We start from the raw sequence: 124,304 nt of genomic DNA, 5'->3' as shown, positions 1-124,304 counted from the left end.
CCTGCTATCTGGGCCTTGGATCCAAGTGATGGATTGGATGTGTTCAGGGCAAGGAAGCACGATCCCACTGCTGCCAGCCAATGTGATGGACCCCCGTACTCCAGATGTCCACCGTAAATGCTTCCTCTGTTCTGTACCAGACAATCCAAGACCCCTTAGCTCACCCAGTCACCAGGCAACAGTGTAGGGTAAAAACCAACAGACTACTTTATTCAAGCACATGTTATACAGATCCCACTTCAAAACACTTCCCCCCCCACCCTTGGAAAACAGGGCGGGTTAAACTGTCTAATGACAATGGACACACAGGTCAGGTGTGTTTAACTTCTCATCAGTAAACTGTCTTAGCGGGGGGGGGGGGGGGGCTGCTGGAGGAATCTCCCCTCCCTCTATAAAGGTAAACATCCCATAATATCTAAGGTAGACAGACACAATAGAACATTGGAATACAGCCACACCCCAAACAAATCACAGCAAATAGTCCAACAGCATGAGACAGCACACATTATATATATATATATATATATATATATATATATATATATATATATATATATACACCATTGAATCTGACTAGCACAGATTATAGTGGGGTTCTAATTCAACCTGTACCCCTTAAAATCCAGGGCCCATAATCGGTTTGCAAGAGGCTAGCATTCAGTCCTCTCCAAAAGCTTGTGTCCCGGCTAGGTCTGTCACAGAGGGTACTCTAGTTGTGCCCCATAGTGTGGGTATGCACATTTTAGCTGCGTTAACTAACATCATGGCTAATGATTTATAGTAAGGTGTATCAGTTGATTCCTGATAGTGGAGTAAGAACTGCACAGGTGTAAATTCCAGAGAGTAAGTGGTTATTTTTTTGATTAGTTCATGGACCTGTTTCCAATAGGTGTGGATAGTTGGGCAAGTCCAAATATGCAAGAGGTCGCCCGGTGCTTGTCGACATCTCCAGCATTTGTCTGGGCTGGATGCATCAAATCTGTGCAAAATAGAAGGAGTGCGGTACCATTGTGAAATAATTGTATAATTGGTCTCTTGGATGGAGACGTTTATGTAGCCCTTGTTTACATTCCGGTATATTTTTTTCCAGGAGATGTTTGCCAGGTTTATGTCTAGATCTTTAGCCCAGGCTGAGTATTGTCCCAAAGCATGTTGTGAATCTTAGAGATGACATGGCGTTGAGGCATGTGGCTTAGGCATAGGTTTTCAAATGAGGTTTAGGCTTCGGATAGGACTGTTTTGCATTGAATAGGGTTTATGTAGTGTTTAATTTGCCAATATTCTAGGAATCTTAGGTTTGGTGAAGCCCAGAGTGTGTTCATGTGTTCTAGGGTAAGCAGCTTACCTTCCTGAAGAAGGTGGTGTATGCGTATACCTATTTTTGGTTGCTTACTGGATAGTCAGTGAGGGGCCATCCCTGGAGTGAATTGAGGGCTCATTAGGATTGGTGATAGAGGGCCCAGGACCCTGGAAAGTTTGAGCTTATGGCAGACTTCGGTGAAATACTCCAATGTGGGGCCTATGGTGGGATGTTCTGTTTTTTGGCATGAGATTATGACGGATCCATGGGATGCAGCTAACGGGGTGTAAGGAGAAGGAGTTTTCTAGGGCTACCCAGTCCTTTACCTGATAGTGGGTGTGCCAGTCTATGACACACTGTAAATGACAAGACCAATAGTAATGTTGTATGTGAGGTAAGCCTATTCCCCTTTGGTTTTGGGTTTTATTAACTGGGTGTATCTAATTCTGAGATGTCTTTGGTTCCAGAGATAATTCCTACATCGTTTTTTAATTGATTGTAAAAAGGTATTGGGGCTTTTCGTAAGAATGCTTTGGAGGAGGTATAGTATGCATAGCAAGATAATCATTTTAATAATAGCCACTCTACTGAACCAGGAAAAGTGTGCTTTGTTCCATTTAAGGTCTTCTGTGATAGTCTTGAGAAGTGGGAGATAATATTTCAGGTAGAGGTTAGTTTCACGGGCAATTGGATCCCTAGGTAGGTTATCGCGTCTATTTTCCATGTAAGTGGGAAGTTTTGTTTACGTTGTAGGACTTGTGGTTTTGTTAGTGTTACGTTGAGAGTGTGCAATTTTGTGAAATTGATTTTGAAATGTGCTATGGACTGGAATAGACGGAATGCTTTGAGGAGGTTTCGTAGGGTTAAAAGGGGTTTAGATAGGAAAAGAAGGATGTCATCGCCGAATACGGCCATTTTGTATTGTTTTTCAGCTAGGGCGATTCCGTGGATATCTATGTTTTTACGTATCTTACGTAGGAAGGGTTCAAGAATGAGAGACATTATGAAGCCTTTCAGGTGTTCACCAAAGCCTAAATTTTGTAGCACAGCTTCTAGGTAGCCCCAAGCCAACCTGTCAAACACCTTCTCTGCATCTAATGATAAGAAGAAACCAGGAGTATTGGATTTGGTGAGCCAGGGATGGATGTTCAGAGTTTTAACTATTTCCCTGGCTTCCCTGCCTGGGATAAATTCTACTTAATCTCTGGATAGTTAATTTGTGACTAAGGGAAGTATACAGTTAGCCAGAATTTTTGCAAAGATTTTTAGATCGGTGTTTAAGAGTAGGGATGAGCTGAACACCCCCCGGTTCGGTTCGCACCAGAACTTTCGAACGGACCCCAAATTCGAACGAACTTTAGAACCCCATTGAAGTCTATGGGACTCGAACGTTCGAAATTAAAAGAGCTAATTTTAACGGCTAATATGCAAGATACTGTCCTAAAAAGGGTTTGGGGACCTGGCTCCTGCCCCAGGGGACATGGGTCAATGCCTAAAATGTTTTTAAAAATGGCCGTTTTGGCGGGAGCACTGATTTTAATGACGATTAAAGTGAAAAAAAAAGGTGAAATATTCCTTTAAATATGGTGCCTGGGGGGTGTCTGTAGTATGCCTATGAAGTGCCACGTGTTTCCCGTGTTTAGAACAGTCCCTGCACAAAATGACATTAAACGGAAATAACACCATTTAAAACTGCTTGCGGTTTTAATGTTATATCTGGTTCCTGCAATATGGTTGAAAATCATTGAGAAAAATGGCATGGGTAGCTCTCCCTGCCCATTACCAGCCTATTTGGGTCTTGTACGCATATTAAGGGGAACCCTGTACCCATATTAAAAAAAGGAAATGCGTGTGGCCCCCAGGCCCTATATACTCAGAACAGCAGTATACAGGCGGTGCAAACAAGACAGGGACTGTGTTTGTTGTGTTAAGTTGAATCTGTTTGTAATTTTCAACTGGTACATTTTTAAAGTGTAGCTCCAGTCAAAAAAACTATTTTTAAGCTTTTTGGAAAACATAGGGAAGGGTTATCACCCCTGTATAATTTGTTTTGTCGTCCATCTTTTTTCATCTCACTTGCTGTTGTCTCCTTCCGTTTGCAAGTAGGAGATGTTTGTAAATTGGATGTTTGAAAGTAGGGGCCTGCCCTATATGCTCTGCAGAAATGGCGGAACAAGGTGTTGGTTTTGCCACAACATTGTAAGCCCTCAAAGTGACTCTTGGTGGGCGCTGGAGCGCCCTGCTGTGAACGATTATATCAAGAATTGTAATTACATGCCATTGTTGAACAGTGGTAGAAAAATTGACCTTTGGTGGTTGTGGTGCTGGTGCCACAACACTATAAGTCCTCACCGTTACTCTGGGTGGGCACAGGAAGGGGCCCTCCTGTGAAATATTATATCAAGAATTGTAATTACATGTCCCTGTTAAACAGGGGCTGAAAAATTGGGCCTTAGGCACTGGTGCTGGTGCCACCACACTGCAACCTCTGCCATATACTCTAGTTTTATTGCAGGAATTAGCCCTGCTGCAAAGCATTGCATCAAAAATTGTACTTAAACGCCCCTGTTAAACAGGGGCAGAAAAATTGGGCCTTAGGCACTGGTGCTGGTGCCACCACACTGCAACCTCTGCCATATACTCTAGTTTTATTGCAGGAATTAGCCCTGCTGCAAAGCATTGCATCAAAAATTGTAATTAAACGCCCCTGTTAAACAGGGGCAGAAAAATTGGGCCTTAGGCACTGGTGCTGGTGCCACCACACTGCAACCTCTCCCCTATACTCTAGTTTTATTGCAGGAATTAGCCCTGCTGCAAAGCATTGCATCAAAAATTGTACTTAAACGCCCCTGTTAAACAGGGGCAGAAAAATTGGGCCTTAGGCACTGGTGCTGGTGCCACCACACTGCAACCTCTTCCATATACTCTAGTTTTATTGCAGGAATTAGCCCTGCTGCAAAGCATTGCATCAAAAATTGTAATTAAACGCCCCTGTTAAAAAAATTGGGCTGATGGCATCACCCAGAACCAGAAATGTTCCTCCATATCAGCGGAGGAGGAAGAGGATAGACAATCAACATAACAGGACAGTCACTCAGCATCAGCATAGGCAGTCTTGAAGGGATGTGATATTTCAAAAAAAATTATTCTGTTACATCAGCTTCAGGTGCTTGGTAGCTGTGGGTGATCCAAGACTGATTCATCTTGATGAAGGTCAGTCGATCAACTGATTAGGTGGACAGGCGCACCCTGTGATCGGTAACAAAGCCACCAGCAGCACTGAAGGTGCGTTCCTAAAGAACGCTGGATGCAGGACAGGCCAGTAGCTCAATTGCATACTGTGCAAGCTCTGGCCAGTGATCCATCCTCAAGACCCAGTAAGCCAGAGGATTTTCGGTGGGAAAGGTGTCCAAGTCTGACCTTGCCCCTAGGTATTCCTGCACCATGTAAATCAGACGCTGGCGATGGGTGCTGGAACTGATCAAACCTTGGGGCTGCGGACTAAAAAATTGTCTGAAAGCATCAGTTAGATGGCCACCTTCTCCACCGCTCCTTCTGACCGATGCCTCAGCAACACGTTGTCCAGGACCAGGAGTTTGTAACCTCCCAGTCTCTGGGAACGCGTTGCACAGACCTTTCTGCAAGGCCTCCCGGAGATGTCTCATCCTCTCCTCCCTCTGCGATGGCAAGATAAGGTCGGCAACCTTACCCTTGTACCGTGGATCAAGGAGAGTGGCCAGCCAGTAATGGTCCCTCTCCTTGATCCGAAGAATACGAGGATCCTTCCGCAGGCTTTGCAGGATCAGGGAGGCCATGCAGCGTAGGTTAGCTGAGGCATTTGGTCCGGAGTCCTCTGGGTCACTAAGGACAACATGATCCGCAGCTACCTCCTCCCAGCCACGTACAAGTCCACGTGTTTCTTGGGACTGTAAATCATCCCTACAAGACTGCTGCTGCCTCCACCTCCATGCTGACACAATCATCCTCTTCCTCCTCTTCCTCCTCCTCATCCTCTTCCTGTGTGATGGGTGGCACAGCAGGAACACTGTCTGGATAAAGGGGGCCTTGAGAGGCAAGGAAGTCCTCCTCTTCCTGCCTCTGTTCTGCCTCAAGTGCCCTGTCCATTATTCCATGCAGCGTATGCTCCAAGAGGTGGACAAGAGGCACAGTGTCACTGATGCATGCACTGTCACTGCTCACCATCCTTGTGGCCTCCTCAAACGGTGACAGGACAGTGCATGCATCCCTGATCATGCCCCACTGGCGTGGTGAGAAAAAACCGAGCTCCACTGACCCTGTCCTGGTGCCGTAGTCGCACAGGTACTCATTGATGGCCCTCTGCTGCGTGTGCAGCCGCTGCAGCATGGCCAACGTTGAGTTCCATCTGGTGGGCATGTCACATATGAGGCGGTTCTTGGGCAGGTTCAACTCCTTTTGGAGCTCAGCCAGCCGAGCACAGGCATTAAATGATCGGCGGAAATGCACACAGACTTTCCTGGCCTGCTTCGGGACATCCTGTAAGCCGGGGTACCTGCCCAAGAACCGCTGCACTACCAGGTTAAGGACATGAGCTACACAGGGCACATGGGTCAGTTGTCCCTGTCGGAGGGCGGAGAGGAGGTTTGTGCCATTGTCACAAACCACCATTCCTGGCTTAAGCTGGCGTGGCGTCAACCACCTCTCGGCCTGCCCCTGCAGAGCTGACAAAACATCCGCCCCAGTGTGGCTCCTGTCCTCCAAACAAACCAGCGCAAGCATGGCATGGCATCGTTTTGCCTGCGTACTTGCGTAGCCCCTGGAACGCCTACGAAGCACCGCTGGTTCTGAGGACAGAGCACTGGAAGAGGCCATGGAGGAAGAAGAGGAGGGGGTGGAGGAGAGAGGTGTGTCACAACCAATAGTAGCATTTTGGAGGCGTGGTGGCGGAATAACCTCCAACACTACTGCACCTTGTCCTGCATCCTTCCCAGCTGCCAGAAGAGTGACCCAATGGGCCGTGAAAGACAGGTAACGTCCCTGTCCATGCCTGCTGGACCATGAGTCAGCCGTAATATGCACCTTACCGCTGTCCGCCCTGTCCAGCGAGGCAAGGACATTGCCTTCCACATGCCGGTAGAGAGCCGGAATCGCCTTCCGTGAGAAAAAGTGGCGTTTGGGGACCTGCCACTGAGGAACCGCACATTGTACAAACTCACGGAGGGGGGCCGAGTCTACCAACTGAAAAGGCAGCAGTTGAAGTGCTAGCAATTTAGCCAAGCTAGCATTCAACCGCTGGGCATGTGGATGGCTGGGAGTGAACTTCTTTCGCCGGTCCAGCAGCTGGGGCAGGGACATTTGCCTGCTATAATCGGACGTGGGTGTACCGCTAGCAGAGTTCCCGGAAGCACTTGGCTGTGACACACCTAATTCTACACCTTCATTCCTCTCAGAGCAGGTTTCAGAGAGGACTGAAGGTCTAGTGGGGTTGGAGATGCCAGCTGATGAGGAGCAAGGAGAGGTCCGCTTTGTTCTTTGGTGTGGGTCTTTGAGGTACGCTTGCCAACGAGCTGCATGGCAGGTCAACATATGTCTGGTCAAGCATGTGGTGCCCAAGCGGCTGATGTTTTGGCCACGCGAGATACGCTTGAGACATATGTTGCAAATAGCAGCGGTGCGATCTGATGCACTCGTCTCAAAAAAGGCCCACACCAAAGAACTTTTAGAATAACGCGCAGAGGCAGCGCCCTGCACAGGCGGAGCTCTGCGGTGTGATTCAGTCGGTGTGCTGCCCCTAAGCTGGCCCCCGGAGGGCATCCTGCCTCGTTGGACATGTGCCTCCTCCTCCTCCTCTCTCCTTCCAGGCACCCACGTGGAGTCAGTGCCCTCATCATCCCCTCCCTCTTCATCACTGTAGCAAACCTGGCAGTATGCTGCAGCTTGTGGAACATGACTGCCAGATTTCTGTCCTTTTTGAGCATCCCCTCTCTCTGCGCTCACGCTACTGCCTTCCTCTAGCTGAGTGTCATCATCAGAGCCCACAAAACACTGGGCATCCTCCTGGAGCATGTACCCAACACTGTGCTCAAAGAGTTCAGGAGACTCCTCAGGAGGACGTGGTGGGTCTAGGGAAGGAGTCACTGATGATGACATTGAGAGGAGGGAAGACGATGCGTTGGCAGCTGCTTTGCTAGTACCCTGAGACTGGGTGAGAGAGGATGAGGAGGATGAAGAGGGCTTGGTCATCCACTCTACCAAGTCGTTGGCATGTTGCGGCTCAACATGTCCAGCTGCCGAAAAGAAGGACAAGCGTGTCCCATGGCCACGTGCTGATGACAATGCACCGCGTCCACGACCAGCACTGTTGTCTCTAGACACAGAGCCTGCTTGCCCTCTTTTATCGGCTCGCGCCTGTCTGCCTCTCCTTGCTGGCCTTCCAGACATGGTAATGGCCTGAAGGGAGTTGGGTAAAAAAGCAGTTGGGTAGTGTATATTGTGCTAGAGGCACACAACACCCACTAACTCCTGCAGATGCCTTTATTATAGAACACCAGAGATAAAGGGGTATATACAGATGTATAATGTGCTGTGCTGGAGGCACACACAACTTCCAATAACTCCTGCAGATGGCAAGTGGTCTCAAATAGAGAAGAGCTATGTAGGTGGATATAGCGGTATGTACTGGGTACAGAGCACGCAGACAGCACGCACAAGCTCCTAACACTACTGACTGCAAGCTCTATTATAAAAGATAGATCACTAGCTATATAGGTGAGGTGAATATAGCGGTGTATACTGCAGTCAGGGCACGCAGACAACAACCACTACACAACAGCAAGATCGAAAATCGTCCGAAAACGATCGGTGTGTACTGTGTTGAAGGTACACAGAACACCCACTAACTCCTGCAGATGCCTTTATTATAGAACACCAGAGATAAAGGGGTATATACAGATGTATACTGTGCTGTGCTGGAGGCACACACAACTTCCAATAACTCCTGCAGATGGCAAGTGGGCTCAAATAGAGAACAGCTATGTAGGTGGATATAGCGGTATGTACTGGGTACAGAGCACGCAGACAGCACGCACAAGCTCCTAACACTACTGACTGCAAGCTCTATTATAAAAGATAGATCACTAGCTATAGAGGTGAGGTGAATATAGCGGTGTATACTGCAGTCAGGGCACGCAGACAACAACCACTACACAACAGCAAGATCGAAAATCGGCCGAAAACAATCGGTGTGTACTGTGTTGAAGGTACACAGAACACCCACTGCTTCAGATGCCAACACACTACACAAGGCCGCCGCGCTGGCGGCCTTATATAGTGTGGGGCGTGCACTACACAGCCTGAGCTATAATTGGCCACAGGCATCCTGCCTGTGGCCAATCATGGCTCTCCTCGCTGCTGGCGCTGCGATTGGCCAAGCATGCGGGGTCACAGTGCATGCTTGGCCAATCATGAGCCAGCAATGCACTGCGCCATCGCAGTGCATTGTGGGCCGTGAGCGCCACACGAATTTGGCGCGAACGAACCAAAATGTTCGGACTTCGCCGAACGGACGAACAGCCGATGTTCGAGTCGAACGTATGTTCGACTTGAACACGAAGCTCATCCCTATTTAAGAGTGAGATACAGTGATAATTTGAAGCTATTTCGCTGTCTTTTCCGGGTTTTGGGATAACACATGTGTGCTTCCAATAGGTTGTTGGATATTGTATTTAGTTGTGATAATTGGTTAAATGCTCTTAAAGGGGAAGTAAACCCTGATTTTACTTCCTCTTTCATTCCCTGCAAAGGCAAACCATAATGGACTACTATGCATCGCATAGTAGTCCATTATGTGTCACTTACCTGACACAGGAGCCAGCGAAGTCACCGCTATCCCCTGTAGTCCGGCGCATCCATCTTCTTGGTGAGGTCTCGCAGCTCCGCCGCTGTCATTCGGCGAAGCCACGATGACGTCACTCCCGCGCATGCGCACCGGAGCCGACACGCGCGGCAGCTCCGTCGCTGAAAATGCTGCACTCAGTGCGCCTGCGCGGCGCTGTCTACGGTGCATGCGCCGTAGACAGCGGTGCCTGTCTTCGGGCAAATATCTCCTAAACCGTATAGGTTTAGGAGATATTTCTTGGACCTACAGGTAAGCTTTAATCTAGACTTACCTGTAGGTCAAAGTGTGTTGTAAGGGTTTACAACCACTTTAAGAAAGGGGCAGTTAATAATTTTGTAATAGGTCATGCAGAATCCGTTAGGGCCTGTACTTTTGCCTAGTTCCATTTGTTTAATGGCTGAATGGAATTCTTTGCATGTTAAAGGGGTTGTAAAGCTTTTTTATTTTCTAAATAGCTTCCTTTGAGCTAGTGCATTGTTGGTTCACTTACCTTTTCCTTCGATTTCCCTTCTAAATGTTTTTTTCTTTGTCTGAATTTCTCACTTCCTGTTTCTCCTCCGTAAACTTCACACCATCATCAGAGCGGTGTTTAGTCAGCCAGAACAGCTTACTGAACAGCTTACTGAGGAGGAACAGGAAGTGAGAAATTCAGACAAAGAAAACAAAGAAAAAAACATTTAGAAGGGAAATCGAAGGAAAAGGTAAGTGAACCAACAATGCACAAGCTTAAAGGAACCTATTTAGAAAATAAAAAACAAACCTTTACAGCCCCTTTAAGGGACCATCTATTTGTTTTGCTTGTTCCTGGGGTATTGGATTTGGGCTAAATCGTGAGAGAAACTCTGTGATGATAGATTTACATTATCTGTAATCTGCATGTGGTAGGTTGTACTGTTCTGTTTAATACTGAGCAAAATTATTTGCAATTTCATCACAATTAGACAGCATTCCCCTGAGGACGTGCAAATGGTATAGATTGTGGTACTTGCATTTTTGGCTTGCAGGGCTCTGGCTAAGAGCTTCCCGCTCTTATTGCTATGCTCATAAAAGAGCTTTTGGGAGAGTATAAAGTTTCCCTGATCTTCTTTCTTATCTCTTCTCTTAAACAATCTCTGGCTTGTTCTAGTTCTTTTTGGGTATATCGTGCTATGGTAAATTTGTGGGTTCGTTCTAGGTTCTGTATCTGTTTTAAAAGAGCATTAATGGAGTCTTCTTTGGCACGTTTGCGTGTGGCTGCCATTTTAATAAGTGTTCCCCTGACAACGCATTTATGGGTTTCCCATTGGGTCAGGTGGGTCGTGTCGGGAGTATTATTGATTTCAAAGAAACCCTTAATGTTTTTTATTGATAGTGAGAGTGTGTGAGGGGTCTGAGTAGTGATGCATCCAGTTTTCAGGTTTTGGAGAAATGTAAGCGATCTGGGAATGTTAAAGTTGCGGTGGTGATAGGGTGATGATCAGATAGGAGAATAGATTCAATGGTTGCCTCAGATAGGAGAGGGAGGTCCTTTTGTGTGAGGAAAAGGTAGTCTATTCTGGAATAACGGTTGTGGGGTGGGGAGTAAAAGGTATAGTTTCTATCTTCAGGATATAGGGTACGCCAAGAGTCATGTAAGAGTAAGTCCTGTATTTGAGTTTTGATCAGTTTGTGGGCTTTGTATGGAAAGGAGGATGTCCCTGTGGACGTGTCTTCAAGTGGGTTTAAGGTAATATTGAAATCCCCTCTGAGTAGGAGGATGCCAGACTGGAAGGATGTTAAGGTCAATGTTATGTCATGGAAGAAGCTAACTTGACTCGAGTTAGGGCTGTATATGTTTGCTACTGTTATTGGTTTTCCCCAAATTGAGCCTTTGACGAATGCATAACGGCCTTCTTCGTCTAGTAGCGAGTCGGATATTTTTATGGGTATATGTTTAGATATTAAGATGGAGACCCCTTTCGTTTTAGCTAGTGGGTTGGTTGCATGATTAAGATTTTGTGTAATCTTTGATAGTTTAGGGATCTGGTTTAAAGTGTGTTTCTTGAAGGAGAATTATGTCCGCTTTGATTTTTCACATGTATATTAAGAGTTGTGATCTCTTTTCAGGTAGGTTAAGCCCTTTCACGTTAAGGGATACTATTTTAATTTTAGCTTGTGTGGAGTTTAGATTCGGAGTGGGTATTTTTTGATTGTTGTATGTGTATAGTTGTAATTACACGATGGTGTGAAAGTCCCATTTGGTTGGTTGTGGGAATAGGAGGAGTGGGGGGGAGGGGGAGGGACAGGTCAAGAGATGGGGGAGGTACTAATGGGAAGGAGATAGTTGTATGGGGATTGGGAGGTGGTCCGATGGCTAGGAAAGACCTAGCAGAAAGGAGCAAATAACCGGATGCTGTATAGAGGGAATTAGGGGGTTTTGCAGCAGGGTGAGCTGCAGTCAAACATTATGATTGGGGGACTTACACATTTGATATGGGTTGGGGCCTTTGGTGAAGCTTTTTTAGTGAAGCCACTGCAAGGCCTGAGTCATGCGTTACAGTGTGGGTGGTATAAGATTTTGTCTGTTGTCAGGCTAAGAGATCCCCCTCAGATCATGTTGGGTTGCGAGAGAGGGTTTCCTTTAAAAGGAAGTTCAGTTTGTGGCTCTCCTTGTGCAGAGAGAAGTTTATAGTAATATAATGAGGGCCGAATAAACAGCATCGAGTCTACTCACTAGTGTTATTCAAATGCAGGGTACAACTGTTCTTGTCTCCATTGAAGTATGAAGGTTATACTAGGTCTGGCAGGAGAGTGTTTAGTCTTTTCTAGCTTTTCTGTGCGCTGGAGATGCTGGCACGCTTCCTTTTCCTGGGAGCAACGGTTGGCTGGTGGTGGTGAGTAGCAAGGAGAGAGTCGGCCTCTTCTATTTGTGGATGAGTTATCCCGATGATGGACATCCATCAGTTCCAGTTCCTCTTGTTGCTGAGTTGAGAAACGCGGGCCATGATGCCAGTCCAGTATTTTGACTGGGGGAATGGAAAGGTTGTGCGCCATCAGGATGTCGCATGTATGCAATTCTTCCACAAGAGCCCGCTTGTAGACAAAAGGGAAATTTCCATTTATATGGGATACTTCTGTCTCTCAGGATGTCTAGAGTAGGCGAAGCGATTTGCATTTTTGCAGGGTGATTTGAGATAGATTGTGGTATAGTTTGATCTCATTGACCGGTATAGGATGCACCCCCTAAGTCTGGCTTGTCTCATGATTTCTTCTTTAAGTTTGAAGTTATCCTAGGACATCTCTTGGGTGGTCTGTGTCTCTGCCCCTGGGACTGAGTGCCTGATGCAGGCATTCCATGTCTATTGGATCAGGTAGACATGTGTCCATGTGGGTAGCATGTAACAAATATTGGAAAAACTCAACATCCAGATATGATGAGGTCAAGTGAAGGGACTGAAGTGCACCTTAAATCGAGGGCAAATAAGCAAAAACAATTGAAAGCCCATAAGAAAGTATAAATTAATTTAAAAAAATCAATTGAAACACATGGAGTAACTTTCAGTTTGGCGTGCTGAGATGACTCAATAACTCAAGTGGAGGAGACTTAAAAGCTAATGCTAGCTTGTGAGGGTGATCAGAGGCGTTTGGTGGTAAGGTTAAACCAAATAAAGAATTTGATGGGGTTATAGTTGAGCATTCAGTGCACCAGACAACAACCGGGTGATGTCATCCAGTGAACTGGCCCCTTTCGACGTCACCACCCGGGGCATGATGGAACAGTGATGCCATAATGGGCGGGCTTCCGGTGACCCCATCCATGCCAATATAAATAGTGGCATACGGCGCACAAAGCATTAGAGCAGGAGAGAGCGTCATGTCAACATCGGAAGAAGAACAAGAGAAGACGGGGGGGGAGACCCTGCAAAAGAGCGAGAAGATAGCGGAGAAGACCCGGAGAGAGGAGAAGACAGCGGACAGAGGGAAAAGAACCAGATAGGGCCAGAAGACATCAGCGGAGAGCAGAGAAGAACCGGCAAAGGCATAAGGCATCAGCGGAAGAGGTAGAAGAGCCAGGGAGGGGAAGAGAGACCGGAAGAGAGGACGGAGCTGCCTTAATAAATTACTTTAAAAACCTGTGTACTGTGTTTTATTTTTGACACTATTTTTTAAGGTGAATGAGTAGGGGTACAGTGTACCCCATACTGATTTACACAGGGTGGGGGCCAGGATCTGGGTGCCCACTTGATAAAGGGGGCTTCCAGATTCCGATAATCTTTGAGATCTAAAATGGGTCTGACATCCCCGTACGGTTTTGGAACCGTAAAAAAAAAAAGCTTTGATGAATAAAATTCTAATCCTTGCTCTACCAAGGGGACAACTGATATCACTCTTTGAGACAGGAGATGATGCAAAGCTAGAAAGAGAGACTTCTGTTTACTGGATCTCTGGGAATGTCTTGATCTGAGAAAACGAGGAGACAAGAACTCTGACATTGTTCCTGCCAGACCCTTGAAAACTGTAGAAGCCTTCCCCCCACTCGAGTGAGCGGGGGCACCCTTTCATAATGCTTTAGTATTTTGTTTTGTGGTTAACCTCCCCATGTCCTCTTTTGACCCTGGGACTGACTCTGAGGTTTACCTCTTGACTCGTGACAGCGGAGGCCGTCGTGACTGCCTGGAGGCAAATGCCCCTGGCACTGGAGAAGAAGCAAATTTAAAAGAAAAATACTTAAACATCTTAACCGGAAAAAAGGGAACTTTTCCCATTAGAAATTCTTTGGATATACTTATCCAGATTGTCTCCAAATAACCGTTCACCATTAAAAGGGAAAATGGCCAAGAGCTTTTTGCATAGCGCTTCGGCCGACCATCTTTCAACCATAGGATTCTATGCACATGTACCAGCCTTAGCATGAGCCGTTAGGCCTGGAGAATAGAATCTTTCATAGTGTCAACTGTAAAACAGAGTGCTTCAGATATACCAGCCAAACCCTTGGCCTGCTGATCAGGAATAACTGAGTACCTCTATAAACTGGTCCTTTAAGGACTAAGATACTCTGAATGCCAGCGCAAGTTTAAATGACTGAACCTGTGAGCGAAATATAGGTTTTTTTTAAAAGAAATTCCGACTTCTTATCTGTTGGACCCTTTAGCATATAAGCATCGTCTACTGGACAAGTCAAATTTTTGTTCACAGAGGATATAGCAGCGTTAATTGCTGGAACTCCCCATAAAACCCTTTCTCCATAGAATAAAGTATTGAGAACTTTTCCAGAGGGAAAAAAACTGTTTTTCCTGCAAGCTTGATTCTTCGCATTGGGTTCTTCAGGACATCAGCCTTTTCCTGGTCCTAGAGAGAAATTCACCATCCCTCACTCCTTGTTCCTCAGTATGAGGGTCCTGAGCAATGGACAGTGACATGTTATGCTTAGTCCCACTCTGGGATGCGATTAAAGCATCAAACTTTTTACTTCAAGCTTAAAATGGTTGAAGAAAAAAAACCTCCTTAGTAATATACACAGGACCTGCAGTGTTTAAGAGCAGCTGCAACACTTGCCCCTCCTGACGGCTCACTGTGACCAGCCATATTACTCTCAGGGGAGGATACCATCTTACTGGGATGGATCTAGGCTTCTGTGTGACTAAATAAGTGTTTCTAGAGCCCTTTATTGAGGTGTTTTTACCCCCCCCCCCTTCTGCCATAGCCTGATGCACAAAGCAGAGGTACTACCAGAAGGAATGCATCCACTGCTTTAGAAATAGTTAGCTGTCACTGCTATTAATGCTCAGCTTCATGCAGTAGTAAAATGTGTCAAAGGAATGCCTGTGTCACCAACCTCATTGCTCTTGCGTCCCTCCTGCAGCATAAATAACAGTGGTGCTTTAAAAAACAGACCTTCCTGCACTGGACATTGGAGGATGCCAACACCACGCTAAGCCCCACCCTCTACGGCCCTCCCCCCCCCTTTTTTTTTAAAATAGCTTTTTCCAGCGTGAGCGCGGGCCCCTGATCCTATAGGATCCACCGGGAGGAAGGAGGAAGGAGGAATGGCGGAGGGCGGGGATCCTGGAAGCCGCCGAGCTGTTTTTTTTTTCCAAAAAACCTTTGCCACTCTTTCACAGAGAAGAGGGGAAGAAAAAAACGGCACAGGAGGGAATCCGGTGCGGAGAGGGAACCCCCCCCCCCAGACTTACCAGAGGTCTTGCTGCACCGGAAGAGAGAAACTTGCTGTTTCCTAGACAAACGTGATCTCTCTGAGAAGCATGAGATGTAAGTGCTTAATACAGCCCCCAGTGGTGACACACAAGCATGGCAACATTTACTGATTTAAAGGAGACATTCATAAGAAATTTTTGTTTAAATTTCTTAGAAAACTCCACTTACCTTTCCCGCCGCAGGGTTTTCTGTGGTAAACCAACACACCCAATCTTCACCCTTCATGGTGGATTCCGTTAAATCTTCAGGAGCTGGGGATCCTCGAGGAAACCTGTAATCCCGATCCTCCTGGACCTGTAATAGCACTTTCACCAGTAAATCTTTATGGCCTTACGACCAAAAAGTACTGGATTCCAGGGTACAGCTCTCTAAAAAGAGAAGCATTTATAGGAAAAACCTTGTTTCTTCAGATACGAGGACCGGGTACCATTCAATTCGACCAAAAAGACACTTTGAATGGATCCAGTCTGCATGGCTGGCCCCAGCAAGGATTGATCCAGCACAGCACATCTTCACCCATGACCAACACCTTAGACACTGGCGAAAAAAGTGAGGTACTCCCACCAGTGGGAGGGGTTATACAGGGAGTGCACTTTTTAATTTAGAGTGTGCCAGTGTTCATCACCTGAAGGTGGCCTATAACCCACATAGTAACTATGTCCCATGATGTACGATAATAAATTATAGTTTTGATAGTGCATGATAGTATTCTACATAGTATATATGAGATATGGGTGTAGAGACAACATATTTCTGCTAATTTATATTGCTGTATTGTAATTGGTTCAAAGTAATGGAGCGATATGATATCCAGGGGGGTTGTTGATGTTCTGGGAAAATAGTAAGACTGCTATTTGTGGTGTCCTACTTGTGTTATAATTATATTGTGTTTTAGGCTCGGTTCACATTAGCGCACTGTCTGACATCGGATGTGATTCGCACCATGCTGGAACTGAGGCCAATGTCATTGCAGCTCCGGCCACTCACACAGCCAGGGGCCAATGAACCAAGAAAGAAGAGTGGGGGGGGGGGGGGGGTGGAAGCCCTGTCATCGTTGACTGCGTGCCTATGGAGGGCTTCATTCTAAAGATAAGTATTTCATAATTTGCTTTTATGTGATGCATACTAGCACATTATGCAAATATTGTCTTACAGGGGAAAGGGTTTTTTTTTCTTTTTTACTGCAGCAGTTTACAACTGCTTTAATATCAATTTAAGTTTGTCATTATCATTCATTGGTGACTTTTAATTTGGTTTCTACATAAAGTATTTTTTCAGACAGATCTTTCTTATGAATTGTTTGATTTGTACAAATGTCTAAAATTTGTACAGTTTATACTAAAGTGCAAACTTTATACCCTTGTTTAGTAGTTTTATTTCAGCAACACTCAAATTATTAATACTTAAAGTGTCATTAAACCCACATCATTAAACGCTATCAATATGCTGTTCATACTCACTCATGGTATTTGTTTTCTACATTCTGAAAAAAAAAAAAAAAAAAAAAAATGGTTGATCCAGATGTTCTGTCCCTCCCTCCAGTCCTTGTCCCCAATGCAGCTGCAGTTTTCAGTGAGTTTCTATGCTGGGCATTTCCTCCCTTATCACATCTGTGCAGTCCATGTGAATATAGAGTCACACATATGGATATAAATTATAGACCACTCTCTCCCTCCTCACTAATCAGCTAAATACAATGGGGTGGGGGGTAGGATATCACATCTTGATTAATGGAGGCTTCACCCCCATTAACCACATCAGCCCCAGACCATTTGGCTGCCCAAAGACCAGAGCGTTTTTTTGTGATTTGCCACTGTGTCGCTTTAACTGACAATTGCGCGGTCGTGCGATGTGGCTCCCAAACAAAATTGATGTCCTTTTTTTACCCACAAATAGAGCTTTCTTTTGGTGGTATTTGATCACCTGTGCGTTTTTTTTTGCGCTAGAAATAAAAATAAAAAAAGCGAACATTTTGAAAAAAAATAAAACTTTTTTTTGTGCTATAATAAATATCCCCCAAAAATATAGAAAACATTTTTTTTCCTCAGTTTAGGCCGATATGTATTCTTCTACATATTTTTGGTGACAGTGAGGGGGTTAACCACTAGGGGGGTGCTGCAGGGGAGCTCACGGTGGGCACGTGTGCACGCCCACAATGCCGCGTCTTAAAGGGCAATGTACAGGTACGTTAACATGCCTGTACGTGCCCTTCTGCCGACGTATATCGGTGTGAGCTGGTCAGCAAGGGGTTAATCTACGAACATACATACAGTAGTTACATAGTCAGGTTGAAAAATGACAAGTCCATCTAGTTCAACAAAAAAATAAAATACAATCCCAAAAACACAATCCTTCACCCACAGTTGATCCAGAGGAAGGCGAAAAACCCCACCAAAGCATGCTCCAATTTGCTACAGCAGGGGAAAATAATCCTTCCTGATCCCCCGAGAGGCAATCGCATTTTCCCTGAATCAACTTTACCTATGAAGGTTAGTACCCAGTTATATTATGTACATTTAGGAAAGAATCCATGCCTTTTTTTTTTGTTTATTTAAACAAAAGTTTTTATTAAACAAATTATACATATGACTTGTGTGTTATGTGTACAAAACATCCAGTACATGAGGAACAACATATGTAGTACGAATACAGTACGAGTTTCAAGCTGCTCTATAGTAGTAAACATTTTTTCAGGGTGTAGGTATTAAGCTCTTCTTAATGGAGGATACATAACGATCATACTTCATAGGGTACTTTTCTGGAGAATCAGACTATTATCATGTGCAGGTTTCTGATTCTTGTAGCCAACGGTCCCGAATTATATTGTACTTTGTTGGGCACCCTCTGTTAAAATAAAATATTTTTTTTTATAGGGTAGGGTAGTGTTTACGTCTAACTTCCAATCAGTAAAGCTGGGAGGTAGAGGTCTCATCCATTGCCTAGCGATGGTCTTCCTGGCCAAAAATAGTGTTTCATGTAGGAATATCTTCGTGTATTTGTCAACTGAATCCCAAGAAGGCACTGTTTCAGGTATAGGGAAAGAAGGGATCCCATAGTGTCATGTAGAATGGCCACAATCTGTGTCCATAGGTCCTGTATTTTGGGGCAGGCCCAAATTAGATGGAAGAACGTACCCATCTCCTGGTTGCACATTAGGCAAGAAGTAGGTTGTCCATGCTTATATCTAGCTATTCTCAGGGGGGTGAGATATGCTTGTGTAATATATAGATTTGGGATAGTCTGCCTGAGAGATTAGGGGATACAGCATTGCAGGAATCCAATTCCTTGCTCCATTCCTCATCCTCAGTTGGTCCCACCTCCCTCTCCCAGCGGGGTTTGAGATCATACACTAGTTTGGTAGAAGAAGGGGTAGAAAGCATACTATAGAAGGCCGATATCCATGCCTCTAACTACTGCTATAATGGCGTTGGGGGTGGGTTGTGGAAGGGATCGTGGAAACTGAGTGGATAGCATGTTGAACCTGTAGGAATCTAAAAAAATTGCGATTTGGGAGCATGAATTCATCCCGAAGAGCGTCAAATGTCTTAGATTTCCAGCTGAGAACAGGTGGTGTAAATAATCCCTGCTTACCCCAGGTTTCTATATTAGGTATTTAAAGGAATTCAGAAAGGAGCTTGTTATGCCACTGAAATGGATAAGAACTACAATCTAGTTCAAGGTTATCTGCTGCTGCTTCTAATTAAAAAGTATAAATGTGTATGCACATTAGAAGTAAACACTCTACGAGACACGTTCAGCTTGGTTACTTCTAACTTCTGATTTATTCGTGGGTGGTGTGAATATTTTATACAGAAAGATACGTCATTGCTATGTCAGTCTAATTGGTACATCTTATTGGTTAAAATACAAGAGAAATGGAGAAACTTGATGCTTGGTTTGGTTGAAGCTGGTTCTCTTATCTCATATGCATTCTTCTAACGCGTGGGATGTAGGGAGTAGACGCCATCTTTAATTCCAGACAGAGTCAATCTGTATACTACATAAGTAAGGAGTTGCATAGAAACATGTATACACATAAGCAAATAGACATTTTCTGATTATCAGTATGTACATTACATTCCTTCACACCACAATGGGGTGTAGTCATTATGCAGTGGTATCACCAATTTGTTAATAGCAAAGTTCCATATACGTCTATAGTGGTATAGTAAGGGATTTTTGTCTTCCTCCAAGTTGCAACTCCAGGAACCTACAGCTATTGCACAAAGTGGACCCTGGGTCTACCATGCCCAAAGTGGACACAAGAGAATACCGAATCGGTCTCTGTCGCTTTTATCTGGACAGCTGCAGTTCCATTTTTGGGTGGAACTCCGCTTTAAAGTGAATAATTCAGCACCAAGTTCACTATATAGACCACTTATGTATTTTTACATGTTGATCATACCCCCCTTAATATCCATGCCTCTTATTAGTTTGGTTGCCCTTCTATGCATTTTCTCCAGTTCCTTGATATCCTTTGAGAACTGGTGACCAAAACTGAACTGCATATTCCAGATGAGGTCTTACTAATGATTTTTACAGGGGCAAAACAATATCTCTTTCTCTGGAGTCCATACCTCTCGCAATACAAGAAAGGACTTTGCTCGCTTTGGAAACCACAGCTTGGCATTGCATGCTATTATTAAGCTTATGTGCTACCAAACCCCCCAGAACCTTCTCCACTATGGATTCCCCCATTTGTACTCCCCCTAGTATGTATGATGAATGCATATTCTTAGCCCCTCAAGTGCATAACTTTACATTTATCAACATCAAACCTCATTTGCCTCTTAGTTGCCTAATTACATTGAGGGTTATTCCACTGCATAGCTTAGTGTCATCTGTAAAGACAGAAATGTTACTTTTACTCTCAGACCCTATATTTATAAAAACATTAAAAAGTATGGGTTCCAACACTGAACCTTGGGGTACATCACTGATAACCTTAGACCATTCAGAGTAAGAATCATTAACCACTACTCTCTGAATTCTGTCTTTTCTATCCATTTACAAATTGATCTTTACAAGCCTGTAGACTTCACCTTACACATGAGCCATGTGTGGGGAACTGTGTCAAATGCTTTTGCAAAATCCAGGTATAACAAGTCCACAGCCACCCCTCTGTCCAAGGCTTTACTTACCTCCTAATAAAAAGAAATCAGGTTTGTTTGACAACTTCTGTCTTTTATGAAACACACAATAGAAACAGGCTGGAGGGGCGTGACACAGCCTGTGATTGACAGAATTCCATCCATACCATGTTATTGCCCAAAAAAGTAAAGATTTGCTTTCAAATGTGCAGATATACTTGTAAGAGGATTCAAAACGGTTTATTGATATTGATTATTTCATTTTGCTCTGTATGCTAAAGATTTTTTTTTTCTTTTAACCACTTTAAGACCGGGCCTCTTTTTTAGATGTGGTGTTTACAAGTTAAAAACATTTATTTTTTGTTAGAAAATATACATTTTTGTTATAACATCCTATAGAATAAAATGGCAGTCGTTACAATACTTTGTCACACCGTATTTGTGCAGCGATCTTAAAGCGCACTTTTTTGTATTAAAAAAATAAGACAACAGTAAAGTTAGCCCAATTTTTTTTATATTGTGAAAGATAATGTTACGCTGAGTAAATTGATACCCAACACATCACGCTTCAAAAATTGCGCCCGCTCGTGGAATGGCGACAAACTTTTACCCTTAAAAATCTCCATAGGCGACATTTAAAAAATTCTACCGGTTGCATGTTTTGTGTTACAGAGGAGGTCTAGGGCTAGAATTATTGCTCTCGCGCTACCGATTGCGGTGATACCTCACATCTGTGGTTTGAACACCGTTGTCATATGCGGGCACTACTCACGTATGCGTTCGCTTCTTATTTATTTTACCTTTTATTTTTACACGGTTTAAAAAAAAAAAAATTGTCACTTTTATTCCTATTACAAAGAATGTAAACATCCCTTGTAATGGAAAAAAGCATGACAGGACCTCTTAAATATGAGATCTGGGGTCAAAAAGACCTCAGATCTCATATTTGGACTTAAATGCAAAAGGGCACTGGATCACGGTAGGGGGCCCCTCTCCCACCACCGATAAAAGTGATCTTGCAGCGAATCTGCTGCAGAACCCACTTTTATCTTGTAGCTGACCGCTGGCCGAACACGGGGATACCGGGGTTATGGCAGCCAGATCAAAGTGTGACAATTCTGAAAGCTGAAAATTGGCCTGCCAGGAAGGGGGTAAATATACCCATACAATGGAGCCCAAGACAGTCACCAATGGTGAACCGCACTAAGACCCTAGCAGCGCTTTATTATTTTTAAAACTTAAGCGTCACTCTAAAAGTTTAAATTTAAAATGTAATACAGAATATCAAACTGCACCCAGTAAGAAACCTTATAATATATATAATCAATTTCAAACTCAAAACGTAAATAATATCACATATGCCAGAAACATAAAGAGTCCATTAATGTTTCAATAATAGTTCATATTCAGCACAAATCCTGTTAATATAAAGTGCTGTAAATAAAAAAGTGTCAAATGTTACTAGTAGATCGTTCAGATTCACAGTAGTCCACCACCACACCTCCTGTGCAAATCCCTATGTTATGCACTTACCAGAAAAACCTGATTTAAAAGCACATCTCATATCACCGGAAGACCGATCGTATCGTTAGCTCTCACGTATAACGGGGAATTGGATATATCTCATCGGCTGTATAATAGTCACTTTGCCAGAAGGTGTTTTGCACATATAAAGGAATGGAGAAACTTCTTGATGTCAGGTGGCCATTGTACCCTTAGACAAACTGGTAAATATACCCGTATTGAAGTGATTAAAGGACAAAATGTCCCTTTTTGGCATTTTTACGAACCACTTGAAAAAAAAAAAAAAAAAAAAAAATCAAGTGTTAGAGTTGCTATAAAATGACACATTTTATAAAATCGTTTTTATTGAATTTTCATCAGCACAACAATTGCCCACGTAGGGGCCAAACAGTACCCACGCAGGGGCAAACCTTTAAATGCGGCAACAGGCCACATAGGAACACAGTCTCTTAACATATGGTCTATCACTTATGCAGCAACGGCCGCATCAGGACAGGTCAAAACAATACAACGTTAACTAGCTAACCCCCAATGTGGGGAGAGGTTATTGCAGGAGGTGTTGTGCTAAGTGTTATACGTACAGAATAAAATAGCATAGGAGTATTTGGGCAGCCTAACAGCCCACTATGACCTCAATGAAGGATTATGGGTCAATCACTACATCGGTTGCCGTAGTGGTATCATCCAACCAACAGGTCCACACCTTGTCAAACTTTTGTGGGCAACCCCTGCTCGAGTAGGTGGCCTTATAAAGGGGCAAACTAGCGTTCACCAGGTTCTTCCAAAATTTGATAGAAGGGGGGGACGATTGCTTCCAGGTCATGACGATGGCCTTTCGTGCATAGTACAATAACAACGATATAAGCGTTTTCCTAGCTCTGAGGATCGACATTTGTTCCACGAGCCTCAGCAGACAGTATTTAGGGTCACAAGGGATACTGATCTTAGTAGTCCTGCCTATCACCAGGAGAACCTCCTTCCAGTAGCATTCAATCGCTGGACAAGTCCAGAAAATGTGAAGGAAGTCTCCTGGCCGATAGGAGCATCGCCAGCATGCTGAAGAATGCGTCAGCGACATCTGATGTAATCTGTGAGGCGTGTAATGGGCTCTATGAACAATTTTGTATTGGACCAATTTGTCCCTGGCTGATACCAAAGGGGAGAATGGAAAAACCCAAACCTCCCTCCAGTCATCGTCATCCAACTCCGGTATGTCCTCCACCCATTTCCTGCAGGGGGAGGACAACTCGGGGACGGCTGCAACCAGCAGGGACCTATAAATCTGAGACATGGGCTTCTCCAGGTCCTCAACCCGAAGGATGGATTCAAGCTCAGAGTATTCTAGCACGGCCGGTTGACTTAAAAATTGACATCGATATGCATGTGCTATTTGGAGATAACGAAAATGGGCCCACGCAGGCACATTAAATTTAGTGCGTAGTATATGAAAAGGAGTAAGTTCCCCGTTAGTGATGACATGTTCGAGAGTTAATATTTTACATTTGGCCCAGGCCTGTGGGTCCGGGATGGTACTGAACTGCGGGAGGTTAGGATTCAGCCACAAGGGGGTGTGGGGAGACCAGGAGTTCGGCAGGGGGGTCCTCAGCGCCTCCCCCACCCTCCACGCCCTTATAGTGGTGCGCATAGAAGGGGTGAGGCAGTGAGGAGTTTTCAGCCCCCTGAATAGCAACCCCCGCAAGGCCTCCAGCGAACCCCACTATAGCTGCCTCCAGGACCGTTGCAGCATTAGTCAGGTCCGGCCGCAACCACCAGTGGGCTGTCACGAGCTGAGTGGCCAAGAAATATTTGTGACAATCAGGAAGAGCCAACCCCCATTCCCCACAGGCCTGGTGAGAGTGGAATATCTGAATCTAGGGGACTTGGGTCCCCAAATGAAGGAGAGGAAAAGTTGTTTCAGAGAATTAAAGAAGGTTTTAGTCAGCCATTGTGGGGAGTTCCTAAAAATCCTCCAGCCAGCCCACCCGAAGACCACGGACCTCAGCCGAAGTCCTGAGAGCCTCAGGAATAGGTTCCATGGCCAGGGCAAACAAGGCCGGGGAGAGAGGGCATCCCTGCCTGGTGCCCCTCTGCAGGGGGAACGGAGGAGACAAGGAGCCATTCATTTTAATGCGTGCCATGGGACCGGTGTACAGTGTGCGTATCCAGGCAATAAATTGCAGGGGGAAACCCATTCTTCTAAGCACCTCCCACAGATACACCCATTCCACTGTATCAAATGCCTTTTCCATATCTAGAGTGGCAATAGTCCTAGTGCCTTGATTATCATGGGGGGCATGAATGTTGGAAAACAGTCTACGGATATTGATATCCGTGGACCTACCTGGCATAAAGCCAGTTTGATCAGAATCAGAGATTTGATTACCTTATTAAGTCTAATGGCCAGTATTTTAGTCAATATTTTTAAATCACAATTAAGTAGTGCTATCGGCCTGTAAGAGGCGCACTGTTTGGGGTCCTTATTAGGCTTTGGTATAAGAATAATATGGGCCTCTCTCATAGAGGGGGGCAGGGAGCCCCATCCAAGACATGAGCAATACACCTGAGCCAACCTGGGGGCAAGGAGCTCCACGTGTGCTCTATAATACTCTATGGGTAGCCCATCCGGCCCCGGGGTCTTCCCAGCCGGGAAAGACCCAATGGCCATCGTGACCTCCTCTGGTGTGATCTCCGAAACAAGGAGCTGTCGCTCCGCATCAGAGAGCCACCCCAGTGCCAGCGTATCTAACAATGAGGTCATTGGTGCAGGGTCAAAGCATTCAGGGAGTGAGGAGACATACAGTGAGGTGTAGAACCTGGTGAATGCAGATAAAATATCCTCCGGAGAGGTAACCAGTACCCCGTCCTCTGTGAGTATTTCAGGTATAACCGCCACAGGCCTGTCCTGCTGCGCCAGCATAGCCAGTAATTTACTATTCTTATCTCCATATTCAAAGTATTTCTGTCTGCTGTCTTGTAGACCCAGCCTGGTAGTGTTTGAGACATGGAGATGCAGTTCTCGCCTGAGCGACAAGAGGTGCTCGAAATGGGGGACCGTCGTTGAGGCAGAGTACTGAGCTAGAGCCTCCTCAACCCTGTGCTGCAACTCAGATACCCTGTCCCCAAGTTCTGCCTTGACTGCCGCCACAGCGGAAATATACTGTCCCCTACCATAGGCTTTGGAAGCATCCCACGTCATCTCCAGGGAGGCTGACCCCACATTGCGCACCCAGTAGTCCTGCAAGGAGGGAGCAACTCTGTCGTGAACTGTTACGTTACTGATCCAATGGGGCTGTAGCCTCCAAAGGGCACTACTCCTCATCTTGGTGGTCCTGATAATCAATTTCAGGGGGTGATGATCCGAAAGACCTGAGGGAAGGTAGCTAGCCTCCTGGACATTAGCCAGCAGGAGGTCATTTGCAAATGCCAGATCAATGCGGGAGGACGTTTTGAACGTGGAGGAAAAACAGGAGTATGCTCTATCCTGGGGGTGAAGCCATCTCCACACCTCCTGGCAGTCCGTTGCTAGGGCCCACGAACCAAGGTCAGGGTTGAAGGACGCTTGTGGAGAGGGCCTATCTAGGTCACGGGACAATGTGGCGTTAAAATCACCCATAAACAGGACACTCGCCGGGCAATGCGGAGCCAACCTCTCATATATATACAAAACCTGCACCTGACTCGGAGGAGGGAGATACACGTTAACAATAACATATTTCTTATTAAAGATGTTCAAGACCACCATAGCAAATTTCCCCTGGGGATCTAAGTGAACCTCATGGATCATGCATGGCACTCGCTTACTGATCAGTATCGACACCCCTCGAGAGTACGAGGAGTAGGTCGCATGTAGTGCCCTTTGCACCCAAGGTTTTTTCAGATCCAGAACCTTACTACCAGTCAAGTGTGTTTCCTGCAGCAGGACTATGTGGGGACTATGTAGTTTTAAATATTGAAATAACAGCGAACGCTTGTATTTGGAGTTGAGTCCCCTGACGTTCCATGAAATAATAGTTAGCGACTCGGTATCAGAGGAGGCCATCATGGGACGTCAGGGGGAAACAAGAACAGGATAATCCCATACCACCCGTAGATGGAAGCAAACCCAAATTTAGTATACATACTCTTCAGTAGACAAACGGCACATAATTTGACCTTAGCTTTAAGACAAAAAACCCTCTCCCCACAGAACATACAAAACCCTACCCCAACATCACAAGAACTGAGGGTGATGACCAAAACACTAGGCCATCCACCCATACAAACCGATGCGGGGTTTCTTCCCATAACTGTAGAACTTTCAGGTCACCGAGACCCCCGGATGGTGGACCCCAGGTGGGTACAGTCCTTCCCAGTAGAGTCTGCACCAATTTCGGAAGGAGCAGTCCAGTCTTGGAGGGAGAACGGGGAGGGGAAGTAGACAGGGGGTGCGTCTCAAGCAAAAGGTGGACTCCTCGGTGACCTCCAGTGGAGCTCCTTAGACAGGAGTAAGCACATTCCATCCCGCGATGCAGGACAAACAAGCAAGCTGCAAGGGCAAAGCCGGACACAATGGGGAGAAAGGGCCGGGAACAAAGATTAAGGTTGCCAGGATTCCACTTGGGTCGAAGTATTGCAAAAGAAGAGGGATACGTAGCTACCCCCCGGCAATCACGTTCAGCCACATCAAGCCCCCGAGCAGATATGATCAGCGGGCATCCAGCCACGCCGCCGCAGCCTCCGGGGTGTCAAAAAAGCGGGTGTTGTCACCATCGGTAATTCGTAACCTGCTGGGATATAGAAGACCAAAACGAATTCCTCTTTCTCTGAGCCGGCGTCTCACATCGGTAAAGGACTTGCGTCTTTGTTGTACTTCTTGAGAGAAGTCCGGGAAGAATAGAAGCTTGGTGTTCTCATACTTGATTTCAGGCATGGTACGAGCCGCCGCCAGGATACGGTCCCTGTCGCGGTAATTTAACAGCCGCAGCAGAAAGGGGCGCGGAGGTGCCCCAGGCCTCGGAGGGAGTGGTGGGACCCTGTGGGCTCTCTCCACCACAAAGGTGGGTGGCAACTCCCCCAGGTTAAACAAGGTGGACAGGAGTCCTTCAGCAAACTCAGCGGGCCTAGGGCCCTCAGCCCTTTCAGGAAGTCCAAGTATGCGGATATTATTGCGCCTGAGGCGATTTTCAGTATCTATTGCACGTTCTTGTAGCGCCTTCACCTGGATTTGCAAGGCCTTCACTTCCCTGGAATCAGAGCGGACCGTATCCTCCACCGCAGAGAGCCTATCCTCCACCTCAGCGACACGTGAGCGGAACTTATCCATATCCTGGCGGATGAGGCCAACATCTACACTCAAGAAGTCGATCTTAGCTGTCAGGGTTTCTTTACAGGATGTTATGGCTGCCAGGATCTCTGCTCCTGTGGGAGCCCCCACCTCCCCCGATTCCGCGGCCTCCCGCGCGTCAGACGCCATCGCAGCCGAGGTCCGCCTTGTAGCTGAGGCAGCAGCCGGCAGGGGGGCACGAGGAGTCCTTGAGCTGGATTTGGAGCAGCGGGTCTTAGGGTGACCCATCCGAGGTACAACCCGTGAGGAAGGAGGATCCTGGAGGGTTCTGCCGGTTGAGAGCCTAGGCCTTGGCAGCAGCAAGCTATGTCAGTGTTGGTGCCCTGGGACTGGGCCAAATACCTTTGCTGGGAGGGGCGACAGACAGGAGCCCAGGTTCCCCGTGCAAGCCAGAGGACAGGAGTGGGGTGAGCTACCCGCTCAAGGTCAGGGCTTCCAGTAGGGCACAGTCACTATAAGAGGAGACACAGAGAGGGCAAAGCAAGACTTGTACGGCTGGTCACACGGGGGGGGGGGGCACAGTATCAGTCGCTAGGAGGGCAACACTGTAATGTCAAAGCACTGCACCTGAGGGTAAAGGATGAGGGTGGAGGATGTGCCCAGGAGAGTAGGCCGCAAGATGGCACCTGCAAGGGGTCCCCCCCTCTTTCCCCAGGCCCCCCCTCAGACCAACCTTCATCCAGGAACTGCCAGCGGGTGTGAAGAGGCTCCTGTAGACAGCAGAGCCTGAGTCCGCGGGTGATGACCGGAGGGTAGGCCTCAAGATGGCCGCAGGGTCCTAGGTGAGGAGCGGCCCCGCCGGGACCAATCGAACGTCCAGGCTCCACAAATAGCCGCTGGGATGGGTGCTGCAGACTCCCGATGGCCTTGGGGGATTAACAGGAGACCCCCCAGGTGTTAGAGGCCGGAGGATGGCGGCGGATTGTCAGGCCGCAAGATGGCGGCGGTCCGCGGGCTCCCGGTAGCGGCCCCGTGCGGTCCCCTTCAAGCATCCAGCCCCCTCACCGTCCTACGTTCACCCAGGTGTGGCCGCTGTGGATGCACCGCTGTGTTCTGCCTCTCCACCCGCAGATCGCGGCACCGGAGCCCGAGGACGCTGGAGGCGAGGTAGGCCGCAAGATGGCGGCGGGTCCACGGAGCAGGAGGCCGAACTCGGCCCTGTAAAGGAGCGATCCGTCAGCCGACCACCACAATATCCCCCAGGGCCGATGCAGGTACTAGCTGGCACCAGATGGGGAGGATTTGGAGACCCCCCCCCCAGCGCTCTAAGGGTCAGGATGGTTGCGGATGCAATCAGGATTTACGGAGCTCCACTGGAACACGACTTGTTCCTGCTACATCCGGACACGCCCCCCAAAATGACACATTTTATGAACGACTTTTTTTTTTCCCCTCTTATACTGGTAATATGTGTAGTCAGCTGTGATTGATAATTTTTCCTTGCTTCTTTGTGTGGGAAGCAAAAATAAAAATACACCTTGCAAGATATGTAACAGAAACAGTTTGTACTCATTTGTAAGAACATGTAGTAACTGGCTTTAAAATCTCACATGACTACAAGTATCTCATGGATCGTTTTCAGAGTCTGTTTGCCTCACTTTGCTGAAAAAAAGTTCATAAGGATTCTCAAGCTGAATGCTTGGCTCTTATTTACATAATCACTCTTTTCATACTTCTTGAAACTATACCAAAATGCAAAACCTTTCCCTTTGGGTCTGAATAGAGCAGTGAGACGCTAGAACCCTCATCAGATTTTTATTACCATCTGTATCCGTTTTACAAACATTTTGACTCACCACCAAAACAGGTGATGTCTCGCTTCTCCATTAACTGGGGAAAGTCTGTACTGCTCCCACTGGATCCCCTGGATGCTCCTTTACCAGCATGTGCGGGAATGGTACAAATGGTATCCGCCTTCCGCTACCTGGGCGTCCAAGTGACATCTGACGCGGCTCAATATATACAGCTAAACCTGGTTCCTCTCCTAGATAACTTTAGGGAAAAATGCAGAGTGTGGTGCAAACTACCCCTATCAGTGGTAGGGAGAGCCAATCTTATTAAAATGGTTTGGGCACCGCAACTGCTATATATATTCAACAACTCCCCAATATGGAAACCACGTAAATGGTTCCACAAAATAGAAACTCAATTTAGAGAACTCATCTGGCGCAAGAAGAACGCCAGAATAAGTTTATCAATGCTGCAACACACCAAAGAAGAGGGTGGGCTGGCTGTCCCGCATCCAAGGGCATATTACCTGGCGTCTTAGTTGCAACAACTGGGGGGCTGGGGTTTGCTGGAGTCAGAGGACCCTATCCGCAAGCTCTTGGACCTACCAGGTGAGAGTGTATCTGCTCTCACCAGGCTAGAAGCAGGCTATGTGCACCTGGATTCTGGGGCACCCACGTTGAAATTACTAAACACATTGTGGGCGTACCTCAAAAAGCTGCTGGGGATTCAGGGTTTTCTAGCCCATACCCCCATTTGGCAAAACAGACATTACAAGGAATTATTGAAACTCAAAAGGTTTAGGAAATGGGAAGAGGCAGGTATAAAATATGTCACCCAGCTTTTCAATGGTCCCACTCTTAAGTCATTCCTAGAACTCCAGGGGGAATTTGGCCTTGCACATACTAACTTCTATAAGTATTTGCAGCTACGACACGCTATGCAGATTCAGACCAGAACCACCAAAATACAGCAGGTGGACCACCCGCTCATACGAACCATCCTTATGGGAGGGGACAAAAAAGGCATGATATCCCACTGTTACGGTCTTCTGCTACACAAAACTGCAAGACTCTTCTAAACTACCCTGCAGAAAGGGGTGGGAAAATGACATTGGACCCATTGATGGGTAGACGTGGGCAAAATGCCTCTCCGCTGCACCCCTAGTGTCGGTATCGGCGTCACAGAGATTATCCCACTTGTACTTATTACATAGATCATATAGAACCCCCCTACAACTTATTCACCCCTGTGCCCAATGTGTGAACGTGACAATGGAGATCTGCTTCACATGCTGTGGAAGTGCCCTAAACTCTTCAAGTACTGGAAGAAGATCATTGACACAGTATCCAAGGTTTTTACCACTTCATTACCACAGGACCTGATTGTACGTTTACTGGGGGCGTTGGAGGAGGAGACGCTGAGCCCCCCCACCCATACGGCGATACTGCGCCCATTATATGTGGCGTGTAAAATGATAGCACAACTATGGATAACCCCAAGGATACCGTCTCAGAAAAAATGGGTGGAGAGTGTAAACAAATTATTAATAAGAGAAAAATTAACATAACACAGAAACGCCCCTTGTAAAGTTTCAAGCTATGTGGCGACCATGGCTGGAAACTCCTGGATTGGCCCCACATCAATTAATCATTGACAGACTGTTGATGGGGTGATGAATGGTGACTGACTAGGTAGCAAAAGATAACATATATGAGGGATTATGCAACCCATACAAAAAACAAAAAACAAAAAAACGCAGGAGACTTAGGGGTAGAGGTACTATAAACAATTCTTCAAGTTATGGGATAGTGTGGGACTGGACTGGCTCGAGGTTCATCACGGGTTGTTTATTCTTGTTATATTAATTTTTTCTCTTTATATGCCGTATCTAGATACTGTTTTTTCTTTATTTATCATACTATGATACCAACAGTGTTAATCTGAGAAAGTTTTGCACATAACCTTATAATGCACTACCTTAGATGTGTATTCACCATTGATTGGCTTATTCTGATCTCACTGACCTATGACTGAATATTGTCTACTGTGATTGTAATGTGTGCAAACAAATACAAAATAAAGAACCGTTTCTGACAACAACAAAAAAAATGGTAACCTGTAAAAAAATTTAAAGTGTTGCCTATGGAGATTTTTAATTGGTGCCATTCCATGAGTGCGCGCAACTTTAAAGCATGACATGGTGGGTATCTATTAACTCAGCGTAACATCTTTCACATTTAAAAAAAAATAATTGGGCTAACTTTACTGTTTTGTTTTTTTTTTTTAAATTTGTGAAACAAAAAAAAAGTTAAAAATTGTTGCGCAAATACTGTGTGAGATAAAAAGTTGCAATGACCGCCATTTTATTCCCTAGGGAGTCTGCTAAAAAACAAAACAAACAAAAAAAACATATGTTTGGGGGTTCTGAGTAATTTTTTTACACGTAGGAGAGGAGTGCCAGAATAGGCCCGGTATGGAAGTGGTTAATATCTAGTGTCTTGTAAATCCCCCCCCCCCAATAAGGCGCCCACCTCCTCGAGCGAGAGCCTGTATCTGGGTGACCTTGTCCCTTGGCTTGGAGTAGCTTTCGATTCGTCACCCCCCTCTGGGGCTGAAGCGGGGGGGAACTTCAGCTGGTTGTTTGGGGGTTTCAAGGTTTGACAGCATTGTCTTTATAGCCTTAGTTTCTTAATGCCAGAAATCAATTCCCTGCATGCCCTCGTTGCCGCCTTGTAAACCAATTTATCAATACAGGGTTTACAGAGCAGTTTGTTCTACCCTTCTTTGAATTTGTTTGCACCAGGCGGACACCTCTTCTTCCCCCGACCTCTCGTTCTTTGGGCTGAGCCTAAAACAAGAGGAGAAGGGAGGCAGAAAACAAGGACATGCTGCTGTCAGATATCTTTGCCAACAAGAGGTGTGCCTTCACCAACACCTATGTGCACTCCCACCAGCCGCTGACCAGTTTCAAAGGACTCTTTAGCCTGGACGGGTACCTAGCACTGAGCCTCCCCCCCCCCCCCCGCCCTGCAGGCTAAAACCATCCCAGTGTCCGCCTACCTGAGCTGGGACGACACCACTGCCATCTGGCACTGCTGGGTCCATGCTGTCCCCCTGGAGTATCGCTGCTGCTTCTGTCAGTGGATCAGGCGTTTTTTAAGTAAACCGACATGGATTCAGCATCCACGCTTGTCACACAACCCGGAAGTGTTGTACCGAAAGTCCCCACCCTCCTCCTGCATTCCACAGGCTAGAACTCTAGGCCAACGCGCCCCCACTGGACTTATGCCAGGATACCATAGTATTTCAGCCAGCAGACCCATGCGGGAAGTGGCTCCAGGCCTCCCTGGTATTTAGAAGCCTACCTTCCCTGCTTCACAAGTACACGCAGACCTCCTTCCCCATCCTTAGGCAGCCCTGCCTAGGCTCAGGGGAAGGAGAACAGTCTTCCTTATTGGAAAAAGTGATGTGAAGAGCAGGGCGATAAGAAGACAGCAGTGCCAGAATCTTGGATTTAGTAGTCCATATGTAGACTTTCAGATGCAATATACCCTGTTTCCCCTAAAATAAGACCTAGCCTGATTGTCAGTGTTGGCTGCAATATAAGCCCTACCACCCAAATAAGCCCTACCCTGTTTCCTCAAAAATAAGCCCTACCCTGAAAAGAAGACCTACAAGGACTTTAACTAGGGCTTATTTGGGGGGTAGGGCTTTTATTGCAGCTATCACCAACAATCACACTAGGTCTTATTTTAGGGGTTAACAGGGTAGTCCCTTTCAATCCCTTGTGTAATGGACACCATATGAGACCACCACTGATGATACCAGATGTACAGGACCTTTAGAAAGACCAGTTACACTTGTGGCCGATTACTCCGATAGGGTCTTTGGATTGCAATCCAACCAAAGATCAGAAGTCTTGCAGGTGATCTTTCTCTTTCCCGATGTTAGGTATGTCCCACTCGAGAATAATAAAAGAAATTTCGCATTGTGTACATCCAACGATTTATTGGTTTAAAAGCACCTCACACACGGTGGAATGGTAAAAACGCCGGCCCGTAAAAAAAAATACTGGTACCCGCGCTTCTGGGACTTGTAAGTCGTGATGACGTGCTTGCAGCTGGAACTCTGCTTTAAAATGGCTGACAAATAGTACTAAACCCCCCATTTGTCAGCCATATTTTCTCAATTTTTTTTTATTACAGGTGCTTATATAGCACTGTCAATTTACCAGCGCTTTGCACATATATATTGTACAGTCACATCAGTCCCTGCCCTCAAGGGAGCTTACAATCTAAGGTCCCTAAACTTGCATTCATACATACACATAGTAGAGCCAAATTTAGACAGAAGCCAGTTACACTACCAGCATGTCTTTGTAGTGTGTGAGGAAACCAGAGTACCCAGAGGGAACCTACGCTGAGAACATGCAAACTCAAGCAGGTAGTGTCATTATTGGGATTTGAACGAACTCCTCTAGCACTGCTAGGCAGAAGTATTAATCACTTAGCCACTGTGCTACGATTTTATAGGACATTGAACAACGCATTACCAACAATAATTTGACACGCTCCTTTGTGCCGTGAATGTCATCTCCACAATTTAATTCTGGTATTTTCTATGAATGTACAGGTTTTCACCTTTAGAACAGCTTGAATTATTCCTGCCTTGGATTCTGCAAACTAATGAATATAATGTAAATCAGGCCACATTGACACAATAAAAGAGGTTCCTGCAGATTTGTTGACCCCACATTGCTGCTGAAAACCCCCAATTCTGCCTTATCCCAAAGAGTTAATGCAGTGTACTTCAAACTGATATTTTCCTCCATGTTTCTATAGACCTAAATTATTCAATTGTGATGATCCCAGTTCCCCCCTAGCCACATTTGTTCTCAGCTTACAGAAGTGGAAACCCTTATGGTCTTTTGCAGTTCGTTTATCCACTTCAAAGCTTGAGCCTCTCTGCACACCACACTGATTTATGTAGTTGTGGCTGTTTTTCACACCGTTTTCTGGAAATCACTCACCCCATCATTAAATGGTGATCCAGACCTGCACCAAGTGACAGTTCCATCGGGACTGCTAAAGTATCTATCCTGCTATCTACACACAAAATATATATATTTTTTAATTGTATATCTCTCTCTCTATATATATATATATATATATATATATATATATACATATATATACACACACACACACACACACACACACACACACCATTCTGTAAATACACACATTAAGATCTGAGTCATAGCAAAAGAGAGATTTGGACCTCCACTGGAAGAAATTACTATTGACCAGACCTCCCTGAATCTTAATTTAATACCCCTGCTGCACTGTGTGAAATTCCAAGGTCTAGCATGAACAATTACTTTGTGGTAAACATTGTTTAGGATTTGTGTTTCTCAACCTTTGTTCAGTCTAGGCATCCTATAAAATTAGGCACAATCTTGAGGCACCCCATGCCGGTATATCCTATTCATTTAGCTGCAGCCACATTATTCACCATTTAGATATCTGGTTAAAAGTGCAAATGTACCCAATAAAATGGCCACTGCATATTTTCATTTCTGAGAAACATCACTGCCACCAATAAGGAGCTGATGGGAAGATATAAAAAGTATGGGAAAATCTAATTAACTGCTTACATAAAACTTATGTAGAAACTAAAAGAAATTCATGGAAAAAAAAAAAAGATACTCACTTATTTGATCCCCGATGCCTTTATACTCACCTTACCTGCACTCCCTTGCAGTCAGCAAGAAAACTGGACATTTCCAGGTCACCGAGGAACATGTGACCTGCTACCCTGTGAAGGTGCTCGTGCCCAGCAAACAATCGCTAGGCCCAACTACTGTTGCTGACAAATATGATCTCAGCACCAGTTCCACAGGAGTCAAGAGCTGCAAGGTAGGACAAGGAGCATAGAACTGGGACACCCCTTTCAGATACGCTGTCAGTTTGCCATCCGTGTACTTTTGTTTTAAGCCCAGGTTTTACGTTTTAGAGTGGCGTACAAACTGTCAGGCTTTATTGCTGTGATCCCAATTGGGAAATGTTTTTGGTAAACTTGTTCACATTCCTAAGTTTCGAATCTTTCACCATCTTGTTTAGAAAAGTGTTGTTTTTTTTTGAACCAGAAAACTTCCATTGCGTCTTAAACACAAATAGCAATACAGTCCTGACAAGGGCTCTAACCTTTCCAAAAAAAAAAAAATTCGGAAAGTTTTCATAGTGCTTCACTTTTTCCACATTTTGTTATGTTATAATCTTTCTAAATGGATTCAATTAATTTTCTCAAATTTTTACAAAATACCCCATAATGACGTGAAAGGAGAGGGTATTGGACAGGTGATGCAGTGTCTGATTCCTTTCAGACATGGCGCTTGCCATTCAGGCCAAAGAGTTCAATCTTTGTTTCATCAGACCAGAGAATTTTGTTTCTCATGGTCTGAGAATCCTTCCTTTTGGTAAACTCCAGGTGGGCTGTCATGTTCCTTATACTTAGGAGTGGCTTCTGTCTGGCCGCTTGGCTTGTTGTTTCATGTCTAGGGGTTCCCAGGGTTAGTACCCAACAACTTTGGACGCTGACACCATAACCTTTAGAAAGGTTTTTATTTGCAGGTGTAACATCCAAACACAGTCTTGTATAGGAACAGAGGGCAAGGGTGAATAAACTCAGGCACCTTGAACTGCAAATCACCAGAAAGTCTCTAATACAACCGAGAGAGTAGTCACTTGCAGCTGGGCGATTCAAGGCTGAACAAATCTCTAGCCACAGATTATGGCAGTCAGCACTTTGATCCAGAATTTACAAAGTCTTTGACCTTGACTAACGCTTTCAACCGAAAATGAACATGAACCCTTTCCTCAGTGTCTGGAATGTTCTCTGTCTCCTTGGCAGTACTGGAAAAGTGTGAATTCGTTAGTGTCCTTGACAACCCAGCAACCAGGCACTTTTTGGGATGCCAGCTTGTTTGCCCTCCTCTGAAGAGTCCTCCCCCGATCGCTTACACGGGCTGCGGTGCCCCTCCAAGTTGAGAGCACACCCGGACGCCTTCAATCTTCCTTCAGTAACTGCGCCTCGGACCAGCCGGTCCCGAGCCTGGGGAAACAGATGGATCCTTACCCCAGACCATGCGGGTCTAATGGGGCTAGTCACACCGACCATGTTGCAGGCCGGCACGACAATTCCTTGGACTTCAAGGCTTGGTTTGTGCTCTGACATGCACTGTTAACTGTGGGACCTTAATTAGATAGGCGTGTGCCTTTCCAAATTATGTCCAATCAAATGAATTTACCACAGGTGGACTCCAATCAAGTTGTAGAAACATCAAGGATAATTAGCGCAAAACAGGATACACCTGAGCTCAATTTTAAGTGTCATGGCAAAGGCTGTGAATACTTATGTACATGTGATTTTTTTCATTTTTTATTTTTAATACATTTTCAAAGATTTCAAACTTTTTTTATGTGGTTAATGTGGTATTGTTTGTAGAATTTTGAGGAAAACAATGAATTTTATCCATTTTGTAATAAGGCTGAAAGATGACAAAATGTGGAAAAAGTGAAGCACTGTGAATACTTTCTGGATGGCCTTTTGGTTTTATATTTTAGACCATGTACCATAAGTATCAGTTTATGGTATGTAATAAGAAAATTATTTTCACGCTGCCCTTCCATATCGCTGAGGCCTTGACACAAACTTCTCTATTTTTCCAATTGTGACACAAGCAAAAAGCATTTGTTTTTTTTTCTTTTATATTCAATAGTTATTGGATTCTCAAAAAGGACATCATTACAAACATTATCAAACTTATGTGAAAATACCATCTGCTGTCCTACAGCTTAAGGCCCCCCCCCCCCCCCCAGCAGAAAAAAAAACCCTCTCTCTCTCCCCTGCTTTTTCAACAGGACAGATATGGTAAATAAATAGGACACATATGAATGCATAAAAAGAAAGAACTGTTTATTTTCCTTATAACCCTGACTGTATTAGTGTTCTTGTCCATGCTTAACCACTTGCTTACTGGGCACTTAAACACCCTTCCTGCCCAGACCAATTTTCAGCTTTCGGTGCTCTCACAATTTGAATGACAATTACTCAGTCATGCAACACTGTACCCAAATGAATTTTTTGTCCTTTTTTCCCACAAATAGAGCTTTCTTTTGGTGGTATTTGATCACCTCTGGGGTTTTTATTTTTTGCGCTATAAATGAAAAAAGACCGAAAATTTTGAAAAAAAATGCATATTTCTTTGTTTCTGTGACAGAATTATGCAAATTATTAATTTTTCTTCATAAATTTTGGCCACAATTTATACTGCTACATATCTTTGGTAAAAATAACCCAAATTAGTGGATATTATTTGGTCTTTGTGAAAGTTAGAGAGTCTACAAGGTGTGGTGCGAATCGCACAAAATTGATCACATCTGATGTACTGGTGGCCGATCTCATTTCTTGTGACCCGACCAAGTCAGGAAAGTACAAATACCCCCCAAATGACCCCTTTTTGGAAAGTAGACATTCCAAGGTATTTAGTAAGAGGCATAGTGAGCTTTTTGATGTTTTCTTGTTGTTTTTTCCCACAATTCTTTGCAAAATTAAAATTTTTCATTTTTTTTTCTCCACAAAATTGTCATTGTAATAGGTTATTTCTCTCACGTGGCATGTGTATACCACAAATGACACCCCCCAAAAAATTCTGCTACTCCTCCTGAGTATTACAATACCACATGTGTGGGACTTTTTCACAGCCTGGCCACATAGAGAGGCCCAACATGCAGGTAGCGCCATCATGTGTTCTAGGAAAATAAATTACACATCTAACTTGTTGACTATTTATTACACTTTTGAAGCACCAGGACAATGACACGTGACACTGATGACAGATGGCACTGATACGTGGCAATGATGACAGGTGGCACTGATGACAGGTGGCACTAATATGTGGCACTGATGACACGTGGCACTTATACGTGGCACTGATGAAACTAATACGTGGCACTGATGACAGATGGCACTAATACGTGGCACCGATGACAGATGGCACTAATACATGGCACCGATGACGCGTGACACTGATGACAGATGGCACTGATAAGTGGCATTGATGACAGATGGCACGTGACACTGACAGGTGGCACTAATGACAAATGGCACTGATGACAGATGGCACCAATATGTGGCACTGATGACACGTGGCACTGACAGATGGCACTGACAACAGGTGGCACTGGGGTGGATGGCACTGGGGGCAGGTAGCACTGGGGTGGATGGCACTGGGGCGGATGGCACTGCTGGGGGAGGATGGCACTTTTTATTTTATTTTTACTAGAGGCAGAACGGCTGCCGCTGCAGCTGTTCATCTCTCCCCTCTCACACTGTCTGTGCGAGGAGGGAGAGCGGCGCTGAGAGATGATCTCATATGTTTACATATGAGATCATCTCCCATTGGACACGCCGATCACGCTGTAAACGGCCGCTGTGATTGGCCGTTTACAGCGATCTGTGTTTGCCTGTCCCCGGGGGACACGGCGAACACAGAACTTCCGCGATGCGCGCCCGCGGCGGCGCGCATTGCGGAAGTAAACATCAGGACGTCCAGGGACGACCACCCGGACGAACGCGCCTGCTCTACGGCCGTCATTCGACTATAGGGCGGGCGCGAGGTGGTTAAAAGGAAACCTGTCCTCATCTGCCTTTTTAAAAGACAGTAACTAAAAATCCAGTCATGTGAAAAAGCAACTTAGGGATTCAGATAGAATGTCACTCCCTGGGTTGGGTCCAGAATAGTCTATGCCACCTCTGTAGGCACCACAGCCAAACAGCAGATGCGGGCCATTATTCTCTACTGGCTGTCAGTGACATTCTAGTAGTTTTTGCCCTTGGCTAGACTAGCATAAAACCTCAATTAGGAGGAACAGTTTAAAACCCCACTTTCAGCAAGTTGCAGCAAGTTGTGCCTTGTAATTAAGATGTGTAGGTCTTAATACAAATCATTGTTTTATACTCTAGTTACACAGTTTCTCAACTCCAGTCCTCAAGGCACCCCAACAGGTCATGTTTTCAGGATTTCCCTCAGATGAAACAGCTGTGGTAATTACTAAAGCAGTGAAACTGATCAAATCACTCTGTGCAAAGTAATGTAAAGCCTGAAAACATGACCTGTTGGGGCGCCTTGAGGCCTGGAGTCGAGAAGGCTGTACCACCACAGGCTTTTTAGTCTGTTTTGGAACACTGAAGGCAGATATTAAAAGCGATTAAAACAAAGATTATCAATGTAGTATTACTTACAAAAACTTGGACTAGTGACCGATTTACTTTAATTAAGGAATACAATTATGTTCATAAATGAATCTAGCATAAAAATGTTTTGCCAATACATGCAAATGAAGCTGGGTGTGCAATTATGGTTTTCTGAAGGTTGCAAGCATATTTTGGGAAAACTTAAAAGCTTTTACATACTGTAGACAGTTAGTTCTCTGCCCAGGAGACTAATTACATGGCTCACCCACACACTATTACTTTCTAATGCCCCATACACGATCAGAAATTCTGCCAGCAAAAGTCGGATGTGAGCTTTTGGTCAGAAATTCCGACCGTGTGTATGCTCCATCTGACTTTTGCTGGCAGAATTCCAGCCAGAAAAAGATTGAGAGCAGGTTCTCTATTTTTTTCAGTCGGAAAAAGTTTAGATCAGAAATTCCGATCGTCTGTACAAATTCCGACACGCAAAATTCCTACGTATGCTCGGAAACAATTCAACATCTTAATTACAAGGCACAACTTGTTGCAAGTGCTGCATGCGCAGAAGCATTGAACTTCATTTTCTCGGATCGTTGTAGTGTTGTATGTCATCGCATTCTTGCCGGTCGAATGTTCGCAGAACTTGTGTGACCGTGTATATGCAAGCCAAGCTTGAGCAGAATTCCGTCGGAAAAACCATCCAAGTTTTTTTCCGATGGACAAGCCGCTTGTGTGTACGGGGCATTAGATCACTTTAGACTTGGTGTTTTTCCCTAGTGTGTACCATTTGGTAATCACAGGGAATTTTGCTGCTTTAATCACTTCACTTTAACCCTCCTCCCTGAGCAGGCCATTTTAGCGATATGGCACCGAGTTACATTAACTGGCAATTGCGCATGCGTGCGATGCTGTACCCACATAAAATTGATGTCTTTTTTCCCCCCCAACAAATAGATCTTTCTTTTGGTGGTATTTGATCACCTCTTTTTTTGCGCAATAAAAAAAGCGACACTTTTGAAAGGAAAAAAAAATAAAAATAGTATTTCTTACTTTCCTGCTATGTAATGTAAAAATCTAATTTCTTCATCAATTTAGACCAATATGTATTCTGCTACATATATTGTTAAAAAAAATAAAAACCCAACAAGCATATACTGATTGTAGACGCTATAAATTTTGCGCTAACCAAACTATGGGATAGATGTATTGCCTTTTAAATTTATTTATTCTTACTAGTAATGGCAGCAAATCAGCAATTTTTAGCTGGATACCAACATTATGGCAGACAAATCTGTCACTAAGTGACACCAATAGTGTTTTTTTTTTTTTTTTTTTAGCACTGAACTGTCACTGTACTAATGACACTGACAAGGAAGGGCTAAACAGGGGCAATCAAAGGGTTAAATGTGTTGCCTGGGCATGCTTTCTAATTGTGGGTGGGGGGGGGGGGGGATGCGTTGACTGGGTGAAGACAGATCCGTTTTCCTGCTTTAAAGAAACACAAGAGTTCCATCTTCCCCTTTGACAGAACAGTGATCTGCCTTGTTTACAGACAGACCACCGCTGTCTGTCTCGGGGACGATCCTGGGTTCTGGCAGACCCCCACTGATTGGCTTCCGCTTTGTCCAATCACAGCTGGAGCAGGTCTCTGGCGGCATGTCCGAGACATGAAGAAAGAACTTGTGTACAGGTATGTGATTTCGCATTTAAAGGCCGCAGTATATAAACATGAGGCAGTCCTTAAGTGGTTAATGTAGTGGTAAAGTCCCCTGGACACATCTAACTACAGGTAAGCTTATAATAAAGCTTACTTGTGGGTACAAAGAATTTCTCTGTTGCACATTGTGACTACCTTGCAGTGAAAAGTTTTTTTCTCCCTACTTTACTTTCACTTTAAGCAAGCATACATGTGAGTTAAAGGGAACCAGTCAAACATAGGAGTTACCATTACAAACTGGCTTTAACTGCTTGCCAACCACCCACTGTCAAATGGGAGTGGTGCTGCTCTTGTTCTGGGACGACGCCATGACGGTGTCCCACAACGGCGCACAGTGTGGTGGCCGTGCTGCGTTGCTAGGACATGGCACGACCCTGATCTCTGTAAAGAGCCGCATCCACAGCTCTTTAACCATGTGATCGGCTGTTTCCAATCCCAGCCGATCCCATGCAAGCATGAAGATGCCGGTAATTGGTGCTCCTCGCCTCATACTGACAGAGTGTGTGGCAAGGAGAGCCGATCAGCGGCATCTCCTCACAGGGGACATCTAGGGATGTAATCAGGGCGCTGTTTAAAATATAGCACCAGCTGTCACCAGTCAGTGTCCACCAGTGCCAGCAATCAAGTGCCCACCACTGCCAATCAGTGCTATCAGTGCTGCCCATTACTGCTGTCAAGCAATGCCCAGTGTCTCCCATTAGTGCCACCTATCAGTGCCCACAAGTGTGGCATATGAGTGCTGCCTCATCAGTGCCCATCAGTTCAGCCTACCAGTGCCACCTTATCAGCCATTTACTGACAGAAACCGTAAAAAAAAAAAAAAAAAAAAAAAAAAAAAAAAAGTTTTCTGTTTTGTTTGTTTTTTGAAAAAAAATAATAGTTTTTTTTTGTCAAAGTGTGACAGTAGTGCCCATCAAATTTTTCTATATAAAGATACACAGACATGGAAGTATGTATCCATGCAAGCTGGAGCTATCCAATTGCATGCCTGTTACAGATCAATGTCTAAAAAGGTGTAAAGTGGTATTTTCAAAATACATAGCTGAAAAAACATGTTTTACCTGCCAAAGGATTTGTCTTTGTTATACTGCACAGCCAGGGAGGCCATTACTGCTTCCTGGATCACTTCTCAGCTATTTGGACATAAGTTGATCATTTTGATTCACTGTCCATTAAGCTGGCTAGAGCTGGAGAGGCGACATGGGAAATAAATGTCAGATTTTTGGCTATGCTATTTGGTAGATGTAAACACACAGGAGGACATAGTTAGTCAGGTTGAAAAAAGGCACAAGTCCATCTAGTTCAACCACAAAAAAAAAAAAAAAAAAAAAAAATATCATACAATCCCATATACCCAATTCTATACCCACAGTTGATCCAGAGGAAGGCAAAAAACCCCAGCAGAGCATGATCCAATTTGTTAAAGCAGGGGAAAAAACTTCTTCCCGATTCCCCGAGAGGCAATCGGATTTTCCCCGGATCAACTTTACCTATAAATGTTAATACCCAGTTATATTATGTACACTTGAGAAATAATCCAGGCCTTTCTTAAAGCAATCTACTGAGCTGGCCAGAACCACCTCTGACGGGGAGTCTATTCCACATTTTCACAGCTCTTACTTACTTTTCCTCTAGACGTAAAGAGTGCCCCCTTGTCCTCTTTGTTGACTGTAAAGTGAATAACTCAACACCAAGTTCACTATATGGACCCCTTATGTATTTGTACATGTTGATCATACCCCCCCCTTAATCTCCTCTTATCAAGAGTGAATAAATTCAGTTCCTCTAATCTTTCCTCATAGCCGAGCTCCTCCATGCCTCTTATCAGTTTGGTTGCCCTTCTCTGCACTTTCTCCAGTTCCCCAATATCCTTTTTGAGAACTGGTGCCCAAAACTGAACTGCATATTCCAGATGAGGTCTTGCTAATGAATTGAACAGGGGCAAAATGATCTCTCGCTCTCTGGAGTCCATACCTCTCTTAATACAAGAAAGGACTTTGCTCGCTTCGGAAACCACAGCTTGGCATTGCATGCTTCTATTGAGCTTATGATCTACCAAAACCCCCAGATCCTTCTCCACTATGGATCCCCCCCAATTGTACTCCCCCTGGCATGTATGATGCATGCATATTCTTAGCACCCAAGTGCATAACTTTACATTTCTCAACATTAAACCTCATCTGCCACATAGTCGCCCAATTAGACAGAGCATTGAGGTCGGCCTGTAAATTGGAGACATTCTGTAAGGACGTTATTCCACTGCATAGCTTGGTGTCATCTGCAAAGACGGAAATGTTACTTTTGATCCCAGACCCAATATCATTTATAAAGATATTAAAAAGTAAAAGGTCCCAGCACTGAACCTTGGGGTACACCACTTATAACCTTAGACCATTCAGAGTAAGAATCATTAACCACTACTCTCTGAATTTTGTCTTTTAGCCAGTTTTCTATCCGTTAACTGATATTTCCAAACCTGTAGACTTTACCTTACACATGAGCCGTGTGTGCGGAACTGTATCGAACGCTTTTGCAAAATCCAAGTATACCACATCCACCGCTACCCCTCTGTTCAAGGTTTTACTTACCTCCTCATAAAAAGAAATCAGGTTTGTCTGACTTCTGTCTTTCATGAATCCATGCTCTCTGTTGCTTAAAATATTTTTTTCCTGCAAGAACTCGTCTATGTGGCCTCTTATTAATCTCTCCAGTATCTTCCCAACTATAGACATTAAACTAACAGGCCTATTAGTTACTTGGTAAAGACTTTGTTTCCTTTTTAAATATAGGCACCGCATTGGCCCTGCGCCAATACAGTGGTACTATTCCTGTCATTGACGAGTCCCTAAGAATTAGATACAATGGCTTTGAAATTACAGAGCTCAATTCTTTTAGGATCAGTGGGTGGATGCCATCAGGTCCAGGTGCTTTATCCACCTTTATTCTGGCCAAATATTTCTGGACCATATCATTTTTGATCTATTGTGGATTTGGGGCTGTGCCACTACCACTCCCATTATGGACATGAGCTCCCCCATGCTCCTTTGTATACACAGAGCGTAGGAAAGTATTTAATAAATTAGCCTTCTCTTTGTCCCCAGTCTCACACATCAGACTTGACCTTTTTACTATTAAAATACTTGAAGAATTTTTTGTGGTTTGTCATACTATCTTTTGCGATCGGTCTTTCATTTTGACTTTTTGCATCCTTGATTTCCTTTTTACATATTCTGTTATATAACATTTAAATGACACTAGTGTTCCTTTATTTTTATATTTTTTAAAAGCTCTTTTCTTATAGTTTATAGTTTTTTTTTTAACTTTGGCAGTGAGCCACATAGGTTTTATTTTTAGCCTTTTAAGCTTATTGCCCATGGAAATATACTTTGCAGTGAGATCACAGTATTTTTGAAGACTTCCCATTTCTGTTCTGTGCCCATTGATGCCAATATTCTCACCTAGTCTAAGTCCTGGAGAGCAGCCCTCTTCCTTGGGAAATTTGCGCTCTTGAAATTAAGTGTTTTTATCTTTCCCGTATGTGATTTTTGCTTACAGCTAACATCAAATAAAATCATGTTATGGTCACTGCTACCCAGGTGTTCCTTTATCTGAACATTATTAATACGCTCTGCATGGGTTGAGATTACCAGGTCCAACAGAGCATCAATCCTAGTTGGGGCCTCAATAAACTGGACCATAAAATTGTCCTGTAATAGGGTTAAACATTTTTGCCCTTTAACTGTCCCAGCAGTGCCATTACTCCAGTCAATTTCTGGGTAGTTAAAATCCCCCATTATTGTCACTGTCCCAGCGCTTGCAGTCCTTTCTATCTGTGCAAGAAGCTGAGTTTCCACCTCCTCATTAACATTGGGTGGTCTATAACAAACTCCAAGACTGTCCAAACAGTACCACAAACCCTTTAGTATGTATAACAGTATGTAGATCAGCTGTGTAATTAGTGGTTAGCTGGAGTTCGATTTAATACCTAAAAATAACCAAAAGAAATTTGGAAACCACTGCTGTCTAAGTATGCAGGTTGCTGGCTCCCAACTTCACTGACAGCACACTTGTAGCAACTCTGCGCCTCACTAGGTAGTGAAACAAGGATGAGCATATTAGGCTTGCATCTGCAACAACAGCTTCCCGGTTTCCAATCTTGACAGGTGCCCCAATATCCTGTGTGCCAATTTTGAAAGACCACCCTACAGGGGGAACATGCAAAATCACCAGGTCAAACAGGATTGTGTAGTTTACTAAGCAACAGCATCGTATACATTCAGGTAATCTATTGCTCATTGTTCCAATAAGGAAAACCCACCATAGTGTATATCCTTTTCAAGCATCTACACTGAGTAAAACAACTTTAGCACCAGGCACAATTGGGAATATACACTTAGGCCTTGTTCACATGTGCATACGTCTGTTCTTCTGCATGCGTTTTGCAAGGAAGTGGTTACAATGAGACAGAAACCCATATTAGGAAGCAAGTTCATGAAAAATAGGATTTTTATTACAGCTTACCTGTAAAATCCTTTTCTTGGAGCACATCATGGGAGCCTTAAGTAATTACTTAATGGGTTATGAGCCACCTTCAGGTGTTGACACTAGTATACCCAATCAAGGAAGTTCACTCCCTATATAACCCCTCCTCCTTCCTGAAGCGCATCAGTTTTTGTAGCAAAGCAATAACTTAAATCCCGAAAGAGGGGAGTAATCTCTGTGTCCCATGATGTATGCCGAGAAAAGGATTTTACAGGTAAGCTGTAATAAAAATCCTAATTTCTTTATTGTACATCATGGGACACAGAGCCTTAAGTAATTACTTAATGGGACGTCCCATAGCAATGCTACTTGAGGGGAGGGAGAGACAACCCGCAGGGTACCCCCAGACTTGAGGGCTTATACTGCTGCCTGCAGCATACTACGCCCAAAGGCGCTATCCTCATACCTCCTTACATCCACCCGATAACATTTTTGTGAATGTATGCACTGAAGACCAAGTTGTGGCCTTACAGGTCTGAGTCATGGAGAACCGGTGAAGCACTAACCACCCAGGTAGTGTGCTTTAATTTGAAAAGGGGGATCTTGCCCCTTAATTATAAGTCTGAATTATAACTTGCGGAATCCACTGTAGCGGAGGAGTCCGGCGAGAAGACCCCCGAAGATGGAAGACCCCCGGAGCTGTGCAATAAACTATTTTAACCCTTCTGTGTTGTGTTTTTTTTTTTCACAGGTGAATGGATAGGGGTACATTGTACCCCATACTCATTCACATAGGGTGGGGGGGCCGGGATCCGGGGGCCCCCTTATTAAAGGGGGCTCACCGATAACGATAAGCCCCCCGCCCACAGACCCAGACAACCAACGGCCAGGGTTGTCGGGAAGAGGCCCTTGTCCTCATCAACGTGGGGACAAGGTGCTTTGGGGTGGGGGGCCGCGTGGCACCCCTTCCCCAAGGCACCCCCCATGTTGAGGGCACGCGGCCTGGTATGGCTCAGGAGGGGGGGGGGGTGCTCGCTCGTCCCCACCCCCTTTCCTGGCCGGCTGGGTAGCGTGCTCGGATAAGGGTCTGATATGGACCCGGGGGGGGGGGGGGGGTGGACCTCCATGCCGTTTTTACGGCGTAGGGATTCACCTTTAAATCCATACCAGGTGATGGGGCCAGCGACTCCTTCGCTGGTCCCGGCTACCTGGATCCTTCGCTGGTCCCGGCTACCTGGAGACGCGCTCAAAATGAGCGGACTTTTCTCCGGGCAGGAAAAGTCCGTTCATTTCAAAAGTACGGTGAACTGGCACACACACGCCCACATACTGTCGGCCGAAAGGAGAGTCTGGCGGACATATTTGAGTGCAAAACTACTTTTAGTGCGCCGGACTTTTGGGTAAAAAAAAAAAAAAAAAAAAAAAAGTCCGCCGGAGCCTACACACGGGCGGATTGTCCAGCGGACTTGAGTCCGCCGGACTTTTCCACCGGATTGTTTGATCGTGTGTACGCGGCATAAGATACACTTTTTGGATCCCAACAGAGATTGTGGAAGGAAATTTTGTTAACTCCACTTATTTTAAAAAGTACTGATAGGAATGGCTTTATTGGACGAGGAAGTTGTCATCATTCCCAGTCGTTAAAATCAGTACCAAAAAGTAGATTTATACGTTTGAGATGTAATTTCACCCATAAAATTATTTTTTTTTTTTTAAAACAGGCCACTATATTAAAAGGAACATTTTTAGATAAGGGTTATGTCGCAACCGATTTGGATCCGCTAATAGAGTCTGTTGCGGACATGGATCGTCGTTCAATGTTTGCAGCTAGAAATAAACCTCTACCTGGCGTTTTTTTGTTACTAGTTTGGTTCAGCCATGGTAACCACTTATTCTCAACAACATTAGGATCTAAAGAGGATTTTATCAAAACACTGGAATGTACTAAAAAATGATAAGGTCTTAGGACCTACTTTACCTGATCGCCCACGTGTTATTTTTAAAGGGGTACCTCCATTGAGACTCCAAGTTGCGCCTAATATTTTGGATGCACCAAATAGTGTTCTTTTTTTTCAGAATTCTAAAGGCTTCTATCCCTGTCGCAAGTGCAGAGTATGTTGCCATAATATAATTAAAGACAGAAAGATCTGTCAGTTTAAATTTAATGTGACAGGTAAAACCTATGACATTAACACATTTATTACCTGCACTTCAGCGCGGGTTTTCTAAACAGTGTCTCATGACACTTTCGTGATTGTCATAAAAAAAGATCCTCCAGTTACTAGTTTTGTGGCCATAGATAGATTTACCCCACATTGGAGAGGGAGCTCATCCAAAAGGGAAATTTCTAAATTAGAAACTAAGTGGATTTTTGATTTACAATGTCACACGCCCTTAGGCATGAATACAGACTGGGATGTGAATTGTTTTATCAATAATAGTTAGACTGACATATGCAATGCCTCCATATAATAAATTTTATATTTGCTGTTTATTATTAGATTTTTATTTTTCATTATATATTTTAAATTTTATTTATATTTTAATTTTATTTTTATTATTTCCATTTCTATTTTATTTTTATTATTTTTTTTTTTTGCTATTCTGTATATATTTTTTATATATCACATATAGAGTTAATAATAATGTGTATGGATATCAATTACATATTGGTTCTTTAGTTGCTTGTATAGTCTTTATTTGGGATGAGGCGCAGTCTGACACATTGTGGATGTTACAAGAACATATATCCTCTGTTTTAAGATTTGTTTGGCCGCTGGGATACTCGTTTGCTTGAGTATCCTATGGTTTCTCTGGAATCCAGCTATTTGCATTCCAACAGTGATTTTTTGATGAAGACTGTCGGTTTCCGGTTTGCGTTCCAGTGACCAATTACGGTCTCGGGAGATATGTTTTCAGTATTTAGTTTACTGCTTTAAAGAAATTATCAGATTTTCAGTTTTAATTCATTTTAAAAGGAATGTTATATATATGTATGAGGGAGATTTATGGGATTCGTGCAATGAGGTACTCGTGCGAGTACTCCCGCTAATCGGAGTATCGCCACTTTTTTGCTTCCAGGTTACTGCAGGATTTTTTGATATATTTTATTAATTTATATTTTTATTTTCGTTTTTGTAATTTTTGGCTTTTTTTTTTATAAATATTAATTCATTTCTGTTTTAAGGATTAAATAAACGTTCCACCTTCACAGTGTGTACGTTCTGTTGCTTAACCTGACATACTTTGCATACAGTTGGAAGTGAATTCGGCACCTGATGTTCATAATGGGTTAATATATATAGAGCATGCTTGCATCTTCTAGTCATGCCTCTGACGATATCCCTTAGGATGAAACATGTAGACTGACTGATGCCATGCTGGAAAAATAATTTCTGATGATTTGAATTGCCTTTTTCTACACCCGTGTGAAACTTTGTTCTTGTAAATGTACTACATTAAAGTTTTATACATTTACAGAAGCTGGCTTCACTATGTTTTGTCACTTCACCTCTTGCCTTGCATGGTATGTGTAAACTATTTGGAGCGCTGGAGTCTGAAGTGTTTTGACAGCTTAATGTATGAGGATTGACATCAATTTGAATTTACCACATTCCAATGATCATCTTTCTATCTGAGAGGAAATAGACGTTAGTGTTGCTAAAAATAATTTTTGATGCTCCACTCTATTCTATAATCTGGTAAGCAGATTTGATATACACATTGGTGCTGTGTGATCCTTCCTGCACTTCTTGGAAAAGGTGGAGGTCTCCTCGTCATTTATTTCTTACCTTGGTTTCTTTAATGATGGAACGTATATAAGTGCTGCACCTTGGACTATAGATTCTGGTTAATAACCACCAATTGAGGCTTGGGGACAGCCGCATTAGCAAGTCTAAAGCTTGGATAGTCTTGTTAGGAGATAGAATACTGTTTTGTAACAGTCTCAAATGGAACTGGGCATAGGGAATTGCTTCAAATGAAGCGACCATCCTTTCTAACAACCTCATGCAAAGGCGAATGGAGGGATCTCCTTTTGACCTGACCATCCGCACCAACTCTCTTATGAAGTTGTTTTTTGCCTGGGCAAGAATACCCTTTTTCTGGGTCGTATCTATGATCAGACCCAAATACTCAAGCTTTTTATTTTTTTTTTTAAATAGAGGTTTTAAGGGAGACTTCACTAGATTGAGAACGCAACCCAGACTTTTGCAGGTAACCGCTTTTAATGCATACACCTTACGCTGAACACCGATTGGTCTATTAGCAATAGATAGTCTAGGTATGCCAAGTCTGTTTAAGCCCTGTGTCCTTGACATGGCTAGAGGTGGGGCTAGCATTTTTGTGAACACTCGGGGTGCTGTAGCTGGCCCGAGGGGCAAGGCTATAAATTTAAATTCTGCTATTCCACTTCGAACCGCAGAAACCTTTGGTGAGCAGGAAATATATGGACATGCAGATATGCCTCCCTGATGCCGATAGCCGCCAGAAGTTTTCCTCCTTGTAGGATAGAAACTACTGACCTGATCGACTCCATAGAAAGGAGCAGATCTTCAGGAACCGATTTAGATTCTTTTAGATCTAGAATGGATCTGTTGAATTTCTGCATGGAAATGTACATGCAGGGGTCAAGTCCTGAGAAAAATAAAAAAGGCTGGGAACTCACCCAAGATCCCAAGATGGCGGGCCCCCCCCCCCCCACCCTCAAAAAATAAATTGATCCCCAGCCAGAATAATCCGCATCCCTTTCCACAATGTATCCCCACCCAGCATCATCCATTCCTGCCCAGAATCTGCATTTCTCAACAGATGGTCAGAGGCTGCAGACATGATAGAAGAGCACCGAGGGGGTCAAAGGGCACAGGGGAGCTAGAGAGCACCGGGGAGGGGGAGGGGGGAGGGAAAACCCAGAGAGCACTGGGGAGGGGGAGGGGGGGAGGGAAAACCCAGAGAGCACTGGGGAGGGGGAGGGGGGAGGGAAAACCCAGAGAGCACTGGGGAGGGGGAGGGGGGAGGGAAAACCCAGAGAGCACTGGGGAGGGGGAGGGGGGAGGGAAAACCCAGAGAGCACTGGGGAGGGGGAGGGGGGAGGGAAAACCCAGAGAGCACTGGGGAGGGGGAGGGGGGAGGGAAAACCCAGAGAGCACTGGGGAGGGGGAGGGGGGAGGGAAAACCCAGAGAGCACTGGGGAGGGGGAGGGAAAACCCAGAGAGCACTGGGGAGGGGGAGGGGGGAGGGAAAACCCAGAGAGCACTGGGGAGGGGGAGGGGGGAGGGAAAACCCAGAGAGCACTGGGGAGGGGGAGGGAAAACCCAGAGAGCACTGGGGAGGGGGAGGGGGGAGGGAAAACCCAGAGAGCACTGGGGAGGGGGAGGGGAGGAAAAACCCAGAGAGCACTGGGGAGGGGGGAGGGAAAACCCAGAGAGCACTGGGGAGGGGGAGGGGAGGAAAAACCCAGAGAGCACTGCGGAGGGGGAGAGGAGGAAAAACCCAGAGAGCACTGGGGAGGGGGGAGGGAAAACCCAGAGAGCACTGGGGAGGGGGAGGGGAGGAAAAACCCAGAGAGCACTGGGGAGGGGGAGGGGAGGAAAAACCCAGAGAGCACTGGGGAGGGGGAGGGGAGGAAAAACCCAGAGAGCACTGGGGAGGGGGAGGGGAGGAAAAACCCAGAGAGCACTGGGGAGGGGGAGGGGAGGAAAAACCCAGAGAGCACTGGGGAGGGGGAGGGGAGGAAAAACCCGAGAGCACTGGGGAGGGGGAGGGGGAGGGAAAACCCGAGAGCACTGGGGAGGGGGAGGGGAGGGAAAACCCGAGAGCACTGGGGAGGGGGAGGGGAGGGAAAACCCGAGAGCACTGGGGAGGGGGAGGGGAGGGAAAACCCGAGAGCACTGGGGGCTGGGGCGAGAACCGGAGAGCACTGGGGGCTGGGGCGAGAACCGGAGAGCACTGGGGGCTGGGGCGAGAACCGGAGAGCACTGGGGGCTGGGGCGAGAACCGGAGAGCACTGGGGGCTGGGGCGAGAACCGGAGAGCACTGGGGGCTGGGGCGAGAACCGGAGAGCACTGGGGGCTGGGGCGAGAACCGGAGAGCACTGGGGGGGGGGGGGACTGGAGAGCGAGCAACTGTGTGACAGTTCTCAGGCTTGAGCAGTCAGTCAGCATGCCTGAACACTGTAAAGTATGGGATGGGGCAAGTGTGAAATCATCCCAGTCTAAACACCAGAGCTTACACACTGTCCCGCCGCTCCTCCTATCCATGCACACAGGGGGGCTGCTGCATGGGCGAACACTCACTTTTTTCCCGGTCAGGCGACATCGGGCAATAGGCTCGGGATCTATAGCAGCTCCTTCCCCCTTCATGGTCACGGGGCAGCTGGGTAGTTCCCGTCCCGCTTGCTGAATCAAATAGGCGGCCGGGTAAGGCTGAAGGAGCTGCCCAGCTACCTTCCCCACTTGGTTTCAATCATGTATACAGGAGCTGAATGTTTTCTCCTTAGAGTCTGATGGTGGAGGCAGTCACCACTGCCCAGAGGCAGCAGCCCCTGGCACAGGGGAAGAAGTCCACTCAAATAAAAAGGACGTTTTAGACAAGAGTACCTTCCTGCAAGAAATCATTTGGATTCATTTGACCAAATCTTCCCCAATAAAAAGGGAAACTAGGCAGACGCCTTTTGGCAAGATGCGTCGGCTGATCAACTTTTTAACCACAGGGTCCTACGCATGTGTTTTAGCGCAAGCACAAGGCGGGAACCTTGGCGGATAGTCTTATATGGCACCTATGGCAAAACATAACGCCTTTGGTAGCAGGATTTTAACAAAAAATTCCAACTCATCTGTTGAATCCTTAAAGGGGTTGTAAAAGTTTGTTTTTTATTTTCTAAATAGGTTCCTTTAAGCTAGTGCATTGTTGGTTCACTTACCTTTTCCTTCAATTTCCCTTCTAAATGTTTTTTTTGTTTTCTTTGTCTGAATGTCTCACTTCCTGTTCCCAGTGCCTGAGGATGGAATCCTTGGTTCCCTTTTGGTAGCTCTGGAAGTCATAGTGCCAAGCACAAAAGCAGAGGCACTTTAAGAAAAAAATTCTGGTATTTGCTGAACAATAGTTTTAGCAAAAAACAATGACACCAAAAGGATCAGACTTTGATGCAGAGTAACCATATTTCCTGCAACGGATCATCACCAATCTGTGATCCAAACAGGTCAACCTGTTCAGATCGGCACAACCTGCGATCTGGGGAGTGCTCCACTGCCTCGGCCTTAGGAAAGGCCGTGGCTTCAGCCTAGATACAGAACGGCGGCAATCTTGGTACACCGGGCAGCAGTTTACGTGATCTCTCTACGTCCAAATGACAAAGCAATCACTTGTAAACAAACCAGGTGTCATGTCATGACGCCGGTTCCTCTCTCCCCTCTGTGTACTGATCTGTACAGTGGAGGGGAGAGATTGGACAGCAGCAGTGCTGTGGGCTGGATCTGTAGTGCCTACAGCGCTGCTCTGTGACAATTGCAGTCACATCCATCCATGCTCAGCCATCCCTAAATACCCAGCCATACTCTGCAATACTCGGTAATAACCAGCCATACTCAGTCAATATTACAGTGGGGGAGATTGTGGATATTACAGTGGGGACTATATGGTGGTGGAATTTTCATCGGGTTTTTGCAAATTCAATTAATATTTGCTGATCCGAAAAATTATCCGATCCGTGACTGATCCAAGGAACGATCTGATCCGTGAGTTTTATGATCTGTTGCACCTCTGCTGCTTACACACCTTTACATGTCCAGCGCTCCTGCGTCCCTTAGTGTAGCAGACTTCTGTCTTCAGCATATGAACTGAGCGTCTGTGAAGCCTCAGGTGAGAACCTGATTAGGCATCCTCCGCGTCTTCTGCCCTAGTGTTTGCGGTGTGTGCGCCATGTGGACGTGACATCCTGCACAAGGCGCTGTCTGTGAGCCACGCCCCTCCGCAAATACCCCCCTCGTTTTTTTTTTTTTTTAAATAATACGGGTCTGCAGATGCCGACCTAAAGGTGAGGAGGCGGCGTCGGGCGCTAGACTTTTAGAGTCTACAATGCTATACAGGGGTCTGAATGCCTGACTAGGCTCAACAAGGGCAAGTATGAGAATACAAACAGTGGAAGCTGTTAACACACATCTCCAGGAGGGGAGGGAAATTTATGTCAGCAGTGTTTGTTAGGCTCCCAGTTTTAAAAGAAGACTTCACTTTATACAAAAAAAATGCAAATGGCCGTTTTTACATTTTCATAAACTACTGCTGTACCCCCTTTAAATCCCTCAGAACACCATCTGTTAAATTAAGAACCCCCCTCTGGCTGCTGGGACCACACCTGCTGCTATAGCTGGACACAGCTGCTGAAAAAGGCATCGTACAAGGTAAGTAATATACTCCCTCTAGAGGAGAGGCATGGATCCCTCCTGGAGCTCCTCAGAGCACATCTTCACTCATGACTAACACCTTAGACACTGGCGAAAAAACTAATGTGCTCCTGGAAGGAGGAGGGGTTATATAGGGAGTGAACTTCCTTGATTGGGTATATCAGTGTCAACACCTGAAGGTGGCCCATAACCCATTACTTAAAGCAGGATTCCACCCTAAAGTGGAACCTCCGCTGATGGGATCCCTCCCCCCCCTCCAGTGTCACAATTGACACCTTTCAGGGGGGAGGGGGGTGGAGATACCTGTCAAAGACAGGTATTTTCACCCACTTCCGGGCATAGACTCCCGTGGGAGTCTACGCCATTTCCTGCCCTGCCGCGCTGTCTGCCGGGACGCACACGGGTCCCAGTGACAGCGCGGAGATTTCCTATTGCGCGGCGCGCGCATGCGCAGTAGGGAACCGGGAAGTGAAGCCGATACGCTTCCCTTCCTGATTCCCTCGCCTAGAATGGTGACTGCAGCAGCCGAGAGCCGAACGATCGATCGGCCTCGGCATCGCTGGAACCCGGGACAGGTGAGTGTCCATTTATTAAAAGTCAGCAGCTGTAGTATTTATAGCTGCTGGCTTTTAATATTTTTTTTTTGGTGGAATCCCTCTTTAAGGCTCTGTGTCCCATGATAAAGAAAAATAGGTTACAGGGCCTTTAATAATGGATTATTTTTGGAGAATAAGGATAGTGACAACTTTAAAACAGACTGAACCTGCATTTATTGCTGTTACCACAAGCATATGGCCAGTACAATGGCTCAAACTATACCTATAACAGGAGGCTACTTCTGCTCTTTAACCATTGAGACCTGTCACCAGCATCTAAGCAGACTGTTCTGTAGGTGCAAAGTAACTGAGCCTGGCCTGTTTGGGGGAAGCCTTACATAAATTTGTCTCTTATTTGTCCAGTCCCAAATATAAGAGGGTATAGTATACATTAACACATGCCTGAAGATCAGCACAAAGTCTGTAAAAAATATTTTTATTAGCAGTAAACAAATAACAGCTCATACAAAAAAAAAAAAAAAAAAATAAGTTCTTTTCATGTCCAAGTATTGTCCAGAAAAAAAGGTTGTATAAATAATGTTTGTTAAGAAAAGTCTATGTCTCAATGACTTTGTACATAAGGCTTCATTCACACAGGCATAGTGACCTGTGGCTTTTGCGCTCAGGAAATGACAATGTTCCGGTCACTGCATTTCTGAGCACGTCACAGTCAGTCAATCTTCATACACAGGCCAGTGTTTGAATCCAGGGCTGAGCATCCGTTACTTTCTGGATGTAGATAATCTGTGTCCAGAGCTGTGCTTCCATTCCTGTATGGATAGATTTAAACACTGGCATGCGTCTGAGGATCTGCAGTCGTTGCATTTCTCAGCATGCCATTGATTTTGACTTGCAGGCTGCAGCAAGTATGGTTATTCCCTGGGTGCACAAACAACCCTCTGAATGGAGGTACAGGTCTAAGCACCTGTGTAAATTACATTTTTTATTTTATTTTTTTTAAACTTCGGTCGCACAAAAAAATAAAAAAAAATAAAACAATCCCTTGACTGCAGTCAGCATACCTTTGGTGTGCTTGTTGGTGAATACAGACGTGGTCAACTAGGCAGTAAAAGTAGTATGGGAGAATATATATATATATATATATATATATATATATATATATATATATATATATATATATATATATATATATATATATATATATATATATATATATATATATATATATATATATATATATATATATATAATTTATTTATTTTTTTTCATACTTGCCTATCGGTTCAATGCTGCATCTGTCCCCAGGTGGCTCCAACACTGAGAACCACCTATCGCTCGGTTATCACAGCTCTCTGCTCTGCACCCCTGTGCTCACTGGGCTGTGGAGGGTGCAGAAGCGGCTCGCTGAGACTGAGCCAGGTTCCGTTCTAGGCATGTGGGCAGATAGACTTCACTGTCGCGTTCTTGCCCAAGCCTGGACCGGCTCTGATGAAAGTAGGCTTCAGCCCACTGTCGGCTGAAAATGGGTCACAGAAGCGCAGTTAAAACTGCACTCCTGTGATCCACAGGAGAAGTACAGCTAAACAAGCTTTGACTGTACTTCTCCTGTTATTTGATATGTGTTTGGGCAGCTGGTAAATATTCTCCAGCTGTTTTGTCTTGAACCCCCTGACCAAGAAAAGTGCAGTTCCTAATCACTTTATGGGTGGTGCACTGGCTTTTTTTTTTTTTTTTTTTTTAAACTAGTACAGCTGCATTACATGGCAGTTTTAAATCTACTTTAAATTTATCTTTAAAATAAGTAAATTGGTACATTTACACTGTAGAATAACCTTAGTAAAACAAAATAAATTGTGGTGCCAATAACCTTAAAGCAGAACTAAAAGGGTAAATAGCTGTCCCTCGATGGCACTTTTTTCTGAATGCCAGTCTTTGGGCCACTTCATAGGCTGGGGGTTGATGTCACTCCTGTGCATGCGCAGGAGCTAGTAATTCTGGCACTGTAAGCTGAGCTGCGAATGCACAGCTGTTTACTCAAAAACAGCAAGCAGGCAAGAAGGGAATTTTATTTCCAAAGAGGCAGTGCATGTCTCTTCTACAATAAAGGCCTGCCTGCCGTTTCTTTCAGATTTAAAATGGAACAAAAAACTCTCAATCAACATGATCAATTTTTAATCCTTGTGCCGCTAGCATTAGTAAATAGACAAAGATATAATGTTTTCCTGTTTTAACTTTTTTTTTTTTCTTCCAATTGTTTCCTGGTTTCTGAACTAGGTAAAAATGTCAAACATCCCAGGCGCCATTGTGGGCATTCCCACCCATCATCTGAAAAAGGGGGGGGGGGGGGCACTTTCTCAGCTAAGCACACTCGCTTGAATGCATGCATGAGGCAGATAGATTCTAGGATGCTAAATTAATCATCTGCTCTACTCAAGATGGCAATGGCCAGAAATGCTAGGGGGCGGTTTCCAAAGTGATTTCTCAACAAAATAAAGCACAGATGTGGGTGGATGGATGAGTTTACTTTGAATATTAAAAATTAATTTAAAAATTAATTTAATAGCATTTTTGGTTTGTGGTGCTCAGATAGTTTAGTTCCACTTTAAAAAGATAGATGGCCTCTAGAGATAGATATAAAAAACAAACAATTTGTACCATCATCCAAAATTTGAAGGAATAGAAGTTGGGAACCTGGTCCCCAACCAGGGTTCACCAGGGGCTCCAAGAGAGCTGGGGGACCATCTCGGTACAATGTGAGAACACAGCATAAACTATAAAGACAATCGTAAAAAAATAACAAAATAATTGTACAAAATACATAATAGATTAAAACAAAAAAGCGACTTGGTCATCAATGTTACTTCATCAGGAAGTACATCTGAAAATAGACACAGGGTCAGTGAAGATATCGTCAAAAATATAACAGTTGAAAATATACAGTTAAAGGGGGAAGGAAAGGTAGACATATAGCTGCTTGCTTATCCAAGTCAGGGTGCTACCAGGGCATAAGGCACCCCCCCCTCTATTTTCTCCCTCCCTTCTTTCCCATTTTTGTTTTTTCCCCCTCCCTCCCTTTATTTTCTCTTTCCTTTCCTTCTTCACCTTGTTTTTTCCCCCCTCCCTTTCTCTCCCCCTTACCTCTCCCTATTTGCCCCCGTCCCCCTCATTTCCCAGTGCACTTTGTTTTTGCTTTTGTGCCTTGGTTGTGATTGATTTTCTTCACATTTCCACCTCCTTTTTTCACATTCACTCCTCACGGGTTGCACCATCCCTTATCCCTCACCAATTTTACCTTTTTCTTATCGCTCCACTACTTGATAAGGACACTACCCTTTTTGATACAATTTAGTCCCGATTGTTCCTATTTTTTCTGTACTTCACGCCACCCACACTCCAGCCGATTGATTTGACATGTCTCCCCCAGTCATCATGGGAGGCTTCACCGGGTGTGCCTTATGCCCTGGTAGCACCGTGACTTGGGTAAGCAAGCAGCCATATATCTACATTACCTTTCCTTCCCCCCCTTTAATTATATATATTTAAACGAATGTGGTTTATATTTTTGACGATATCGTCACTGACCCTGTGTCTATTTTCAGATGTACTTCCTGATGAAGCGGATCCTCCCGCAAAACTATTTTAAGTAACATTTATGAAGTAACATTGATGAACATTGATGACCAAGTCACCTTTGTTTTAATCTATTGTTATGTATTTTGTACAAATACATTTTTCGTAATTTTTTACGATTGCCTTTATAATTTATTCTGTATGTTCTCACATTGTACAGAGATAGTCCCCCTTCTCTCTTGCCCCTGGTGAACCCTGGTTGGGGACCAGGTTCCCAGCTTCTATTCCTAGTTCCACTTTAAATCAGATATGTTTTAGTTTCCACTGTGCATGTACGCATGCATTTAATATGATGGAGAATCCTTCCAACTATAAAATCTGAGTGGGCTGGTGCAAGACTACCAGCAGTCCTCATCTACAGCACTACAAGGCAGTCAATGGGGGAGGTAGGCAAGTGAATAACACACAAACCACATTCCTACTTGAACACACAGAAAAATAGAAATTGTGCAAGTCTGTTTCCCTTTCAAAGAAGCTGCCAGCAGCATATTTGGACTTTAAAATATCTATGAAGGTACAACACAAGACTATTCTATTCTGGTACTTCCTGTCCAGGAACGATCAGATCTTTTTTTCCCCCGCCCAATATGTGTATTCATTTGCCAAATCTTCACAAGTGGCACTAATGTACTGAACAGTTTTCTGGGAAACAAAATGGCAAATAAATGGCAAATAAAAAGGAATTTATTGAGATACTACCAGCTTTTTCCATTCTGTAGTTAAAGGCTATGTTTGGTCAATTAAAAACAGATCAGCACAGGGGGGCTGTACTTACAATTAATGCAAAGTGTTCCATGTTCTGCAGGCTGCGGTTTTAGTTGAAATCCTCTGCCCTCATCTCCTCGCAGCGGTAATCTTCCAATGTTGTATGGGTTAATAGGAACCGATGGACCTGTTACATGCACTTGTCAAGAGTGCCACCTATGCCTGCCCTTCCCACCCCCCTTTCTCCATTCACGGAAGCCATACCATAGTTTCCAGCAATGAGATATGCTCTATGAATGGAGGCACAATCCGATACAGGACAGGTCCCTTGGCTTGTATTCACCTCTGCGGTACCGGAAGATTATGGTGGCGACCAGTGAACTGCTGTCTGCAGAACAAGGGATACTTCTCATTAATTGTAAATACAGTGCCTCATGTCTATTTTTAAAAACATTTTTGACCAAACTTAGGCTATTTAAATCGGATTACTAAGAAAAAAAATAAAAGCTTGCACTTGCATTGCAAAAGTAAACAAAATATCAAAATTTCTAATAAATAGTAATATTGAAATGCTTCCTATCACCAGAATTCTTTTTCTTGTGTTATTTAAAGTTTTTTGTACATATATGGCAATGTGTGTTTTAAATTAACCAGCCATTTGAGGGAGGAATTGCAGGATGATTCCTAAGTAATAAACAACGAAGACTTGTTTCCTAACATCTCAGTACTGGCCCAGTAAGCAGTTAGAGAACACAGCCAATGGGACATTTCAGGCACTCACAAAGCCTAAGTTCCATGTTATTTTATAGTCTTGCTAAGATTGGAAAATCCAACGCCGACACAGGTCAACAGCACTTTCTCTGCTCCTTTACGCTCTTCATAGGTCTTGCTCTCAATTTTAAACATGATCTGGAAAAAGCTCCTCAAATGCCGCAAAAACTCAATCCTGCCAAACACACAGGAAAACAGAGTGAAAAAAATGAATTCCCCATTTCAGCAAAATAGGAACACTCCCTCCTTCAGTTACTTGGCAACACTATGCAGAATTCAGCCAGCTTTATGGATTTAGTCACTTATCAAAAGCTACATTTTAGAATTTAAAAAAACACCATGGATTGGAATACAAACTAGCATTTGTTAACAGGAAAGATGAAATGATAAGTATACGGCAACATTATGCTTCCTATGAGGTTTGTATTCTGTCCAGTGAGACAAAGTGCAGTCAGTCTTTCGATGGCACCACCATTCTTCAGTTATCACAGTACTGTACCAATTACATATACAGTACCGGTACCATGATAACCGAAAAAGGACAGTTCACATTCTCAGACTCCGCCAGGGAAATGCTGTTCTACAGTATAAAAAAAACACAAGTGATCACTAGAAATTTCCATCGTCCCCAGCTAAACATAAAATCTAGGGCTATAAAGGAATTAGCAGGATTAGCAGTCAATACATCACAAAAGCAAACTTACGTATAAGGAGACAAAGGTCCAAGCAAGACTTTGGAAACATCTTGCTGCCCCAGGGTCATAAGCAGCGTCACCAAGCTCTGATTCACTGAATCCACACATCCTCCCTGAAAAAACACAAACACGTGAGTCTATAGATTGTGGTCAAGGGAGAGCAGGCCCCGGGGCTGGGTATAAGAACAGCAGACAATGAATTGTAAACACAGGGATTTCTTACACAAATCTTTAAGCTTCAACAATCAGCACACAAACATCTTGTGGCAAAGACTAGTATCTAAGGGCATTTGGTTGTTAACCAAAAAACGTTAAGGAAAATCAAATCAATAAAACTAGCAGCAATATTTATTCTAGATATTCTGGCTCAGCGATTATGGTGTGTTGTAGCTTCACTGCCCCTTAGTGGTCAAAAGTGAGAACTGCATTCTTTTGAAAGAACAAGTTTTACACTACGCAGTCTGTATAATCCTCAGGGCTCGTTCACACAGGCACATAGCCGAGTTTGACAGGCTGCATGGACTGACACACAATGTTCTAAAAGCCAGAATGTGGGCATTCGAATCATGCGATTGGGGGCTTTCCAATCATGTGACAGCCAATAGAAAGTATGCATTGGGAGCTTGCCGATCCCCACCAGCTGCCGTGGATCTCCATCTATTGTCCACCAGATGTTACAGGACCTTACACTTTGCTTATCTATTATTTAGCTTTAGTATTAAGTAAACCCCAAATATATATAGAATGGACACTCGCCCTTTGTACTATCTATGAAGAAGCAGCATAGTCACCCTAAATTGCTTAAGACTACAGAACACCCCACCTTCTCTCACATAGGTGGGAGGTGTTTTGTAGTTCACAAAACAAAGTGTGTCACTTTCAGGACACCCGATTTCTGGCAGGCTCAACAGGTATTTTTCTGTACTTTTAGTAATGTACTTTGCTTGAAAAGAGAACTAATGCCATCACCACATCTAAGGACTGGTGAGTTGCAATACACAAAGATTCTACAAATTAAGGCACAGTTTTTAATTAGTAGAATAAAAATTCCAGACTGTTACTTATCAGATTTCAAATGTAAACCCATTAGACAAAGTGAATATATACAAGAATTACAAAAAAAATCATAACAGTTATTAGAATCAGGCCCCCATGTACACTGGGTGTTAAGCCATGGTGCATGGAGCGCTGGCATTTAGCTGTTGGTGGAGGGAACAGGTGTCCTCTCCAGCCCTGCAGCTGGATGGTGCACCAAGCCGCATGAACGGTTAGAACATGTACCCAGGGATTAATGCCCAGAACGCAAGTAGAATTAGTTCCTGGGAGCATACTGCGCTAAACATGCACTTCCAAAAAGGAGAACATGGGAAGTAAACGGCTTCAGCCAGGAGAACTGGGGCATGGCTGTTACAACTGCAGTACCATGCAGTTTGGTGCTGCGAAATTTTAAAAAATGTGCCCAATGTACTTTTTGCGTGTTCCGGCCCCAAGAGGTTTTCCTCAGTGAGCAGATTATACAGGAGGATGAAAGTTTTTTTATAGACTCAAAACGTACACACTGGTTGAACTGTCTTTTTTCAACCCCATTACCTTTGCAACCATTATCAACTGAGACTAATGAAGGGAATTGCACAGCAACAAAAAAACACCCCATTTTTTAAAAGGTGGCAAAAACCATTAAGGCCCCTTTCACACGTGTGGACCATGTCTGTATTTCATCCATCCGTTTTCGGATGAAATACGGACATACATGCATCCCTATGGGATAGCGGGCGTCAGCGGATGAACATCCACTGACACCCGATATCATCCGTCTCCGCTATTGTCCGATTCTGCAGACGGAGGAAAATCCTATTTTTCTATCCATCTGCAGAGCGAACTGGATGAACACGGACAGACGAACCTTGTTCATCCGATCCCCCCATTGGGGAGAGCGGAGATCTGACAGGGCGGTCCCTGTACAGTGTGCATGGACCGCCCTGTCATCCGCCGGCTCAGCGGGGATAAACAGAGCGATCCCTGCTGAGCAAGCGGATGTTCATGGGGCGGATCATCACGGATCCGTCCCGTGTGAAAGGGGCCTAACACTAAAAATGAGCTACATAAAACTGAGCCTACAGTCTATGTAACAAGGGTGTAGACAAGTACCCTGCATTAGTTTGGAGGAAGTTTTTTTATGCAAGAGTTATGAACGATGCTTCCAACAGCCAGAACCCTCTGCCAATTAATAAAATTCAGCGGAAGAATGCAGACATAAATGTCATAGTGAGGACGCGTGCTGCAGACTTAACACAATAAGTGAAGTTTCAATTCTGGACCGATTGAAATAAGTGCTAGATTCTATTGCATTCAACTGTAAAACATGTCCATTAACCTAAGACACAGTATTTGAGGTAACACATATTTGACACATAGAACCCTTAAAAAAAAAAAAAAAATAAAAAAAAAACTTCATTTTTGATAAAGCAAGGGAGAGTTATAACCAGTGTTTTTTTTGCCATCTGTGTCCGATTGGGGAAATTTGCCTTCACTTCCTGTCCTACAGACAAAATAGGAATAGAGGAAATCCTTGCAATTTAAGGGAAGCTTAAATCACCAGAACTAGTATTCATTGGATACGATTTCTCCTCTATTACTTTTCTAGGACAACCCAAACTTTGGGAATTTCTTTTAATTTCAGTGATAAACAGGACAGCTAGAAAAAAAAAAAAAAAAAAAAGTAGCAAGTGTTGCCTTTAGTTATGCTCTATTTCATAAGCGACCCTTTCCAGCATTCCCTACAGGAGGTAAGGTTATATCTCTGTGGCTTGCCCCTCCACTTTACCAATTGCCTACCAGGCACTCACACACCACCCCCCCTTTCCTGCCCAGGCCATTTTTCAGCTTTTAATGCTGTCACACTTTGAATGACAATTGCACGGTCATGCTACACTGTACCCAAACAAATTTTCTCCACACACAAAGAGCTTTGTTTTGGTGGTATTTAATTAACTCCTGGGTTTTTTACTTTTTTTCTGTCAGTATATTTTGTAACCAGGTAATTTTTCGCCTTCACTGATGTGCGCTGGATGAGGCGGCACTGATGGGCCCCGATAGGCTGAACTGGTGGGCGCTGATGAGGTGGCGCTAATATGCCACACTTATGGGCACTAAGAGGCAGTACTGATGGCCATTGATCAACAGCATTGATTGCCAGCACTTAGTGGCATCGCTAAAGAGCACTGATTGGGTGACACTGTTTTACAATACTGTAATCAGGGCAGTCATGATCAGTGCCCCAATTACATTCCTACATGTCCCCCTGCGTGGAGATGCTGCTGATCAGCTCTCCTCGCCACAAACTGTCAGTGTGAGGCGAAGAGCGCCGATTACCTGCACTTCCTTGTTTACATATGAGAGGCTGTGATTGGACACAGCTGATCACATGGTTAAAGAGGTGCTGACGTGGCTCTTTACAGAGATCAGGGTCACGCCGCGTCCTAGCAACATGGCGTGGCCGCCACGGGCCATTCTGGGACGCAGTCTTATGATGGCGTCCCAGAACGAGAGCCGCCCGGCCCGCCATCATTTGACAGTGGCCGGGCGGCAACCAGTTAAAGAATTTAGTGTCACCCTGTCACTAGTTTGTTGCGCTTTCTGGGCAAGCCGTCTTACTGGTATTTATTAACCTCTTAGCGACCAGCCGCTGTCATAGTGCGGCAATCTGCACAATCTCTCGAGCCGTAATAGCCATACATCGGCTCCTTTAAGCAGGATAGCAGGTGCGCGCGAGCCGATGCTCGTGGCAGACGGTTGCTGTGACCGACTGCCACGAGGGGCAGAATAGGGACATGTGTGTAAAACACACAAATCTGTTCTGTGAAGATTGAGAGATCGTGAGTTCTTATTAGCTAGAAACCACAATCTCATTTCCTCTAGGTCAGTCCCCTACAGTTAGAAACACACAGGGAACACAGGTAACCCCTTGATCGCCTCCTAGTGTTAACTCCTTCCCCGCCAGTGACATTTTTACAGCACCGATCGCTATATAAAAGGCCAATGGTCCCAAAAATGTGTCAACAAAAGTGTCCAATGTGTCCGCCATAATAAATCGTAAACCGCCATTACTAGTTAGTTAAACAAAAACAAAAAAAAGCTATAAATCTATCCCCTTTTTGTAGAGGCTATAATTTTTGTGCAAGCCAATATGTAGAATATCGGCTTAAACTGAGAAAAAAATTTGCAAAAAAAAAAAAAAAGAAGAAGGGGGGGGGGGAGATATTATAGTCAAAAGTACAAAGGTGTTTTTTTTTCTCCTCAAAATGGTCGCTTTCTGTTTATAGCGTAAATAAACCGCAGAGGGTCAAATACCACCAAAAGAAAGCTCTATTTTTTGAAAAAAAAAAAAAAGTCAATTTTGTTTGGGTGTAGAGCTGCACGACCGCGCGATTTTTGGTTAAAGCGACGGTGCCGAATCGCAAAAAATGGCCGGTCATTCAGCAGCCAAATCTTCTGGGGAAGAATTGGTTAAATAAAACCAAATATGAATGCAGGTGCTTCCTACAGCATAATGTTACCTTGAAATTTACTGTCTTCTTGGAGAAACGGCAGCGGCCCTCATACAACACAGTTTTAGACAAAGGGAGAAGCAGCACAAAAGTGACATTGATGGAATATTTTCTTGGTTTAAATTTGCATCTGGTTGTGACATTCTAGAGCCAGGGAAGATTCCTGCCAGCAAAGAGACCTTGGGCAGCTGTCCTGGGCACAATGACAGAGCAGATCATACTGTGCAGTCTATGCTGCATTAAGAACCAGCTTAAATATGTTTGTATACTTAGCTCTTCATTACATACTGCAGATACCAGCAGTAATAAATATAAAAAAAACACAAACAAAAACCAATTGATATTTCTGGCAAACCTGAACACCAACAACCTGATTAAAATTACATTATATGGTTTCATTATGTTTATTATGAACTATTTTATAGATACTTTGAGGATAGCACATTTAAAGTGGTTGTAAACCCTTACAACACACTTTGACCTACAGGTAAGCCTAGATTAAGGCTTACCTGTAGGTCCAAGAAATATCTCCTAAACCTACACGGTTTAGGAGATATTAGCCGAAAGGCCATATGCGCCGTAGACAGCGGCGCGCAGGTGCACTGAGCGCGGCACCCGTCAACGGCGATATGTCATGCGTGGCGGCTCCCGTGCGCATGTGCGGGAGTGACGTCATCGCGGCTTTGAGCAGCGAGACCCGAGAAGATGGATGCGCTGGACTACAGGGGACAACGGTGACATCGCTGGCTCCGGTGTCAGGTAAGTGACACAATGGACTAGTATGCGATGCATAGTAGTCCATTATGCTTTACCTTTGCAGGGAATGAAAGAGGAAGTAAACTCATCAGGGTTTACTTCCTCTTTAAGGCGTTATTAAATCTACAACAGTAAAAATCAGTCTGTATATGCAGTAAATCATGCTAGTTATACTCATTGAGAGCCAAGGGGTTAATCCTGCACATTGTGTAAAATGGCTGTTTGATTGGGTCTTCTCTGACCCTCCCCTTTTTTTCACAGTACCCAATGACAGTACAGAGTCTTGGGGGTAATCTGCACACGTTAAGGTAGGCGTGCATTGCTTGACTTTTTATTCCTTGTGTGGGTGCATGTGTTCAGCAAAGGAGCAATCAGCACTGTCTAGACACAGTCAAGGGTCCTGCAGCCTCAAAAGACAGTTATAAGAATAAAGCTTGTAGGAGGTTTCAAACAGACATAAAAAGACTGCTATATACTGCTGATGAGAAAAGGTATTTAACAGTTTATATTTACTAAAAGAATTGCATTTCCATGTTCTGTGTACTATGGGAGACCACATAATGAATACAGGGTCCTGGGTTTAGTAACACTAACGTGTCATAAGTGCACCTAAACACTATATGATCTACTTGGATGCGTTTATCTTAAAGGATTAAATATCTGAAAAACATTTTAGTTCCTGGTATATGCTGGGGAGTTAAAGCAATTGTAAAAGTTCACACTATCATTTTGCAGCAATGCACGGGAAAACGCAATACATTTTGCATGGACTGGCGCGATTTGGATGCACACTGTCACAGAAGAACAGAGACCATGAAATTATCAGCTTACAAAAAGTTCTGGTAGGATTAAATTTTGGACTTGTAACAAAACACTTTCAATACTATATTTAACTACTTGCCACCCGCGCTATAGCCGAAAGACAGCTGCAGGGCAGGCCTTAATGGGCAGGTCAAGCGTGGCGCTCTGATCACCGAGACTCGATTGATCAGAGTAAGGAGTTGATCCCAGCCCCTTACCACGTGATCAGCTGTCAGCCAATGATGCTGATCACCTGATTTAAACAGAAGCTTGGCAATCTGTATATTTTTTCCCTCATGCTGTCAACGTGAGGGGTAAAAAAAATTCAAAACTCAGCAGCAATTAAATACCACCAAAAGAAAGCTTTATCTGTGTGAATTTTTTTTTTTTTTTTAAATGATAATTTAATTTGGGTACACTGTATCGCAATTGTCATTCAAAGAGTGACAGCGCTGAAAGCGGAAAATTCGTCTGAGCAGGAAGTGGGTTTAAGTGCCCAGTAAGCAAGTAGTAAATATTAACACAGTAAGACCACTTTCATACTAGCGGACCGATAGGACCCTCCATTCTCCTCTATGGAGCAGAGGGTGTTAACAAACGTGTCCGCTGACACTTGCCAACATCCGATCTTATGGGCTAAAAACAGAGAGATGGGAATCTGTTCCCCATCCGTCCGGTGAATCAGAAGGCAAATCGGGTATAAATGAACAGGCAGTCCATTTACATTCAAGGAAAGAAGAGAACCCCCCTGGAAGCCGCACATCTATGTCCTACAGAAATGAATAGAGCGGCAACCTCAGGCTGAACTATGACCAGGCTGCGCTTCCAACACGTTTCACTCCGCCCCTGAAGCTTAGTCATGGGGGGTCATAGATGTGCAAATTCCAGAGGTTTCTCTTCTTTCCTTGAACTCTTGCAGGAGCCAGGACAGGCTCCATCCCATCAGCACCCTAGCAGTAGCTGTGGATGCATTATCTAAATACCCCCTCCCTATCAAGCCTGAGGGGCACACATAGATTTTCCAGGTCACGGTCCATCTATAAAATGGAGTTGGACATCCATAGAGAAGAGCAGGCTGTGTCCGTCTCTGCATAAGCAGAGTGGACATGGCCCAGCCACCTACCTGCTCACCAGGGATCAGCGGACAGATTCTCAGATGAGCAGGCAGACTCCAAGGGGCCTAAAACTGTGCAAATAAGAGAAGTCTGTTGCTAGATTTAAATACACGCTAATCTTTGCATGACTTAATGACAAATTCCTTCAAATCTACCCTATGGGGCTGCAAAAGGGCAGCGATAATGATTCTAGTGCAGGCTAGAGAATTAATGTAAACGTCAAACTGTGTGGGCAAGACTTTTTCTAATATCACATTTAATATTGCATCCAATTATTACACCTACATATTCAAGCACGTCTAGATTGTAAATTATTTTTAAGAGCTGTGGTAATAAGAGAACTAAAACAAACCAACCAAATGCTGGACTAAAAACCATGGCAAACTTACAGGAATAAAGCCGGATAAACAAAGCCTTGCAATTGACACGAGTATAGAAAGCCAAGCAAACGCTGACATCTGGAAAGTAATACAGGGAGCGTTTCCAAGACCAGCCAGTACACATTTAGTTTAGCATTACTCTGCTAGCTCCTCCCCACTGCACAAGGCTGAAAAACACAACCATTGCCCAGATCTGCTAAAAAGCAATCCTGGTATTATCTGCACAGGCAAATGTAGCATTTAGATCAGTGAAAGTGTATATATATTTTTTTTTTTTTTTTTTTTTTTTATTCTTACATGAATAGGGCAAACTATAAAACACATATTGACTTAAAACCTAAACATACTACTTTCATGTAAGAAAAGAAAAAGAATGGTTTGTGTGCGAGAGATAGTTTTATGATCATTGAAGTATGACCACCCTTTTCCTTCAAAACGGCATCAATCCTTTTACACAGTTTTTGAAGGAACTATGGCAGGTATATTGTTCCAAACATCTTGAGAATGAACAGATTTTCTATGGATACATGCTGCCTCAAATCCTGTCTCTTCATGTAATCCCAGACTCTATGTTGAGATCGGGGGTCTGTTGGAGCCAAACCATCACTTCTAGGACTACTTCTTGTTCTTTACACTGAAGATAGTTCTTAATGACATTGGCTGAATGTTTGGGATCATTATACTGCTGCAGAATAAATTTGGGGCCAATTACATTCCTTCCTGATGTATGGCACAATGGAAAAGTATCAGCCTGTATTTCCCAGCATTGAGGAGCCCGTTAATCCGGACCAAATCTCCAAATGCATTTGCAGAAATGCAGTCCCAGCTTGCAAGGAACCATGTGTCTGTTGCCTGCAGACACTCATTACTGTACTGTTCTCCAGCCCTTTGAGAACCAACTGCCCTGTGCTACAGCCAAATATGTAAATAAAAATAAAAAATGTTGACCCATCCAGTCCAGAGAACCTGGTGCCATTTTTTCTGCACCCCAGTTTCCTAAGTTTTTATGCATAGTTGAGTCATTTAGCCTTGTTTCCAGGTTGGAGGTATTGCTGCATTTCATTCCATGAAGACCACTTCTGGCCAGACTTCTCTGGGCAGTAGATGGGTGTACCTGGGTCCCACTGGTTTCCACCAGTTCTATGATGGCGCTGCTGGACATCTTCTGATGTAAAAGGGCAGCAAGCATGATGCGTCTTTCATCTGCTGCATTACACTTCCTCAACACTGCCAGTTTTTGTGCTTCTTTAAAAGAGCTGGAGCAGCACATCTTGAAACCTTTGCCTAGTAGAGACCTTGTTGATGCATAATGCCTTATTGCTGTGCTCTGTCTTGCCAGGTGTATGACCTGTGACATGAACTGATCTTCCACAACCTCACCTTAGTAACAGTTTGGCTGTCCCTTACCCAGTTTTTTGTCAGTTTGTTTTAGTTAATGATGGTTTCAACCTACATATGAAATTAATCATTAGCACCTGCTTGGTTAATCATACACCTGTTTAATACTACAAAATCCCTGATTGCGTGGAAGTGTACAAAGTGAGCAAGTGTAAGAATAGATGCTTGTTTGACGCCAAAATTATAATCACCCCAAATATTAAATTTGATTTTCCTTCTGTTTGCTCACTTCGCATTTTGTAAATTGATAAATTAAAATAGGATTTTTTTTCATCATACTTGCCGGTAAAATCCTTTTGAGTACATCATGGGACACAAAGTTGGGCTAATATTCATTACCTGCTGGGTTGTACTTCATCTCCAGGTGAATGGACACGGGTAGATCCATGCTCTTTAGACAGGAAGTGATTCCTATATAACCCCTCCCATACAGGAAGTACTTCAGTTTTGTAGCAAGCACTGAATCCTCAAAGGAGCATTGAATCCTCAAAAGGAGGGGGGGAAGGACCTCTGTCCCATGATATACTCAAAGAAAAGGGATTTACCAGGTAAGTATGCGAAAAAAAATACTATTTTCTCTTTTTCATACCTCATGGGACACAGAGTTAGGCTAATATTTATTACCTGCTGGGACGTCCCAGAGCAATAGCCTTGATGGGGAGGAGACACCCTACCAAACAATAGCCATTAGACCTTATACGGCAGCCATCTGGAGCAAGGCTACAACTGAGCGGTAGATACTGGTTCAGGGATCTAAGGTCCAAAAATGGGCCTTGTGACCCAGTTTGGTTTTTAAACCGTAAAACAGGTTTGCTCTTTCGGATACAGGAAACTGTACAATCACTCCTTGATGCACTAAATGTAGTGCTTGAAGCAAGAAGTCTTTTTGAAGGATCCAAGGGAACTCTGGATCTTAAAAATCTGAGGGTGAACCCCTGCAACTCCAGCTTGTAACCGCAGGATAGAATTGAGGCGACCCACTCGTCCTGAATTATTGTTCTTCAAAATGCCTGAAAAGTGCAGCAGCCTTCCCCCCACCCAATAGAGTGGGGGTGTCCCCTCAAAAGGAGGGCTTGGTGCTGGGTTTAGAAGAATTTTGGACCCAGGGCTTTTTCTGGCCCTGCAGCTTGCCCTAGCACCCTGCTGGTGGAGGAATTGCCTAGGCGCTGAGACATTTGAGGAAGCAGTCCCTAAAGTTTTAAACGAGGGATGCCTGGTGCTTTTCTTCACAGGAAGAACAGAACCCTTCACTGCGGAAATCTTTGCGCAAAAGTGCACATATGTACAGACAAGGAGAGACAATGAGAAACCTGCTGTATTGAAGCTTTTTAAAAGGCGTTAACAGTAAAACACAGCGCTTGAGGAATCTCTTATTTTCAGGCAGATCATCCTCCTGGTTAGGCCTATCAGGCCATTTGACCTGATCCTTTAGACTGGCAGATACCAATTACTGCAACAGCTGGCTGAATATCTGAACTGGCTAAAGAAAAGGAAGCCCTTAATGTCTCTAATTTCTTGTCAACAGGGTCTTTCAAGCCCTGTGCGTTATCTACAGGACAATTTAAGTTCTTGTTTAAGGAAGAGACTGCCGCATCTACAGCTGGCATGCTCCCTTTAACAAAATTTTCATCCAGGGGTTATAAAAAGGGAAAACCTCTTAAGAGGAACAAAGTCCTGTCGGGATGTTCCAAATCAACATACACCGTCTGTTCCAGCAGGAGGTGTAGGGGGAAAGCCTGTGCAGCCCGAAGAGGCCTCAGGGATCGCAAGAGGCAACTTAAAGGCAGAACAAACCATTTCAGTCAGTCAGGATGAAAAGCCTCTGACTGAGAGGCAGACATCAACTGGATATGTTGTCCAGATTGCTTGGAAGCAGACTGATCTGCCAGCCCCTCCACAGAATCCTGAGCTTTTAGCTCTTGCCCATCCTTAACCCATTCCTGCCCCAAACTAGGAGGCTCGAGGGAGGGGGATCTGTTATGCTTTTTTGTCACCCTGCAGGGTGGAGGAAATCCTGAAAGAAATCCGGTGCTCTAACCCAGCTAGGGCCAATGACAGTTCGTCCTTCGTGATAAAGGGCGAAGCAGCAGCGTTGACTGTAGGCACAATTCCAGATAGGCGCAGCAGCTCAGATTGCCTGAAAGCCTCTGGTCCTACAGGCGATACAACACTAGGTATACGGCAAGGAACTGATGACATAGGTGTGCCCTTCCCTGTAGTGTTGGTCCCATTCCTCTTTTTTGAAGACATTTACTAGCCACAAAAAATACTTGGGTGTAGTATTAAGACACCTCAGAAGGAAGACCCTTTAACCACTTGCCCCTTCCTGCCCAAGCCATTTTTCAGCTTTCAGCACTGTCAGTCAAAATGCAACAATTGCACGGTCGTGCCACACTGTACCCAAACAAATTTATCATTTTCTTCACACACAGAGCTTTATTTGGTGGTATTTAATCACTACTGGGGTTATTTAAAAAAAATAAAACCCGAAAAAAGTTTTTTTTTCTGTCAGTAAATTTTGTAACCAAGTAATTTTTGGCCTTCGCTGATGAGGCAGCACTGACAGGCACTGATAGGCTGAACTGGTGGGTATTGATGAGGCGGCACTAATATGGCGCACTTACGGGCACTGGTAGGCGGTACGGATGGGCACTGCTGATGGGCAGCACCGATAGCCAGGACTGACAGGCATCGCTAATGGGCACCGATTGGTGGCACTTGTGGGCAGTGATTGCTGCCACTGGTAGCTGGCATTGGTGGGCACCGATTGGTGACACTGTATTGCACTATTGTAGTCAGGGCACTGATGATCAGTGCCCCGATTAAATTCCTAGGTGCCCCCCTGTGAGGAGATGCCACTGATCAGCTCTCCTCTCCTCACACTGTCAGTATGAGGCGAGGAGAGACGATTACTGCCACTTCCTTGTTTACATGTGACCAGCTGTAATTGGACACAGCCGATCACATGGTTAAAGAGCCGGACGCGTTAGGACACGGCACGGGCACGCGAGAGCGGCCCTTCTGGGACGCCGTCATATGACGTTCCCAGTTTTTTCTTAGCGAGGGGGCGTTTTGGAGCTCATCACAAATAGGGTAGCTCATCCACCTGAATGGGTTCCCCTACACAGCAAATTGCCCCAAAGAAACTTCAGAATTTTTTTTTTTTTTTGAATGCTTGGTGCATTTTTTACTGCAATTTTTGGCCCTGCACATTTCTGAAATGCACAGATGTGGATGGAGCCTCATTGTTCTTGTGTTAACACGCCAATTTCACTTTCAGGCCCCATTCACATCTAGCATAGTGGGAGTGCACATTTTGTGGCTCTTTTGGGTTGTGCTATATGTGGCTTATGGGACATTTTAGAGTTATGGTTTTTTTTTACTGCGTGTTTTGCAGCGTTTGCCGCTCGTTTTTTCACATGGCAACATGTGCGTTTGCTTCTGTGTTTGATGTGCCGTTAATGGCACTGAAAGCGCAACCAGTAATTTTAGGTGTATAAAGATGGCCATACGCTATACAATCCGATTGTAAATCTTCTTTAGATTTACCAAATTTATATAATAATTGGAGGAAATGCCTATCTGGCCAATCACTCTATATCCAATTAGGCAGGCCCTTGCACTACATAATGGATGGCAGATCTAAAGGAGATTGTACAATCAAATTGTAACGTTTAATATCGTATAGCCATGTTTATAAACCTAAAAATGAAATTTTGCGTTAACACAAGAACAATGAGGCCCCACTCACATCTGTGCATTTCCTTGCATTTCAGAAATGCGCTGCACTAGAAAGAAAAAAACAAAAAAAAAAAAAACTTGCAGTAAAAGCACAGCAAAATCCACTCACAAAAAATAAATAAAAAAAAAAAGTTTTGAAGCTTCTTTGGAGCGATTGCTGTGTGTAAGGCATCTCATTCAGGTGGATGGGCTGCCCTGTGTGATGAGTGAAAATGCTCTAAAATGCCTCCCCCCATCGCTAAACAAAAAAAAAACAAAAAAAAAACAAATGCATGTGGGAATGCGAGTTCCCACTATACAGAGTTGTGAATAGGGGGCTTAACAGCTGAGTGTTTCTGTCCACTCGTACTTGTATGAACATGGTCATACACTATGCAATCAGATTGTGTATTTAGTGAGAAGGGTGGTCACTGACTGCATTTCATTTAAAAAAACGTGCAGCTGGGTGGGTGGATTATGCAGGGTGTTTGCTAATGAGGTCAGCTGGTCAACTCCTTCCTGTGTCATGACCTAAAGTCTGTAGGGAAGCAAGACCAAAGCAATAGATATCTTACTGCCCTCCATCCACGTTTCCAAACGCATGTGTCTGTAAATTTTATGGAAAGCTTTGATATTTTTACAAGAGAAAAAAATAAATAAAAAAAAATAAAAAGCACATGAATACTATATTGCTACATATGGGAGCTGGAATTTAGAAGAAAAAATAAAAGTGAACTTCTCCTTTAAAACATGGCAGACCAAATCTCAAAAGTTCTCAGCATGAAAGAACATGGAATCCTAGGAGACCACTAAATCTACTTACTCTGTATACTTCTTCCAAGAGAAGCTTAGCGCAGTTCTTCCCCAGATCTTCAGGTAGCACAACAGAACCCTGCCCCTGAGGGTTGGACGCAAGTTCAGCACTTAGGAAGTATCCTTCAGTTGTTTCTGCCACTAGTGTTAAACCAAAGCCAGGAGACCTGGAAATGAAAGACAACTTTGACAGGTTTCTTTAGAGATATACTAAGCTTACAGTTTAGAAGTGATACAACATAAGCTTTCAGGCTGGGTTCACACTGCTGCGGGGGGAGATCCGGATGTGATTCGCACCGCAAATCACATCCGATCTCCGTAGCGATGCGAGTACAGCCATACAGATAGTATGGCTGAATTCGCATCGCTCCCGCAGCAAACTCGCATGGGACCCTTTTTTTGGTCCGCAACAGAATCGGATCGCATGGGGGTTCACACCATGCGATCAGATTCCTGTGCGAGTCGGCAGATCGCACTGCGATATGCGGACGGATCTGGGGGCGTCATTAACATATCATTGACACTCCCAGCTGTCCGCATAGGGCAGTGTGAACTGCCGGCGGGAGTAATGCGATGCGGGAAAACGCCGCGGATTCGCGGCGTTCCCGCATCGCAGCGGTGTGAACCCGGCCTAAAGCCATCACCTAGGTAGTTTTATAGAAAAAAAAAAAAAAAAAAAAAAAAAAACACAACCACCACAATAGGCATATTGAAAATCCCTAACCATTTTGGTATTTATTGTGTAAAATTCCCAGTTATGCCATATTGTTCCAACTGCAGTGTAAATGTGTTACTCATAACAAAAAACATTGATTCTAATGAAAAGTATCTTTTGGTCCTGATGTTTACAACAAGAATATATTCTTTAATTCTTACTTCCCAGAATGAGTCCCTTTCAGATGATCTGTGTGTATATAAATATCTGGAAGAAATCTATTTAGAATACTTCTAGCCGATTCCACAATTCGGTTGCCAATTTGTGGAGAGACTCGAACTGAATATCTGTTGGTCAAGGGTTAAGGAGCCAGCAACAGCACAAAAAAAAAAAAATTAAATTAAAAATACAAAAAAAGAAGGATCACCACACACAACTAAGGTCTCCAAAACACACAGCTGCTCACATAACAAGACAATGCTTTAATGTGTCGTTATTACTTCAAGCAGGAAAATAAATCGGAGATGTCCATCCCCACCCAAGAGGGAATTTAAATTATAGCAGTCATTGGTTGTAGGAAAGAAAGCTTTATTCATCGCTCACATATTTGTAGACTATGCAATGAACAGTATTTAACCCACAAGCTTTAAAATGATAAAACACATCTTTATAAAAAGTTTATTTTTGTTCTTGAGTTAATGTATAGAGAATCAAACTTTGCTGGTTACCAATCAGACATAGTAGCTGCACAAATGTATCCCCCCTTCTTTTACTTTTTATCCTCACCTGGTGGTCCTGCCAGTATCATTACTGTGGCAACACTCATTCACCAAACTATATCTATGGAGGAGACGCACTGTCACTCTAAGACAGTATGCCTTTTAGGACTACATAACACCCTCTCTAACATATGGTGAGGAGTCCTGTAGCCCATAGAGAACCAGAAAGGCATATAACTACTGCAGAGTTCATTCTTTGCAAAGGAGTTAAAAAAGGACAATGGCTTTCTGGTAGGATCAACTTTTTTTATTGTACTTGTATTGTCCGGCGGAATTGGTCCGGCAAACAATCCGCCGGACTTTATAACGAACGGACTTGGCCACACATGGATGCTCCGAAATTCCGGCGATTTCTAACGCGATGACGTACAGCATGTACGACGGGTCTAGAAAAAGGCAGCTCAATAGCCAGTATCCAATAGCTTCCTTCTCGTACTTGTTTCAGAGCATGCGTCATTCTTAGTCCGCGGGACTAGCAAACTGACGAACGTATTGTCCGCTGAAAGCCAGGTCCGGCGGACAAAACTTTCCAAGTCCGTCGGACTTTACGATGAAGAAAAAAAAAAAAAAAGTCTGATCGTGTGTACGTGGCATTAGCGAGTAGAACACAGAAAAGATTGGACAGAGTGGAGAAACGGACAGAAGAAGAAAAAGAAACATTATAAAAAAAAAAAAAAAAAAAAAAAAAAAAGGAGGCACAGAAGCAAAACCGAGAGAAGACCATGTATGTCTAACTCGAACATAGTGTAAACTGAAAACCAGAGTTACATCAATAATAGTGCCCCCTCACATAGTGTGTGCATCAATGTATTGCATGAAACCCATATATTCTGTGCATGCTTCCAAAGGGAAGAGCCCATAGGCAGAGTTGAGAGTGAACAATGCATCGAGAGACATCAGGAACTATAAAATAAAAAGAAAAATGTTAAGGGGGGGGGGGGGGGGGAAGGGGGCTGCAAAAAGATCAGTTAGCAGTGTAATGCCGCGTATACACGATCGGAAATTTCGGCCAGCAAAAGACCGATGAGAGCTTTTCACTGGAAAATGCGACCGCGTGTAGGCTCAATCAGAATTTAGCTGGCCGAATTTCCGCCAGCAAAAAATTGATAGAAAGTTTTTCAGTCAAGAAAATTGAGAACATGCTATCGGAAATTCCAAGCGTGTGTATGCAATTCCGACACTACGAGATGGAAGCTATTGGCTACTAGGTATTGAACTTCTTTTCTAGTCCCGTCGTACGTGTCATACGTCACCGCGTTCTTGGCGGTCGGAATTTGGTGTGACCGTGTGTAGGCAAGACAGTTTGAGCGGAATTCCGTCGGGAAAACCACCAGAGCTTTTTCTGACGAGAAGTCCGATCGTGTGTACACGGCATTAGACTCACTAGTGTTCATCCAAAAACTATGTCAAAGGAAAGGTTTGTATTTAAAGGCCCAATGCACTTTTTTTTCTTCCCTATGTACCAATAAACCATAAATGTACCTCTGCTGCAGAAAAGAAAATCCATCTTCTAGAGCAGGCGTTACCTCATCCTTCAGTGTCTTCTACTGAAAACCTCTCCTTTAATTCATGCTATTCGTCCTGGTATTTGGGATGTAAAAACGTTTGTGAACTAAGGAAGTAGTTCAGCAGCTGACTTCCTTTACAACCATGCACCTGCCCTTCCCCTCCAGGAGATTGCTCCCGCCCACCTCTGCAGTTTCATGCTTTTCCAATGAAGGCAATGTCAGTGAGCACTGTTCTCTCTATACACTCCACTGATTGATCATTTTGTATGTCAACTTCATCTTGTATAGATAATTCATCTGGCAGAGAGTGTGCGGGAACTGAACGATTACATAACAACCCATGTGGAGCAGAGCTGTAGTACTGAAAACAGGAGAAGTGTCCCTAGAAATCTGTAAAGTTCACCATACACTATGCAATCTGATTGTACAATCCCCTTTAGATCTACCACCAGCAACTATGTAATTCAAGGGCTTGTCTGAATTGTCCTCCTATTATATAGTTTTGGTAAAGCTAAAGGAGATTGTACGATTATACAACTGAACTGCATTGTGTATGGCTGCCTTGATAAACCTAAAATGAACTAGTAGTGCTTTGCATGCCATTAATGGTTAACAGTACCTCAAACACTTGAGTACAAAAATGCACGACAAATGTGTAGTAAAAAATGTACAAACCCTAACGTGTCAAAATTGCCCCATGAGCTACTTTGCTGTGCTTTCCGCATGTGGAGCAGCTCATTGAAATCAAGAATGTATTTTTTAACATTTTGAACGGAGAGGTGAAGATTCAAAAGGTAAGTGAGAGATAAGCATGTTGGCATGACTTGGGCAGAAAAAAAAAAAAAAAACATAGGCTTCTATTAATTGTGAAAAGGGAAATTCTGCCAGAAATAGGTGAACTTAGCCTTCAACGCCCCAGAACTGCAACACACCGCTGTTGCATGTCTCTCCAAACTAGATGTCGATGTGGTTTAACCACTTGCCGACCAGCGCACGACGATGTACGTTGACAGAATGGCAGGGGCAGGCAAATGGGCATACATGTACGTCCCTTTAAATTTGCCGCCCTGCCATCGGAAGCACGCCGCCGGCGGCGCGCTCCCGCGCTGGTCGGGACCCCAGTGAGTCCGGTCGCGGGACCCGCGGACTCAATCGCCGCGGGCACCCCCGCGATCGTCTCACGGAGCGGCCGAATGAAGAAATGCCGTTGTAAACAACATTTCTCCATTCTGCCTAGCAACTAGTGACGCTGATCTCTGCTCCATGTGATTGGAGCAGAGATCAGTGTTCACTAAATGAAAGCCCAACCCCCCCACAGTTAGTAACACATCCCTAGGAACACTTAACCCCTACACTGCCACCCACTGGTTAACCCCTTCACTGCCAGTGTCATTTACACAGGAATCACTGCATTTATATAGCAGTGATTACTGTATAAATGACAATGGTCCCAAAAATGTGTCAAAAATGTCCGATGGGTCCCCCACAATGTCGCAGTCACAATAAAAATCGCTGATCGCCGCCATTACTAGTAAAAAAAAAAAAAAAAAATTAATAAAAATGCTATAAAACTATCCCTATTTTGTAAACGCTATAACTTTTGCGCAAACCAATCGCTTATTGCAATTTTTTTAAACCAAAAATATGTAGAAGAATATGTATCGGCCTAAACCGAGGGGAAAAAATGTTTTTTTATATATTTTTGGGGGATATTATAACAAAAAGTAAAAAATAATGCTTTTGTTTTTTTCTAAATTGTCGCTCTATTTTTGTTTATAGCGCAAAAAAGAAAAAACCGCAGGGGTAATCAAATACCACCAAAAGAAAGCTATTTGTGGGAAAAAAAAAAAAAAAAAAAAAAAAAAAAAGGACGTCAATTTTGTTTGGGAGCCACATCGCACGACCGCGCAATTGTCAGTTAAAGCGATGCAGTGCCGAATCGCAAAAAGTGGTCTGGTCTTTGACCAGCAAAATGGTCCGGTCTGAAAGTGGTTAAAAGACACGCAATATCTGATGTAAATACTGTGAAGCGATACAGAAAAATGTGTCAATATAGTATAGGAATGCAGAGAAATTCAGAAGTTGCTGAAGTAAAAAGGATACGCTACTCCTCGGATACGCTTTATTTTGCCAGGATCTGTTAAAAGAACTGGTCTCAGAACCTTTCTTATTGGACAGGAAAAGATAACCTCCCCTCCTCCTCCAGGAGGCATCCCTCTCTTCACAATCTAGAAAGAAAAAAAAAGAAAAATAAATAATGACTTTTGTACTCACCATAAAATCCTTTTCTTACAATCCATTAAGGGACAGTGTTTAATCTGAGTTATATTGCCACCTACAGGAGGTTTGAAGACCGGCAAACAAAGTTTGGGCCAGTCAGGTATAACCCTTTAACTATCAGCATGTCTGCATGCAGCATAAAACAATAACATAACCAACGTGTGCTATTATATGCTCAACAGCAATTAATGCATAAAAATAAAAAAAAAAGTCCCAGAAATCCTGAGAACAGAAAATTGTCCAAGAAAGAATCTAGTGGAATGTAAATCCTCTAGCAATCATACAATGTACAAATCGGTTCCAATACACCAGTGGGTAGAAGAGAAATCAGCCATTTACCATCTCTCTCAGCATATGATCAAACAGGGCTTTCAGAGTTAATGAAGCGTAGTGCTAGCCAATGAATTGCCACAGCTCCAGACAACCAGCCCAGAAGCCACTCAAACAAAAAGGCAGGGAGCACTTCCATAGTGTAAAATTGCATTAAAAAGTAAAAGGGGGGGACACGACGACGAGCGAGTGACAACCCTGGCCGTTGGTTGTCGGGGTCTGTGGGCTGGGGGGCTTATCGGAATCCGGAAGCCTTTTAATAAGGGGGCCTCCAGATCCCGGCCCCCCACACTATGTGAATGAGTAAGGGGCACATCGTACCCCTACCTATTCACCTGGGGAAAAAATGTCAATAAAAAACACAACACAAGTTTTAAAAGTAATTAATCAGCTCCGGGGGTCTTCGTCCGACGTCGGGGGGGTCTTCTGACGACTTCTCCGCTCTGTTAAGCCTCTTCTCCTGGTGTCCTCTGTCCTCCTTCCCTCTTCTGATGTTGACCCGGCGCCGTCTTCCACTGTACTGGCTTGTGCGATGCGACTTATATAGGTATAGGGCGTGGTCACTGGGTGATGTCACATGGTGACATCACCCGGTGACCACGCCCTATACAAGTCGCCACGCACGTCGCAAAAGCCAGTACAGCGGAAAAAGAGGGAAGAAAGAAGAGGGAAGGAGGATGGAAGAGACCGGGCTCAACCGCTAGTAAAAAAAGCTCCAAGAAGACAGCGGAGGAGCCCGGGAGAAGAGGCTGGACACCGGGAGAAGAGGATGGACAGAGCGAAGAAGTCGTCAGAAGACCCCCCCCCCCCCCCCCCCCGACGTCGGAAGACCCCCGGAGCCGATTAATAAATTACTTTTAAAACTTGTGTTTTTTATTGACATTTTTTCCCCAGGTGAATGGGTAGGGGGTGGGGGGCCCCCTTAGTAAAGGGGGCTCCTGGGTTGCGATAAGCCCCCCGCCCACAGACCCCGACAACCAACGGCCAGGGTTGTCGGGAAGAGGCCCTTGTCCTCATCAACATGGGGAGGAGGTGCTTTGGGTTGGGGGGACCGCAGGGCGCCCCCCTTCCCCAAAAGCACCAATCCCCCCATGTTGAGGGCACGTGGCCTGGTACGGTCCGGGGGGGGGGGGGGGGGGGGCTCGCTCGTCCCCACCCCCTTCGTGCTCGAATAAGGGTCTGGTATGGAACTGGGGGGGACCCCACACCGTTTTTTTAGGCGTAGGGGGTTCCCCTTAAAATCCATACCAGTCCTAAGGGCCTGGTATGCTCCCGGAGGGGGAACCCAGATTTTTTTTTTAATAAATGTGGCGTGAAGTTCCCTCTTAAGAGCTTATAATTCTGTGAGAGTCGCCTCAATATAGACGGAGATCCAACTTGGAGGCGACTTCCATTGAAATCAATGGGTACCAGTCGCCTAGAATTCGGGATACAAGTAGTACAGGAACCTCTTCTGAAGTCAGAGCAACTTCAGTAGTGTGCACTAAGACGGCTCTCATTCACTTACATTGATTTTTTACATGTAGCGCGACTTGAGGCGACTAGGGGTGACCTGAAGTCGGATCTGAGTTGCCCCTGTGTGAAAAAACACAAAAGTATACAACCCCTTTAATTCCTGCTCGTGCAATGGTTTGCTGTGCATGACAAAGTCACTCCCGAAGGGCCCCACCCAATGCATTTCAGATGACATTGTTAGAGGGAAAGTCCTGTTTGACAATATACGGAGATAAAATAGTATATATATTTTTTTGGACTTCATATCACAAGCTAGTGCTAGCAGCTACACTGAAGGGGAGATTGAGAGATTTAGAAAGTCTTTTAGGATGTCCAAGAAGCTGTCCAACAGAGAGGTGGGGCAATGCAGTAAACAAACGCTAAAAGGCCTAAGAAAAACAGAACTGTGGACTGCCTGCAGCTCTGGAAGCAAAACAAGAGGGGGTCAGGAGTCTTGATGTGAAGAAACAAAGGAAAAGTAACCGATTAGTTTAACCGATAAAGAGGAAGACAACTTTGTGTTCTATTGATTGTCAGTGGGAGATGCCCCAAAGAGGGAGACTTTTTCTGATCAAGGAATAGACTCTAGGAGGAGACGGCATCAGGATTCTAGGATGCAGACATTTGCACCATAAGAACGTGTAAAAGAACAGAGTCTGGAAATCGTCCTACACAAAACCCAGTGCTTGAAGGTCAATTCAGGCTATCCTTGCAAAGTCCAAGGTCCAGCAGAATCTGAGACTAGCACTCAAAACATGGCTGAGGCCAGCTATGCTGGATAGCTACAATTAAAGGAGGAAAGCTCTAGCAGATATGTAGAGAAAAGTCTTTTTTTTTTTTTTTTTTCTTAAATCAAGTCAGAAGAGAAGGTCCACATCCTCCTACTACATCCACTAGCAGACAGCAGTATAACCTGAAGATCAAAAAGTTGCCGTATACCTCAAATTGGTATTAAACCCAACAGGTTATATATTGCAGCTTACCAATCATATGTGGTGGCTGCATTGGTTCTCTTTTTTGCACCTTGTTGATCTAGCCAGTAACAAACCTGTATTAGAGTGCCTCAACTATGGATGAATGAGCACAAGGGGCACATGTAGACACATTTTTATGGGGTCGTCCGATATGGGCTTTTCTCTGGCCGATGCCGATATTTAGAAATCGTGGCGGCCGATATATGATGCCAATTTTTTTGGGACGATATTTATGTATATGAGGCAGATTTTTTTCTTCTCTCCCCCCCCCCCCCCCCCTTCATCTCATAAAATCTAACAGTTAGACCCCTAGTGCTTTCACACTGAGATGATGCGCTGGCAGGATGTTAAAAAAAAAAAAAAAATTATATATATATATATATATATATATATATATATATATATATATATATATATATATATATATATATATATATATATATATATATATATATATATATATATATAATAATAAAAAAAGTCCTGCAAGCAGCATCTTTGGAGCTGTGTATACCGCTCCTCCACCACTCCTGCTCATTGAAATGAATGGGCACCGTTGCCAAAGTGCCTGCAAAGCGTTTCAACAGTGGTGCTGCACGGGCACATTTAACACCTTCATCGGCCGCTAGCTGGGTTATAAGCGCCCCACTAGCAGACGAATAGCGCTGCTAAAATTATAAAATGCCACTAAAACTAGCAGCGTTTTACCGTCAACGCCCGGTCCAGTGTGAAAGCAGCCTTATAGGGGTGTTCCGGCCGCCATTTTTTTTTTAAGTCAGCAGCTACAAACACTGTAGTCCAGTGAGCCCGTGATGTCGGCCCCTTGAGGCTGATACGTCCATTGTGCCGCCACCTTAACGAAGGGAGCTTTGCGGCTTCACTGCCCGTTTCCTACTGCACATGCACGAGTCGCATGAAGCTTTGTGAATGGCCCATTTTCTGGAACACACACGTCCCAGAACACAACGGGGCAGCTCGCCCAAAGAGGAAGAAGCATCGCTGAATAGGAAGACTGCCTAGCAACAAGGGTTTCTGGTAAGTTAAAAACAAAGTTTTTTTCAAAATTTTTATTTTTTTTTAAGAATATTAATGCAATTTTTTTATATTAGGGTGGCCCTGAGTTTTACGTAATTAGTAATACAGAAAATTTAAACATTTATTAAACAAAACAAACCTCCAGTTTACTTGTATGTATAAATTAAACGGGTAATCAAAACTTTTTGAAAAAAAAAAAAAATAAAAAAAAAAAAAGGCTAAATTTACAGTTTCAGTTTAATTCATTAGTGTATTTTTCCCCAAAAATTGCGTTTGAAAGACTGCTGCGCAAATACCGTGCAGCATAAAATATTGCAACCGCCGCCATTTTATTCCCTAGGGTTTCTGCTTAAAAAAAAAAAAAAATAATAATAATATATATATATAATTTTATTTTTTTTTTATCTAAAAATAGTTAAAGCGGAGGTCCACCCTAAAGTGGACCATCTGCTCATTGGAATCCTCCCCCCCTCCGGCGCCACAATTGGCACCTTTCAGGGGGGAGGGGGGTGCAGGTACCTGTACAGTACAGGTATCTGCACCCACTTCCGGGATAGCTCTCTGCGGAAAGGGGCGTAGATTACGCCCCTTTCCGAAAGTCCCCCGCTGCCTGCTGGGAAACGCACAGATCCCAGAGGCAGCGGGTCCATCCTTATTGCGCAGTGCGACTCGCGCATGCGCAGTAGGGAACCGGGAAATGAAGCCGAAAGGCTCCACTTCCTGATTCCCATACCCAAGATGGTGGCGGCAGCACCTGAGAGACGATCGAGAGATCGGCTTCGGGTGCCGATATCGCGGGCAAGTGTCCTTATTTTAAAAGTCAGCAGCTGCTATATTTGTAGCTGCTGGCTTTTAAAAAAAAAAAAAAAAAAAAAAAAAAAACGCGGAACTCCGGGCGGACTCCCGCTTTAAACTGAAAACTCCTACACAAGAGTTCAGTCCATTGACAAGTATAAACATTGTATCTCTTTAGCTTCTTTTCTCAGACTTGGCAGGCTGCCCAGATAGGAGACAAGTCACTCCATGGAAGTCTTCAGGCAACTTGCATTGACTTCTATTACAGACGTTATTTGCAAGTTGCACTGAAATCAGCACAATCGGCCTATGCCAATTAAAAAAAAAAAAAATATGTCAAATATCAGCCGATATATTTGTCGACCTCTACATTTTTAGACTGCCAGTTCAATAGTGTTAGACATACTAGCAAATTTATATAAACTAACAAATCAAAGCCAAACTACTGCCAACACTTGATTTTTTTTTTCCCTTTTCGGATAAAGGATTTACATAATTTTGTTAATAAAAAAAAGCTCTTTGTAAGCACCCCTGTCAGCAGTAAACGATTTGTCTCATCTCAAACTGATATATCTGCAAGACAGCTTGTTCTTTTGAAAAACAACACTTAGTGACTGCATCACCAGAAGAATAGAAGAAAGCCAAAAAAAAAAAAAAAAAAAGGACTAATTCAGCCATAAGCATAACAGCAATGTTTAAAGCCCAAACTCCAGGCAAAAATAGGTTCTCTTCTGTTCTCTGAGCATACTTAATACAAAATGTAAAATGCACTGGGGATTTGTGGTTTGAAAAAAGTACTATCAATGTTAGTCACCCCAGAGTTGTGCTTTAATTAAATGTATAATACAAGACACTAGCATACTTTTGCATATAAGGCAGAAGCTAGGTCAGGTAAGATGCTAAATATAACATTCGGGGGGGGGGGGGGGGGGGGCGTGGCCTGGAGCTTCATGGTGTAGGACGTGTTGAGTGAGAGCTCCGTCTGAGACTATATCCTTTTACCTTATCCTTTGGGGATTTTTCTTCGCTATTCACTACAAAGACGCCCGGGAACCTTGTGCTTAATCTGCGCCTCATGTCGCCGACTAAAAGACCCTCCGAGGCGGCCGCCAAGCTGGCTAAGTTCCGCCACGAGGGCCAGGGCGCAACGGAGCAAGATGGCGCCGGCCCCGCTTGTACCGCGGAGGAGTCTCCTGCAAATGATACCGCCAAGATCCTCGAGGCCGTCTCCTCCTGCCAAACCGCCCTCACTACCAAGATAGAGGAGGTTAAGGTGGATATCTCTCATATTAGGCATGACATGCAGAAGCTGAGAGACAGGGTGTCCGAGGCCGAACGAAGAATGGAACACGTGGAGACGGACATTCCTCCTTTACAACATTCGGTAGAGCGTCTACAGCACCAGCTCAGTGTCGTCCTTCATAAGCAGGACGACATGGAAAATAGACTTCGCAGGTGTAATCTTCGTTTCGTGGGTCTCCCGGAACGTTCGGAGGGCTCCGACCCTCCCACTTACCTGGAAAACCTCCTCGTTAAAACTTTCGGCAGGGAATCCTTCTCCTCCACGTTCGTGATCGAACGAGCGCACCGCCTGGCGGCTCGTCCACCTCCAGCCGGCGCACCCCCACGGACTTTTATCGCCAAGCTACTTAACTACAGAGATCGGGATACGGTGCTTCGTCTCACCCGCGAACGTGGAAATATCCCGGTCGACAATGTTACGGTGGCAGTGTTTCCGGATTTCTCGGCGGAGGTCCAGCGGAAGCGAGCGCAATTTACCGAGGTCAAGCACCAGCTGCGAGTTCGCCATTTGCCATACGCAATGTTGTTTCCTGCTCGGCTCCGGGTGACCCGCGAGGGCAAGACTTATTTCTTTGAAGACCCTGCTGCGGCCTCTTAGTGGCTGGAACGGGGTGTGGCACAGGACCCTGCTTAAAAGATGACCACTGCAGCCCCTGAAGAGTGCCTACCTATCCACTTTAACAACCGTGAGTGACCCTTGCTCTCACCTGCTTCTTCTGCTGTACCCCCCCTCTTCTCCTTCCTCTGACCTTATGGACTACCTTCATTTTTGCTGCTATCATCCCGTCTTGGAGAACGCTGTGCTGATTGACCTCTGCGGTGCCCGCCGCTGAACTCCCTCTGTGCCCTGGACATGCAGATCCTGCTTCCCCTCCTCTGCCAGTCTCCCTTGTATTGCTGATTGGGTGGCGCACCCTCCATCGCCTTGTTTATGGGGACATGCACTGGGACGTGATGCCTTTGCCCTTGTTTCACTCCACTTTTTACTCTCCCCTCTCCCCCTTCCCTCCTTATTTCTGCTGGTGCATACGGAGGTATCCCTGTACTGCTTTGACCCCTTATCCTTGGGGGGGGTTTTGTTTTTTATTTTTATTTTTTCATCTTTTTATTTTTAGCGCCCACTCGCCATCCCCTTTGGCCCACTCTTCCGCATGCCATGGTTTCCCCTTTTTTTCCTCTGACTGCCCCACGTGCTATGCTTCCACTTGGTCTCTCAGACGACCTGCTGACTCTTGCTCTGGAAGTTACACCCCCTGCAACCCGCTGCACTGTCTGCTCTGCAGTTTGTTATAATTGCGCCCATGTTTGTTTTGTTTCCCTGGCCAGCAGTCACTACCGCGGCTGCGGCGAGTGACCGTTTTTTTGTTTTGCCCCGCTGGTCCAGTGTAGGCATTGTTATGACTGTTTTAATGGTTATATATGTTCTATATTGTGTTATTTACAGCTGTAATTTTACTGCAAATGTGTTCTTGTATTTGTTGATGCCAGCCCGGGTGGATCCAGTGGTTGCCCAGACGCCCTGCATGCCCGTACTTCCTGGTTCGGGGGCCTACAGTGGCTTAATCTGTACCTACATGTTCCATGGCTGCGCTTAAATTTGCAACCTGGAATGTCAGGGGCCTTGGCGCTAAACCCAAGAGATTAGCCGTCCTTACTCACCTTAAACGCCTGAAAGTGGACATCTCGATCCTCGTCGAGACTCACCTTACAGGACAATCCCAAAGGGCGCTTAGAAAGCCCTGGGTCGGCTGGATGTACAGCGCCCCTCACACCTCCCACTCCCGAGGTGTAGCCATTTTAATTGCTAAAACTGTGCAGTTCCAGCTACATGACCTGTGCTCAGACCCACACGGTAGATTTCTGTTTTTACATGCCACTGTGAGCGGTCTGACAATGCTTATTATGGCGTTTTACATACCACCGCCCTTCCAGTTTCAGGCCCTACATGAGGGTCTCACTTTTATGACCAAATTCCCTACAGTACCGGTAATCTGGATAGGAGATTTCAACATGACCCTTAACCTCGGCCTCGACCGACTTGGCGCATCTGACCGCACATCTCCCCCCCCCTCATACCACCAGGTTTGGTAGGTTTGCAGCTGAACTGGCCATGACAGACTCCTGGAGACATAAGTATCCAACAACGAAGGCCTTCTCCTGCTTCACCCCCTCTCGCCGTGCTATGTCCCGCATAGACATGGCCCTGCTCTCTCCCTCCCTGCTTCCCGAATTATTGGAGGTCGGCTTTGACGCCAGGGTGCTGTCGGACCACTCCCCATACTGGTTGACGCTGAGGCTGCCTGTGACTGTCCCCCCCCGTATGTGGAGACTGAACCCCTTCTGGCTTACGGTTATCCCGGGATTGGAGGACTTACAGAGGGAACTGGTTTTTTTTCTCCGCTCAAACTCGGGATCAGCGTCCCCTGGGTCAATCTGGGAGACATTTAAGCTTCATGCTAGGCTGCTCCTGGTCACCCGTATTAACAGGTACAAGGCTAATTCTAGACAGGCATTGACACAGGCTGAGGAGCGCCTGCAGTCCCTTGAGCAACAGTTTGTGACGGATCCTTCCCTGGAACATGCCACCCAGCTCCGCCTCCAGTCCCGACTGACCGATCACCTTCATTATGGGAAAGCGAAGCAAGGACTTTTCTTTAGTAGACAGCGTGTGTTTGAACATGGCGAGTGGGCGGGCAAACTGTTAGCCTATATGGCCTGGCTGGACCACAGCCCCCCGGGTGGTGGTTCAGCTCCGTAGCGCCACCGACGACATGATCTCTGACCCTGACCTGGTTTTACAAGAGTTTAGAATGTTCTACTCCACCCTATACACCTCCACAACGCGTCACTCGCACACTGACCTTACCCAATTTCTCCACACCATTGATTTCCCCTCTATCAGCCCAGAGCAGCGATCCCTCCTGGAAGCCCCCCCATCTCCCCTGACTGCATTGCCGAGGCACTTGCCTCCCTCCCATCCTCCAAGGCGCCTGGCTCGGACGGGCTGCCCCTGGAATTCTATACTCATTTTCAGGACACGCTAGTCCCAGAACTGCACGCATTATACATCCATATGTTTGATACCATGTCCCTTCCTGCCTCCATGGGCGAGGCCCTTATTGTCCTTATACCCAAGCCCGGTAAGGATCCCTGCTACCCAGAGTCATACCGCCCAATTTCTCTCCTGCAGCTAGACGTAAAAATCCTGGCTAAAATTTTGGCCCTGCGGCTCAATAAAGTTGTCCTCAGCCTAATACATCCAGATCAAACGGGGTTCATGCCTAACAAAAACACCGCCTTTAATCTCCGCAGACTCTTTATGAATCTGCAGGCTACTCATGATAATACCGGCTCCCGGGTAGTGGTGAGTCTCGATGCCGCGAAGGCGTTTGACTCCGTTGAATGGAGTTATTTATGGGAATGCCTGACTAACTTTGGCTTTGGCCCCAACTTCATCAAGTGGATTCAGCTTTTATATAGCGCTCCCACTGCCCGGATCCAGGTTAATGGTAGGATCTCGGATTCCTTTCCTCTGTTTCGGGGTACTCGCCAGGGTTGCCCATTATCCCCCCTCCTGTATGCCCTGGCGGTTGAGCCGTTGGCCATTGCCATTCGTGCTCACCCGCAGATTAAGGGCCTGCGTTCGGGCCCTTTGACGGAAACCCTCAGCTTATACGCCGATGATATGTTATTATATCTTGAAGACTCCGGTTCCTCTTTGCAAACGGCCCTGCGACTGATAGAGCAGTTTGGGGAATACTCTGGACTACGTATTAACTGGTCCAAGTCCCAGATCCTCCCCCTAGACTTGGGTGCCCCGTCCATTGATCAGGCGGCAATGCCCTTGGTCAGGGCGAGTCAGTTGAAATATTTGGGAGTGCAGTGTTCACGATTACTGACTGACTATGCCCTTTTAAATGTGGAACCCTTATTCACCCTGCTTAAACAAAAAACCCAGATTTGGTCCCGTCTCCCCCTTGGGGTGATGGGCCGTGTAAACTTGGTTAAAATGATCCTCCTCCCAAAGCTGCTCTATGTGTTTTGGCACTCTCCCCTGCGCATCCCTCTCAGAACCTTCAAATCCCTGGAGGCCCTCTTAAACACGTTTATTTGGGGTTCGTCTCGACACAAGCTCTCATGGAGTGTTCTGAAATGTCCTACCCACCTGGGCGGCACCGCCCTACCAGACCTGTACTATTATTACCTGGCCTCCCAACTGTCCCATTTCTACTATTTCAATCAGATTGACAGAGATCGCTACGCCATCTTGGTATGCTCCTCTCACTCCACTCTGGTCGTACACCCACTCCGTCTCCTTTTGCGGGGCTCCAGGGGACCCTCCGTCCCGGGGAGAGACATGCTGTCTCATCATTGTTTGCTTTGGCAGCAGGCTACGTCCATTACTGGGGCCCCCAGGTTTCACTCCCACACCCCCCTTTGGGATAATCCCCTACTCCCCGAGCTATCTACGGTCCCCGACCGCTCTGTGTGGCTGGCCGGGGGCGTTATCTTTCTGTCCCAGGTTATTACCAATGGAGCTGTCAGACCCTTCCAGGCCCTCAAAGATGACTTCAACCTCCCTAATAGAATGTTTTTTAGATACCTTCAGCTCCGCCATGCCCTTAGCTCCCAATTCGGCTCCCCTATGCCCAGGCTCGAGACACTACCGATAGCAACAGTCATGTTAGGTGACGACCCTAAGAAACTGATTTCTTTTTTCTACAACAACCTACTCACGCCTGGGGCGACCGCCCGTGCCTACCGACTTAAGGCTAGATGGGAGGCTGACGTGGGGGTTATCGAAGACACGGACTGGGAAACTGCACTTGACACCCCTAAGTTGGTTTCCCCTAAACTCTGACAGACTTACACACCTTTACATGCTGCATAGGTCATACCTAACCCCTGGGCGATTGTCCAAATTTAGACCTGGCTACGATCTGACGTGTCCTAAATGTGGTGATCCCCAGGCCACGTTCTATCATCTCCTTTGGTCCTGTCCTGAACTGCAGGTTTACTGGAAGCAGGTTGTTGACTTTCTCCACGACCAAATGGGCTCCCCACTGACGCTATGCCCCCGCCAGTGTTTGCTGGGGATTCTCCTTGTATCCGAGGAGGCTAGGATTCCGACTGTTTTCCTACAGGAGACCCTATACCTCGCCAGACTGCAAATAGCCCGCACCTGGTTGAGCTCAGTACCCCCCACTGCCTGGCAATGGAAGGCGGCTGTCAATGCCACTCTCCCCTATAAAAAATTGCTGTATATGCATAGAGGCTGCCCGGGCAAGTTTGCCAAGATATGGGATAAATGGATGGGGGATTCAGATACATGTACCGCCTAGTGTAGCCTGTAGTCAGTACACCTCCTTACACCTACTCAGGCTCGGCCCGACGAGTCTCGTTGTCTCCGTGGTTGAAGATGGGACCCTCGCCCCCAAGATAATGGCTTCACGCTCCCCCCCTACGGACTACCTTGCGCAATCTGTACTGTGGCTTGGCCTATGACTCCCAACCTCTGAGGTCCTCTCTCCCCCCCTTTTCTGAACACACCACATTGCCCCTTGTTTTTTCTGTACTGTTCAACCTGTAAACAAAGAACCCCCCCCCCCCTTTTTTTTTCAGCCTGTGCTATTGTTAACAGCTGTTTTCTCCGTATATTTGGTGCATGTTGCACCCCAGATGTGTTACTGTCATCCTATGTATTTTGCATACTCAATAAACGTTCCTTTTCTTAAAAAAAAAATATAACATAACATTCGGAGTTGCCAAAAAAAATTGGTAAGGAATCTTAAAAGTGGTTGTAGACCTCTGAACAAAGCACATCCATCGTTAGTGTGTACTTGTCTCAAGCCAAAGCAATAAGTGTAAATTCTGTCTGCTGCCTCATTTCTCTGCTACCTGCATGAGTCACTTCCGACAGGTTTTCCCAACTCCAAGAGATAGAAGGGAATGGGTAAAGGAAGCTCCAGCATACAACCTATGATTGACATTCTTAGCACTGCATGTTTCCTGTGTGAAGGGGGTGTGTTCCTTCTCTGAGCTGTTCACTGTATGACAAGCTATGTAAATTCTGCACTTTGAACTGATGTAGAGAACAGGGTTTCCGATAAACAGGTATAATTTATGTAGGAGGATGTGTTTAATCTCTATTATCTGAGACTAGTCAATTCACTGGGTATACGTACAAAAAAAAAAAAAAAAAAAAAAAAAAGTATTCATACCCCTTGAAAATTTTCCACATTTTTGTCATGTTACAAACAAATGTATTTTATTGGGATTTTATGTGAAAGACCAACACAAAGTGGCACATAATTGTGAAGTGGAAGGAAAATGATAAATGGTTTTCAACATTCGTTACAAATAAATATGTGAAAAGTGTGGCGTGCATTTGTATTCAGCCCCCCTGAGTCAATACTTTGTAGAACCAGGTTTCTCTGCAATTACAGCTACAAGTCTTTTAGGGGATGTCTCTACCAGCTTTACACATCTAAAAAGAGTGACATTTTTCCCCATTCTTCTTTGCAAAATAGCTCAAGCTCTGTCAGATTGGATGGAGAGCATCTAAACAGCAATTTTCAAGTCTTGCCACATATTCTCAATTGGATTTAGGTCAGGACGTTGACTGGGCTATTCTAACACATGAATATGCTTTGATCTAAACCATTCCATTGTAGCTCTGGCTGTATGTATAGGATCGATGTCCTGCTGGAAGGTGAACCTCCGCCCCAGTCTCAAGTCTTTTGCAGACTAACAGGTTTTCTCATAAGATTGTCCTGTATTTGGCTCCCCACATCTTCCCATCACCTCTGACTAGCTTCCCTGTCCCTGCTGAAGAAAAGCATCCCCACAACATTATACTGCCACCTCCATGTTTCACGGTGGGGGTGGTGTGTTCAGGGTCAGGTGCAGTGTTCGTTTTCCGCCACACACAGTATTTTGCTTTTAGATCAAGAAGTTTAACTTTGGTCTCATCTGACCAGAGCACATTCGTCCACAGGTTTTCTGCATACTACAAATGGGACTTCTCATGGCTTTCTTCTATAAAGGCCAGATTTGTGGAGTGCACAACTAATAGTTGTCCTGTGGACAGATTCTCCCACCTGAGCTGTGGATCTCTGCAGCTCCTCCAGAGTTGCCATGGGCCTCTTGGCCACTTCTCTGATTAATGCTCTCCAAGCCCAGCCTGTCAGTTTAGGACAGCCATGTCTTGGCAGGTTTGCAGTTATGCCATATTCTTTCCAATTTTGGATGATGGATTGAACAGTGCTCCATGAGATTTTCAATGCTTGGGATTTTTTTTTTTTTTTTTTCTAACCTAACCCGGCTTTAAACTTCTCCACAACATTATCCCTGACCCGTCTGGTGCGTTCATTGGCCTGCATGATGCAGTTTGTGCCCTAAAGGTTCTCTAACAAACCTCTGAGGGCTTTACAGAACAGCTGTGTCTATACTGAGATTAAATTACACATAGGTGGACTATTTACTAGTTAGGCGATTTCTGAAGGCAATTGGTTCCACTAGATTTTAGTTATGGGTATCGGAGTAAAGGGGGCCGAACACAAATGCACACCACACTTTTCACATATTTGTAAAATAAATGAAAAATGAACTTCCACTTCACAAATATGTGCCACTTTGTGTTGGTCTATCACATAACATCCCAATGAAATACATTTAACGTTCTTGGTTGTACCATGGGAAAAAAAAATTAAATTTAAATTAAAATGTGGAAAATGTCAAGGAGTACGAATCTTTTTTCAAGGCACTGTGTTTACAACCACTTTAATTACCTCTTACTAATCTGTACGACAGTTGACCACAGGGGAAAGGCAGGTACATTTTTACCTGCCCCTCTGTCGCGAATGGAATGGGAGCAAAAAGGATTTTGCTATGTTCGGTTACTGGCTTGTAAAGCATCTGATCAAACCGATCTTGGTTTGATCAAATGCTTTTGAGGGCTGCACAAGCAGCCGTGATCTTGTTATAACCACTTGCTTACAGGACATTTTTCTACGTTTGGTGGTCACCGAGTGGTTAACAGAGATACTACAACCCTATGCCTTTATTTTGGATTACGTGCACATCATACAAGGTGTAACCTTACCTTCAGTTCAAAATGTTCACCATCTATGCCAAACTTTTTCAGCAAAGGAATAGTCGTGGCTTTAAGGGTATCCACCTTTGAAAGAAAAAAAAAAAAATCTCATGTAATTAGGATCTTATTTTAAAAATAAACTTTATGGTTAATTCTATTTAAAAAAAGTAGTACATCACCTGAAAGCTTAAAGAAAACCTAAAAAAAAATGATGTGCTGGGGTGTCTGGTGAGTAAATGGTAGAGAAACAGTCCTAATTTTTAAAATTACAGCAACAGGTGCCAAGCCTTACTCTAGCAAGTTACCTCACAATATCAGCTGGCTAAAACAGAACAAAAAAAAACCACACACACACACACACACACACACACACACACACACACACACACACCTCACTTGTTCACTGTGTAACTTGGCTGGTCAGTCAACATGACTTAAATTTATCAGGAAAAAATAAAATTAAAATAAAAGGTCTCAATTTGGATAAAGATCTTACCGAGGGATCGACTTGATCATTAGTGACCCCACGAAGTGTAATCTTTAATGGATGTTTCATAAAAGGGGCTAGGGAGATGAGACTTTCCAAATAGTAGCCAATTGAACGCTGGCTGTTGCAGTCATGTTCTAAAGTGCCACCGAAGAGGAGACCTGGCTGATAGTACAATGATGTTCCTAAAAAGAAAGATAATCAAAGTTAATACAAACTAGTTGCATTCATTAATAGGCTCGTGTGATAGTAGCAGCATGGCGATACATCATAGATATGTAAAATCTGTGCGTGAAAAAAAAATTTTTGATCAGCTTTTTCTCTGCGTCATTTAATGACAGGTGAGCAAAGTCAAACACATTTATGGAAAATTAGATAAAGCACATTAATCCAAATGAATTAGGCATGCAACTAAAATAGGACAAATCCTAAATTAATTTGACTTGGGTTACATATACACAAGTGCTAGAAACATGTCAAGGATCCAGAGTTGAGTAATGTATGAAGAATGAAGTATGAATGAATGAATGTATGAAGAAAACCAATAAATCTATCAGCGCAATTCACTAGTTAACAGATAAATACAATATAATGGTGATAAATATACAGCTAGTTCAACCTATAAACTACAAAATGTGCAAATGTACACAGTATGTGCAAAAATGCAAAGTTCAATAATTGCACCTCCACCTAGTTGCTGCTGACACTGAAAAACGTGTTCACTTCATATTAATCTAAAATAAATTTCCAAAACAGTGCTGCGCTACCAATACTACAATAATAATAAGAAAAAAATAAAGTTTGTGAGCTTAAAAATAGTGATGATTTCCAGTAATGCAGTAAAAGTGCCTAAAATTTCTTACAAAGTGAAAACTTCAACCGAAACTGTGCACTGCGAATCAAAAAGTGCTGGTGTTCTCCACCACCGTGCTCTAGCAGCTCACCTTAAGATCTGACCGCTGTTTTACCAGCAGGTCAGATAAAGCAGATCCCCATGGGGGTAAATCAATGCACTGGCCCGGTGTGAAGTGGATAATCCCCTTCCTCCTCACTGGCTTCACCTGTCTCAGGTTTCCCTTGGGTGCTTCCAATATAACATAGGGATAAAAACACCAAATCTAGTGCTCTCCGTTTGCAAATAATTTTTCTCCAAAAGAAACAGGATATATGGTACGCACAAGCGAAGCACTTCAGCAGTGTGGGCTACGGACACATGAAAAGACAAGATGATCGCGGAATGATGCCACCAACTGAGACTCCTCCCCCCCCCCCCCCCCCATATATGCGTTATGAATGGACACGGAGCTGTGGCTCGCCTTGTTTACCCCCTTAGCAAGCAGCTTGCTGTGGGGGTACACAACGGAAGGGAGGGGCCAGAAGCACCTACAATGGTGCCAAGAAGGAGGAGGATCTGGGCTGCCCTCTTTAAATCCACTGCACAGAGCAGGCAAGTATAACAAATAGGAAAAATAAAAAATCTTTAGTATCACTTTAAAAAGATTACACCAATCTTCGTAAAGCAGTATTAAATCCTAACCCAAAAATGAAATACCACTGCAACTTTTAAATACTTGGTGGCTAGATGTTCTCATTCTGATGACCATATCAACCCTGAGACCAGGTTACCTTAGTTCTGCCCCAGTCTATCATTTAATCACGTTCTGCATTAATGATTTCAATGCTGTATTAATGTGTGCCTTTTACATCCACCTAGAATTCAGCTTTAATATCACAGGAGATGTTGGCTGCACAGTACACATAAGTATAAATTTAAGTTGTATAGGGGTAAAAAGGATATCCTATAGACCTATATCTCACACACACGTTCTGCAGTTAAAGTAAGTTGTTACTTATAAGTAAATATGAGTAAACTGTACCAATCATAAGTGCATTTAAATACACACGCAAAATATAGCCATTTCAATATGCATGCAAAATATAAAAGCCATTTAATACTTTCATTCAAGAAACTGGTATCAAAAGATTTGTGCTGTCACACAGTGTGTGTAAATAGGCTCATGCATATCTAGTCAGAACAGGGAATCCAGATTTTCCCATACATCAGCGAAATAAGCAATCCCTCATCAAGCTTTATTTCTAATCCAGGGTATTTTAAAGTTTTAGTTTCTTTATACAGATAGATAACTGACAATACACAAGCTGGATTGTGCAACATTTCACTACAAAACAAAATCCCTTTTAGTCTTGCAGAAACTTGTCCGAACACTAACATAAATGTAAGCATGAGGAAAAGACAACATTACAGAAGCAAGAAAAAAAGTTGCAAAAGACACAACAATCTTCAATACCTAGGGGCCAAACCTGTGCTGCACATTGGCAGGTACAGCATTCACTGCGTCCCTCTTCCCTTTATCCAGAACACTCTAAACTCATACTGTGTGCCGCTCTTCTGCACAAGTGGCGTGATAAACATGTTTTTTGCTTTTAATAGTCCCACAAAAATGTTAGCGGTGTGATTGTACTTTGCTCCCTAGTGCTGCCAAAACAGTTTAACCACTAGAGATACATTTTAGTGTCGACACTTTGCAGGGCTCGCTGCTTTAAGGCAAACCTATCATATAAATTAAAACAAACACCACACCATTCCCTACCACCATGCACTGAAATGACTTCTGGGGATGAAGGGAAATGTGACATCTTACAATAGAGCACTCCAGACCTGAGCAAGTTATTCATTCCCAGCAGAGAAGATTGGAGATATGTGAACAGTAGGTTTCACATTTCTGACAGACGTGCTTTAAACCTATAAGCCAACTTCCCAGGGTAAGTGTATACATTTTAATATTTTCTTTGCTGGAGCATCACCAACAAACAGGCTCTAAACTATATATGGAAATAACTGGCAGCTTAATCAAATGTCATCTGATTTTCAGAGTCAACATTGCTTTAGATTGCTACTTGTTTCTTCCCCATTACAAAGAGTCACTCCTCTGCCAACACTATTTAAATAGGATGCCTGCAAAACAAATATGCACAAAGAATACTTGGAATTGGACTATTCTTTAACTAAACAGGATTATGCGCTGCCAAAGGTCTTTGTTCAAGGGAATGGATTGCCACCCAGAAACAGCTGATGGAACTGGTAGCCACCACTGGTCAGTGCTCAGAGTCCAAAAACTAGGCTCCCTATGTAGAGGGACGAGGACTATGCACAGAACGCTGATGACTGAACCATAAATGTGTACATTATTTTTTTGTTCTCACCGTAAAATCCTTTTCTCTGTAATTCACCGACCAACACAGCTCCTCTCTTAGCCATTGGGCTGTTAGCCTTATCACTAGGAGAATACTAGGCATTAGTTGTAATACAACCTCAGAACTCTTCGTTCCAACCAGGGGGGCGGTCCCTTGGGTAACAACCCTCCCGTCAGCAGACAGACCTCAGTATGTCAACAAGCAGAACAAAGATAAAAAGGAGGGGCGGGTGCTGTGTCGGTTGGTGAATTACAGAGAAAAGGATTTTACGGTGAGTACAAAAAAAATCCTATTTTCTCTTATATTCACCGACCAACAAAGCTCCTCTCAGCCATTGGGACGTCCCCAAGCAGTGCCAAACTAGTAGGAAAAAAACTGCATAAAACTTCATCCATCATGGCAAGTGGGAACTAGTGAACCTTCACCCACAAAAAAACAGTGCGTAGAAAAACCACAACAAAAATCAGGGAATCCTCAACAGGAGTGATCACCCAAAACCGCACCACACTGCAGAAGTAATGCAACAGTGCATTAACATAACAGTACTATGTTTTTCTCGAAAAAACAGGAAAAAAAGAATATATATTGTATATTCAATTGCAACTACACGGTCGCCTGCAAAACTTTGCGGCCAAAACAGGCATCAACCGATGCACCGACATCTACCTTGTAGAACTTGGTAAACGTGTGGACAGACGACCAGGTCGGCGCTTTACACACCTGAGCGTCAGACGCTTGGTGTCGGAAGGCCCAAGACGTTCCGATTGACCTTGTGGAGTGGGCCGTGACCGGAAAGGGGGGCACCTGCCCCTTCAAGGCGTAGGCTTGTACTACAATCGGTCTGATCCACCTGGAAATGGTGGCCAACGAGACCCCCCATGCCTTTCCTTGGACCAGCCACCGCAACAAACAATGAGTCTGACTTCCGAAAGGGAGCAGTGGCAGACAAATACACCTTTGGAGCCCGAACCACATCCACAGCGTGAAGGGCCACCTCCTTAGGGTGCTTTGGCTTAGGACACAGAAATTCCCTGTATATGCACACATACACCGCTCAGCAGCAACGTGCAGCAACCCCCTTCTAGGGGAGAGAAGAGAGGGAGGCAAGGGACCCCTGCATCGACCTCCCAGGGAATGCCCAGCTTCTCAGCCCCGAGGCAGGGAGAGCTGTACTTACCAGTCCTGAAGAGCTGGGAGACATTCCATTGCAGAACTAGTCACTGATCAGTACAGGTTAGCTGCTGGCCCGGCATACTGTGACGCAGACATCAGTAGCCCGGTCATATGTATACCCCAGAGCATAAAAGCTCACCGACCACCTCTGGAGCTAAGGTTTTGTCGTGGCCTGCCAAGCGCGTAGCTGCGGCCTGCACACGCTCGATGGCCGGACTGGGGAGACTACACGGATAAGGGTATCCAGCCTGTCACCCAGCCGGCTGTTGATAGCAGATCACAGGATCATTCATCTTGCTCAAAAAGCCAAGCTTCTGCATCAAAACGCACAGACCGATGGGCCCGCAGGGTTCCTAGGTCCTTCTTCACTAGGAAGAATAAAACGGAGGTCTGTCTGCAGACGGGAGGGTTGTTACCCAAGGGACCCCCTGGGCGGAACTAAGAGTTCTGAGGTTGTATTACAACTAATGCCTAGTATTCTCCTAGTGATAAGGCTAACAACCCAATGGCTAAGAAAGGAGCTGTGTCAGTGAGTGAATAGAAGAGAAAAAAATAAAAAATATTCAGAAATAAACGGTCAAACTACAGCCAAAAATTTTTTTTTTTTCATTTTGGATTGAGTATATGTGTTCCATTGGTGAGATTTACTTTAATTTACGGTCCCATAGCCAAAGGAGGAATTGAGAAAAATCCCTGCAAACTAAGGGAATCCCTTGGGGACCCCCACGTCAACAGAACTAGTGTCCATTGGAAGTTTTGCCTTTAGTTGTAATTTGCTAGCTCAGCCTCTCTCAACTAGGGTGCGATGGCATCCTGATTAAGAGGCTGAAGATCACACTCCCCCAAGAAGCTTGATTGGGGGAACAAATGACAGAGCAGTGGAAGGGGGAGTCTTCTTCCTGAGGCCTGACTGACTCTCCCTACAGTGCAGTACTAAATAAATAGCTAATCTGCCAGTTAGCCATGAGCTCTTGACAAATACTGAGCTCCCACCTACTGCAACAGCGAAGAGAAAGCATGTGTGGGTGGCAAGGGTTGAATCAGAGAAAGCGCTCACGCCTGTGATGGTAAGGGTGAACAGTAACAGCCTAGTCTCGCTTAGCAACATCCTGGGAGTTTTCCCAGCTAGGCTTCATAAGGTATGTAATTGGCCTACACTTTTAGCAAGACAACTGTTCAACTTTGGTCAAATCTGCAAAGCTTGTGTTATCTACAAACATCCCTTATCAGTACAGGCAGTTTTCTGGTAAAGGTGAACCATGCCTTTAAAACTGAACACCAAGCAGGGCAAGACACATTCTGCAGGATTACTCCCTGGTTGTTCATCAATCCCCATGAAAAATCAACATTTAAAATATATAGTTTAATTTGCGTTATTTCCTGCCATACTCTGCCACTTTATTGCATCGAGGAAACCATACAACTACAAAATGGCCTTTAAAAAATGGGGGAAAAAAAGCCCAGAAAACTAAATGAATGGGCCGTACACACAATAGGATTTTCCAACAACAAAATGTTGCATGTGAGCTTGTTGTGTTGTGTATGCTCCATCGGAATTTCTGACAACTGTTTGAGAGCAGGTACTCAAATTTTCCAACAAGACTTGTTGTCGGAATTTCCGATCGTGTGTACATAATTGCAACACACAGAAGTCCACGCATGCTCGGAATCAAGCAGAAGAGCCACACTGGCTTTTGAACTTAATTTTTTTCGGCTCGTCGTACGTCACCACGTTCTTGACGTTCGGAATTTCTGACATTTGTGTGACCGTGTGCATGCAGCACAAGTTTGAGCCAACATCAGTCAGAAAATAATCCACGGTTTTGTTGTCGAAATGTCCAATCGTGTGTACATAGCTTTAAAGTTTGTGCAGACTTTTGCTTTCTGAATCGGTTTTTATTTTCTCGCAGCATCATGAGCTGATCTTATACTATGACTACCTTAATAGGTTTGTATTTAAATTAAAGATATGTATAATAAGGCAACTTCAAATAGTGCAGGATGCATGTAGAAAGCCCAGAGGGGTTTATTTACAGTTTGCACTCCTATCTCCATACACACTCTTAACTCTGGCCTTCAAAGATAACATATATACCAAAACAGGGCTGTGCAGCACTGTTTTGGTATATATTCAACTAATGTGAAGTGGACACGTTTTTTGTGTTAGCAGCAGCCAGGTGTGTGTGTGCGCAAATTTGCACTTTTGTCGTCATTTTGCACAGGTTTTTTAAATATTTGTTGTCACCAAGTTTATTTGCACTGATAGAAACTGTTCATTATGGCAAAAAAGATAACCGGCTTGGAAAGCAGTTGCTGGTTGAAGGAGCCTGTGAGAAATATTCCTAAGTGTACAGACGTACAAATGCTTGAATATATAACATGGAGGGAAAAAAAAAAAAAAAAGAGAAAAAGCATTAAGTTTGTTAGTTGTGCTTACACATTTGATTATTCGAACAATATACACTTCAATACTGGGCACTTTTATTCCCTTTTTGACCAGGCCAATTTTCAGCTCTGTCGCACCTTGAATGACAATTGCGCAGTCATGCAATGCTGTACCCAAATTAAATTTTTTGCAACCGGTTTCTTTTGGTGGTATTTAATCACCACTGGGTTTTTTGTTCTTCTTTTACAAAATTTAAGAAAGCAAACTTTTTTGCTAATCAGTAATTTTTCTCCTTCACTGATGTGTGCTGATGAGGTGGCACTGATGGGGCAGCACAAATATGCAGCACTGATGATCAGTGTCCCGATTATCTGTGCAGGTCTCCCCTGTGAGGAAATGTTGCTGATCGTCTCTCTTCGCCTCGCACACTGTCAGTGTGAGGAGGGGAAAGCTGATAACCGGCATTTCTTTGTTTACATGTGACCAGCTGTGATTAGACACAGCCGAGCACATGGGTAAAGAGCTGCATTATAGGCCCTTTAACAAGATTGGGGATGCACTGCATCCCAAAGGACAAATGCATTTTTTTTTGTGGAACATGTAAAGCATTGCACCAGCGAGAGTGGGATGACATCATAGGACATTGTCCTAGAACAACCTTGCTCCTGTCAATTGTCTATATGGTTGTGGGAGGTGGTTAAAGCATGCTAGTCTAGAGAAGGATAGTACAGGCTCACTCTGTTTTATTCAAGAAAAATTATTGTGCGCCGCAAAACTACAATTCCCAGCCAGTCACTCGGAGCAAAATTATGTGGTTTGTTTTTGTACTGAGGGCAGCAACTCCTTTCAGTTTTTATTCAGTGGGACAACACTATGCTTAAGAAAAATGGAATTGCACATACAAAGCACCATTGGCAAGCCCTACCTGATCTAACTATGTTGATGTGTGTAGGTTATTGTCAAATAGAGAGTAGCTGCAGTGGCTGGCCCCTGTAACTGGAAGAGAAAACTATTTTAACCACTGAAATTAAAAGGAGAAGTTCACCTTTGGGAACATGTTACATGTTCCACACATTTTTAGGGTGGAACATATAACATGTTCCCAAAGCTACAACCACTGCCCGATCCCTGTGTGCATGAAATACAAGCCGGGACATCCTTTGGAGCTGTCTGTAGTTCTCAATGAAATACCACAGCTGTGGAGCACCATGCCTGTCAGTGTATCTGCTTGCTTGTACGGGATGTATAGGCACACAGATACACTTGCAGAGCTACAGAAGACCTACAGTACATGGCATGAGCAATCTGCTGCTGGCTGGTGCAATGCTTTACATGTTCCAAAAAAATAAATGCACATTTAACTACAAAAAAAATTAGCATTCATAAAAAAAATTTTTTTTAAAGTGAACTTATCCATTAAGTCCTTTAGCCATATAAGGAACATTTATTGGCAGTTATACACAACATTCCAGGTGTGGTTCCTGATGTACTGAAAGGCTTTTTTCTTTCAGTATATGTATGGAGTAGCCCAACTTCAGCCAGATCTCTGAATATAGAGTAGGAAAGTATTAGAATCCCTATCAAGTCAATAATGCTGTCAAACTATTGCACCTCTAAAAAGATCTGAGGCGAATGGTGGTTTCCAGTACAGAAAGGCAATCAGGAATAAAAACGTAACCAAGCTTCTAAGCCTTCCCTCTGTACTGCAAACCATTTTTCTGCTGGTGTCTAGTGTCTCCAGACCTGCCATCACATCATATGTCAGTCTCTCTCTCTCAATGAGAAGTGAAAAGACCTGATCTAGGTTGTAACCCTTCTCAATTTAAAACCAGAAAAAGGTGCAGCTGGACTACTACTACTTCACAAATCTGCAAAATGATTCAATCTCAATGTCATTACATATTATGCCTATCACATGGAAACACAAAACAAAGAAAAAACAAAGACTGTTAAAGCAGATCTGTAAAGGGAATACTAGGGCTTCCGCTGGCTCAATAACAAGCACCGAGAAATAGGAATTCTGGGTGTGGTTACCAACTCCTGCATAAGCCATTTGGAAGGACAAATTGGGGTGGGATCAGAATGTAGAATACAAACTTGTCTCAGAAATAACAGAAATGAAATGCCACTTACACCAAACAGGAACTTACCAGTTTCATTGATCTCTATCCTTGTACCATTGGTTACCTTGTCCATTAGTCTAATAAAGCTTGCTTCAAAATCTACAAAAAAAATAAAATAAAATAAAAACCACACAACACCACACATTAATATATAAAGCTGCAGGAAAGTTCATATCACATTTACCAATATGCAAAACTGGAAGATTTAGTGGAAATTGAGTTACCATTGTGAGGTGACATGAAAATCTTTACATTAACCCCCACCATTCCTTTTAAACAAAAAGCGATATGGTTTGCCAGGAACTGTATAAATAGTACAACATATTGGTGGAGATTCAATAACGCATTTGTGGCACTTTCCTGGAGGCATGGGCCTTTAAAAAAGCCTGTGCCACATTCACAAAATCCCTGCCGCCAGTTTTGGTACCTTTACCCAATCATGCGACAGATTCAGTTCTTAGTAGTTCTTAATAGTATAATTTTTACATGAGACAGTATGGATGCACCATATTAAAGTGGTAGTAAACCCACTTTTTCATCTTTTACTTAGAGGAAAGCCTGTAATAAGGCTTACCTGTAGGTACTGTGAATATCTCCTAAACGTGCACCATTCAGGAGATCTTCAAAGAGCATGCAGCCGATGAAGTCACTGGCGCATGTGATTTGAAGGTCCGGCATACCATACCAGTGGCTCCAACACGCATGCGCAGGAGTGACGTCATCACGCCCCTGGCCACTACTGTAGCCAGAGGCCACAAACCCAGACAGAAGCTCTGACAGCACAACACTGTGATGCATACTAGCACATTAGGACAATGCCTTACAGGGTTTTTTTTATTTTTTATTTCCCTTTATTGCTGCTTTAAAAAAATAAAAATAAATTTAATTTAGACCAACTCTAGCTTGGCATACAGAGACGAGTGCTTGTCAACACACACTATGTAGCACAGGGGCATGTTTTCTACCACTACCCCCTTCCTCACCCATCAATGGTCATTACAGACACTGTCTGCTTCACAGCTACTAGGCTCCTGGAAACCAGTGCCACCGACAGTGGGTAGAGTCTGATGAGGAAACTGAGGGACTAGTCCCCCATCAGGTTCAATCTCATCTTGTGATTACCAGCAGACAGTGGGCAGAATCTACAGCCAATAGCAAAAAAATATATAAACCTCAGTGGAGCCCACAGTGAACCTTCCAATTAAAGTGGAAGTAAACTCCCCTATCGTTTTCAGCCAAGGAAGCTGCCATCTTTGCCTCTGTTTAGTCTTCAACTGCTATGGCGCTGCACATGTGATTCGTTACGACACCAGCCATTGGATGGTTTGATAGTTTGGCTGAGAGCATGTCTATTTTTTTTTTTTAACTGTTTAAATCCATGGGTTTACATCAGCTTTAACTGGTCCCATCACCATCTAATATCACCAGATCCCTGAAGTTCTGTCCTTCCCCCACGCTTAGTAGTTCTGCCTATCCAAAGCAATTACCTCAGAAACCCCCTCCTGGAATCAGTGCCAGCTCCCTGAGGGCCAAAACTAGAAAGAGGTTTTAGCTGACAGCATAGGGTTGATTTTTTTTTTTTTTTTTTTAAACCAGATTCTTTTTTATTGGAAGGAAAAGAAAAAACATTCATTTAACAAACATGTCTTCAGATGTTGGAGGACAACACAGAATTATCCAGTCGTACAGCCAGCCAGCCATACGATTTTTGCATTACTACTGTATATAAAGTAACAGTCCATACAAAACAGACATATTATAAACACATAACCAAGTGTCGTTTTTAAGTTACTATATATTGAGCACATCCTCTTTGTATCCCATTCCCCAGCTCCGCTTCCAGTCCTCAGGCTGGACCACCTGGCGGAGCAGGGATGCCACACACCCCTAAACAGTGGGGCAGGGATCACATTGTTCATATAAAACAAAACAATATATTCAACCACTGCAGAGCAAGATACCACATCAAGTATATCACTTCAGATCAGTCCAACCAGCTACCCACCCTGCCTGTCTATTGACCCTTGCGGATAAATAGATGGCCAAGTCCTACCACCAAGGATTCTAGTTTGGACTAATTGCAGGGGGGCCAAACCAGGAACTTCCAACCAGGCCTCCCAGATATTTTCAAACTTCATTGGACTACCTCTGTGTTTATAGGTTAGCTGTCTCAAAAGAGTGTCATTTATGGCGGTAACCCATTCTGTGTAGGGGCTCAGGGCAATTTCTTTTATTACAAATACGGGACCACTTAGCGTACCCTGCAAATTTGAAGTGATGTTTGGCTTTATTCCATATTCTATCCACGAGTACCAATGTGGGATAGTCAATGTTCTACGTTCTCCTGCTTCTATGCATTCCACAAGGCCATCACCGGAAAGTTGTGTGCGTACAACATCTCAAATAGGGTCAGAGGACTCTGGGTTTAGCCATCCTATCAAATGCTGCAAATCAGCCGCTACATATTATTATTATTATTATTATTATTAATACTACAAGCAGTCCCCTAGTTACAAACATCCGACTTACAAATGGGAGACAACAGGAAGTTAGAGGAAATCTCCCCCAAGGAATTCACTGCTGTAAGAACTATTATGGGGAAAAAAAGGTGTCTCCACTGGTGCTTTATCACTAATCATTGTTTCCACAACAATCCAAAATTTTCAAAATCCAATTGTCATTGGGACAGAAAGGGAGGTGAAATCTTCTGAACAGGGGCACAGACAGCAAAACAAATGTTATATGGGCGATAACCCTTCCATATGCTATCCAAAAAGCTTAAAAATATTTTTTTTGGCTGGAGCTACACTTAAAAAAAAAAAAAAATAAATAAATTTACCTGTCCTGACTTACAGATTCAACTTAAGAACAAACCTACAGTCCTGATCTTGTTTGTAACCTGGGGACCGCCTGTAATAAGGGTTTGGAACTGCCAACCCACCCAAGTCCTTTGCTTGCTGTAGTGTTTCCAGCTTGATACGAGGTACTCGTTTCCTCCATATCAGGGAGCGGAATATGGTATTACACTTTTTAAACACATGGATAGGAATCCAGATGGGTGCATCGTGAAGCACATGCAAGAGTTGGACTTCAAATCATTTTTATCAAGTTACAACGGCCCACTACCTAGAGAGGGAATTGAATCCAACTGGCTGTTTTTTCTTGAACTTTTTGGGGACTGGGTTTATATCGAGTTTACTACTGGGTTGGTATACTAAAATTGGAGATTGGAAAATATGGTGCATCTCTGCATAGAAACCAATCAGCTTCCAGGTTTTTTTCCTGTCAAAGCTTAATTGAACAAGCTGAAGTTAGAAACTGATGGCTACCATGCAAAGCTGCACCAGATTTTGCACTCTCCAGTTTTAGTAAATCAACCCCTTTCTACCCCTCCCAGAATTTGTCTAAATGCAAGAGAGTAACAAAAAATAAAAATAAAAAAAACATGGGTGGAAGGGATTTTAAGGGCACCAAAATGGACAACCATTTTAACCACTTAAAGACCGCCCACTGCATACATACTTCGGTAGAGCGGCTCTATTGCGCAAAACAACGTACCTGTATGTCATTTCATGCAAGAGTGTGTGGGGGCGCGCGCATGCTGCACGGAGGAGCAGATACGTGTGCCCAGCAGACCAGATGTCCACCAGCCACCTTCGAACATTTCACAGAGAGTAAAAACAGGGACCACATGGAGATCCGCTGTTATTAGGAACAGCGAGTTCTGTTCCTGCCAGCACTCTACCCCCCCCCCCCCCCCCACTCAGTAATAAAGCAACAACAGGGAACACATTTAACCCTTTGATCACCTCTTCCCTGCCAGTGTCAATTTATACAGTAATCAGTACTTTTTTTTTAGCACTGATCACTGTATTGGTGTCACTGGTCCCCAAAAAGTGTCACTTGGGGTCAGATTTGTCTGCGACGCTGCAGTCCCCCTAAAAATCGCTGATCACCCCTATTACTAGTAAATTAGAAAAAGTCCATATATAACTTTTGCGCAAACCAGTCAACATTGGGATTTTTTTAACCAAAAATATGTAGAAGACGACATACTGGCCCAAATTGACTTTTTTTGGATATGTATTATAGCAGAAAGTAAAAAATAAATATTTTTTTCAAAATTGTCATTTTTTTTGTTTATTGTGCAAAAAATAAAATCCACAGGAGGCAATCAAATACCACCAAAAGAAAGCTCTATCTGTAAGGGGGAGTTCATCATTTATATTTGGGTACATCGTTGCACGTCCACGCAATTGTCAGTTAAAATAACGCAGTGCCGTATCGTAAAATATGGCAATACGGAATTAAGGGGGTGAATCTTTCCATGGCTGAAGTGGTTGAAAAGAATACTGGAACATAACTGTTTAAAAGAATAGAGATAAATTCAATTGTCATAGGCCAAAAAGTCACATACCCCACAAAGAACAGAACCAAAGCTCAAATAAATCTATAAAGAATAAATCAATCTATCCATCCACACTGCAAAAAAAATATTAGAATGAACACTTTGAAAACACATCAGATCTCAATGGGGAAAAATATGCTGGATATCTATACCGATATGGACTGGGTAATGTGATAAGAACAAAAGAATGCCACATCGTTTGATGGACATATCGGGGCATGCTCCTAATGAGATGGCGGATGGTGTCCTGTGGTATTTTTCCTCCCAGATCTGGACCAGGGCATCACTGAGCTCCTGAACAGTCCGAGGTGCAACTTGGCGGTGTCGGATGGACAGAAACATAATGTCCCAGATGTGTTCTATTGGATTTAGGTTAGGCGAGCGTTGGGGCCATTTAATGGTATCAATTCCTTCACCCTCCAGGAACTGGCTGCATACTCATGCCACAAGAGGCCAGGCATTGTCATGCACCAGGAGGAAACCAGGACCCACGTAGGGTCTGACAATGGGTCCAAGGATTCATCCCAATACCTAAGGCAGGGTGCCATTGTCTAGCCTGTAGAGGTCTGTGCGTCCCTCCATGGATATGTCTCAAACCATTAGTGGCCCACCACCAAATCGGCCATGCTAAACAATTTTACAGGTAGAATAACATTCTCCACGGCTTCTCCAGACCTTTTCCTATCTGTCACGTGCTCAGGTTGAGCCTGCTCTGATCTGTGAAGAGCACAGGGCACCACTGGCGGACCTACCAATTCTGGTGTTCGATGGCAAATGCCAATCGAGCTCCACAATGTCAGGCAGCGAGCGCAGGGCTCGAAGGCCACCCTCATGAAGTTGGTTTCAGATTGCCTGGTCAGAGAAATTCACACCAGTGGCCTGCTGGAGGTCATTTTGTAGGTTTCTGGCGATGCTCATCCTGTTCCTCCTTGCACAAATGAGCAGATTCCGGTCCTGCTGATGGGTGAAGGAACTTCTACGGCCCTGTCCAGCTCTTCAAGAGTAACTGCCCATGTCTTGAAATCTCCTCCATGTTTTTGAGATGGTGCTAGGAGAGACAGCACACCTTCTGGCAATGGCACATATTGGTGTGCCATCCTGGTGGACTTAGACTGCCTGTGCAGCTTCTATAGGGTCCATATATGCCTCATGCTACCAGTATTGACACTGACCCTAGCCAAATGCAAATCTAGTGGAAAAAAAAAAAAAAAAAAAAAGTCAGAAAAGATGAGTAGGGAAAAAAAAATGTTAGTGGCCTCCACCTGTAAAATCGTTCTGGAGGTTGTCAATGATGCCCATCTAGTGGCACCTGTTAATTTCATCAACCCCAAACCAGCTGAAACTGATCAACCACCTTTTTTTTTTTTTTTAAGAGGTGCATGTTTAATTATATATCCCCTTGGATTGCAAGCATAATTTGTTCCAGAAACATGCGTGCAATCCAAAGAGCACTTCTATATCAAAGCAAATTTCCCAATAATAATAAAAAAAAAAAGAAAAAAAAAATGATTTGTTTCACAACCATTTATTCATAGGTCCTTCAGTTTATAGTCGATATGAAGAGATTATAGCAATGTGACCAGGTTGTATTACCATAAGATGTCCAACCACAAATGGAAGCCTCCACAAGGGGATTAGAATCAGGATTGAACGGGTGATCCGTCTATCAAAGTGCCCAGACAAAGAGGCAGCGAACACACAGCTATTGAAATAAAAGGCGTTATGTCCCCAGCGCTCTAATCAACCAGGTGGTGACCCTCCTCTCTTCCCCTGGCTGGCTGCACTGGGGACACAGGCTGGCTAACTGGCTGCACTGGGGACACAGGCGAAGCTGCATTGAGCTCCTGTACCATGTGCCCAGTCTCTGACCATCTCCTGTATAAAAATATATATATTTTTAAATAAGTTTTGTATATGTCATTTTCAGTATCAGTTTTGGTTTTAGGCCTAGTGTATTTTTCATTTTCGGTACCAAAAAACCCCATTCGGTGCAACCCTACTTCTACCCCCCAGAAGCCCCCCCCCCCCCCCCTGAAATGCCTTGTTGCAACTTACTTTTTTTTTTTTTACTTATAACTAATGTACTGCCAGTCATTTCTACTGAGGAAACTGATCACCTTAGCCAGATACCTGTGCGTTAGGAGGCTGGTTCCCTTATCCACCTCTCACAATGGGTGACCTTAATCAGAAGCCTTCCTACTCTTCTGGAAGGTAAGAATCAGGAACCCATCACCTTGAGTTCAGCAAAGGATTTATTTTATACACACACACACACGGTAAATAAAGCAAAAAAGGTCTGCAGATCCCATGAAGAAAGGAATTACAGGCCCGAACTACTGAGGTGAGCTCCACAGCTTCTCCAAATCTTCAGTACTTGGAGGACAGATTCTGTGAGGGAGATGAACCCATTGGTTGCCTCTGTGTGGGTGTACAACCATGCCTTTGATTCAAACCTTACCCTTCCTTGGCCACAGTGAAGAGGTCCGCGAGTCATAAACAGAGGCTGCACCACTGAACTGGTAATTATTTCAGGGTTATACCAGTAATTTACGCAGAAGGAGAGAACCTACAGGTCTGATCGGAGTTGTATTTAATTAATAATCAATGCCCGTCTACAGTCATATGTACAGAATTAGACTGCCAATTACATGCTGAACAGTTGTGGAGAGGCTCCCACAATCAATACTAACCTGAAGACATGGGTTTGTAAAGAGATATCCAGTAATTATCTTGTGAGTCATTACTGAACATTGCAGAATATACTAAATATGACCCATATATTCTCTTAGCTATGACAAAAAAAATCTGCTATTAGCCATGGCTGTGCTGACAAAGTCGATTGCTTCAAATAGGTTTTGCATTCCTATACAAGTCTAGGGAAATGTAGAACCTGCAGGTTAAAGTCTTACTTCAGATTTTATTAACCATTTCATGACTAAGCCTATTTCTGACATTTAGTGTTTACAAGTTAAAATCCCTATTGTTTGCTAGAAAATTACTTAGAACCCCCAAACATTATATAGATTTTTTTAGCAGAGAATCTAGAGAATAAAATGGAGGATTGTTGCAATATTTTATGTCACACAGTATTTCTGCAGCAGTGTTTTAAATGCAGCTTTTTGTGAAAAGGGACACTTTCATGAATTAAAAAAATAAAAAATATATAGTTATCCCAATTTTTTAATATAATGTGAAAGATGAGGTTATGCTGAGTAAATAGATACCAAACATGTCACGCTTTATAATTGCACACACTCGTGGAATGGAGACAAACTTTGGTACCTAAAAATCTCCATTGGCGACGCTTTGAATATTTTTTACGATTACCAGGTTAGAGTTACAGGGAGGTCTAATGCTAGAATTATTGCTCTCGCACTGGCGATCGCGGCAATACCTCACATGTGTGATTTGAACACCATTTACATATGCGGGCGCAACTTCTGCAATTTCGATAGATGTATGGCCGACTTTAGGTTTTATTTATTTCACCCCCCCTGTGAAGAAACCAATACCAAGAAATAAAGAATCTGAACTGTAACCTGCTGCTGGAATTAACACATTATTAGAAGCCTGCAAAGACCACTTTCATCCATCAGAAAAATCTATGAGCTAATATCCACACAGAAAGAAGACCTCCTTATCATAAAAATGAGTACCAGACAAGCACATACTATAGAGCACCTTGGCATCCCAGATGTTTTGGAACTACATTTCCCATGATGCTCTTCAACACTGCAGAGTGCACGAGCATCATAGGAAATGTAGTTCCAAATCATCTGGGGTGCCAAGGTGCGCCATCACTGCTATAGAGGGATGTGCTTTGCAACCACTTTGAGGTAGTGGTGGGAAAACTGCAGCCCTCCAGCTGTTGAGGAACTACATTTGCCATGAGGCATCGCAAGACTGATTGTTGCAAGCACGACTCCCAGAGGCATGATGGGACTTGTAGTTCTTCAACAAGTGGAGGGCTGCAGTTTGCCCACCCTTGCTTTAAAGTGTTTGTAAAGGTTAATGTTTTGTTAATAACAAACATGTTATACTTACCTGATCTGTGTAATGTTTTTGCACAGAGTAGCCCTGATCCTCCACTTCTTGGGTTCCTCGTCGGCACTGCTGGCCCATCCGTCCTGGCCCCGTAGCAAGCTGTCTGTAGGGGCACTTGTGTGTGCTCCCTCTCAAGCCGCCTGCGTGTGTCTATGACACATGCACACAGCGCAGCTCAGCCCCCGGCCCCCACTTCATTCTCAATGGCTATAACTTAGAACAGCATGAGCCAATAGCTCCCACTGCTACGTCTCAGCCAATGAGGAGGGAGAGGCATGGCACAGCTGCTGCTCTCATGCACATTGCTGGATCGGGTAAATATTAGGGGGGACTGTGGGGGAGCAGCACACTGAAGGTTTTTTGTGATAATAAAGTCCTTTGTTTTTTTGTTAAAAATAACAAACATGTTATACTTAACTGCTGTGTAGTGGTTTTGCACAGAGCAGCCCGGATCCTCCTCCTCTTGGGTCCCTTTTCAGCGCTCCTGCCCCCAACCCTCCCAAGTATCCCCCCCAGGAAGCAGCTTGCTTTGGGAGCACCTGGGCTGAGGCTCCCTTTTGTCCATTTAGAGACAGAGCTGCATCCCGGCACCCTCACTCTTTTCTTTGGCTTACTGACAGCAGCGGGAGCCAATAGTGCTCCGCAAGCTGTCTAGGCCAATGAGAGTCCCAACCAGCTAAGTCTCTCGTGCAACATCGCTGGATTGAGATGGGCTGCTGCACACAGGTTTTTTTCATCTTAAAGAGGAGCTCCAGGCTCCTTCAGAAAAAATTAAAAAAGTCAGCAGCCACAAAATACTGCTGACACTTACCTCACCAGGGATCCTGCGATGTCAGCACCCCAGCTGATTTTTCACTTGGCTCTCAGGTGCTGCCGCCACTCCTTGTAAGGGAACCCGGCAGTGAAGCCTTGCAGCTTCAAAGCCAGCTCCCGATTGTGCATGCGTGAAGTGCCCTGCGCTCAACGGCGGGGGAAGGAGGAGCAGGGGGCTGAAATTCCAAAACAACTCTGCCGCAGCGAAATCCTTCGCAGGTCGTCGCCGGTACCTGTAAAAAAAAAAAAAAAAAAAAAAACGGTATCCACCCCCCAAAGGTGCCAGATGTGGCAGCAGGGAGGGAGGAAGCAAGCGGAGCTTTCCCTTTTGGGTGGAGCTCCACTTTAATGCATGAAGATCAAAAAAACCTTCTGCCTTTACAACCACTTTAAGGGCTCACTCATATGTGTGCCAGCCATTGCTGCCCTCTGAAAAAAGATCCATGGTGGACTGCTTTCCAGAGGTGTTTGGCAGGTGATAAGGTAGTAGTGATGTCACCTTCCCACCACCTGTTGTAACCCTGAAAATATTAACGACCCCCCACAGTTGTGGCGAGGCCCCTTGCACTTGAATGGGTCACGTTCACAACGGTGTCACCTGTTGATTTCAATATGCTGTTTATTTGCTGCACTCACAAAGCATCATGGCATGTGTGCAGAGCTGAGCGGCTGGAAAGACCGTCCTCTGGTCAACCATGTGAACAAGCCCTGATTATAAATGGCATGACAGAGCTGTGTAAACGTGAGGTATGGATTGCCATTGTCTTTCATGATGTAAAGTATGAAGGTGACAGCCCATACCTGCCCCCACAACGGCTGCCATACACCAGCTAGTGACACTTAGAGATGCCTATGCTGGAATGTAGGACAGTCCAGAGAGAAGGGAAGCTGCCAGACATTTTGCAGCGCACATGAAAACAGCACAATGCTCGGTAATCGTCCTTACCCCTGAGCCCGGGGCTCTCATCCTTCTCCCGGATCCTCTGGATCTTCACCGGCCTCCCGCTCAGGGTGGACAGCAGCAGGCGCTGACGGAAGAAATTGCAGCCCTCGAAGCGAAGGCAGTGCCCCTGGCTCGCCATGTCGCCCTTACACACCCTCCGCCTGGACAGGCTGCCAGAGAGCACACAGCCAACACACGTGGTTTGGAACGGGAAGTCGTATGGAACGCTCAAAGCCTCGGGTCAGGGGTCATGTGAACAGGGTGGATACAAAACACTGCAAACACACACGCCTTTTTTTTTTCTCCTTAAACAAACTTTATTAACAACCTTGGGAATCAGAGAAAACGGCAGATTGACTGGGATGGCTGGTTGTGGGAAGAGTGTCGGGCTGTGAAGATTTTGTCCGGCTTTCTGTTTTTGAACTTTCTTTTACTTGACTTTTGAGTGAAAGTGCTTCACTAGTGACATCAACAAAAGTTGTTCTTGTGATCCTGCTCCTTTTTTCCCTTATCTTCCAAACACATCATCAATACCATCGGCTCCCCGTCTCGACAGAACAGTACCATCGACTCCCCGTCCCGACAGAACAGTACCGTCGGCTCCTCGTCCTGACAGAATAGTAACTTCGGCTCCCTGTCCCGACAGAACAGTACCGTTGGCTCCCTGTCTCGACAGAACAGTAACTTCAGCTCCCCGTCCCACCAGAATAGTACCGTTGGCTCCCCGTCCCGACTGAACAGTACCGTCGGCTCCCCGTCCCGACAGAACAGTACCGTCGGCTCCCCGTCCCGACAGAACAGTACCGTCGGCTCCCCGTCCCGACAGAACAGTACCGTCGGCTCCCCGTCCCGACAGAACAGTACCGTCGGCTCTCCGTCCCGACAGAACAGTACCGTCGGCTCCCCGTCCCGACAGAACATTACCGTCGGCGCCCCGTCCCGACAGAACAGTACCGTCGGCGCCCCGTCCCGATAGAACAGTACCGTGGGGGGGGGGGGGAGATTTACCTTGCAGAAACAAACAAAATATATGACCCAAAGAGAAAATTTAAGATAGCCCATTTTTGAAATAATAGAAAACATTGAAATAAACTTTCTGACATATAATGCTAAAGGTTAACTCTCCGGCTAAGAGACACAAGATTTTAAAAGAACTCCAGCAGTACCCAGCAGGGGTGGTGTTCTTGCAGGAGACATACCTAGCCCATGAGACAAATATTAAAATATATTCTAAGGACTTCCCGACCTGGTACTATGGAGACTCTCCTACGAGGGGGGCTAAGGGAGTTTTGGGTTTGCAAAAAAATAAAGTTTACATTGTTAGAAAGGCTGACAGACCCTGAGGGTCGGTACCTTTTGTTGAAGGGTATACTGGGAGAGCGGACATATGTCAGGAACCATGAGACAGAAGTACAATCAAATCACACTTGTTTATTAATAAAAATCAAAAGGTAAATAGGAAAAAGCGTAGTCAAGCAAGCCATAGTCCAGTAGCCAGATCGGGTAGTCAGCCAGTCCAAAGTTCATAAACCAGATCGGTTAATCAGCCAGTCCAGACATCAGGGATCCAAGGAGAGCAACTGCAAGCAGGATGGAAGCCAGGAGGGATGTTAGCAAGCCAGTCTTGAAACAACAGCAGGAGATGGTTCCTAGTGATGTGACCAAACGTGAAGGCAATGGAGAAATGCGCTTGGAAGACTTTAAATAGGCAGGCCAGACGAGCATCATCGGGAACAGCTGGTAACTGAGGAGAGAGAAGAGAGCTAGCAATTAGCCGACAGCTGAGCGGCCAGCCCAGAGGAGGAAGGGCTAAGCCAGCCCTGACAGTACCCCCCCCCCCCCAATGACCCCTCTCCCTCGGAGGGCCACCGGGCTTGAGGGGAAACTGTCTATGGAACTCGTGGAGGAGGACAGGGGCATGTATGTCAGAGGATGAAACCCAGGAGCGTTCCTCCGGACCGTACCCCTTCCAATGCACCAGCTACTGTATGCGCCCACAGAACCTATGGGAGTCAGCAATGGATTGTACCTCATACTCCTCATGGTTCTCAACCTGAATAGGGTAAGGACGTGGCACCGAGGTGGTAAATCGGTTACAGACCAACGGTTTGTACACATGAAACACATGTGAGATGCGCATACTAGGAGGAAGTTCCAACGCGTAAGCTACTGGGTTAATCCTGCGAAGGATACGGAAAGGCCCAATAAACCGAGGTGCAAACTTCAGTGAGGGAACACGAAGCCGGAGGTTGCGAGATGACAGCCAGACCCTGTCCCCAACCTGGTAGGAAGGCGCTGGCAGGCGTCTGCGGTCAGCATGGAGTCTGTACCTATCATTAGCATGACGCAAAGCCTCCTGGACTTGTACCCAAGTGGAACGAAGACCACGGAGATGCTCCTCTAACGCAGGAATACTCTGCGGAACAAATGAGTCAGGCAACATGGAAGGTTGGAAACCATAATTCGCCATAAATGGAGACAATCGGGAAGCAGAATTCAAGGCACTGTTGTGAGCAAACTGTGCCCAAGGTAATAGGTCAGACCAGTTGTTATGATGGTCAGAAATATAGCAACGTAGGAATTGCTCCAAGGACTGATTGGTTAGTTCTGCAGCCCCATTAGACTGCAGGTGATACACAGAAGAGAACGCAAGCTGGATTCCCAACTGTGCACAAAAGGCTCGCCAGAACCGGGAAACAAACTGACTGCCCCTATCTGAGACAATCACCTTGGGTAGCCCATGTAAGCGAAAGATCTCCCGAGCAAAAATGGAAGCCAGTTCCTTAGAGGTGGGCAACTTCTTAAGTGGAATACAATGACACATCTTTGAGAACCGGTCAACCACCATAAGGATAACAGTGTTGCCTTGGGAGTTGGGCAATTCCACAATGAAATCCATAGACAGGTGAGTCCAGGGCCTCTCTCTATTGGGTATGGGTTGTAGGAGGCCCACTGGAAGGTGTCGTGGAGTCTTACTCTGAGCATACACGGGACAGGCAGCTACGAAAGCAGTAACATCAGCCCGTAGACTAGGCCACCAGAATTGTTGGGAGATGGCCCAAATGAGTTGATTCTTCCCAGGATGGCCAGCTGCCTTGGGAGAATGATAAGTCTGGAGCACTGCAGTACGGAGACTCTCTGGGACAAAACAGCGGTCACAAGGTTTATCAGGAGGAGCATGGACCTGAGCAGCAAGGTAAGCTAAGATACAATCAGGAGGAATCATAGGAACCAGAACCGACTCCGACTTGGAAGTGGAGAAAAATTGTCGTGACACGGCTTCAGCCCTTACATTGTTAGTACCGGGTAAGAATGAGACAATGTAATTAAAGCTTGACAAGAAAAGAGCCCACCGCGCCCTTCTGGGAGAGAGTCGCTTAGCCTCAGACAAGAATGTAAGATTCTTATGGTCAGTAAGAATAAGAAGCGGCACAGTGGTACCTTCAAGGAGATGTCTCCATTCTTTCAGGGCTAAAATTATCGCCAACAGCTCTCTGTCACCAATCTCATAATTGCACTCAGCAGGTGACAATTTCTTGGAAAAGTAGCCACAGGGATGCATAGCGCTCTCAGAGTTAGGACGTTGAGACAGAAGGGCGCCAACTCCAGTCTCAGAAACATCAACTTCTAGGATAAAAAGCAACGTAGGATCAGGATGTGCCAACACAGGAGCAGAAACAAAGGCAGCCTTGAGAGTCTCAAAGGCCTTAATGGACTCTGGAGACCAACTCTGTGGATTACGGTCCTTTCTGGTCATATCAGTCAGAGGCTTGACCAGAGACGAGAAGTTATAAATAAACTTCCGATAGTAGTTGGCAAAGCCCAGGTAACGCTGCAGAGGATGTAAACCCATGGGTCGAGGCCACTGTAGGACTGCCAAAAGTTTCTCTGGGTCCATTGAAAAACCAGCAGTGGAAATCTCCAGTTTACAATACAGATTGTTCTCTCTAAGCCCGGTCAGAGATTTTGCCAACCAAATCCATCTGATTTTGCCCGTCGGATTTAGTCCGACGGATTGTGTCCGAAACTGTTGCATATACACGGTCGGGCCAAGTTGGCGAAAAATCCGATCTTTCAGAACGTTTTGACGTAATTTCTTTACGATGGGACTACATTCAGGCTAGTAGCCAATAGCTTTGATGTAGGAATTTGATCTGAGCATGCGTGGCACTTGGTCCGATGAAAATGCTTTACACATGATCGGATTAGGTCCGTCCGGCCCAGTTGGTCGGGAAATATTTCCAGCATGTTGGAAAATTGGGTTGGATGGAGATTCGGACGGAATCAATCCGATGCATACCACACACAGTCGGATTATCTGACGACACGGTCCGATAAGACTCATTCCGACAGATTCTCCGACCGTGTGTACAAGGGCTTAGTTTCTGAATTACACGACAGACACCTGTGTGGTGGCTCTCCATGGACTTGGAAAATATGAGGATATCATCGAGATATACCACCACAAACAATTGCAACAAATCTCGGAGGATATCGTTAATAAATTCCTGGAAAACTGCCGGGGCGTTACAAAGGCCAAAAGGCATTACCAGGTATTCATAATGGCCTGTTCTGGTATTAAACGCAGTCTTCCACTCGTCTCCCTCCTTAATGCGCACAAGATTGTATGCCCCTCTCAGGTCAAGCTTCGTGAAAACCGTTGCTCCCTTGAGGCGGTCAAATAACTCAGTAATCAATGGAATCGGGTAGGCATTCTTAATCATGACACGATTGAGACCCCTATAATCTATACAAGGTCTCAGTTCATCGCTCTTCTTTTTCACAAAGAAGAAACCAGCAGGAGATGAGGATTTGCGGATGAAACCTTGAGAAAGCGCGTCAGCAACATACTCCTTCATGGTCTTATCCTCCAAGACCGACAAAGGGTACGGCCATGAGGAGGTATGGCACCAGGTTGAAGGTCAATTGCACAATCATAAGGGAGGTTTGGAGGCAAACTACCGGCTTGGCCTTTATCAAAGACATTGCCAAAATCACGGTACTCCTCCGGCAGTTAGGGGAGTGAAGCAGTGCACAGGACCTTGGATACCTTCAGGAAGCATGTCTCACTGCATTGTGGTGACCAGGAGAGAACCTCAGCACGGACCTAATGCCTCTGTAACCAAGGATAACCAATAACCAGCGTAAATCTGGGTGAGGAAATAACTTGGAATTGGATTATCTCATGGTGAAGAGCCCCTACGGCCATGGACAACGGAACCGTCTCATGAGTCACATGGGCAGGCTGTAAAGGTCTCCCGTCAAGAGCCTCAATGGCAAGTGGAGTGTCACGCAGCTGCAGCAGAATTGAGTGCTGCGAAACAAATGCAGCATCAATGAACAGGCCTGCAGCCCCAGAGTTGATTAGAGCCTGTATCTCGATGAACGACTCAGCCCAAGAAAGGGTGAATCAAAACCAGGGGCTTATCCTTCTGGATAACTGGGGACGAAACAACGGCACCTAAGGTCTGTCCATGACAGGACCTCAAGGTTCGGGCGTTCCCTGGATGGGTAGGACAAGGCTTCAAAAAGTGACCTGCCTGGCCACAATAAAGGCACAATCTCTCCCTCCTCCTAAAGGCTCTCTCATCCGCAGAGAGACGCGTGAAGCCCAGGTGCATGGGTTCATCTTCACAGACCAACTCGGTACCAGGAGGCATGGGTGGGACTACAAAGCTTGAAGGCAAATGTACAGGAGGCTTCCGCAAGCGCTCCTTAAGAGAAAGTCTCTCTGGGTCTGGAGTCAATGAGGATGGCAAACGAGATCAAGCTCTCAGCTCAGTGGGTATATCTCGGGCTGCTATCTCATCCTTGATTGATTCCGAGAGACCATGAGAAAAAGCAGCCACGAGGGCCTCATTGTTCCAAGCAACCTCTGCTGCCAGAGTACGGAATTCAATGGCATAGTCGGCAACAGTTCTCGTACTCTGTTTGATGGACATGAGGCACTTGGCAGCAGAAGCGGAGCGTGCGGGGACGTCAAAAGCCCTTTTAAAGGAGGCCACAAACTGAGGGTAATGCAAGACAACAGGTTTTTGCGTCTCCCATAGAGGGTTAGCCCAGACCAAGGCTCTCTCAGAAAGCAAAGATATCACGAAACCTACTTTGCTTCTGTCCGTGGGAAACGCCTTCGAAGTATATCTCAACCTGATTGAGAAACCCTCTGCATTGAACTGGATCGCTCACAAATCACTGGGGAAGCGGAGCAGAACCAGACATACCTCTTATAGAGGTAATACTCGAGGCGGGTGCCTGCACAGAGACTGGCGCAGCAGCAGGGACAGCCTGCGACTCAGGTTGTACCGGAGCAGCCACCGTGGGGGATTCCAGGTGAGTCGTGCGATTCAGGAGCGTTTGTAATGCCAAGGCAAACTGATTCATGCAGTGATCTTTCTCATCCAATCTGGAAAAAATATTATCAACAAGTGGATTGACTGTATCTTCTGAATTCATGGCCTTCACGTACTGTCAGGAACCATGAAACAGACAGAGACAGAAGTACAATCAAATCACACTTGTTTATTAATAAAAAATAAAAAGGTAAATAGGAAAAAGCGTAGTCAAGCAAGCCAGAGTCCAGTAGCCAGATCGGGTAGTCAGCCAGTCCAAAGTTCATAAACCAGATCGGGTAATCAGCCAGTCCTGACGTCAGGGATCCAAGGAGAGCAACTGCAAGCAGGATGGAAGCCAGGAGGGATGTTAGCAAGCCAGTCTTGAAACAACAGCAGAAGATGGTTCCTAGTGATGTGACCAAACGTGAAAGCAATGGAGAAATGAGCTGGAAGACTGGTCTATTCCTGTCGATGGATGCTGAAAACGCTTTAGACAAGGTAGACTAGGGACACATGATTAAGACGTTGGAAGTTATGGGAGTGGGTCCTAGAATGATCCAATGGATAAAAGTGTTATACAATTTTCCCCATGCAGCGGTAAAGGTAAACGGCGTGTCTTTATCCTAGTTTATAATGAAAAACTGAACCAGACAGGGATGCCCGTTGTCTCCTCTTTTATTTGTTCTGTCTTTGGAACCATTATTGGACTCAATCCGAAATAATAAGGATATAAAAGGAATTAGGGTGGGTGACGAAGAGCACAAACTAGCAGCGTTTGCTGACAATGTGCTCTTCTTCTTTCAAATCTTAAAATAAACCTTAGTAAGTCTGAAGTCCTGAACATAAATATAAATGAATCGGAGGAAGCAAAGCTTTCTAAAGAATTCCATTTTCCCTGGAGAAAGTATATAGGAGTGAGACTGATTCTCTAAGGCCGCGTACACACGGGCGGACTATCCGTCCAACTAAGTCCGTCAGACAATCCGACAGACAGTCCGTCCTACTTTTGAATGAACGGACTTGACCACACACGACGAACAGACAGTCCGCTGAAAGCTTGCGCGATGACGTGTACGGCACGTACGACGGGACTAGAAATACGACGTCCAATACACTGCAATGCAACCTTCGGCCGTGTAAATCCTTTCTGAGCATGCGCCATACTTAGTCCGTCCAACTAGCCTACTCACGAGCGGACTGTCCGCTGAAACCAAGTTTGGACGGACAATATTACGGAAATTCCGAAAGACTTAGTCCGCCAGACTGTCCGCTGAAAAAGTCCGCTGAAGCCCACACACGAGCGGATTGTCCGCTGAAACACCTTTCAGCGGACCAAGTCCGTCAGACAGTCTGCCCGTGTGTACGCGGCCTTAGGAAAATATTTTCAATAAATTGTATCCCTCTATTAGATGAGATCAGGAAAGAAATTAAAAATATGTCAATATGTCCTCTCTCGTGGATAGGCCGAATAAATGTGGTAAAAATGATTCTGACTCCGAAAATTATCTATAAATTTCAGATGATGCCTTTAGCCATCCCACAAACATATTTCAAAGTTTTAAAAGGTTTGATTTCTAATGCGAGTGGATTGTATGGCGTACTTAGTCCGTCATACAATCCGACGGACAATCCGTCGTAGTTTCCACTGAACGGACTTGACCACACACGGATACACAAACAGTCCGTCGAAAGCTTGCGCGATGACGTGTACAGCACGTACGACGGGACTAGAAATAGGAAGTCCAAGACACAGCAAAGACACAGCAAAGCACCCTTCCGCCGTGTAAATCCTTTCTGGGCATGCGCCAATCTTAGTCCGTCGAACTAGCATACTGACGACCGTATTGTCCGCTGAAACCAAAGTACGACGGACAGATTTTTGGAAAAACCGAAATTCTTAGTACTCCGGACTGCACGCTGAAAAAGTCCGCTGAAGCCCACACACGAGCGGATTGTCCGCTGAAATGTGTTTCAACGGACTAAGTACGTCAAACAGTTCGACCGTGTGTACGCGGCATATGTTTATATGGTTTAATAAAAAACCCTGAAGTTCAGCTATGGTACTGAGCAGGGAGAAAATAAAGGGGGGTCTAGCCGCACCAGATTTTAAAAAATATTATAATGCAGTGGCACTTTCAGGGGTGATAGAATGGGCAAAGGGGAAAAATGAGAAGAGGTGGATTAATATTAAAAATACAATGAGTAATATACACTTAGGTCACGTAATATGGAACCCACCTCAACACAGGACCCTAGGACTGAACACACACGAAGTAATGCATATAACACTAAAAATATGGGATAGGTTGTTTACGTAGAACAAATGGGAGTATAACTCCTCCTTGTTTTACTTAACAGAAAAAGATTTTTTTGTGCCTGGGAGGAGGTCAGTGGGGGGGGGGGGGGGGTATTTGGATAAAAAAAAAGAACGCACAATTGAGAGACATAATAAAAAATGGGAAAATAGTCATACTACACGAATTACGATTGGACACACAGTTAATGACGATTAATATATGGAGGTACAACCAGCTGAAGCATTTCGTAGACACTGCCACAACCAATTCGATCAGGGGAAGATCTTATGCAGGTGGAGCGGCTCTGCATGTGGGAAAAATCAAAAAATAATATATCACGAATTTATAAAATTCTAATTGATGCAGAAGGTATGGATGTTCCACCATATATCATGAAATGGGAAAACTAATTAGCAGTAAGACGTAGTAAGCATAAATTAGATTAAATCTTGAAATTGACACATAGCTTGATGATAGACATCAAGACGGCTGAAACAAACTATAAATGTTTGTCAAGATGGTATGCAACACCCGATAAAATTAGTAAGTTTCACTGGGAGAAGTCCCCCGAGTGTTGGAGAGGATGTGGAGCTCTGGGAACAATGGCCCATATATGGTGGGATTGTCCTATAATAAAAAAAATTTGGAAAGAGGTTTTACAATTAATTAAGATAATCACCAATAAGGAAGTGCCGGAGGACCCGTGAACATGTTTGTTCCACGGGACAGATAGCCCTGTTAGTCAATATGAAGCTTCTATAATTCCAACTTTACTCAATGTAGCAAAATGGTTAATCCTGAAAAAATGGCAGGGAAAAGAGAGCCCCAAAATTCGGGATTGGATATCCCGAATAGGGGTTCTAAGTTTAGCAAAGTCTATGCCACAGACTTGTTTGTAGAACTTTAGAACAGATCTTACTGTACCAGTATCTTGCAGCCGGTCTGGCGATACCGTAAGAATGCGGATTCATTTGGTGTCCCTTCAGCTTAGCTTCCAGGCTCTTACCGAGCAGCCAGCCTTGTGCATGGCCCTCTTCTGAAGAGTCCTCCCCTGGTTGCGTTTTCAGTTGCTGGGCCTCTCCAAACCCGAGACGGTGCCGGACCCCCTTGGAACCCTCCGTCCAGTTACTGTGCCCCGGGCTAGCCAGCCCCAACACTCGGAAAAGGATGGATCTGCACCCCAGGCCATGAGGGCCTCTGGGGGCTGGTCAGGAGGACCAGGACCAAGGAGTCAGAACATACTTCTGGACCGGAATCCAGAACCACGTAATTTCAGCACCTTAAGTACCCTCTCACGGAATACACAGCAAGACAACACAATAACGCTGATTGGCTCAGAGAGAGAGATTGGTACCCAATGTGTCCAACCAGACTGCGTTCCAATGCCTGTCAAAGGTGACACCTACACTTATTATAAAATGTCCAATCTCATGCTGTAGCTTCCAACTTAAACTTTTTCAGCTCACAAAGTCACCAATCTCTCCAGAGACTATTATTTAACCGATCTCCGTGATGTGCTGGAGTCTCAAATTAACACTGGCAGCCGTCCCCGTATGTGGACTCATACAATAAAACAGAGACACATACCATTGCGCAATATATAGATGCAACAACGAATGTAAGAAGGCAAAGGTTCCACTCACCAAACCTCAGGGAAATCTGCACTTTCGGGAAAAAATAATCAGCCGGTTCGAGCGTGGTGTAAACACACACCACTCCTCTCGTGCTGACACCAGCCTCACTGATCCTCGTCACAGGCTCCTCCTACGCGTTGCATCACACGTCATGTGACTTTTTCAAGAATAGCCATGTGACACCAGGACCTCCATTTTTATATAGTACTGCCTTCCTGGTTTCTATGGTGATAACGGTCATCATGTTATTTTTACGCTGTAAAGTGCTGATGCCGGATGCTGATAACATACAATCTCTATACACATAACTTTAATTTAAACATAAACAAAAATGACCTATTAAAGAGGGATTCCACCAAAAAAAAATATTAAAAGCCAGCAGCTATAAATACTACAGCTGCTGACTTTTAATAAATGGACACTCACCTGTCCCGGGTTCCAGCGATGCCGGCAGCCGAGGCCGATCGATCGCTCGGCCCTTGGCTGCTGTCGCCACCATTCTAGGTGAGGGAATCAGGAAGTGAAGCAAATCGGCTTCACTTCCCGGTTCCCTACTGCGCATGCGCGAGCCGCGCCGCGCAATAGGAAATCTCCGCGCTGTCACTGGGACCCGTGTGTGTCCCAGCAGACAGCGCGGCAGGGCAGGAAATGGCGTAGACTCCCACGGGAGTCTATGCCCGGAAGTGGGTGAAAATACCTGTCTTTGACAGGTATCTCCACCCCCCTCCCCCCTAAAAGGTGTCAATTGTGACACCGGAGGGGGGGAGGGATCCAATCAGCAGAGGTTCCACTTTAGGGTGGAATCCCGCTTTAAAATCTAAAAACAATATGTTATACACAAAGAGAACCAGAAGAAGCAGCAGAAGAATATATTTTGGGTTGCAATTCCACATATAACCATGCCATGTTTGAACAATATATCATTTAGTAACAACTTTGTCTAAAAAAAAAGAAAACATTGTAATTTTCATGAAACGTGTAGCAAAGTATCAGGTATTCCATGGACTCAACATGCCTCTCATCAAATATAGTGATACAAAAAACTCCCCACCACCCTCGTCTATAGCTGGCTATAGCAGTAAGCAGCATTGGAAGGCTAAAACAGAAAACAACAAAGCTTGGGGAATGCCCAGGAAAAAACTCAAGCCTACTTACTACCAGCTCGCATACAACCAAATGAACCTGTCTAACAGTGCGTTAAAAACAGGGGTTTAGTCCGCACGCATTTGCAAACGCATGCGTAAGCCATAGTGCCTCGTCTCGGCACCCTGATATCTGTGGTCCTAACACTAAAATTTGAGTGTCCCCACAGTGGAGACACATGCATTCTAATGGATAGATGAGGGCAGGTGGACTGAAGGGGAGCCCACCCCTTCTTAAAGGTACAGAAGCATGCCAAGCACCCAGCAAATTGCACAATGGCTGCAAAGGTGTTGGTGC

At 44.6% G+C, this 124,304-nt stretch overlaps 1 protein-coding gene across 2 annotated transcripts; it reads right to left on the bottom strand.

Moving 5' to 3' along the window:
- Positions 1–58,726: 58,726 nt before the first annotated feature.
- RCL1 (RNA terminal phosphate cyclase like 1) lies at positions 58,727–112,846 on the bottom strand. 2 transcript variants are annotated; one of them, XM_077475033.1, is made up of 9 exons: positions 112,605–112,846; positions 102,421–102,492; positions 93,505–93,680; positions 93,018–93,092; positions 78,807–78,931; positions 74,638–74,763; positions 73,772–73,928; positions 60,241–60,344; positions 58,727–59,711 (listed from the first exon to the last, which is right to left on the bottom strand). In XM_077475033.1, the coding sequence occupies exons 1-9, from the start codon at positions 112,738–112,740 to the stop codon at positions 59,564–59,566; spliced, it is 1,119 nt and encodes a 372-aa protein (XP_077331159.1). In that variant the 5' UTR covers positions 112,741–112,846; the 3' UTR covers positions 58,727–59,563. The 2 variants fall into 2 exon arrangements, with proteins under 2 accessions (XP_077331159.1, XP_077331160.1); XM_077475034.1 differs by lacking the exons at positions 102,421–102,492; positions 112,605–112,846 and adding an exon at positions 95,805–95,947.
- Positions 112,847–124,304: the final 11,458 nt, after the last annotated feature.

This window comes from Lithobates pipiens, unplaced genomic scaffold (genome assembly GCF_037356315.1).
Source record: "Lithobates pipiens isolate NorthernLeopardFrog02 unplaced genomic scaffold, aLitPip1_a1.2 Scaffold_13, whole genome shotgun sequence".
Lineage (NCBI taxonomy): Eukaryota > Metazoa > Chordata > Amphibia > Anura > Ranidae > Lithobates > Lithobates pipiens.
Note: the sequence above shows the minus strand (reverse complement) of the source record. Positions and strands in the feature narration are given on the sequence as shown.

Coding starts and splice junctions, on each gene's coding strand:
- RCL1 (XM_077475033.1), bottom strand. CDS start 112,740: ATGGCGAGCCAGGGGCACTGCCTTCGCTTCGAGGGCTGCAATTTCTTC. Junction 102,493..112,604: donor TGAGAGCCCCGGGCTCAGGG/GTAAGGACGATT, acceptor TTTTTTTTGTAG/ATTTTGAAGCAAGCTTTATT. Junction 93,681..102,420: donor GATAGAGATCAATGAAACTG/GTAAGTTCCTGT, acceptor CTTTCTTTTTAG/GAACATCATTGTACTATCAG.